Below are 144,179 nucleotides of genomic sequence, written 5' to 3' on the forward strand. Positions count from 1 at the left end.
AAGCCTTTAAAATATTACAAACAAATAAAAAACACCTCCTTCATATACTATGTCCATCTCACACAAGTTAGTTACATACTTAAATTTGGCTACATAGAACAAACAAATCTAACATTTGTTTTCACCTTCTATCATTAATTTAGAAAAAAAATAATAAAACATAGATTGTAACAAATCAAGAAGATAGATATTTACAGTTGTTTCCATGTTTATAAACTTGACAAGCAACCAATCAGAATTAGGGTGGACAACAAAAATTCAACAGTGTTGTAACCAGCTAATTTAAATCTTTATTTTTGTTCAAATTTTAAGATAACTTGATGGATTTCGTTTTATTTTACTGCAATAGCTTCTGATAATCAACACATAAGTGTTTCCATTTATTATATTGTTCAATAGTGTCCTTTATTTGCATCTGACAACTCACATGAATATAATCCGTTCGCAAAAATCCCCTACAATAGCCACCTTCAGTTTATCAAGCACAACCTTTCTGGTTTTGTTTGGGGCCCTCCTTCACACAACAGCAGAAGGGAGTGGCATGAGGAGTGGAATTTCACTTCCTGTATTTCTTAGATGAGTCACCTGAGTGATGTCGTGAATTGCTTAAGATTTTGTCGGCATTGGAGTTTCAGAGGGCTGGAGACCAGTCGGTATTTCTGTGGAATCATTTAACTCTTCTGAATGAATACTAGGAAGCGCTTCTTTAGTTTTACTTTAACCAGAGCTGACAGGGACAGAACACCTGCGTTATTTATATTTTCTGTACAAGTAGCTACTCTATAATAGCAGACTAATTTGATATTTTTATTCAGTATTTTACTTCTCGTCGACTACGTCGACTCAAGCGACCTGTGGATTTAGCTGGGGGAAGGAATTTTTCTAAACCCATTAAAAATGAATGTATTTATTCAAGGACATCCAGGTGCGCCTGCGCTTCTGCTCCTTTTGGTGTTTGTGAAATTTACCACGGGCCAGGATTTCGGTGAGAAATGTCTGGCTAAATTCCACAAAGGCAAGGACGACTTCATACTCGACACCGACGGATCTGTGAAAGGCGGGGCCCGGTTCCTTTCTGCTCCGGCACTTAATCGATACAGGGACTGTTTGACCGCCTGCTGCAAGCAGCCGAGCTGCAATGTCGCCTTCATGGAGCGTCAAGGCGACGAGGAAGGCTTGATCAAAACATGCGTCCTGTTTGACTGCCTGTATAAGAATAAATACGCCTGCCACTTTGTCAAGAAGAAAGGATACATGACTTATGTCGTGGATTCCATTTATGAACACTACCGTGATGTGGATGCCATCTCAGGTAAAACATTTATTATATTTATACATGTAATGGACAGCTTATTCATTTGATATCTTGAGAGTTTTAGTTTGATCAAAATGAGGGGAATGTTTAAATTACAATTGAGATTGTTATGCTGAAACCATGCTGAAATGATGTTGAAAGACAAATTGTGATCAAGATGTTTGAGAGCACATTGAAACCTTGAGTTTAGCATGTCCACACATGTTTGAGAGTCATGGGCTTGACACAGCTTCAGGTTTCTGTTTCTGTCTCACTTTATTTAGTTTTCCTTTGGTGTTGCAGTTGTCTTTAGTTGCATATTCTCCCTGTTGAATCCTAATAAACACTAATCTCTTGTTCCTACAGAAGACATTGACAACCCACCTGTGGCTAATGCAGGCCCAGACCGAGTGGTCCGGCCTAATGAGAGTGTGACACTGAGTGGCATACAGAGCACTGATGACCATGAAATCAAGTCTTTTAGCTGGAAAATAATTGGAGATTATCCCGATGTTCGCATAGAGGTAAGAGAAGAATAACACTTTTTCTAGAGCGCGGTTGGAGACAACTTTTAAGTTAGTCAATGCTGGTATTGATGAACACGCTTTGTCATTTCATCTTTTGCAGAAAACCACTTTTCCTGACGAGATCTATGTTTCCAATCTGAAACCAGGGACTTACAAGTTCGAGCTGACTGTCACAGACATCATTGATCAGTCAGACTTGACCACAATTACTGTCCTGGTCCTCACCAACGAGCAGACTAAGCGTGAGTATCCCCCACTAAGGAAGTGGAAGCTGTCTGACTCTTTCACATACTTTGAACATATTAATTTAAGCAGAGTATCAACATTACGCTGCCATATTGTCATCCAAGATATGAATCCCATATTCAGTGCTGTAAATGACATCCTACATCAATTATTTAACAGAGTTCTGTTTAGTTTTTAATCGGGAATGAGTGAATGGGTTTTTGACACCACAACTGAATCCAGTTGTACTGATTCATGTGTACACTTGCGTGCTTGTGTTGATTAATCTTTAGCTTACTCAAGTCAACTGCTTTGTGTTTGATCTTCGAACATACCTGTCGGTATGTTGTGATGATTCATCTCAAACATTTGGAATTCTTTAAACTTTGTCTCTCATGTCTCTGGAAAGGTGGTGACATGCGTGTTACTGAAATCTGCATGTTTCTTTTTTTTATGATTAACTTCTAAAGAACCGTTTGTCAAATTTCCTGACTTTGTTTAGTGGGTTTTTTTTTGGGTGGAGGAAATAGAGCGCACAAGTTCCATGTTAGTTGTTATCAAACCTGTCTTGACTTGCCTAACTTACTAACCAAATGAGAAGAAGATAAGACCATGGGGAGATAAAAGCCAGTTTGTTGTGGGAAAACATATAATTTGAAAAAGAATGTGGAAACTATCCTGGTCAGCGCACAGTGCTTGAAAGATGCCATGGTTAATTTTCTGTGAGCTATCATGGTTGCTTCCTTTGAAACTCTTGGCTTTAGAAAACAGAAGGTTGTACTGCGTTTTTTTCATTTTTTTTAAAACTGTTCCTCTGATACCATTTCTCCACCCCCAGCTCACCAAAACCCGTCAGTCTGGTTTCAGCTTTCATTACACAAACAGGACTTCGTCATGGTCTCAGTCTGAGTCCATGAATAGTGACTTAACGTAGTTAAATTTAATCCTTTTTAAATGGCACTTTCATCTGCTTGTATCTGTATTTGTATGCTGTTAGCTGATTTAATCCAAGAAAAGACTTTTAGCCCCATTGGTCTTTTCCCTATTAACAGCTTGAGTCCTGAGTAGTGAGAAGAATGTGCTGTAGTGGAAAATACTGGATCATTCTAATGTAAATGCTGTGGTAATAAATTACTCAAATATAAACTTTAACTAATGACATTAAAGTTACGTGAGAGCCTACTGACAAAAGCAGATCTCACACTTCCTGAAATCTGTTTGCTTTGGCTACATTTTTTTGTGATGCATGTGTTGTCAACCACAAACAGACACTTGACAAAGGCTTCTCTAAAGTGATTGGATTTTAAAACACAGCATTACTTTTTTTGCTTATGTAGATTTCCATGTGGTTAGCCGTGTTTCATGCATGATCTCGTCTGTTCACAAAATGGAAGTAATAATTAACCATCAAGAAAATACGTTTAAGTCTAGTACAATGTGCAAAACAAACTGGTTTTTATTTAAAACAAGTGTACATTGTTGATTTTTTTTTTTTTTTTTTTTTTAAATCAAATCACCTGATGAATGTTTATTTAGAGCGGCAGAATTAGACATTACTTATTGGTTCTTATTTGACTGAAAAAGATTGAATGATTCTACTACTTATATGAAAAACATAAAAATATTAACTTTTGATCTTTTCATATTAGTAAAAACTGTGCAATCTTTCTTTTAACTTCACAAAGAAACAACATTTTGGTCACTGGTAATTTGCTCCATAAAAACATTTTAGACTAGAACAGAACAACATTTTAGTAGATGAGAAATTCATTTAGCAGAATATAGGTGTGCCTCAACTATGACTGATAAAATGAGACAAATAAATCCCATTGTCGGATTTATACAGAATTTATTGGCAAATTGTGGTGAAAAATTAGTATCTGGTCAATAACAAAAGTTCATTTCAATACTTTATGTACTATATGCCAGTAAGTAAGATGATTATTTTTCATCCCAACCCTGTTTCATTCTGCTTCCCATCAGATCACTGTATGGTTCCGATGAAACCTGGACCGTGTCGCGGTTCTTTCCCTCGCTGGCATTACAACGCTGCCTCAGGCAACTGCGAGACGTTCAACTTTGGGGGATGTTTTGAGAATCTCAACAACTATCTTACTAAGGAAGAGTGTAACAATGCTTGTGATGGCACAGGTATTTTTTCTCTTTGCTTATCTTGTTAGATAATTAACATCAGTTGTTTATGTGAAACTGAGATTTATACGTAAGTTTGAGCACTTATAATATAGAGACAAATCATTTGGATAGTCATTCTTCTTGTTGACTTAAACCAGCACTGCTCAACTTTTGCAGATTTCTGTATTTTGACCCCTCTTTACAAAGGCCGATTCAGCATTTGTCTTGCATTCTGTCTCTCTTCTGAGCGCTTTTTAGTGAATAAAAGTCAGGCTGATTTTGATTTTTGTTCTTTTTTTTTTTTTCTTTTGCTCTCTTACCTTCATTTCTTCACTTCTGCCGATATTGGCCTCTTTTGTTTCTGTGCTGAAGCCAACAAAACTGCATGCGTGTTGATACCCAGTTGTGTAGTATGTGACATTTTGCCGTAAAGCAAAATGCAGCTATCATGTGATTCTACGGACTGAAACACAAAGTTGTAAAGTTCATTTTTTTCAACCCCGAGGTGCTGCAGGGCAAAAGCCTGAAGAATGAACATAATAAATGCCTCTGTACCAGCAAAAACAAGTCAGAAGCACATAGTTTTATGTAGTATTATTTTAAGCCTTTTATACATGGTGGCCATATCGTGGACACCAATTTACAAGCCTTTTTCTTGCATATTCATGAACGAGGATGGTATTTTTGTAAATAAACCCCTTCAGTGGATGTTATTGAGTCACCTAATATTTTTCCACTCACTGGAGAATAAATATGATATAATTCATCATCAAACTTTATTTGTATAGCCCTTTTTGTGCTTAAAAACAATACAAAGTGCTTTACATTATAAAACAATTTACATCAAAATAGATAAAACACTAACACACATACACATCCCCTTTCACCCACCCACAACCACCCTAACCCATGCCCTATTAGCCCTATAACAGTTAAAAGAAGATGAATGGCCAGGTGCGTTTGTACCAGATGTGCACCAGATAAGGAAACGATATTCTCAGGGAGCCTCTACACAAAGGGCTACCCCCAACCAAGACTACCCAGGCCATCACCACGGGGGCCACCCGGGTCCGGGCAGACAGGACCCACGCCACAACTGTAAGGCTGCAGTGCTGGATCCTGACCCACCAGACAGGGACAGTCCCCACAGCAACACCCATGCAGTCAGAGCAGGGGCAGCCCTCTGTGAAGAGGACCCCAATGAGGAGAGAGCTGGAGTGATAACTAAACAAAAATAACATCCATTTAAAAAATAATTGAACATAATTCCGCAGTTTGTCTTTGCAATAAGAAGGAAAAGAAAATGATAGCTATATATTATAGAAGATTTACATAATATAATTATGATTGTATATTTTATAAATATTTTATAGAATATATTCAAATAACTCATAAATCATGATAAATTCTAAGTATCAGTAATAAACAAAAAAAGTATCATTGCGTATGTCTGTAGAGGTAAAATACTGTTTTGTTTTGTTTTGTTTTTTTTTTAAATGTTGCATTGTTTTTTTGTTTTTTGTTTTTTTAATTAATTTCTGCATGAAAGGGTTAAAAAGAAGTGATTGATTATTTAATGTATCTTAGCTTCCAGTGTAGTAGGTTAACCTCTTCATTACCACCGGTTGGTGATAAAGTGTGCTACTGGACGGCTGGCGACCGGGGGATAATGACGAGGTTAACATCAGTATAGAAACTGAGATGTAAAATTGATGAACATCCATGGTAATGCATCAGTGATAATTTTTTTAAGTCAGCTGTGTTCATATTATACTCTTTGTGGCCGTGATATTGACGGCAATTAATCAACACCCCTTATTATCTTAAAACTATATAAACTTAAATAATCTCATCTTAGTTGTTTTTCTTTTAGAGAAAGTTGGTGGATCTACTAAAGGCTTGCCTGTTCCATCTAAAGGTCCGTATATTCTGTCAGGTGGTGAAATTATTCTCACACAGCATGTCTTTATAGTCATGAAACCGTCCTTTGAAATGTGGTTTCATAGTCTGTTGAAACAGACTTTTTAGTGTTTCTCTAAACAACACCATGAACCAACTGGTCCAGTTTAAGTGAGATTTCTTTTTTTTTTTTTTTTTACAATTATGACCATGATCAATTATAATAATTAGTTCTAAACACTACTGTTTTTCCTGTCCAGAAAAATGTGGTGTTGAGTGTACCGGAGACCAATTCACCTGTGACAATGGTTGCTGTCTGGATCCAGGACTGAAATGCGACTCGACTGCACAGTGTTCAGATGGGTCAGATGAGCAGGAATGTGATGAATGTAAGCACCGACTGTACAAATTATGTTTGATTTTCATACTGACTGTGGAATATCAATGTACCTAATTAAATGTTACTTACATACATTACTTATGTCCTATTTCTATCAGTTACCAAAACGTTTCGGATGCTGCAGACTATTGCAGTGGATGAACAAAAAAGTGAGTTGAACTCAAAATATGTTGTTACGGACCATTTTTGCTTTTCTGAACCAATTTATGTTGTTTTAATTACCTATTCTTACCTTGTATATTGGTTGTTCACAGCACGCTGCACAGAGCTCCCTGACACAGGAACCTGCAGGGACAGTTACTCCAAGTGGTACTATGACCCTTTTTCGCGGAGTTGTCGCCGCTTCAACTATGGTGGCTGTGGGGGAAATGACAACAGGTTTGACAGCGAACAGATCTGTAAGAACTTTTGCCGCAATGTAACAGGTGAGTTATTTATTTTAAGAAGGAACCTAAACATTATTCCCTTTTTTTTCATTGCCTTGAAATAAAATTAATCCAAAAGTTACCATAATGGCATAACCTTTTTATAAGAAAAAATAAATGCCTAATAAGGACCATTAAGTTAGTCATAAATATGTTAAGGAGATGAAAAATATTTTTAATTTAATGTAGTTGCTCAGGTAGATGGTGCTGCAAAGAGATTTTATACGAGATTTAGCTGTAATCGGCGTTATGTTAGAAATTGATCAGATGTCTGTGTGCAAAGGGGGAGGCTTTGCAGGTGGTGGTGAATCTTCTGCAGCTCATCTGAGTTTTATTGTGACATCTAAAATATTTTATTTCAGTTTCATGATGAAAATGCCTGTATCCAAAGTTGTGGTTTGTTGTTTTATCCAAGTGTCGGATTGAGCTCAGACACATAATTTTATTTGATCTTTTTAATTTACTCTTTATGATCTGATAAGAATCAAAGTTGCTCTGATACAAAAAAAAGAACTTTTAAATCGATCCAATATGGAATCTCAGTCAGTCTGATTGATATTCAACATAGCCATCATCAACACCTGTATCACGCACTGCGCGAAGAGCGGTAAAACATTAGTCTAAATGGCAAGGCATGATCTAGCAATTCTGACTAATTAACAAGCAAAAGCAGGTCTCTGCTGCCTATTTGGGAACATTTTTATCTCTCAACCGGTCACCATCTTGACTTTATTAGTTCATATGTTGCAATTCTTTGGAAGAAAGTGTTCACAAATAGTCAAAATTTGCTTTTACTTTTGATAAAAGTACTTAAAGCATATTAATGTGGCTGATTTTAGTAGTGAAGTAAAAATCCCCAAAATTCACTATAAAATAAAACTTTAACAAAAAATGAGAACATTTGTTTTGTACTAGTTAGATTAATACATGTGGGTTTAATGTGACTTAGTTTTCAAGAAATCTAACCCCACCCCACTCCACCTGAAAAAAGGAAAAATATATATCTATATATATTAATGCAGTTCTTTGGAAGTGGTTGTTCTTGTACTTTAATGACTTAAGAGGGCAGTAAATTAAACTGATGTCTGACAGTTACTTATGAGCATTTAATTAGGAAATAAAGAATAATGCACTAGCATATTTAGCTGACATATTTATTTCCCATAGCTGCCAGCAGCCATCAGCGTCCGGAACAAGACCTCCTCAAATTAATAATTATATACTACAATATTGAATTTCCCTTTGGGGATTACAGCGTCCGGAACAAGACCTCCTCAAATTAATAATTATATACTACAATATTGAATTTCCCTTTGGGGATTAATAAAGTATTTTTCATTTCATTTAATTTCATATATGGAAATGTTCTTTGATTGATGAGGTGTGTGTTTGTTGGGCACTGCAAAGCAGCTGTGCTAAAAGCAGCCTTGATGTTCAGCCTTTTAAGTAAGACCTTCTTAAGAGATTGCAATAGCAGGTCCAGTACAAGTCCAGCAGGTGGACGTGTAGAAGCTGAGGTGCACGTGATCACATCAAAAGTTGATCAGAACTAAACTGAATTCAGATAACTCCAAATAAATGTTAATTTTGCTTTATGCAAAATATACAAGTGTTTTTTCACATGTAAAACTTCCACATTTTACCTAGGAGTTAATAAGGTGTGTATTTATGTGTGTATTTATGTTCAGGAAATGAGGACAATCCTTGTTTTGCTCTGCTTATGTACACAGTTTTCCATGCTAAAATCCTGAATATATATTGTCCTTTTTCTTTTTCAGAAACCGATGTCTTTACAAGAAAGGAGGGATTTGATAAACAAGAATCTGATGGCCACATAGGTAAATTACTCTTTACTTATTTTATATCTTTCTTTTTTTTTTCTCTGTTATAGACCTTGACTGTCTCAAGCTAAGTTTATATAAAAGTGACTAATAAAATAAAAATAAGGTGCCTGTAAGGTATTCGACCTCTCTGTGGTGCATATACATGATCTATGATCTTGTAAATCTACCCACTGCAGGAGTCAAGTCTTTTTAGGGGATTATTTTGTTCTGGTCTTGTATCTATACAATCTGACTAATTTATCAATTTAAACTTTAAACAAATTATTTCTGTTCACTTAAAAGGTCAAAGCTTGTTAAGTGCACCTCCCAGTTCACTGAGGTGCTCAGACCAGTGTTCGATTACGCTGTATCTACACTGCAGCTGTATCTACACTGCAGCTGTATCTACACTGTCTTAAAATCACCACCATTATTCTTCTTTATTGAACAGATTCTCTACCAATAATTATCACCCTGGCTTTATTTGGTGCTATCCTCCTTGGCGTCCTGGGTTACTGCTTCATTAAGAAGAGGTCTCATAAACAGCAACATGTGAATGTCGTCAACACGCGTGACAGAGAGCGACTGGTTTACAACAGCACAACCAAACCCATATGACCCCAGAGTCTTCACTTTTGACTCCTGCGCTGGTATTGTATTGCTCTGACGTTGTCTTACACTGGATAAAATCAGACAGACAATAGAAATCTGTGCTTGAGTGCTGTTGGAGATTTTTAGGATGTGTTTTTCAAGATGTTGGATGGAATGTGCAGAGTTTCTACTGATGGAAATGTGATGTCTTGTTTCTTTAACGATGTGCCTTGTTAAAATAACCTTGTGAATTGTAGTTTATGTAGGAAAGGATTGTCAAAAGAGATTATCCTTCCATTTATATATTTTCTTATTTTACAGCTGCTCTTTCTTTCAATAAAAATAGTTATTCATGTACTGTCTTTTTATTTTAAACAAAGATGAATTTTACGATGAAACTTTGGGGTCCATGTGTACTCTTTACATCAGACTCTTAAAATGTTTTGATTTTTCAACCTACCAAATTATAGCAAATGTTGTGGACGTTTAAGATAATATTAATCCTTTTTATTATTTTGGGGTATTGTAAGCTTCTTCACTTGTAATCTTTTGTTACAAACACCTTTTGGACTTCACACATGGATGCAGTTGTACATAAGCTAAGAATTTCAAGAAGTAATATTTTTCTTAAGTTATATTTTTAAGAGGTTTGATTTTTCAAGAACAAGCACCGTAACTTGGAGAATATCTGATGACTCTTGATGTTTTTAAAATTTCAATGTTTTAAACTTTCATTTATTAATGTGACCTGAAGTGTTTTCTTTTAGTTTCACGATGTTCTTACTAAATAAAAATATGAATTCATTTTCTTGGGAATTTTTTTGTCTTGCACAAATGTGTCTTGTTTAAACACATTTGCAAAGTTTCTGTTTGTACACATCTAAGCTATAACTGTGTTTTCCCTTTACACTCAATAACTATTTGTTGTGTCTAAACATTACCTCTGGTTTGCTGTTCTGACCTTTAGAGTGTACTTTTGTCTGTGTCGGACTAAAAGGAGAACCATTACTTTTTTTTTCTTTCAGCTTGACAGGCAGGAAAGCCTAATTCACTGTAATAGCTAAGACCTTCTCAGTGGTTTAATTCTTGTAGGTAATTTTCCTCTCAATTTCTGGCCACTATTTTGGGATTGTACCTCTTTTGTATAAAAGTGGCTCTCCTGAAGTTTAAAATGATTTTTTAAGGTCAGCAGGACACGGGGGATAAATTTACAGGATGAAAACAGTCCTTACCTAAAGACTAATATTAAAACATTAGTGATTACAATTATTCCCCACTTTATTTGAACATTAGAGTAAAATTTCTTGTGCTCATTTATGGTCATTTTAAAACTGATTTGGCAAAATAAAAAGTGCTCCCCAAAAATGTTTATTTTTATCTTGGTTTAGTCATAAGCATAATATTGTGGCATTTAAATGTTTTTATTCATTTCAATAATTGAAGATTCAACAGTTCTGATTAGGATAAAAAGTAGCTTGAAATATTTGAAAGAAAAAAGTAGTATTCTCTAATATGTTATTTGGGAGACTACTTTTTTTTTTTTGTCTCCTAACGACCCTGAAAAAATTGGCAATTGTAACGACCAACAAGGGTTAAAATTCTTCAGGAATTTAAGGCACTTGCATTGCACATGTGAACCATCAACATGACAAGTCTAATTCTCTATATTTAATTCTTTTTACAAGTTTAAAAGCAAAAGATCAAAATGTTTATTTAGGGAGGTATTGATGATATAGTTTTTGTATTTAAAAAGTGACTCACATCTGTTCATATCTGTGATCTCACGAGGGGAAGCTGTCAGAAGCATGGAAAGCTGAAACAAGGTGCCGAGTATCTCTTCATATCCCAAACATACATAGTAATGCAGTATTATTATGTGGGAGATATTTTCCTCAAAGATGAATTGGGGTAATATTTATAAGATGAAAACTTAGTGATGAATGCAGAAGATATTGGAGCAATGCTGAATGCAAAATCTTTTCCATGTACTTCTGGCGTTACGTCAACAAGACAAACAAAAGCATGCTGTCAGGAAAACGGAAAAATGTCATAAAAGTTTTGCATTGATCAAACCAGAGATAAGGGAAAATAGTTGCACACAAACCATTCTTGTCCAGACTTGTTAAGGCTATCAAATAGTTCTAACAGAGTGTGAGAAACTAAAAAAATTTAAAAAAAAAAAAAAAAAAGAGTTGGGCCAACATGATACACTAATCTTCAAGAACACGTATAATTTAAAATTTTATTTTTTATTTTTTTACATATTAACCTAAAGTGTTATAAAGTGTTTATTTTGCGTTTTTTTGTTTTTTGTTTTTTATTTTTTTATTGTTTTTTTTTTTTTTAGGCAAACTATCATTTAATAAGAATAGTAATAAATAAAAAATCAATTAGGAAAGGTAAATCCAATTAAAAATGAAAAATAGATTAAAATAAGAAATATTAGAAAAAATATAAGTTGAATAACAATTAGCTCAATTTAAAAAAGGCAATGAATCTTTAGTTTCTCATGTAGATCTACATGGTTTATGTTTACCCTTAAAATCGATTACTGATTTAGAATTATAATTAATGTCGCTTAAAGGGCAGGTGCAGACTGAACAGATATATCTAATGTCAGAAATTTCTATATTTCTTTTCACCATTTCTAAAACTGCCTCAGATCACACGATGGTCATCAAAGTGACCAGTAGATGGCGATATAGGTTAGTAAACAGCTTTTCTTTTAGGGGTTTCATTTGCGTGAACCTCATATCATTCTTCTCATGAAATCTTAACAAAATTTCATACATAAACACTGAAATAGTCGTCTTAAATCGTTCAGCATTTTGCTTTCTATCTTTGGGATCACAAGATGAATTTTAGGAGGACCACAAGGAGAATGGGGGCCATCCAAAGCAACACACATAACTCACATAAATTAGCACTCATCAATAGAGCCACTGAAGCCACCCTTTGTTAGCACCCCGTTTTACTAAGCAGACCCCCATAAAAAAATCATTTGCATGGTTAAAATTTACTATCTTTCATGAAACCGTCATTGTTTTGCTTGTCACGGGTACAAGTGAGGATACTAATGATTATATATATATATATATATATATATATATATATATATATATATATATATATATATATATATATATATATCTCGCTCTGAGCAGCTTTTACCTTAAATAAATGACCAAACTATGCAGTTCAGATGTTATAATGTGGGAACACCTCTTACACCAAGCAGGTCGACTGTAAAAAACGGGCCCATTTTCATGCACTCAATTTGTCTCGTAAATTGGATTTTATATATATATATATATATATATATAATATATATATATATATGTATATATATATATATATATATATATATATATATATATATATATATATATATATATATATATATATATATATATATATATATATATATATATATATATATCGGGATAATAAGGATTTTTTTTTTTTTTTTTTTTTTTTTATGCTGTTGTTGTTGAAAAGTATTCGAGCAAAATAACAAAAAAATACTTTTGATGTCTAGAAAGTAAAGAAGTACTGGATTATGCAGAATAGATGTGAGGCCCATTACCACCTGGAGTAAAGATGAGTCAGTCCCGAAAACTATTCACCGTCATGTTTTGTTCCACACGACGACATTGGCGCACTCTAATATTTCCGAGGGGAAGTGAACGCACCATCAGCTCTTAGCAGTTCTTCAAAGATGCAGTCGTGTGTTTAGTTCTTCAAAGATGCAGTCGTGTGTTTAGTTGTTGGACGCAGTGCGAGCTGATGACTTGCTGTGGGATTTGTATGTCTGGGCGGCATGTACCATGTGAAGACAAGAAACTGACGGAATAAACTCGGCATTTTCACCAAGAACTCAGAAAAAAGTTTGACTGCTGGCCGTGGCTGTCGGAAGGAAAGAAGGTGGAGAATTTGGTACGTTTACTGCTCTTGACAACTTTATTAAATCTTAGTCAGGTTTACTTTTAGTTTGAGAAGCTTCAAGTTTGAGGATGTTTTTACTTTTGTGTTTTCTGTCGCCATTCATGCTGTGTTTTTAAAGTCTGCTGAGAATCATTCGGCATGTTGTATTATTTCTGCTTTGCGCGTCTTTCAGTGGTCGTTAACTTTAATTAAAAGCTAAACGAACTTAAAGTGACAGATTCTAATAATTTGCACGAATGTTTTTTTTTTTTTTTTTTTTTTTTTAAGAATCCCCCCAAACAATTAGCTTAGGATGGGAAAAAGTCGTGTAAACTATATCACATTCCTCAAGAAAAGCCCTCCTGAAACTCTGCTTTACTTGCAATGAGCTTTTCTGTGCATTTCTGTTTGTGGGAAGCAGTTTCAGTCAGATAAGTTCTGTTTGTCTTTGCAGCAAAACGCTCTCACTTCAATGAACTTTGATCATCTGCTGCTCTGAACCTTTTCTAAATTATTTTCAGGGAGAGAGATTTTCCACATCACGAGTAAGGTCAGACTAGTCTTGTGAGGGGAAAAATTAACCATCATTTCCCATTTCCTCTTATCCTGCATCCCATTCCTCCCCCATGGTGCCCATACTGGTCCCAGCAAGCCTAATTGTTTGTTCTAATGAGCACCCCAGTGAGACATAGTGAGGTTTTAAATGCAGGTCAGTAATTCTTCCCACCAGCAGTTGCAGAAGAATGGGATAAAAATCAATCAATTACTCCTGAAAAGTTCCAGCTTGTGCTTCTTTGACCTCACTTGACCTTTCACACAATGATGTCTCAACTTTATTTCTGATAAATGTTTCCCTGGTGCGATGAACAGCGCTCCCTTTAAGGTGGTCCAGACAGGAAGCTGCACAAATGTGTCTTGGATGTCAGAACCTGTCTCTGATTCCTTCTCCTTAGACTCTCAAAAAACTGCAGCTGTGATTAATAACATCACCAGAGCTGCTAAATGTAACAGTGTAGAGATGTACGTAATGTACACGATAATCAGCAGAGATGTACGATTTGATAACCTTGCATCAAGTCTTAAAATGGAAGTCATAAGTCAAATGAATATTCAATGTTGTTTTGAGGTACAGGGTTGGTGGGTCCAGATCCCATTCCAGTTTTTACAAGCTATAGCTGGAGTTGCACCATGACAAGTCTACTTTAAACACAACCTGTCAACATGGTTTGTTTGAAAGTGGAGAGTTAGTGCTGCTTTTTCATTTTTCTTTTCCAAACAGAAAGGGGGAGATCTTTAAAAGAAATAACAAAACTTTTTGCAAGTAAAAGTGGTGTAATATACCTTTAAATGGGCTCACTTAGATTCTATTTGAAGACTTGTCTAATTTTACCTTGCAGTCCTGTCGTCCTCTCCGTTATCACTCCTTCAAGTTCTACTGGACACTATGGAAGACTTTTTACCTTCTGGTTGTCCACCATTTATAATTTTAAAAAGTTTAAAATCTTCATTTGTTATTTATGCTCTCAGATGGCACTCGCCAACTCCCCTTGCCAGGTATCCATTTTTGTGTTTATTTATTATTCTGGAGAGTGAGGTGCAAAGTGCTATTTTTCTCTTTTCACAGCAGTAGGAAACAATTATTCTGCCATTAAGAGGCTATTTTGACTGCTGGAGTGTACATGTACCATATGGACTAAACTCTTCAAAATACCCTGTGGGTGTTCGTTCAGATGGATTACTTATCACCACATTTTAGCAGCACGCTCAGAAATGCAGAAGATGAAAACTAGAGCCTCGTATATTGTGTCTCTGTGTGAGATTTATGGCAGAATCTTTTGTTAAGGTTTTGGTTTTAATAGAGATGAAGAGTGGACATCAGCATGTATTGTCTTCTCCAGTGAATGAAAAGCTGTTGATCTCTTAAAGCCTGTGTGTCACAGGGCAAACTGCAGGAATAATGTGGGAAAAGAGGGCTGAAAGGCTTTCTGGGGGCTGTTTTTTGCAGGGGTAGAGAGTGTAGGAGGGTAACAGAGAGGTCATACAAGGTAAACATGACACCGGTTCTGATATAATAAAGACTCTGTCTCAGTTAGTTTTTAAGGACCTCTGAAAAGTCCCGGGCCCAGGTTAGATTTTTATTTGTCCTGAACATAAACATCCATCTAAACTGACAATGTCTCAAAGAAATCCATCCCGCAATGTCTGGCTAAAGAGATCCCAGGAGGCTTATGTCATACTTCCAGTGTCCCATGGGCCTTGTTGGGGTAGACGCTTTAGGGATCATTATGTGGTAGGTCTGTGACTGAGAGAGAGAAGGGCAGCTTGAACTATGGACTATTTTTAGTGCGTACTCCTCCAGTGTGTTATTAGGGGAAATAATTGTCTCACAAAAGGCTGATTAAGTTCCCTTTTGGATTTGGATGCTCACTTTGCAGATTTTTTATTTATTTATTTATTTATTTTATGTTGTTGTCCACAATGATTTAATAAATACAATCCATTTATTATCAAGGATTAAAAATACTTAATAAACTGCGACAATAACTTTTTTAAGCAAACAACGACAGTAAGACAATGGATCAGCCAGCAGTGTTGGAGTTTTCCTGTTGCTCTGGAAAACATTTTGACCCAACCTCTCTCTTAGGTTCTGTGCTGAAGTTTGAGGGGAAGCACTCTTTCAGCAAACAATTAAAGAGGGATAATATAAAGCAAAGGACCAAATGTTCAAAACTGTGGCTGTGCTACATAGTGGATTGAAGCTTGGGGCACAAACATGCAGCAAATATTTTGCATGGGTCATGGACAGCCTGTGTAAACCTCTAATCAAAGTGCATCATTTGCAGACTGGCAAGCTTTGTACCATCAAGATCTTTGTTAATCTCTCACTGTCTCAGGCATGTTTGGTATGCTTGCAGCTTAGAGCCCACCCGCAGAGTTAGCCTAATTATATGAACAGGTGTATTCAGAAACTCGATCTGAGATGGCCAGAGCATCCTCTGTCTGAAAGAAATACAGTTTCAGAAAGCATTTAGTGATCCTCAGCCCTTTTATCTGAGCATGTTTCTGTTAAAGCTGTGGTGAACTTTATTTGCAAGACACAGTAGAAAAATGTGTCTTGAAAAAGAAAAATAAGTTAGCAATGCTCTGTTGTTCAGTGTGCATGACAAATCTTGCGAGACTGAACAAATGATAACTGTTTTAGTGTATGTGACTTTGATATTGGATGCCAATGTAACTGTAAAATATAGGCTTTTAAACACTATCTTTGCTACAAATTGCCCACATATTCTATTGATAACCTTGTAAGCAGCCTAGTTTTGTGCAAGGCTTTTGCCTTGTTTTGACTAGTCTGTTCGCCTTCCTGAAGAGACAGTGAAAGTGGCGTGTCTCCATAAGAGGAGAAGTAATGTTTTCCTCTGTAGACATGGTCATTTCTTTCAGTTCTCTCAGAGCCTCGACTGGCAGACAGTCATTGTCCCCAGAGGACACTTTACCTATGACATATCAAGCCAAATACATCTTGATTTAAGCTATACACTGTATATTTTTTTAAAATAGAAATTTCCGCTTTATTCACGTGAGTGATGTATCTTGGCCAACATCTCCTCTCACCTAATCATCTGTTTGTTTTGCTTAAAGACAGGAATTCAGGTTTTGAGTGCCTGGATCAGTGTAAAGTATGTTTATCAGCTCATCTGAAGAAATGATCCATTGCAGGTCTTTCTTTTAATAACCATCAGATTGACTTTCCTGGCATCTGTCTTCAATTAAGGCGCAAGATTCAGATTCCCATGTGGGGGGGGGTTCATGCTGCGGGTAATGCAGTCATCAGCTGTGGGAACCAAATGCTCTCCGTTTGTGTGAAATGGCATTTAGTTCAAGCACAGGTGGTCACCCTGGCATGAATGTAAAGCTTGTATGTGATGTTTTCTTTAGGATTTAAAGTATGACCATGCCCCCTCCTTAGGTAAACAAGGGCTTGAAATTGCCATATGTTGGCAAGTAGTAGCTTAAAGTTAATGAGTTATGATTTTTTTTGTTGTTTTGCTTAAAAGATTTACTATGTTATTACGACCTTGTCACGTCTAGTGATACTATTTTAAAACACTTTTTTTTTTTTACTGTCTATCCAAAGAAACTTTCTATACCCACAGAAAGCTCTTAATAAGGGATTGGAAAAGCGTTACTGAAACCCAGACATCTCTGTTGTATCTAGGTTTTAGCCTATTATTCTCAGCCCAGCCTCTCATTGACCAAAAACAGATTAGCATAGTTTTGGTCTGGTCATTAAGTGGGGTTAGCTCAGAGGTTGTAATGAGTAGCATTATCAGAGGAATTTATTAGGTCACTGTTCACTGCCCTTCAGCATCAGCCCTTCTCCTGCTTGCTTCAAGAGCTAACCTCTCGCTTAAAAATCAATTGACCAAGCTTGATCAAAAACTTCTGACTCCCAAGTATCACACAGAAAAGGAATATCATGATAGCAGAGTAAGAAAGTCAAGACTGAAGATGATATTGTTGACTGTTTGTTCAAGACCAGGAAAAATGAATTAAAACTGTGATCATTGCTGGACTTCACAGCAAAGATCATAATTTTCAGGACATGCGGTGCCTTCTGTGGTGGAGAAGTTGCCCAACCGCACACATGTTTGTAAACTTCTTGTCTTCTTCCATTTATTTTATGTACATTATACCTGTATCTCTGCTGATACGCCCCGTTTCATCAGCATGGTTCAGTCAAACTGAAACTCACTGGTTAAAAACTCTGCTGCTTAACAGGAGGAATTGAAGAAAGTTAAAAATTAGGAGCAAGATTTTAATTTTTTCTAATACATTTGTGTTGCACTTTGAGCAACACAGGTAGTCAGCTTTTCTTGGTCAGGAATTAAAAGCCTTGCTTTAGTCCATGCTGAGGCTTCTCTGACTTTTCTCCTTGCATTCCTGCACATCTTAATTGGCGAACCTCCTGGCAGTGGGCTTGGTTTGGCCTTGCCTGGCCTGGCTGTCAGCTCGGCACAGTGGCCAGCAGATGCAATAGGAACAATTCCCATCCTAATCCCTGAAGAATTCCTGCTCCTCTGATCTAGTTGGCCCAAGAATGTGATGTTTAAAAGGGCCTGAGGCTCACCAGGAATCTAAGAGGGACAAGTTCTCATGCACAACATTAATTTGCTGTAAGGAGCCGGAGAAGCAATGATGAGAGAAACTGGCAGCTCAGAGGCTCCAAAGGGACACAGCTCATCATTAAGGAAACCTCAGCCTGGCAAAAGCCCTTAGTATGTGTGCCACTAAGCGTGAACATGATCTGACTATATGATAGCTGGTATTGAGGGGTTTATTTTGCAGAGGCACAGAGTGCTAAACAAATTCTTGCAACCAAACCATGTAGAAATAAATTGTTTGGCTCACCTGTTAATTCCTCTGCAGTTTAGTCCAGAAAACATTCATATTTATAGCGGTGACTAAGCGATTTATGATGCCATTTGTTAGGCCTTTTTTTTTTTAATTGCATGGTGTAAAAGTATTGTCCTCAAATAACTGTCTCAAATACCAATGTGCTTATCTAATGTCAGGCTGGGTTCATTCTTGGTCTTTCTGCATAGATTATTCCCAGCTAGTGTCACAGTCGTCTGTACAAACCTCAATCCCAACTTTACTATGCATTAGTAAGTGGCAAGCCTGACTGAGCCAAGGCAGAGCAGTGAGCACTGGAATGGGAAGAATTTCTTTTACAGAAGATCTGTGTGGCTGTGTTTGGTCAAGTGAGAAAGATGAGTCAGATGACAAAATAATTGCGTAGTAAAGAAAAAAATCCAGCAAAAATGATAAACTGTACCATTTTACTGTATATTTACCCTAAGTCTGGTTCATGTCTGAACATTTATGTTTTCTTTTGCCAGCTCCAGAGGTCTGCGTGTCATGCCAGAGGGGTCCCATTCTGCTCTCCACCAGGGCACAATGGGGGAAGGTAAAAAAAAACAAAAAAAAACAGCACTTTTATATTATATTACTTTTATATATGATCTCTGCTCTCTTCATTGCTTTTTATAAACTTCTCATTTTTATGATATGGAGATTTAAAGGATAAGATCATTTCTGCTTCTGTTTCTGATTATTCAGGACAGTGTGCTAACATAGCACATTGTCTGCAGCAGGGTTAAAGGGAAAAATGCTGGAAATGGAAGAAAAGAGGAAATGTAGAGGATTTGAGAGGCAAGCTGAAAGAGCAATGAACTCCCCTCCTACACTCCCGGCTGGCAGAGAGGCTCTTTGTGTAACTGTGGAGCTCAGCCAATCCACTTCATACGACTGAAACCCCTGAACACTAGCACTCCTTGGCAAAATGTGTCAGAATCTCTGATTGGTTAGCCTAGCCAGTGACTCTGACCTTGTGTGCTTGGAGGGGGGGGGGGCTCTCAAATTACATATTTTTTTAGTGTTTATAATCTACAGTTGTAGAGCCACTGGTTTGAGACAGGCCCTCTTTGTATCTGTTTGCCTGCTCTGTCCTTTAACTCACCACCACTGCCTCCTCCTCTTCTATCGACTGAACACATTTGGCACTGGTCTTCCACTTTGGCTGATGAATACCAATGTGTCAATGGTTGCCTTTTTCCCCTCAACGCCTGTCCCTTTGCTTCAGCGTCGCCCAGACTGGACTTTTGGCTGGAGGAAACGTGTGTCACCCTCATACAAATTTGTGTCTGATGTCTCAAAAGGCCACCAAATACGTGTTAATAAAGCCCATTTTCTGATCATCTCCCTGGACAAAATCACCATGGCAGACAGCATCTTCAAACCTTCTCTGATCTGTTTGCTTATAAACCAGTTGTTGGAGTGTGGCCGACCCAGCTCTCTTCCCTTGCTGTGGAGAGATGCTAATTTAAGCTTGTTACATACTCCACGAGAAGCAAGAACTGAGTTCTTGCTCTCGGGGATGCAAGAACAAGAAAAAACTTCTTTTTTGTCAGGTCCATACATACTCCACGAGAAGCATGTCTGCAGTGAGGAGGGATCACTGTGGGGGGCGATGTCTGCTTTATGTGCAATGAACCCGGTCGTTATCTCCCTCAGGTTATGTTTTTCCTGACGTCTTTTGCTCAAGATAACTCAAAAGGTTACCGACGGATTTTTATAAAAATTTCAATAGTTGTTGGAAATGTGAAAATGAAGAACTGATTCAATTTTGGTGGTGATCCAGATCACCGTTTAGATCCAGGAATGTTTTAAAAGGATTCTTTAACATTGTGCTTGGCGGAGGTTTCCGCTCTCCGAGTGCTTTTTATAGTTTCTTATTTAACGAGCAACTTCGTCCGCGGCAGGGCGGGTTGTGCACCCGGCTGGGTCCGAGTGTTTTAATGCCATATGTAAAATATTCGTACTTTCTCACCACCTCGATAAGCTGTTTTATCAAAACAATCTATTTTACCTGCAGCAGCAAAAATGCGAAAGAAGCAACTCCGCTTCATGCTTTTTCCGTGTTAACCACACCCACCTCAAATGTCCGACCAATCACACGATACTTCTCAGAGCTCCGCAACAAAAAAGTTCTGCCAGCCTGATGTGTCGAGAACTGTCTTCAAATGCATCCGTGAGAACAAAATGACGTCATTTTCTTTTCGGAGCCTCGAGAACAAGAAAAAAGTTCTCGCTTCTCGTGGGGTATGTAACAGGCTTACATGGCAGAGCTGCTGATGATGTGCTGTCTGTGTGAGGTGCTGGTGGATGTGGATGTACTGTATCACCATAAGTGTTTTTAGACAAAAAAAATCACTCTAAGCTAAGATGACCCATCTCACCTGTTGGTGTATGTACTCCATTGTTTGTACTCTATTTTCCCAGAGAAGTTTGATGATGAGAATCAACAAAAGACCCCTTGTCGGTTCCATTAAAATCAAACTTTCCCCACAGCACTGGAATGTGACCTCATTATGCTCACAACCAACATGTGAAATATATTTAAATTTGTAGAAATGCAAATTCATGTCAATGCTGTCAATCCAACGATGATGGCTTAACCAGACATTAACGGACCTGAGGCTGCATGAAAAAGCTCTCAAAGATAAGAGTCCACTCTGACCTACTTAACCCCAAACAGGAATGTAGCTGCGTGTGCAGAATGTACAGCTTTAAAGGGGTTCTGGGGGGGGGACGGATGGATCATCTCCATTCACAGCAGCTTTTCCAGACCAGTGGGCTTAGGGTAGTGGACATAGATCGATGATGGCAGGCATGGCTGCATCTCTGATCGGGCTTGTTAAGGGAACCTCTCGACTGGAACTTTTTCTCTGCTCAATCGCCTGTAGCGTTAATCACATGCACCCTCAGGTGAGAGACCGCAGTGACTCCTGTTCAGGAAAGCTCTGGAGTCATGCATCGACACTCACTGCAGCCTATATAAGCCAAGTGTCTTGTATGCTCACAGTATTGCACTGGTGTGGAAATGGTTTTATGTAAATTTAACTTTTGTAACCTGAAGTCTGTTGACATTTTAATTTATAATGCTTTCACTCACACCCCCCACATCCATTTCAAAAGAAATCATTTCAATGTAAATTATTTTACAGCTTTCCAGAATAGGATTCCTTCTATAGAGCTCTTCTGGTGGATTACCCACGTTAGTTCCAGTCTCTCGGCTTTGGTTGTTTGATGGCCTCTTATTTGAAATGTAGGTATTTGAATCTATAAAATTATTTGTCTGCTTCTTCTGCAACTTGTCAACTTGTCAGTTAACATTTTCTAAACACGTATGCCCTTTATGAAATACTCTGCAGACAGATTGCTAGTCATAATAATGCTGGGGTCCATTTCTATTGTTACGTAATACTGCTTCTTAAGATTTATTAGAGCATGAGAAAAGCTAATACTAACTCTGTTTAACTTCACACAAAAAGGCAGACAGAACTAAGTCAAGTATTTCTAATTCTTCCCTTAACTGCAGCTGATGGTAAATTTAAGAGACCCACTACGCCCTTTGTAACACTGCATGTAATAAAGAGTGTACTGTGTATAGTCACTAAAGTGTTCCTCCCTCAACTTTCTCCTCCACACTTCACACAGCTGTCCAGCCACCAGATTGTGTGAAGTCTGCAGAGAGGCGCTAACGGGGCAGCTGTTTTGTTGTAGACTGTCAAATTGGTGGTAATATTTACAAATGGTTCACACCTCAGACCCCATAAGTGTATGTTGTCCTTCAGAAATGTCGGCTTTGAATCGATTTAGCGAGGCTTGCTGTGAAAGAGTGCCTGAAGAAAGTTTAGAGGGGGGGAGGTGGGGGGGGTTTGTTGATGGAAGAGTTTCCAAAGTGGATCATCACATGCCTATCCACTGAGGTCAGCTGGCACGGCTGGATCCTTTAAGAGGCAGGGGATGAGAGAAGGGGAGTTTTATAGGATTAAATAAGATCTTTTTTGTCCTTTTGGTACTTTGAGTAATCTGCTCCTCAGAGACATGTTACTTCAAATGCAGATGTGACAGAGGCGTGTGTCTGTACATTTCAGGATTAGCTGATTTTGACAGTATTTGACTCCCATGGTCACACCACTGATAGCTTATCCAAAAAACACGCAGAAATGGAATATTCTACCTTGAAATTGATGTTTAACTTTACTAAAGGACATTAATTTAGTTTCACTTTTAAGTTCCAGAATCCCCCCAAAACTTCCCAACACAACATTTTGACCTTGACCGTCAGTGAGGAATGCAAGTTTGTGTAGGTGTGTGTGTGTGTGTGTGTGTGTGTGTGTGTGTATTTAGTGTCTGTTGTTCACAGTGGCTTATTTACTGACCTTCAAGCTAATTATTAACACATTGAGGTCAAACATAAATGTAAATCCACCATCGAGCATATTTGAAAGAATGTTTCAAGCTAAAAGCTCCTGAATTGACCTGAATTCCTCCCTCCACCGAGGAGTGAGAAATCAAACCAGGCCATCGGTCTCGGTGTCTGATCACCAGACCCATGCTGTTTGATAATGGCCTGTGAAGACTTCACTTCTAATCCTTGGAGGCACCCTCTATGTTCAAGCCTCACGCCCCCATGAGGGGTAGCCATTTACCGTTGCCAGGTGGGGAGGAGTTTTTCCTTTAGGAGATCAGACCCCCTCCCTGTCCCAAAACAGCCTCTGGGGGAGGTGCAAATTGTCAGGGGTTGTGAAGGGGTGTTAAAAAGGGAAATTCAGAATGGATTTTGTGTAGAGCAAAACATGTTTTCCTTCTTTATCCCCAGAGGAAAATAGGGTCACACACTCTACACTTGGCTTTGCAGGGTCCGTTCACAGATCAGCAGTTGCCTCTAGATCTGGTTAGAAATGATTTGCTTTGTTTTGTTTCTCCTACCATGAAATTGAACACACTAAATCAAGACTGAGGACTTTTTTACAGGCTTTGTTCTTTAAAGTTGATTATGGTGAGTCACTATCAAAATAGTTACTCTGTACAGGCATATAAAGAAGAAAAAACAGGTAAAACGATACCAGTATTATGTTTGGCAAAGTCTTTATGAGAAAGAGGTTCATGTTTGAAAAGTTGCCAACTTTTCTGACAAGACTTGAGTTTTTGTGGATGAATCTTTATATACTACTGATTCTTATTAATAAGATAATATTTTCAAATAACCATCACTCATCTTGTGATGTTGGATCATTTCTGGAGAAATATTTCAGGGTGACTGGATGTGATTCAGCATGTACTGAGTTCAGATTTTGATGCATGACTCAGGATGAATCAAGTAGGAACATCTGTGTGAAGGTTAATAACAGCAGGCAGGAGCATGTTTTTTGGGGGGTGAATGTTCTGTCCACTTTGCTGACAGACTTTCTTACTAGTACAGCTTCCTTTATCTCTCAGAAATAACTTAATAACAGGTTGAAAGAAAAAACTTTTAACAAGATTTCAAACCATTTCTGAAACATTTTTCTAATCAGGTTTTTTTGTTCCAAAGTGTTCCTTTACCTTCAGGATAATCATTTGCATGGTGAAAATAGATATAGGCTGTGTTGTTCCTGTTTCTTTGCACTTGATTTGCTTAGAAAACAAGCCAGACTGTGTAACTCTGATGGAACTTTCTCACTAACAGGATATTATAATGCCCCAATTCAGAAATGAACTATTTGCATTCCTACCAATTGCTGAAATAGTTACACAGGTACTTTAGAAATGGAAAAATATCACTCATCCTTTATTATTAAAGGTTTAGTCACTGGAGTAGGAGGGAGAAGTAGCGAGGTAAGGTGATTTAGGAGTCTTCCTGGTACATTGATTCTTCCTTCGTCTTGCTTCATCGGATAAATCCCATCAACTTATCCTTAAGGTATGGAAGAAGTTATGAATTTAAACCTGTGGAAATGACAGAAATCTTTTCATTTACTTTGTTTTATAGACAAGTTTTAAAAATATAATTATTGCAGCTTGGCAAGGATTGTTATTTATCATTGATGCTTGAAATATTTCCATTGGGTGTATTGGAGCCTGCACTATACTCTTCAGCTGTCTTTATTACCCTTGTCTGTTTCTCCATACTTGCTCAGAGTTAAGCAGACGCATTACGCAACGCTCAACATGAAGAGATCTTGAAGCTTTCCATGCTGTCAAGCCAAAAACAACATTTAAATAAGCTGGGCACATGGATATGGCAATTTTAGATGTCACCAAAAAGGAAGCTTTTGCTTGTCTTGCCTAGAATTTGCATGGTTATCTGCATAGAGGCTGGTTTGCATGCACTGATCAGAAAAAGCGAGTCACATCATCGCAGGGTTGTGCAACTAACAACCATCATCACAGCTGCATGCTGTGGCGTATCTCGGACAAGGTGGTAACTTTTAAGGAAGGAAGTGATGCAATAATATTCAGCAGTTATGTTAGTAAGCATCATTGCAACAAGATATTGTTTGATTTTGTTTTGTTTTTTTTGTTGCTTGAATAAGTCTGTCATAGAGCAGGAATGCTAGAATTGTTATGGAACAAGCGAGAAGGGTTTCTGCATAAAGGAAAGCTTTGTGTTGCACACATTTCCAGGCTTCAAATCATCTGTTGTATGTGATATAACTGTCCTTTTAGAAAAGTTAATAACCAGGTGCTGAGGTGCTCATTGCAGTGAATCTTTCAGACCACACATTACTTTGCATGTCATTCATATAGCCATGATGTCAGAGGCAGACAAATTTATGAACTTTTGCCATTGTTAACTGTCTGATAAGCTCAGACTGAGAAGGAAACAAAGGGTAGACTTAACATTACCAGTTCTAGACTGATTACTCACTGAGCCCCGCTGTCTGGCTCCCAGTGATGAAGCATTAGCATTTATCCTACTTTACATTCCTCACACTTTTTCCTCATCAGATCCAATCTTCTAGCGTTTAATATTTAACTTTTTGTTTCTTTGTTTTAACATTTTTATCATCAGTTATATTAGTGTTACAAATAACTTAATAAAGAGCTTTTAGGTATTTGAATTCAGTGAGGATAAAAAAAAAGGGAGACACGCTTCTATGATCAACACACCTTTGTGTGTAAATGTTAACCTTCACCCATCAATGAGGAAAATGGAATTTGAGGAATTGCAGTGAGGGATTGTTTTCTTTTTCTTGGAATTCCAGCCATTTTGCTTTTAATACTCTGCTCAGTGCACAAATATTTGAGCGGGTGTTCTGTGCAAATCTCACAATAAGATTTGCTGGTGACTTTAAACATATTTTGAAATGAGAAGTGTAATTAAGGTTAAATGTGTTTAAATTACACTGATCAAAACAATAAAGGGAAGACTTAAACACATTTAATTTTGATTAATAAAATATTCCATTTGAGTGTACTTATGTATTACACAGTGAAATGAGATGCAGTCACTACCTTGTGTTATTTGTAGTGGTGAGGACACTGGCAAAATCAGCGCGACCAAATATTAGCCAGAAAGGATGAAGACAGGTCCACCACCGACAGGACCATTAATTTATGGGGGTTGTTTTGCAAATTCCCTCTTAGACGTGTCTGTTCCATTTGTACAACAGCAGGTAAAATTCATTGACAGCTAGTGTTACTTCCTAGCTGGACAAATTGGTATCCCAGAAGTCGTACTGGCCTTGACTTGGATGTTCATGAATATGTCTTCCCTTTTAGATTCTACAGTCATTTGGCAGACGCTTTTATCCAAACCAAACTTACATGAGATAAGTGATCAATTAACCGTAGCAATTAGCCTAACATGAATGACTTGTGGGTGGGAGGAAGTACCCAGACAGAACCCACACATACACAGGAAGAACATGCAAACTCCACACAGAAAGACCACTTTTCAGACCTCCCCCCAGCCGAGGCTCGCACCAGTGACCTTTTTGCTGTGAGGACGCAGTGCTAACTGCTACGCCATCTTTTGTTTTTTTTAGCAGTGGACTATACTGCCACTGCTTTGACTTGGTTAATAGTTATGTATCTAAGCTAATGATCGTATTAATGCACAACTAAATCAAAAGTGACATTTGTTTAAAAATTGTATTATTCTTTTAAAAATGTTGCTATGTAAATATGAAAATACAGTCCATACTTGGATTTAAAATAAATAAATAAATAAATTTTAAGCACCATTTTCTTAACTCCACATACTTTATACTCAACATTTTCCATCAACCTTTTAAGAGACACAGGAGAAGTTTTTGGTAATTAAATGTAAATATGTTCACAGATTATACTTAGGCAGGGTTCTGGTAAATTCTGATGTATGTGGATGTAAAGCAAACCTTCTATTTTTCTAAGTACGGTAAATCATTGTGTCAGATGTAAATGCTTGTTACGCTCCACAGGAAGCCTGAAGGTTTTGACTCCATAATATCTCAAATCCCCCAGGTCAGAGAAAAAATAACTGAGTTGGCACAGTAGCGATGGGCTGAGTCCTTTTCGCTGAAACTGAAGCAGGTGTGTTATCCTTACTCAGGTCAACGCACATGGTTGGCTCGTCTAGATGTGACTTAAATTGCCAGTGTTCTGTTTTAAACCACACACCCAAATCTGGTAACAATTATTGGACCTGAGCTTCAACACTAAAAGTGATTAGATGCCAGAACATGGCTGAGCATGCAGACAGTTGGCCTCAAAACAACCACTCACACTCTCTCCTTCCAAGCGAGAATTTAGAGTGACCACTCTACCTAATAAAAATGCATGTCTTTGGACTGTGAAATGTGGGTGTTAGAAATGAATTGTAATAATTTTTCTTTCTAATGAATTCAATTAAGTTGTGTTAAAGAATCACACACCTGTTAGGCTTAAGATGCAAAATTGGACAAATTCATTAATTATATTTTCATGGTTGCAGCTGTCGGCCACCAAGCCAGAGTCTCTTACCACTACAACAGGATTAAAATACATTTTGAAAAGTATTTCATGAGTAAACAGAGGATGCAGAATGCATTGATGACCAGTGACCACCTTTATTAATCCCTGTCCAAAGCAACAGGCAGACTGGAAACACTTTGCACTGCATTGCACAGGACCAGGCATGCAGGCTTGTCTGAGATAACCTCATCATTTGCATTCCTTTGTGCAGCTTGTTTTAAAATGGATAGTACTTGGTCCAGCAATGCTGTTTTCTCCAAAAACATGTGCCGTGCTTGTGGTATTGGCTCCAGATAATTGCCATCTGTAGAGGCTGTATCTGAAGTGGTTATTCAAAGCTTCAGCAGGGTTTGAGCTTATCCTGAAATTAAGTGTCCGCTGCCTGGATTACTTCTACACCGCTGCCGCCTACTTCTTCGTATAATTCAGCCATTCATGACGTATTTGGTCATCTGAATGCCTTGCATCTGCAAAGTGTATGCAAGGAATGATTTGTAGTGGTAGAAAAATGTAAACATGGTATTTATTTCCATTGACTTTACCCCATGTTGTTCCCTTCCCCTTCCTCTTTCTCTTCTTAATCTGGCAGCTTTATTATAGAGTGATATTGAAATGGAAAGAGGAAGGGAGTTTCACATAGCAGATCCAGCAAAGCTCAAAACCAAAAGTAAAGGCCGAAGCAGGAAAGGAAGCAGATGCTTTGTCCTAATTCATATTGGTGTAGAGTGTGTAATAACCCACCACTACACTCCCTTTACACCATGAACCCTATGATTTGTCACAGAGCGTAAACAGAACTTTCTCTAGTGGTCAGCTCATGCTTGCCAGCTCATCCATTTCTCCCACTGAGGTTGTGCATGGGAACTGTGCTGCTGGGAAGCTTTGGTGTGGATTGTGGAACAAGTAGTGTAGTGCGAACAGCAGGAGCTCAGTACTGACTCATGGAAAGCTTCAGGATGCCAAGACGGATGTGTGTATGCATGTGTGAATCTGAATGAACTGAAAGACAGTTTGTCTTAATATGAAGCAATTCATCCAGCTGCCTATCACACTGTTTTCAAGGCTTCATAAATCACCATGGCCACTTCCCTCTTTTTTTATAGTAAATATTTGGCTTGTGAGAGATAATTTATTCCACTGAGAATCATAAAATGTGGCATGATTTGTGGCATGAGAGAAGTCAAGTTGGCAAACTTGTTAGAATTGAATTATGTGGTTTCATTTTCTCCACAAGATATGGTTTGTTGACCAATGATGCACAACTAAATGATCACGTTATTTAAGTACGAGCCTTGCTAGCACTCAGGAGGTTAAAATAGGTCGCTACATCTGCAAGCTATTAACTCCAAATTCTGCTCTCCATCCCCACTTGGCAATATTGCTTTCTTGAGACATTTCACTGATTTGCTTAACGGCAGTTTGTGCCTTGTAGATTTCCATTTATTAGTGTGAAGTCAAATTGAATAACAAAGCTCCATTTCTTCAGCTTGGCAAAATGGCTTTGGCCCCTCTGCCCTCTAAATATTTAAGGAAATGGAGCTCTCTGCACAGTGGCCGCTCAATGCTCCATTCTCACAACACTATGAGTTCATATATTTAGGAAACGCTTACAAGGAAAATTCCCCATCTGGCCAGGAAGTATGTGAAACAGAATACGGATTCCATTTCTCTTAAATTCAGACGCAGCCCCATAAAGACACATAAACAAAGCTTCTGGTAACTGCCTTTTTTTTTTCTTCTCATCAGTTTCCCCTGCTCTATTTTTCCAAGGTTTACCCATCAGTAGTCAGGAGAACAAGAGGAAATGTCTGGGTTTTCCATAGAATATGCAATTCTGCAATTAGGCCATGTCAGTAATGATTTGTGAGAGGCCTTTTACTGTAAGCCATAACTTGTTGTCTTTGCCTGGGAGGAGAAACACAGAGCTCTTAGCTTTCCTTTATTAATTCTTGGATGGTAGTCTGTTCAGTGTAACTTGAAGAGTTATCAAATGCTATTTAACTTAAGCTGTGCCTTTCTGCTGCCAGGACATTTTTCAAGAGTTTATGACCATCATAGTTTAGAAACATCCCTTTTTATCTTAAATACTTCATATTAGCGTATGACACTTGCCACGATTTTTTTTTTTTTTTTTTTGAGCAGCCTCCTTGAGATAAAAATATGGGTTGTTTAAATCCTGCTACAGGTGATGGTAAAGTTTCTCCAATAGTGACACCTGCTTTCTGTATGTGATCTTCTCTCCTCTCCCAGAATCTCCTCAGTTGTCCTCACCCCTGTCCACCAGTGACCATGTCCAGGGTAACGTAGATTTGAGTCCTGACTGCTATGGCCTAACATCTGTGGAACTACTGGATGGTGAGAGTGAGCGTCCAGTGAGCCTCGTTTCCACCCTGTCTTCTGGTTCATCCCGTGATAGTCGCAGCCTTTTTGGCAGCACAGTGGCCCTCCCGTCCTCCACCACACCTCCCATACCAAGTGAAGAGGATATAGACCTGGAGCTTAGCCCAGCAGAAAGCACCAGAGAGCAGGCCAGAAACCAGAGTCCTGCCCTCAAAGGTCCCAAGGAACTCTGGCGAGAGCGGCTGGAGCCCGGGGTAATCAACAGCCAGCGAAACAACAACAACGCCGCCGCTAGCAGGGCCGCAAGTGGTGAAGTACTTCACATCCCCACCTCACCTGTCATCGCAGATGCCATGGCGCCAAACCCAAAGCTGACCTACGTTGACCGCGTTGTCATGGAAATAATCGAGACAGAGCGGATGTATGTTAAAGATCTGCGTAGCATTGTGGAGGTGAGTAGATGACAGGTTACAGTTGGTGTTTCTCACTTTGTGCAAGCCAATCATGTATATTCTGGGTACCCAAAAAAGTATATTTGACTTGGATTTACATGCAGCTATGACATCATGTCTGCTGTGTTCACTACAAGTGATACATTGAACAGCCAGGAACCAAAATGGGGATTCAGTCTTTGAGACCAAATAATGTTTCCTGTGTTCCAAGCAGCTGTTTGTGACTGAAAAATAGTATAATGCATCCAGTAGATTTTCTTTTTTTCCGTTTTACTTCAAGGGTTCGTTCTGATTTACCTACTTCCAAAACAAATCAGCCAGCGGAAAAAAAATATTGCCTGACATCTGGTGGATGCTTGTGTGTGGTTTATAGATTTGGAGTTCATAAAGATGAAGGCAGTCAGGCAGTTTATGGTCTGGATGTGATGTTTTCTATAAACCATTGTGTATATTTACAGTGCAGTGAAAGTTTACAGTCTGTAGTCTGGCTTTATGGATTGAGTGTTCATATCTGGAGAAAAAAAAAACCAGTGGACGGGGTAAGAGGGGAGTTTACATTGAAAGTTCATCACAACATGAATCTCTGGGTCTGTGATCTTTTTAAAGATATTGAAACCTTCATCTCAAAGATGTGAAGAGTTTTTTTTTAAAAAAATGGGCCAGGGATGATATTCAGGACATGGCAAACTACTTGTTTCTTATCACTTTTTGTACGTCTAGTCTGGCAACTACAAACAGGACGCCTCCATCATCCTCAATCTGTCCTCAGTTTAGCAACGAAGCTGGAGCACTGAGCAGCAGCCTTCAGACCATAATGGCTTAAACATGTGAGGCATTTCTGAGACTGACTGGCAGTAAAGCAGCCAGGACCCCTCCTCACCTTTCCTCAGACTATGCTGGCGTCTAGCATTTGCTGTGGGAGGGAGTCCTGCCCCAGCTCTAGTTTTGAAGCAACAACTTGCTCCCGATAACCACTTCTCTGGATTTTTAATTCACTTGACAAGAGCAGCAGTCAATCCTGGTCTGGACTCAATCACTTAGGCCATGTTGCAAGCTCCAGCCTGTTCTGAACTCTCAACCTCTCCCAGCCAAGACAAACACCTTCATCTTTGCCCCAACTAGATAAATAATGCGGATGAAAGTAAAGCTGTTGGGTTTTATTGTGGGAACACATCAGACTTTTGTCTTTTCATGATAACAGTCTGGCTCCTGTCATTGTGATTCCATACAGCTCACATTTATTTCACAGCCAGCTTTGGTTTTGACAGAGACGTGTGTGTGTGTGTGTGTGTGTGTGTGTGTGTGTGTGTGTGTGTGTGTGTGTGTGTGTGTGTGTGTGTGTGTGTGTGTGTGTGTGTGTGTGTGTGTGTGTGTGCGTGCGTGTGCGTGTGCGTGCGCGTGCGTGTGTGTATTATATAACTAATTTAAATCTTCCACATGGTACCAATATTGAACATATGAGTGGCCGCTTCACATATCAATGGATTTCTTTAGAGCCTATCACTCCGTCACACTTGTTGTCTGTAAATGGGATACTGTTTGACACCAGCTGTTTGACTTCAGCTGGTTTCACATACTTCAATACATCCCAAACAACCAGCCTGAACACACCCAAGGTAATCACCTCGGCATTTTTTTTTTTTTTTTTTTTTTTAAACAAGGTGATTGTTAGTTCTTAGTTTTTTGAGAGACCTGGTCACTCTTGTTACCCAGTAAGATTGTTAACTCTTTAAAAAGATTTATGTTACACATAACAGTATTGCTACAGCAAAAAAGGCCCCGTCTGTTCCATAATAAAGAACAGCTTGTAGCAATGTAAGGTATGAGACATCAAGCAACGCATAAAATCTCACAGTATGTTGAAGGTCACATGCATGTAGCGTAACTCTACTAGGGAGTTTTTCTAAAGAAGGACCATTACTGTTTGTGACTCCTGGCTGCAGTTTATTCTGTAGTGTAAATGTGATGACTCTACAGCTAATCTGTGCTTTCCTGCAAGACAGCTAAGTGTATATATATATATATATATATATGTGTATGTGTGTGTGTGTGTGTGTGTGTGTGTGTCTTTGCACATTAGCTTTACATTGTCAGGGAGGATATGTGTGTACAAGCTGTTTATACTCTTTATTTAGGTGCTGCTTGTTTGTATGTGTGTGTTTGTCCTTCGTTAACCTCCTCCTTAACTTCTGTTTTGGGGGTGTTTGTATGACACTTGAGTGTGTAATTGACCAAATTGGTGGGAAATCATCCAGATGTTGGCATATTAAACTTTGGAGTTTGTGGGTATTTTTATCTTTTAATATTCTCCTGGGGTCCAGAGAGAGTTGGGTTCTTAAGGGCAATGAGAGTGTGCTGTTGTTTCTTGTGTGGGTACTACAGAAACTCTCCCAGAAAGTCATATTTTTCCTCAGTGCATGGAACAAATCCTTAAAAGGATATTTTAAGCATCATTCAATTAACTTCTGTTAAAGATCCTATTTTGCTTTCTGAGGAAACATGTAATCCTTAATTCAGCGACAGTCTTTTTGGTCTCCAACAAACTGGAGTTGCTGTCAGTTCAACAGTTCAATTGTACAAAAAGAAAACCATGCTGCTGCTAGAAAATACATTGAGGACTAATGGTTTCTGAATGTTTATGCTCCCTCTGCTGGAAGGAATTTGAAAATGCCAGTGTGAAAATGTCCATTGGTGATATATATATATATATATATATATATATATATATATATATATATATATATATATATATTAAAGTATTTTTCCGTCCCTCTGCTGTTCTTTCAGGACTATTTGGCACACATTATTGATACAGGCAACCTGCCCATACGACCTGAACAAGTATGTGCACTTTTTGGAAACATAGAGGACATCTATGAGTTCAACAGGTAAATATCTCTCCAAATACAGAAACGGTCACTCACCTCATTAGTGTTAATTAGTTTTTCTCTAGATTTTTGTAGCTAAAAAGTAGAAATCCAGTTAGAAGTTTGCTACAGTTTCTGGCAGAGCACAGGGAAACTGTGATCACTCACTGGTGTAGTTACATTCCTGACCAGTTCTTTTGGGCAAGGAATGTTTCCCTTAACTTTGATGTGCATGTTAAATGTTGCTGTTTTAATAATAGGATATGAAAGGCATAGAAGTTAAGAATGGATGATGCTCGGCTGCATTTTCATGCTGAGTAACTCAAGTCAGATGCAGGGGGAAACAAACGAACGTCTCGCTGACGTAAAAACACTGTTACAAATTCCTGAAAGCCATAGGAAGTATTGATGCAGCTGGCTTTACATTTTATCATCTCATGTCAGCAAGCTGCCATTGCCCAGTGAGCTGCTTGCCAAAACACACATTAACATTCTTATGTCCTATTGTGCGGGGCCCCTACAATAATGGCAATGCCAATAAATAAAAAAAAAGCACCAGTAAGAAAGTAAATGCATAACTTTTAATTATGTTAAAGTTGTTTTAGAGTAAGAAATCTTTTGACATTTTTATGGATCAAAAGGTGATATTTTCAGAGAGGAGGCTTTTCATCTTTGCTCTTTATTTAGCAATGTTTCAGTGATGAAATCTTTGTATCAGTCAGAGAGCAGGTGCCCCATATTTACTTACCATTGCAACAGAGTTTGTAGGAGGCTGCTGAAGGGAAACCAGAGTTTTGTTCCAGCTTTGCTGAAAGTACAGTACACGGTCAACTGCATGTTGTTCCTCTGTTTACTTTGCCTTAAATTGATCCCATGCTCAGCTTTCTCAACTCAACTAGGAATTTTCCATGCTTTGTGACTCTTCAAAAGTCCAACTTGGAATTGATAAATTTCTTTCGTCTTTCATGCAAGAAATGTTTCCCTTTCAGCGCTTAACACTCTCCCAACTGTAAATACTGTCAGCCAAGCAATCATGAAATAAGAACAAATAGCACAGTGTGTATAATAAATCTCAACACCCATACATTTCTCATTGCACACACTGGCACATCTGTTTGTGCTTTGTTTCGGTCCAGCCACCTTGTCTTTGATCAAAGCTTTTAAATGCTCTGTGATGTTATTGTGTTTGAATCTCACCACTTTTGGTTCAAATATAATAAAGCTAGGTATTTTATGAGAATATGTACCTGGAGAATACCAAACTGAATGCTTGTTCTTAGAATAGCAAGGTGGAAAGGCAATTATTTGGAAGTGTATGGTGCCCTCTAGTGGTTGTTGTACAGTAAGAATCAGATTTTGACACTAAATAATCTTGTTTTCATCATTGCCTTGTGGCATATTCCAATTAAATATTATCTCACGGTATGATTTCACCTTGTTGCATTCAGTGAACTGCTGCAGGCCTTGGATATGTGTGAGAGTGACCCTGTGGCTATTGCTCAGTGCTTTGTAAACAAGGTGAGGAAAATATTTTGTACTCTCAACTGCAGCCATATTAGGTTTTCAATAATATGGACATTAATGATACTTGATTTACTTTTCTCCCAGAGTGAATACTTTGAAATCTACACCCAATACTGCAACAACTATCCCAAGTAAGCTGTTTTGATTTTAGTATTTATAGAGTTTTAGTTGGGATGTACTATACCTAAAGGAGTTAATAGATGCTGCTGTTTGTTGTCTGCAGCTCGGTGAGAGCATTGACAGACTGCATGAGGAGTAAAACTTTAGCAAAGTTTTTCAGAGATCGGCAAGCTGCTCTGAGGCGCTCCCTCCCTTTGGGCTCCTACCTGCTAAAGCCCGTTCAAAGGATCCTGAAGTATCACCTACTCCTTCAGGTAAGGTTCTTCCTTATGAATATTGAAGCATTCATACATTTCCTCATAATGCAGTCTTGGCACTATTATGGCTTGAGTAATATAATGTTTGCACCTGTTTTTATCAAACTTAATTGTTTAATATAATATTTTGAAAAGGAAAAGGAAAAAATTCCTCAAATAAGTTTGTGAATAACCGTGTCAGATGTTGTAATTACTCACTTTTCTTTAAAGGAAATTGCAAAGCACTTTGACCCAGATGAAGAGGGCTCAGAGGTCATCCAAGAGGCCATAGACACCATGACAGGAGTGGCGTGGTACATCAATGATATGAAGAGGAAACATGAACATGCCGTCAGAGTACAGGTAAGACAGATCCAACAAGTATGCCAAAGAGTATTTAAGAAATTTATGGGATTGCCATGCAGTGCGTTATGAGTTTGCTTGTGCTTATCTCTGGTGTGCCTCAGGTTGACCTGGTAAAGAGAACAGTATCCTTGAATTGAAGCTGTTTAATGTTTTCTATGCTTTGACTAAAGCATCCTAGTTTACATTCCTGATTTCCTTTGTACAGTTGCTGTTAGTATTACAAATAATAGCTGCATTTACTATATAATCTCTCATCGTAGAAAACATGGCCAAGAGAATCTAGTATGAAAGGGTTTGTGCTTTCATGTTCTTCTATAGGAAATCCAGTCTCTGCTGATCAACTGGAAGGGGTCTGACCTGACCACATATGGAGAACTGGTGCTGGAGGGCACGTTTCATGTGCTGAGAGCGAAGAATACCCGCACACTCTTCCTCTTTGAAAAGATGCTTCTCATAACCAAGAAAAGAGGGGAACACTATGTCTACAAGATCCATATTTCAGTATGATTTTATTCTATATGACAAGCGCTTTAACAGTTTGGATCTTTATATTACAATAGCATAAAGATTTATATGATAAAGCTCCATATGGTTTTCTTTTCTGGTTGCAGTGCTCTACCTTAATGCTGCTTGACAGTGCCAAGGATCCCCTGCTCTTCAGTGTTATCCACTTCAAGCGTCCCAAGCAGCCTCATACGGTTCAGGTAACTGCAAGTCCCCATCATGTCCTGCAACACAATTAATAATGCCTTTCAGTTTTGGAAATGTTATATACTTTTTTTTTTTTTTCCCTCAAAAAAAGCCAGGAGCTTGAGCTTTGAAAGCAAAAGATATGAAAAGGTTTAAATAAAATAAGGAACAGCTTTTTTATCTGAGCAAAATGGAGCTTTCCCAGCATTAATTTAAGGCCACAGTGAAAGTTTTTTGGGGGGCAGCATAGGTCGATCCATACAGCTGCAAAATGGACATGTTTATCTAAAGAACCATCTGCCACATGAAATGTGAGTACATCTTAAGAAGATCACTACGGTAGATTCTGTCCATTAAAAGAACTTCGTCAAAATCATCCAAGAAGGTCAATTTCTAAATCAACAACAAAACATGGCAATCGTCAGGAGTAATCACTGTAGACTGATGTCTGCTTGTGGCTTCATAGGACAGGTCACTGTGGTTTTCAGGAGAAGACAGCAGATCCAACACTTGGGATAGGCTTGCACATACCAGCATTGTGCAGTGGGAAATTGGGGGGGGGAGTCTTCTTCATAAACAATTCCAAGTTAAAAAGTTTTAGTTATAATGGAGGGTTGTTTATAAGGAGACAGTCAGGACAAAGTGGTGAGAGAGTGTATCAATCACAAAGAGATGCATGTTGGTTGTTTGCTTTTCCAGTATTGAGAACATGCAATAAACCCACTCCTGTTCTTCCAAAGAGAAGCACAGACATGCTCCACCGATTTCTGCATCTCGAAATAAATGATTCACACTGCACCAGGATAAGGCCAAACACAGCTAAAATACTCCAACTAAAGACCGAGCAGTGCTGACTGCATGGATATTTTTAGGTCATTTGAATACTCACAAAGCAAGGCATTCATGAAAAGAAAAGAAGCTCTTTAGGACGTTCTCAGATTATGCTAATATGAATTTTCAGGTTTTTGTGCAAACACGTGCAGTCTGCTCAAGTCCTGCTGTCCTAAACGCCAAAGGCGGGCTGACCAAATACGAAGATGTACCAAAATTCATTTTTCTTTGATCGGATTGAAGAAACAACAGAAAAATAGGGCTACAGTATGTGGTCTCTGACTCTTTAACCACAAACACATCAATAGTGAATGTTCATAAGCTCACATATGACATAACATTTTTTTCAAGCTGCTGAGAGGAAATATTATGAGACTTTGCTGCTGTGAATATGTACATGGTGTATTTTTTATCAGTATGAATAGCTTTCTAAATGAGAAGTGTCTCTTGTTTCAGGCCAGGTCTGTAGAAGAGAAGCGTCTATGGTCCCAACACATTAAGAGGCTTATACTTGAGAATCACAACACTATCGTACCACAGAAGGTAAACACAATCTCTCACAGACCATATCTTTCACATATGTTTCTGATTATCCTTTAATGAAAACATTTTTCATTTTGTCTTTGAAGGCAAAAGACACCACTGTGGACAATTCTAACTGTGAGTGTTTCAAGTGGAGCATCTCTAGTAATTCTACTGTTGCCACAGCAACCAAAGATGTTGCTAATGAAAGCGAATAGTGTTTCATTTTCTGTAGAAAATATGGGAAGCTGTTAAATTTGACAAGAAGGCTAGGTTGTAACCCATCCATCAATCTAAGTGGAGAAAATAGTTTTTGTAATTGCAGCTCTGAATATAATGATGTATCCTTCCGCTGCTCAGATCTGGGGAAGTACCAGTATAGTCCTGAGAGGATGATGAAAGCAGAGTGCTGCCAGGCTGAGGACTTCCATCTTGGTAGACGAAATGGGAGGAGGAGATCCGGTAAAAGGCCCCTATTCATCTTTCAGTACTCCATCCAAAAATACGCTCTAGTTGCCTGTTTTTAAAAGTCACTGTGGGAGTTAAAGATAGATGTCCAATAACATAATAATTTATTTGATCATTAAAATTGTATCTGCACCTGACTATTTGTTCTTCTGTTTTCTTATTTTTTAGAGCCTGTAAAACAAATCATAAGGAGCACAAAAGGTTGGTACACTTGTTTTATATTCCAAGACAAATAGAAGCAGTCATCAAGAGGCAGATTCACTTAGCTGACCGTGATCCATTTTTACCACAGCTCCAAACCACTAAGGTTATTTTTCTTTTTCATTTGAGCTGTTCATTTCTCCATTGGACTTCTGCTTTGTACTCCTCCAAAGACACCTGGAAAACAGATCAATGGACACACACAATCACCCCCACTCCACCTCACCCATAATGAAGTTAATTATATGGCGCTTTGGGTTTGAGCTTTTGTCATACACAAGCTTTGTTCGGTGGTCAAATTCAGCCCTGCCCTCAGATCAGGGACTCTTCCAGTTTTCATTGATTGGCCACAATGAGAGAAAATTGCCGTATTCTTGTTCTCTGCTTTCCCTAGCTCCCTGTCCAGATCAATTTTCAAAACAATTTAATGAAGAAGCAATTTTCATGTCAACCTTCTCATCAGGGTAAGGGAGTGGGTCATCACATCCTGGCTAATTGCATCATGCCCAGTTTAAGCCTCTGAGAACAAGATGCTTCTTATCGGTTTTTACCTAATCACACAGCTTCCCTCGAGTCCGAGCCAGACTAACGGCTATCCCATTTGGTGCCTGTTTGTTGAGATAAAGATCGTGCACTGACTGTAACTGAACAAAATACAGATGAAATTCAGATTATTTTGTCATATGATATTTGACTTGAGGACATTTTGCTTTCATTGTTATTGACATTCTCCTTTGTTTATCTCTTTGCCCTTTTCCCCCTTATACTTGTTTACCATGCAGCTGTTTTGAAGGTAAGTGCATGAAATCTAAATGAGCTGTTTATTAACTTTGTAAGTCATTGGTATGAATGAACTTTAAGGTTTTGACTAAGCACATCAAGCTTAAAATTTGCATACAAAACTTCATCTAAAAAGGAAAGCCTTTGACTAATCTTTTTAATATTTTATTCAAATTGTAAAAATCGTATCTCACCCATAGCTAAAGCTGCGTTATGGTGGTTTCATTTCATTTGCAGTCTAGCAATCACAGCATGGCTGTAGCATTACCATTGTAATAACAAACCACATGTCTATGACTTCACACTACAGCATGCAGAGAGTGAGGGTGCACTGCTGGGGGATAGGTGCTCCCTCCAGCCTGCCACTAGTGTCAGTACACTGACCTCCAGTCTAGGCGAGCCCCAGGCTGAGAGGCCTTGTGTGGAGGATCTCATGTCCAGAAGGGAGTCTCTGGAGCAGCTAAGTCCTACTGACAGTGACCTTAAACTGGGCTCTTCACCCAGCGAGGGCAGACTGGAGCAGGAGAAAGCAGATGACGAGGAAGGGAAGAGTTACAAGGAAGATGTACTGATGGGAGAAGACCAGGTAGCCGACTTTGCCAGCTCAGTGCTGGCAGCCATCTCCTGCTGGCACTATAGAGCCAGGGCTTTGCTTTCTACTCACTTCACAACGGTGAGGGTTTCTGCCACCCACAGGTCTTCCATTTCCTGCTCCATTCCACCGGCTCACTAATACCTATACACCACTCGTTCTCCCACACTGGCTCTCATCCTTCTCCCCTTTTTTTTCCATAAACAGAACAAATTAATACCTGCTTCCAGCTGCTTTGCCCACATTTACCTAAGGTCAAAATCATGCTGCTGCAGAGCATGGACTGAAGTTCTTAAACAAATGGATGAAACTGAACTCATACTTCATGCATGTCTGTCTGTAATGTTTTTGAGTCCAGGTAATCCCACTATGCATGAACTGTGTCTGTATATTCCATCTGTGTTGTACTTTGCTGTGTGTTTAATATTTGTGTGTTTCATGATTGATGTTGAAGCCTCTGCTGTTGAGACCAATGCTTGCATTTGCATGATAACTCTTTGCTTAATACACTCTGTTAAATGTTGTTGGACTTCAAAGGTTATTGTAGCCATCTGATTAAATATCATTATAACAACAGGAGCTCTGCTCTTTGATAATCATATTTCCTAATATTTCCCCTCTGAATTTTCATCATTGGAAAGTCTTTGTAACGGTTAATTGTCGTAGCATTGTTCTTCCCGAGTATGAATGAATATGCATCTATTAAAATGGAAGATTTTCATTTCACAGTGGATTTTTCAAGGATGGTTTTAGAACACAGTCACTATTCATGCGTTGTAGTTAAACCTATTCATGCAGGATGTTGACCAAAAATGTTTTTAATCCTGTGTTTTGACCTGTTAGGATGATGAAAACAAAGATGCTAAGCAGCAAACTACACCAGTGAAGGAGACACAACCTTGCATGCAGGAGGAAAATGGGGATGTTGCTGTGAAAGAAACTCTCAGCACACAGGTAATTTAAAAAGCTGGTTCAAAATGTTAATACACGCATCCTTTCAGCACCCTTCCCACACTCATCTCTGGGGCCACATGTGACATGTATTTGCTCAATTGAAGAATACCCTGCTATCCTCACAATTGTTACGAAACCTGTTTTAGAGCTTTTAAATGTATTAAATTCGTTTTTATTATCTTTCTGTAAATGAGAGCTAGCTGATGCAATACTACATTAATCTCAGAAATAAGTTCCCTGACAGATAGGTGCCCTTTACCATGAACACAATATTTGTGTCAGGCCCATTTGAATCATGCCTGCTTCTGTATATTTGTAAGACCTGGAAATTAGAATAGTGCACATGTAGTATTGTCCTGTGCTCAGCACTCCCACTGAGTGAGGATTGGATTTGGAGGCCAGTTTCTGCATCTCTGCTGAGTACAGGTTTTTAATTCTTCCTAACCTTATCTCCACCACACAGCTCCAAGCTGCACTTTTTTTTTTTTTTTTTTTTTTTTGCAATTTGCTGGTAGAGTGTAAGCACCACCTGAACACATTTTGATTAATGGCAAGCAAGCGTGATTTCAACAGAATGAACACTGGTAGAGCCACAAACATCACTGCCAAGCTCGCTGAGGATAAAGTTGATGGTCCAGCAAAAGACACTAGCAACAGGCTGCAAATGGCATCACTACACATTTTTAGTTTTTACTACGCTTCGATGATATTCATAGAAATGGGTCACTAATAAAACTCAAGTGGACCTAATAAGATAAAACACAAGCTGCATAAATTGTGGATGCTTCACATTAAACTGGTGAGATGACTTTGAAAGGGACCATTAGGCTAATGTGGGATGGAGAGTGCTTGTTATTAGAATGTGTCTTTACTCATTACATTCCACTTTGCAAACACTCTTATCATGTTTCAGGTCAGTGCACAGGGACTGCAGCTTTTAGACTGTGTCCCTCAAGCAGAAAAGAGCATCCAGGTGGCGGTGGATCTCTCCCAGAGCCCCCAGTCACCTGTGGCCCCCTCTGATCAAGAACCCGAGACCCCCGAAACTCTGGATACCTCTAGAGAGACTGGAGAGGAAGAAGAGGGAGGGAGTGATTCTTCTGGTCTCCATGTGGAAGAAACAAGTGTACTCACAAATGGGGAATTCTCCGAAGAGGAAGAAGAGGTGTCTACAGATAATAAAAGCATTCTACCTTCTTCTGTGTTGGACCAGGCAAGTGTGATAGCAGAGCAGTTCATCAGCAGCTTGTCTAGACGGAGCAGTCTTGTTTCTGAAGACCTTGGTTTGCTTGCATGCCCTTCACCACCAGCAGATAATGACATCCTCCAAAGCCCCTCAGCCCGTATGGACTTGGAAAAACAGACCCAAATGGGAGACAACTCTTTGCCATCATCACTAGTAACCTCCGAGGCGAGTCTGTCCATCCATCATCACATGCCTGACCTTGACAAAGGGGAACGCAGATCCACTCTCTCCAAACATGACCGCCTCCTTATCCACAAAATCAGACAATACTACGAACATGCTGAGCACCAAGATGCTAACTTCAGCATCAAGCGCAGGGAAAGTCTCTCCTATATTCCAGCCGGTCTTGTCAGGCAACTGAGCCGGCAGCTTAACAGTATTCCACAGGAGAAGGTCAGCCCGATACACAGGAAAGACCTTTCTCGGAACAGACCCACTTCTTGGTCTGTGTTTGATCTTCCTGGATTAGAGAAAAGTCAAAACACTGAACCACGTAGTTCATTTGAAGCAAAGGCCGCATCTCATACCTCTACGGTAGAAGAGGAGTTCAGACCTTCATCGGATATGCTCAGGGTTTGGGAAGTCATGGAAACCGAGGAGGAGAGTCAGGAAGTCCAGCCAGCAGCACTGGAGAGAGTTAATGATTCAGCATTTGAAGTTATATGTGATGTCAACTCAGACATTTCAGACAACCAAAAGAACAGTCAGGTTTTAAATGCGTCTGAAATGAGCACAACTTCAGAGATATCCTCCCCTTCACTGCCTACTATAAGTTCTAAAGCTATGGAGGTGGAGTCAGGTCAGGACTCGAAGCCATGCAGGACCCAAGAAAGCTTCAGTTCCAACTCTACACATCTACCTAACATCATCAGCTTCCGAACCAACATGGAGGAAGACCAGATCCTCCAAGACATGGGGAAAATGAAGAACAAGGTGTTCCAGCTGGCTCGTCAGTACAGCCAGCGCATTAAGAACAACAGACCCCTTATCTGGCAGAAGAGCCGACCAATGGCTGTACTTGAGGAGAATATGAAGAAAACTGGTAAATATGTTTTAAATAATTTTCATGTTGATTCCTTTTGCAGTGATCACCCACTTTTTTTTCATCCAAGGAAAGATCTGAAAAGCTTTCTTTGTCTTTTTTTGTGTGTGAATTTGTGCAGGTAAGGCCAACCTCAGACTACCTTTAAATGTGGATGATCAGGCAGTTATCCATGAGGTTCATTCTCCCAGTCCAGTCCAGACCCCCAGTTCTGAAGCTAGCTCTCAAGACACAATAAGCAGCCCACAGAGCCCACACCCAGAGACCTTCCACTGGCCAGACGTCCAGGAGCTGCGTTCCAAATACACAGACACCTCCCACTCTTCCAAAACAGGCTGTGTCAACTCAAATGGGGTGGTGGAAAGATGTAACGGCTGCTCTCACAAGTACAACAGCTACACAGACCTTCATAAAACTGCAGCTGACTGCTGCAGAAAGCAGTCTGAAACATGTCCAGTGGTAGAGGACTGGCCTCGGCATCAGACACACCCCCTGCTGTGCAGGTGGAGTTCTTTAGACCAAATGCTGGGGTCTCTGCCCCTTCATGAAGTGCAAAACCTTCAGGACTCTGTGCGGGCCTGCAGTCCAGTTAGCAGACTCCAAGACGAGAACAGCCTCCACCTGGAGGGTCTGAACAGTTCAAAGTCTGCTGTCCTGAGCTCAGGGAAGGCCTCAGAAAGTAAAATTGTGAAAAGTTTACGGGAGAAGTTTCAGAGTTTAGGCACAAGCTGATGTGCATAATGTTTACTTTTAACATCAGGAGCTGTGCCTTGGAAACATTATCTGGCCGTCGCTTGTTGCTATTCAGCATCCACTGTGCTTTTTTTTTCCTTTCAAAGAAATGTTGCTTGATGTTTAGGCGGTTCTTTGGAATAGGAGACTATGGTTGCTAATGTTGACACCAGTGTAACATAAAGGGATGTTAATGGTAAGGCCGTCACAGGAAAACATACGGTCTACAAAAAGGTGTTGCGCAATATTTGTACACTGGGTATTTGTCTGCACATTACATTAAGATTGTGCAAAAAAATATATGTATAGTCCCCTGTATTAAATGAAAATAAGATACTTTATTATTCCACCCATGTATTTGATTTCTACTCACTGTTTTCTGTATCACAACCATCATAAATGTCAAAAAGACTGAGGGGAAAGTTCTGTTTGTAAAGTCACTGTTTCTACACCAAAGAGGGTTACTTCTCAACTTTTGTTGTTTTTGAAGCACAAGAACACAATAATTTGCTTCTAAATGTCCTTTAGTAGCCTATTATGTTTTTTTTGCGCTTCACTGGGGCTTTGGTTTCTCAGTAAGGTGCATTATTTCTGGAATATTATTTATAAGACTGTATATTTGGGTACATTTGTGTAAATACTTGACTAACAGCAACCCATTTTTACTTTGCAGTTGCAGAATATGCATTGTTTCATGTGCAGCTTTCCATATTTCCAATAAAAATGGTCAGTGTCCATAGGTACTCTGTCACTGCTTGTTAAGCCAATGTTTAACTAAATGACAGTGTAAATTGGGGTTCAGTAGGTTCAGTTGCATTAAATCAACAAATTCAAAGACCATCTTGTGGTTGCATTAAATAAATCTAGACATTGCAAAAGGCAACCTAATTATCAGACAGAAATAATAAAGGCAATTAAAATATGAAATATTAAATAATGAGATTACTTGCATGTGGAGACAATGGTCAGTAATTAATTGCTATTAACGCTTTTTTGTGTTAATAACAAAATATTTGCTAAAGTTCTGAGTCTCTGGGGCTTACCTCAAATTCCTCTGTGGGTATTTTTTCCATGCATTGATCATCTGTTGAGGGGCTGTAGTTTCATGAAACCTTTGGGTTTTTCCTGTTGAGATTGTTTTCTTCCTACATATTTTGTCTGTCAACTATTTTTATTTTACCATTATCAGTCCGCACAACTTGTTTCCAAAACGCCATCTTGGTTATCTTCAGGTTTTTTAAGTTTGCAATTTTTATCCTCTGATTCTTCCAGGAAGGATATATTTGTACCTCTTCTAGAGTTTATGAATAGATTCTTGAAGGTCTTAGCTTTTATACAGTAGTTATCCTACATGTGACACTTTAGGAAAGTTTTCTTCATTTTTACAAACCTTAGTACCTTACACTGGAGGTTAAACTATTTCTTAATCAGTTATTTAAGAAAAAAGAGATAATCTTACAGCCTTTCCTGCTATTGTTATTTTAATTGTCAGAAAACTTGACAGCTGTCTGGATAACAAGTCATGTTGGTCAAGTCGGTATTTAGAAACTTTAAAATTTGCATTACTTTTTTTCAGCTTTGTGCAGTAGTCACGACAGACTGATTACTCTATAGAGGCGTTGGTTTAATCTGAAAGCTCAAAGTTATCTTAAAACTCAACTCTTGTGGTGCTGCGGTCATTTGATTGACTCTAAAGCTCTTCATATCAAATAAATTTATATTTTCTTTCAGATATAAAGAAAAGTTGCCTAAATCACATGTAATTTCATTACCAGAGAAGAACGGAAATGCAAAACAATGGTGCAAAAAAAAAAAGAAGTACTATTTATCGACAAGCACGCATCAGCCCAGATCTATTATCAGTAAGGATCAAGCAGCCTGACGCGGCTTGTGGTACTTTAACAAGACTGGTGCTTCTGAAGTGTCTTTATTCATTTATGTTGGCTTTGTTTTATTTGAAAGGACTCTGCAGTTCAGGCTGTGTGCCTCGGGTTACAGAGCGCCGCTGCGCTGTCAAGCTCCAAATTGAATAATCTTTGTTTTGAAAAACTGCGCAAAGTCACCGACAGACACGCAAACTTACACCGGAAGTGTGCAGTACCGTGCTTCAAACTAAAACCGTCATCAACGAGATCTTGTGTTTATTTTGAACTACAAAACCAGAACCAGAACCTCTCTCTGTTTACTGACTTCACGCTTTATTCGCGATTTCCATCAAAGCAGTGGAGTTCAAGACGCGCACTGAAACCAGATGCCCCCACCGAGAGATTTCCTCTGGCGCAAAAGTCTATAATCCGCGTTTTTTTTCCCCCGCCCTCCCAGTTGTTGGGTTGGTAAAAGAACATAACTAACAATTCTGTTTTAAATGAAGAATGGGCTGCGCAATATCAGGTCTAGCGGCAAAATCGGAGTTTGCAGAAAGAAGCAGAGAGGATGCTGCTGATGTTGCTGCGCATCTCAGCGAGGAGCAGATCCACATGATTAAGGATTCGTGGAAAGTTATTCGGGATGACATTGCCAAAGTTGGGATTATTATGTTCGTCAGGTAAATTGCTTAAATTATTTTCTTTCTGGCTTTCTTTTTTTAAATGATTTTTTAATTTGACTTTTTCAGGCGTTGAATTTGAAATTACTCAGATAAAAATAATATGATGCACTGACCGTCAGGGTGGCAGATGCTATAACGCTGCAGGATTAAGAGGGTTATAATGACAGCCAATGAGATTAAGGAAGCTTTTATATAATCACACAGAAGCCTTTAAAAACTAATTTTGACTTGTTCATTTGAAACAACAATTTTGTGAGTAGTAGCTAGGCTACTTCACTAAATACAGTATATAATATACATAAAAGAAAAACTGAATACAAAAGTGACGTGCAGTGATTTTCTTTTTTTCCCCTATATCTTCTTGAATGCATGTTTCAATAAACTGTTAGAAAAAGGAATCTCATATATATATATATATATATATATATATATATATATATATATATATATATATATATATATATATATATATATATATATATATATATATATATATAATGCTTCTTCCAAACAGTTTATTGAAACGTGCAGTCCGTGCTGACCTTTTGGCCTCTGACAGCAAGGTCTCCAGAGGGTCTGGTAGATATTATTCTGTGATGGTGACATGGTGCCTGACCTTTTATAAGCCACACTCCAAACACCCACCCAGCACATCCCTCTCTTTATAGTCTCCTGACCTGCAGCTTTTCAAGAGATGGGGGCAGAACACCCTTCTTCCCCTCTTATCACTTCATATTACATCTTAACATCATTACATAATAATAGGGAGTTCTTGGTCTGCCATAGTACAGTACAATTAAAGGCATTAGTCATCAGGAAAACTAAGTTCTGCCTGTTTTAATGATTTATCTGCTTCCGGGAAGAAGCTGTTTGTAGTTTGCTGAGAGATAAAGAAAATGACCAAACAGGGTGAATAAAGACTGTTAGTCTTAGGAGTAAATGGAATAACAGGCTTAGGTAGATGGTAAATGAATGATCTGTGTCCCTGGTGTTACCAAAGAGTATTTTGAGGGTTGACCTTAGTTTTAGACTGGAAATATATAAAGATAGAGACAAATCAAGGATTCTAGGCTGCCAGGTGCTGACTGAACAAGCGTGAATAATCTATTATTCTCTTAATTTAACGTTTAGCACCTTTATACATCACAAGGTAATATCCCTCTCTTAAATATAAACAGTATAAAAGAATGGTGGGGAAAAAAGTTGCGAATAACAACATGAATACAACCTCTGTGCAACACCAATTAAAATTCCACTTAAGCCTTTCAGGGTACCACATTGTCTGCTAATTTTTTGGATGCTAGCATGTGCACTTATCTTCATCTGTTCACAACAGGAACAAACAATAGAAAAAATTGGTGCTGTGCATGTAGCAGGAGTGATGACAGTGTTGAAATAGAACCAGTTGTTTTTCCTCTCAATGCCTAATCTATAGTGATCAGAAAATAAATAATACTTACGTTTCCACAGGTTTATTGTATTCCAAAAAAAAAACAACCATTGCTTTGCACAAATATAAGATCCCTTTAGATTTAATTTCTGTCATTTATTCTAACAAATATTTATTATTTGCAGAGCAAGTTAAATAAAGCCTGTTAAAATTTAAGGTACAATCAACTATTATGCAGTTAGAATATAGCAACCTTATGATTAAGATATAATCATTCACATGGCGACATTATCAATATACTGTTTTCCATTAGATTTCTCTGCATAGCGCAATGCTGCATATATTTTTTTTTTAGAACCCTTTAGAGAAGTCATTATCTCCATCATATCACTCCCAAAAACCTCTCATATTCTTTCTCTCTGTCTATGAAGGGGATGTATGCCAGCAAATTCTGATGTGTTTATTCATGGGACCTTTTCAGAGTAAAACCCCTTTTTTTGCTTTCTGTCTCCTTGTAGCAGGCCATGAAAAAAACAACACACACAAAACAGAATAAGCTTCTATTTGAACCAGCCACTCCAAATAATTTCCAGGTTTTACAGCTGGCTGAGTCAGTAGTACAGATAAGCTGAATGGTGCTCTGTCTGTTCAGACTTACACCTCTGGCAAGTACAGCTTACCTGTGGCCTTCACATTATTAGTCCCAATTCAAGGTTTTGCGTTTGAGTCTGTTTAAATCAGGTTACACAATGTCAAGAGTCCAACCTAAAACTGCAGCGAACATCTGAACAACAGATCTTAGTTTTAATGCTGGTACTTTTCTACCATCTTCCTTGAAAACAAACAAATTACTCTCAACCTTGTAGCTCAGTGTGATCACCATCCAGAGCAGATTGCTCTTTATTCTGGCAGCATGACTAATGACAGGTTCACTGAGCTGCAGAATGAAAGGATTTCTGATTGGATGGCAACATGTGTAAAGTCACTCTGGTTGAGGTTAATTCAGAAAAGGAGACGTTTAGCAGAAGCATTGGCTTCTTCTGGCCGAGGCTCTGTCCTGGCTCTGACAGTGTACGTAGCCACAGCTGGAAATGGGTGTATGGATTGCCTGTCTGACAAACTCACAAGTCCCCCATATCCTGTTACTGGTTGCAGCTGCTGGTTGTAAAAACACAAGCAGAAAGCTGCGCTGAAGAGAAGAATCAGCAACATCAGAAAAAACAAAATCAGATCTCTATTCAAAGTGCCAGATGGAGAGAATGACCAAACAGTGAAGCTTTTGATTGAAATGTTGATGAGATAAAATCTGCATATTTACCCTCTGCGCTGTGAATACACAACTACAGTTGCGCGACTGTTCATAATAAAACTCCCGGGGTTACATTATCATAGTTAAGAGACTCAAGGGGAGGTTTGTTTTGGTGTGGGAATGGATGTGACAGGTTGCTTCATGAGTGGCTCTGAGAGGCTCACGGATGGCTGCTTGTGTTGCTGTTGTCTTGGTAACAGGTTGTTTGAGACCCATCCCGAATGCAAAGATGTCTTCTTCCTGTTCCGAGACGTGGAGGACCTGGAAAGGTTGAGGACCAACCGGGAACTCAGGGCTCACGGCCTGCGGTCAGTAGCAGACAGCTCATCTCAGCACATCAATATATCAGCGTAATGAATAACAGAATCAATAGAAGCATAGCATAGAACTGCCTGCTATACACTGGGAACAAGAGCATATTGACATCTGGTACCCCTTTGACCTGCCTACACTAAAGGATCAAAGTACAACAGTCACAGCTTTCTATCACATTGATATAAATTGTGTTTCTTTGTAGTGTGTATGAGTATGTCCAAGCGTCTTTAAGTTGTCATTTTAAAGCAAATCCTTTACATTACTTAGTTCGTTTACCACTTTTCACTTGAGGCTTGTATCAGAATATATTTTCCATGCAGGGGATGTTTTTAAGGAGCATTTTTAACTATTTTGATTAAATCATCCTCTTCATACCCTAAATGCAGCCAATTAAAATGCTCAAACACAAAAATAAGAGTATTTGATCGTTTGTGAAACATACAGATATGAAAAGACACCATCCAATCATCTTAACTGGCCCATTTTAAATGATAGGATGGTGATATGTATATCAAACTCAACTGCCATTTGTCCCGCCCCTCTCAACCTCTCAGGCCCCCCCCCCCCCCCGTTTCTGTACAGTAGAGGAGCGCATTTGGGGGGAAAGTCTAAAGAAAGGGGTTCAGATTTGTGAATTGCTTATTTTCAAATTGTAGCTTCCTCAAACTGTTTTCCCAGCATCTCTTACCCTACCTTTATTAAAGTGCTAATTAAAAACATTCATTCAGAGAACGGATTATGATTTTAATCCTTTTAATGCATAGATTATTAAGTAACGAGGCAATGTTTTTAGAAACACTATTTAATTTCAGCAGACATATACAGTGATGCCTTTTTATATCCTTATACTTTATCAGTTTATTTCATTATTGTCACGTCGGAGAGCACGCAGACGGAAGATGCAGGTGCGAGTAGTGGCAGCTTTATTTAGAAATAACAAAAGATGTCGCTGAAACAGCAAGAAAAGGGGTTAGAAAGTCCCCCATGCTCGGCTTGGGGGAGAGATGAGGATAAGTGGTGCGTGCTGGCTGGAAAGCAGTGAAGACAGCAGGCTGAGCAGCAAAACCACAACTAGTGGTAGATGAATGGGACTGATATACGACTGTGAACAGGTGAAGATGATGAGCCGGTGCACAGGTGTATGTGATCAGGTTGAGTGGTAGGCCAGTGATGTGGAGCGCTGGAGGGAAGGAAGGGAGGGCGTTACAATTGTATTATTAAAAAACTTCTATCATATAATAATAGCTCACTGAATTGGCAAATTCACAAATATGCCATCCCTTTCCATGAATATATAAAAACAGGTGTCCATCAGGTGTCCATGGACACTGCCTGAAATGGTTAAATCTGAAGCCATCAACACAGGATGTTACATAGCCCTTCCTTTTAATTTCTCTTTATAATCACTTGAGAGCTGATGACTGTCTGATGCTCCTCAACAATGTGCTCCACATACCGCAACAGGAGATTGATCAGGACTGCAGGCAGAACAATAAAGCACATGCATTATGAAACCATGCTTCTTTAGCATAAAGAATGATTTCAGGCCTTGTGAAATCGCCCAAACCATCTCAAATAAAAATGTCACATTAATGAGGGCGCATGTTTTCTAAAATTATATAATATGTCTGAGTGGTACCTACATACAAATGCAACATAGACACTGGCCACCTTTTGCTTATTAAAACCTGACTTATCTTTATTTTTATTTTCCCCAAAGTAGTCACAATAAGAATTTTTTGTGACGTCACAGCATGTTTCCACTGTCTATCTGCACATCTGAAACTAACTTGGCTGTGGCCCATATTGTTGCATCATTGTGCAAAGTTGATATGAGGTTCATCTGTATGTAGTACAGTTTCAGTTCTAAATGCAGTGGTGGATGGTGTTCAGTGAAAATGGTTTTCCAAGCTTTTAGTGGTTGCCTATTTTATACCCAATACTGGCACCCTCACCTGTCACCCATTTATCTGCTGAATTTACAACTTTGTTTGTACTTGTGTTAAATCCAAAGGCCCCTTCAGCCCTTCTTTTCAAGTAACTAAACGATTATATGAGCCCTCGGTCTGTTTCACTTCTGTTGAGCCCTCGAGTGCAGGATACATTAGGCTGAATTCAACTTACTTTTAAATGTGTTGCACCCACTGTGGTGGTCACACTGCAGACAACAGTAAAAAAAAAACAAAAGTGCTTCAGTTGTTTTAACTCAACATCTTGTAGTATTACACACGTCCACAGAGGTTCATATTTGTCTTTAGTCTTAAAATGCAACCACTGTGAAACAATCCGATTTTACATTTTATTGTTCACACTTTCTTATCATGATTGTACTAAGTATTGTCAAGCTTGTGACATAGTTCATGATGAACTCTATTTCTTTTCAGCTTACTGAAGCTGAATTTAAATTTTAACAATTCTGTAAAACAATTTAAATGTTAAGATTTTATTAGGTATGTCTGAAATGATTCTTCAGACGACTAACAAAAGGTAAATGTTAAACATCCAGTACTGTAAACCATACTCCAAAGCTTATCTTCGAAATACTACATATATACCAGGGTTGTTTTATAAGGGTAAAAGCATCTCCCCCAAATTATGTTTGTTCTTGCCTATTTAAACCCTTCTTCAATGCAAAAAAAAAAAAAAAAAGTCTGATTTAAGTAGGCATCTGCTTAGTCAAAACATGGACTGTAAAGCAGCAGCATTGTTTAAGATTTACTACATTTTTTAGGAGCCCTCGGAGAAAGTATTACCTTGGGTACAAGGTCCCTCAGTAAGAATTTATGGCAGCACCGAAAGGTGAACAACATGTCCATGTTTCTGGAAGAAAAGCTCATTCATGTGTTGACTAAAGGCAATAATTTCCACCAATTCAGTGCTGAGTTTCAACTTTACAGGGAATTTATTGGCAAAAACAATATCACAAGCTTTATTCTGGATGATAATTTGGTTTTGCTTTCAATTTAGACATATTGCTATGTAAGACTGAGGCTGTTAGGTACCAGAGCAAAACAACTCCAGTGGTATTGTAATCTTTAGCAGTATACCCAATGCATTACAGGCAGTTAAGTGTTTCATCCCAGAATGTATCACAATTATATGTTCTTCTACCCTTCTACCCACAAGGCCATAGCAGCCTATTACAACAGGAGGACCTGAATGTGAAATGGGTTGCGTGGCATTACGGGGTGCATACAGTTAAATGTATTTAACATCCTAACATGAACTTGCTGCTCTTAAAGCCAAAAGGCCCTACAGCTACACTCATGGGCAATAGCACAGTGTCCACAGTCACGACGACACGATAGAGCTAAACCAAACTGCACACTGTGTTTTACATTCATGTTTTAAACTGTAGTCCACTGTGATGACAGACACACTCATTACAGATCAACTAAATGAGCTGGTTGTGTGCTGGGATGCTTTAGTCTGAGCTAGACTTTGAGATGCACAGTCAATTTCATTCTTATTTTATCTCATTTTCTAATTTAAACAAGTGTCACACACAGTACGCTACAAACAGAGGTTTATCTGTTGATAGCTGCATGCTGCTTATTGTCAGATCAATTGGACTGCGTATCTGATTCTGGCATTCTTTTCTATCTTTTAGGGTGATGTCGTTTATTGAGAAAAGTGTGGCCAGACTGGATCAGCTGGAAAGACTGGAAACTTTAGCTGTGGAGCTGGGAAAGAGCCATTATCATTACAATGCCCCACCGAAGTACTACAGTGTAAGCCATTGATGATCTCAACAAGAGCTGCTGTTTGTTTGTGTGTGGTTGTTCTTTCATCATATATGGTTATACATGTTGTTATTTACATTGACAGACTTGAAATTATGGCAGCTTGTATTGGACAGAACTGACACATTGAAATCTCAGTAAATTGTGCGTCCTTTAATCATTCAAATGTGTCTTTTTTTTTTTAATCACATTATTATATTTCAGTACGTGGGATCTGAGTTCATCTGCGCTGTGCAGCCCATCCTGAAGGAAAAGTGGACCACTGAGCTGGAAGAGGCTTGGAAGGTAAAGAACACTACTCAGCCTTCTGTGGGCCTTTATTTAGGGTAATAAAATGAATAATGACACAATACCTAAATAATGGCATTGTATGTTGAAATATTAAATATCTAAATTATAAGATAGAATCTGGAACTTTTTACTAATCATTTCATATATTGAGTTAGTATTTCAGATTAATGACTTAGTATTCATAAATTAGGACTTAGTGTGTCAAAAAAAATTACTTAGCGTCTCAAAATGATAACATAATGTTGAAAAATGACAAGTTACGGTCTAAAATGTTAATGTCTTATAATAAACTGAATCTAAAAATGAGGCTTTAAAATGTCTGACTAAAGAGTAATTGTATAAATGGTAAGTTTGTATTTTCTATTAATGTCTCTACATCTAAAAATATTTAGCCAAGCCAAACCAACTTTATTTATAAAGCACTTTAAACAGTAGTTATTGACCAAAGTCAGTAATAAAACATTCATAGAACATCAAATAAATTCATAAAACTACATAGTGGAAAGCATAAAATGTCAAAACCCCAAAAGAAAGAGCATTATTTAACATAAAAGTTGTTGTTTTCAATGAATAATAGAAGTTCTGATGCACAAGTCAAATACATACCTCCGTCTCGTTTTTGCCAACTAAAGACAGTTGACGAATTCCTTCCAGTTGTTGACTGAGAAAAGGTCATGCATGCTTTTGTTTATTCTTGCCTTGACTGCTGTAATTTATTCTTACTCAGGTATCGGTCAGGGTTCCCTCTATCATCTCCAATTGATTCCAAGCACTGTAGCCAGACACAATAAAGAATTATGAGCACATCACCCCTGTGGTTGCTTCCTCTCACTGCCTTCCTTTTACAACTTGAACTGATTTCAAAGTCTTACTGATAAACTTCAGAGCCTTGTCCTGACTTACATCTCAGATTTACTGACCCAGTGATAGCTCACTTTATTCCTGCTATATCATCCATTGTTGCTAATCCAGCTGCTCTGTCCTGTCTTTTCTGTGTTCGCAGCTTTGTAACCTCTATAACAGCTATAGATAGGTGCTATACATAATACGTTGTTATTATTGTTGCTTCTGTTGCTATTATTGTTAGCATTATCATCATAGTTATTTTTACTGTTACATTGCAGGAGGGCGCAAATACCCTTATAAGATAGGCTTTTAAACTTCCTGATGTTTTATATTATGAACTGAATTCTATCCTAGAGTTTATTTGTTTCATATTGTTGCTGAAGTCTCAGGTTGTTTAACTTTTTTTTAAATTCTCTGTCAAAATTATTTAAATGAAATCTAGTGAAAATTAAATTAATCGAATGAAACTGATTTATAGTTTCCTCTACATAACATTTTCACTGTAAATTGAATGCAAAGGAACGAACTGGTATCTACGAACTCATCAAAATACAGGAAATTAAGCATTTGACAGTTACAAATTGCCTGGTGGAGAAGCCTTACACCTCTGCTACACTTGTCCACCTCTCAGCAAGACTCAGACACAGTTCCAACAGTGCAGCCATCAGAGTTGTGCACATCTCCTTAATGCACCATGTAACATGTCAAGAAGGAAAGCAGTGTAACTTAGGTTTGACTTGTGTGGAAAAATTACATCTCACTGAACCATACATGAGCACACCCCTGAAAATGGAGCATGGCTCTGTCACATCGTGTTACATCACTCCAAGAGACCCTGAGTTTTAAATGCAGAGATGCTCGTAAAGAAGTCTGCTTATATTTAAAATTGATCCAAAATAGACCTAAAATAACTTAGTTCTGGTATGGAGAGAGTTTAAATTAAGGTTTAATTTATGCAAATCTGGAATAAACATTTTTAATTAATGGCCTCCATTTCCATTTTGTCATTTGAGTAAATCAACTGCAAAACCACAATAATAAACAAATTCATCATTTATCTAGGTAAATATATTTTATACAATTCAAAATTATTATCTGATTATATTGCATTCAATGAGACCAGAATTGCGACACCAAAATTGTTCTATCAAATCATCAGGCATACTGAGGAAGGATATTGTTAACGTTTTTCTTTTTTTCTGTAAGCTATGGAAAGTAAAATGCTGTTAGCATGCACACGTCACTGCTTGGATAAAATAATTAGTTTCCTTCACTAACTTAGTTCATTCTGCGATGTTTTGTGATCCAGACCATGTTCCAGTATGTGACCAGCCTGATGAAGCAGGGATACCAGGAGGAGAGCACCCGACAGCGCCTCCTCGCATCGTCCCCAAAGGACAGACTGGACAAGAGGAACACAGCGCTATGAGATGACAACAGACTTTTTTTTTTTTTGGGGTTTTTTTACCAACACAGCACAGAAATGTGTGTATGTACACTGGCTGAGCCCTTTGTTAGGTACACCTCTTCAACTGCTTGTTAATAAAAATAACTGCTCAGCCGATCACATGGCTGAAACTCAATGCATTTAAGCATGTGGACATGGTCAAGATTAATTTCTAAAGTTCAAACTGAGCATCAGAATGGGGACAGAAGGGGATTTAAGTGACTTTGAACATAGCATGGTTGTGCGCACAAGACAGTTTGGTCGGAGTTTTTCAGAAACTGTTGTTCTGCTGGTATATTCACATACTAGCATCTCTAGGGTTTACAAAGCTTGGTCAGAAAAAGCAAAAATATCCAGTGAATGTTCATTGTCTGGATAAAAATGCCTGCTTGGATGTAATAGAAACAAGGCAACAGTAACTCAAATGAGCACTGGTTACAACCAAGGTCTATATAATACCATCTCTGAACACACAAGATGTCAGGTGTTGCAGTACATAGGCTGCAGCAGCAGAAGACCACACCTGATGCCACTCCTGTCAGCTAAACACAGGACAGTGAGGCTACAATTCACAGACTCAACAAACCTGGACAAGAGAAGATTTAAAAGCTGTTTCCTGGTGTGATGAGTCTTTGTTTCCATGGCAACATTTCTGACCCAACAGAAAGGGTCAGAAATGCCGGTGGTAGTGGTGTAATGATGTGGGACATATTTTCTTGTCACACTTTGGGCCTTTCAGTACCAGCTGAACATCATTACGGACCATGTCCATCTTTTTATAGCCTAGTACACCCATTTACAGATGGATACCAATTAAGACATTTCATCATCACAAATTTCAAATCATTAAACTGGTTTCTTGAGAATAAATATGCTCTCCAGTGACTAGATCCTGATTCAATGGAGCATCTTTGAGATGTGTTGAAATGGGACATTTTCATTATGGATGTTCAGCAAACAAATCTGCAGCAACTGCATAATGTCAAGTCTACATTGACTACATTTACTGAGTGTTTTCAAAACATTGTTGAATGTACCCCTAAGAAAACTTAAAGCAGTTCTGACGATAAATAGGGGTCCAACCAGGTACTAGTAAGGTGTACCTAATAAAATGGCTAGTTAGTGTCCATATAGTGTACTTTTTTGTGTTTTTTTTACACTGCTCATGATCGGTTATTTGCTATTTTATTGAGGCAGAAAGAAATGCAGATGTTTTTAACAAAGCACTTTATTTCTGAACTTAAACTCTGCTGAATACCTTTTCAATAGTAGGATTCAAAACCATGAAGGAAAACAAACATTTTGGCTGTGGTTAAATGGGGCTTATAACTGTTATAAACAAAATCTACATGATTAAAATTTCAGCCAGTTCTTTGTTAAACATTTTTGTGCTACTTAAATTCCACTTTCCAGAAAATTAGCCACATAAAAAGAAAATATAGATTTTATTGGATTTTTTTTTTTTTTTTACCATTTAAGACAATTACATGTCGAGATTAAAGGGTGCACAATGTTCACTGAACTTGAAAAGTAAACCAAAAACAAAATATTTCCAATACTGAAAAAAAAAATCATGATCATCACTGACTTCAGACAAATATAAACTAAACTGATCCAATTCAGTTTGGTGTTTCAGGGCACCCATGTTTAATTATATATAAATATTTTTAAAAAAACAAAAAACAAATCCATCATTCCTCCTTTTAAAAAAAGTGTCAACACATAACGCAAATGGGGACTAACAGATATAATGAAATCAGTGAGGTCCTTGGATTTGGCTCTGCAGGCAGCACAGCTGTTCCAAAGCAGAAAAGTTGCTGTTTAAGAAATCCTCAGGTTTTGTGTCCGTCACCGATGGCATCAGGAAGGCAAGGAGGGGACGTCACCATGCAAACAATGGCCTAATATCTACACAGTCACCAGGTGAATGAATGGTGGTTCCGAGACCCCAATGAATGGGAAGAGAGCCGAGTGTGGATACAGATCACAGGGTGCCCTCTCCAATTCCCAGATTGTACAGGACTGTTTAGGTACCCAAGGTTATCTTAAATAGTCCATTGGTCATTGAGTGGCTTTTGTTTTCTTGCTTTTGCTTTTCTTATCTTTTTTCTTCAGACCGTCCATGTGAGCTCTAAGGAGGTTGGAGTACGCCTGAAAAGCAGAGTTTACAGTTACAACTAACTAAAGTATTAAAGTTCGAAGCTATTAAGACAAACATGATTGTGTCAGTATGTCTTTCATGAACACAAAAACATCAACCACATAAATTGACACAAACACCAAATAAGCTCAACCTACCATCTGAAACTTAATTACTTCTTTTGTGCTGACCTGAAATCATAAGAAAATCATATTCAGCATTATTATTGCCTGAAAAAAGATCACATTTAAAAACACCATTAGCTTACCACTGTGCTAATTTTCTTCTTGCCATCGGACGCTCTGAGGAGACACTTGTTATCAGCGGGTTCAAAGGACTCAGAGTGGCCCTTTCTGGGCACTGGTTTGGTTCTACCATCATCTAAAAGAACAAATTATAATCCATTACAGCTTCCATAGGAAAATTTACTGTAGTAGTTCCATTATGTTTTACATCACTGCTTACTCACACTTCTTTAATGTGATAACAACACTGCCCGATGTTCTGCACTTCTGGAAGAGTCGAGTGAGCTCTGTGAGAAACTGTACAACAAAAACCACAGGGATGTTATTCATTCTATGATTACATTTTACAAATATAAAGCGACATGCTGATTACACTCTAGACCTGCTTTTTACATCCTAGTCTAATTCTTTCATACAGTAAAGACAATGTGACCATTTGTTGAAACCAGCTTATATAGATGGTAAATTACCTGAACTGAGTTCTACATTACAGAAACATGATGTTTCCCATTCGTACCTTTGTGCAAACCACGTTCATACACTTATAAAAGCTAATTTTAATGTAAGCATTGACGATTAAGAGGCCATACAGGCCATTTCTAATCTATCTATCTATATCTATATCTATATATAGATATATATATATAAAACCATTTCACGAGGAAAACACCCAGTTTAAAGTTGATGGGTTTTCATTAAAGTGGTTCATTTGACAGAATAGCTATTTGTTTTGGCCAAAATAGTTTAAATTAGAAGAATTTGTTATTAGGATATATTTGGTAACCCAAATGAAGCTGGGAAAAAATAGAAGGTTACTTAAATCTGCTTTGGTTGGTTTAGCATGCCCACGTTCCAGATGGCTAACAACTCGTGTTTGACTAAAATGAAGTCAACTAATTTATGAACAGATAAAGTTCCAACGTTAAGCTATAAACTGACATTTAGTAGTTCCTAAAATATAAAAAATGATCACTTCTTTGCCTAGTGGCACGGCTGTCAGCTGAACTCTAAACTTGCATTAGCTTTAATTGAATGTTAGCCAGTAGCTAGTGATACTAGCTTATCAAACATTAAGGCTATACGCGCAAGCTGGCGATCAAACAGCCAAATGAGACAGTGGTAATAAACACTGATCATTATTGGAAATAAAAAAAATTAGGTTTTAAACTAGTTTTTTCTTACCGAATCATTTTCAAGCAGCACCATGGCTCTTAGTTCTGCTCTACTGCAGTGTTAGCTCATTGGACGTAGGCTAACTGCAGTGAAGCACACGTACTACAAGCCGAAGCCCCGCCCCTACCCTTCACTGCGATGTCCCAACCGGTATCACATCGCCGCCTACTGTCAGGGAGGGAAACAGCAAGCACCCTCTCAATTCCAGTCAGGATGCACTGCAATTATGTTTTGCTGCCCTCTACAGTTTGCTAGTCATGTGTTTTGTTTTTCTTTTTACTGTTCTGTGTATTTTCTTATAAGGCCTGATTTTGTGTAAATATGACTCTTTTTCAGCAACTTCCTTAATTTCTCTAGTTTCTCCTTTGTTAGCATCATACAAAAGGTTATAATTTATATATATAATCTGATAAATCATGGACTTTTTTTAATTTTGTAAACACTGCTTCATGTATTTTGGTTTAGTTCTTGTTAACTTAGTATTTTCTTAATTTCAAGTTGTATTTACCCAATTTCAAGGCTTGGTAAGGATAAAATTGAGAAAAAAAAGTGTGTCCTTTATTGTTCACATATGTATTTGGCTGATTAATATGACTGCAGCTGGCACATCTCTTTTTTTATTTGTACTTTATTCAGAGAAAGTCACATTTAATTCAAAAACAGAATATGCCATATGTTGCATATTCTTAAATTACCATGTGCTTCATTTTCCTGGAACTTCTGTTTAAAGAAAGAGCTAAATTGATCATTTATGAACATAGCGCTGTGGTTTACTGTAGACTAACCCAAGGCCACAATAATCTTATTCTTATGTGTGCAGCTGTGATTACAGCCATAAGCCTAAACTATGAGACAGAAGTTGCACAGGTGTAATGAAGTGAATCCATGATGAAGGCTATAACCAGTAAAATAGCAATGTATTGTTCCTCATACTTGCACTTCTCTCTTATCTATTAATGGTACCAAGATTAAATCCACATATTGTCTTGAATTACATGAATAATGTGATTAGAAATTAAGCAATGAATGCTTAGCCATTTATACTGATAAGGCAAATGGAAGACATGGCAGTCTTATTAATTTTCACTAGAGATATTTGATTGTGAAAGTACAGAATACTAAACAGTATATTTATTAATTAAAAAGTAAATTTTACAGTATTTTCCACATCATACATTTACAAAAATTATACTAGACAATTACATGTAAAAAAAAAAAAAAAAAAAAATCAATAAAACCTTTGAAATGTAATTGTATAAAAAATATTATGCCAGACACTATGCCTAAAGCATCAATTAAGAAATTAACAAGTATTACAGATTTTTATCAAATACATTATTAAAATATGTTTGAAATGCAACTTTGATAAACAGATTTACGTAAACTCTTTTGTAAAAACTTGAGTCATCTTGACAGTGCACAGTCTGAATGGTGTCCAAGGTTAGCCAGATCTACAGCAAACTCTGAGTTCCAGTCTCTGTCAAAGACCTCCTTCAGCTGACTATGCAGAGTCTTAGTCCCCTCAGCAGGATGAGAAGTATGCTGGGATATCACCAAACTCACACCGGCTGTGGTCAGAAAGTAGTCCCCTGACCAGTTGGAGGTACCTAGGTGACCAAACATCATTATATGGTAGATGATTAACAAAGTTTAAACTTATAAAAGCTCAAGGATGCACAAGAATCAAACTGCTTATACTTCACAGTGAACACTTAAAAACTAAAAGGAAAACTCACCAATGTAGGCTACTTTATCAGTAATCATGTATTTATTATGGTTTACTCTGGTAAAAGGAATATCAGACTGATTCCCCACAGGGACGATGTAGAGTTTCTGGAAAAAAATGAATGACTTGTGAGAAAATTTAATGGCACATACTCTCAGTGAATGCATTTCTTTTCTCCATTTAGTCACTCACTATTTGGATGTCGATATTATGGAGAGGAGAGGCTATTGAGGCCAAAGACAGAAGAAAAGGCAGCATGGCTGGATCTGAGTCCCGCCCGCAGCTGATTAGCATCCTGATCTTGACCATCCTCTCGAATGCAGCTGTCTTTATAGCATCATCGATGAAGGGCCAGTATCTGTAAAGTTTCCAGAATCAGGACTTGAACTAAGGAGCTGCCACATAGATGGAAATGTAGATAAAAGGTAACTTTAGTAGGTTAGGATCACCTCTGTGGCTTGTCAAAGCATGTTGTGGGCGAGTACTCCATGACGGCTACGTCAACAAAATGTTCTGCTTCTGAAATGCTGGAAAGAATCGCCTCCAGGTCTTGAGTCCTTGATGAAGGGCAGAAGGATGGGGGAGAACCCTATAGTGGAACAGAAACAATGAAACAAAAAGAACAACTGAACCATTCACTGTAAATAACACTATGTGGGGAAAAAAGGAAGTGAAATCTGAGCAACTTACCGCCAGATACAAACTGCTGGAGGTGTTGTCTTCTTTCACCACCAGGGGATGATGTTTATTGATGTTAGTGTCAAACTTTTCAGGCCAGGGCTGTGGCAGGGAACTGTTGGGCTGTCCCATCACCCAGTAGGATAGGAAAATCTTATGCAGGTCCTTTGCAAGAATGGAACAATTGTAGACCACCACTCCCAGTTCCTTAACCTGTGGTCAAAAGCAAACCATTAGTATGTATGGAAATGATGGGGTGGCCTAAGCAGTGGTGTAGTCCAGGTGATACGCAGGTATATGGAGTATACCCACTTCTTTTTCAGTCAGCATTGAGTAAACCCACTTCTAAACCCCCATTGATGCTGGTTTTACAATTACAAACGTCCCTACACATGTACCTACATCAACCAGCAGCTCAGCTAAGGTTACTTTTGCTACACTGGTGCAGTTACCCCATCAGCTGCATTAACTTTAGCCTGAACATAGACATAATAAAGATATATGTATATAAGCCTGTCTATCACTAGTCTGTGTGCTTTTGGTTTAGTCAATTCATAACTCTTCCTCCCTTAAACCAAAGAGCTGAAATTATGTGACAATGAGTAAATATACTGATGGATTTTTTATTTGGATTTATTTTATTTTTCTTACCCCAAAAATAAATAGAGTCTTCGGTAATGATGTGTGTTTTGAAACTTAGTTCTGGTTTCCTATTTTAGTTTGTAGCTTTTCCCTGTTTTGTTCCCTAGTCTTGTTTCTTGTGTAGCCTTTGTTCCTGTTAGTTAGATTCACCTGATCTCATTAGTTTCATCTATCTCACCTGTGTCTTGTTCTGTTTCAGTATTTAAACCCCTGGTTTCTGTTCCTAGTTGCTGGTCCATTGTTTGTGTATGCATGTATGTAGTCTTGTTCTCCTGTGTCTGCGTACCCTCATTTTTTGTGGATTAAAAACTCCTTTTTCTCTGCATGTCTGGCTCCCATTTCCTGCATTTGGGTCCTCACCTCCACGCCACCCTGACAGTCTTCCATGTCACTTTTCTGAAATAGTATTTTTCTGGGCTACTTTTTTCTGTTTTTAATAAAAAGGGTGAAAACTTTGAGAGTAACCACACTTCTTTAGGGACCACTGGGCCTAAGTGTGAAAACAAGCCCCCTCGTCCATTATTTGCCTTTTCACCTGCGTCAGAGCCCTCCAGTCCATGTTGGCACTTCCAATAAACACATGCTTTCTGTCAACGATCCAGAACTTGCTGTGGAGGACCCCATTGGTCAGATGCCCAAAGTTTACCCTCCTGACATGCACTCCTACACACAACCAGGGATAGAAGAAGTCGACACAGTTAAAAACCATAGTTAAAAACACACAGGTGGAATGTCAGGGCCGGATTAAAAGTGCACAGGCCCCTGGGCTCAGAGTGCTCCAGGGTCCCCCTTCCCCACCGCAACATTCTGAAAATTGTGATTGAAATGATGTTTCACAGTGTATCAAACATCTCTCAGCCAATGGTGCCAATAGCAACACACTAGACACTGTGGCGTAACTATCTGGCTTTTATGTACATTTTGTTTCATGTCCAAACTGCTGACGTTTGCCCTACATGGGCCTCACATGGCCCCCAAGCAGGCATGGGCCCCTGGGCCTGTGCCCATAATGCCCATTGGATAATCCAGCCTTGTGGAATGTATACGTGAAGGAGGGAATCAAACCTTTTTGTTTTAGGATGTTCAGATCAGTGGAGTTCGTCCTGACGGTTGGAACACTGGTCACCACCCGGACGGTGACATTCCTGGAGGGCAGCTCCTCAAGTCCTTTCAGGATGTCCCTTCCCTTTATAACACATTTTGTACATGAAAAATTGCCTAAATAATTAATATTTTACAATAAATGATAAGATTAGGATAATTATTTGTTCAAACCATTTTATTTTATTGTTTTAGAAATGTGTTTAATATTCCTCTTTTCGAAACGATACGTGTGTTAGTCTTTTTTTCCGTTTGGTTTGTGAACTTACAGGAATGTCCGAGGAAGAATTAACGTTTATATCTTCTCCCGTTAGTGTCCAGTAGAAAGAGGCGACCTCCACCTGCTCCGTTGCCATAGAGATAAGGTCTTTCCACACTTTCTCCAGCGGAATCCCAAACGTCGCATTGGATTCATACTTTAAATGCTGAGGAATGCTTTCCACAAGGGCCATACTGAGGGATAAATATTCATATTTAGCCTAGTCATGTAGCAGAAGACAAACTCTAGTCCTCGAAGGACACTTTCCTGGTCATTTTAGACGTTTCCCTGCTTCAACACATCTTATTCAAAGTGGGGAAACTCTAAGATCTGCAGGATAGCAAACGTCGAAAACCGGACTTTTAACATCCCTGCAAGTAATTAAAATAATTACCTGCACTGGTCAGTGGAGAAGTTGCTCTCACCCACTTCCCCTGGGAGGGTCTCGTGATCTTTGGGAGGCGGTGGTCTCTCTAACACAGCGATGGCAAGAACAATCCCCAGGACGGTCAGACAGCCCAAAACCACCACTAATGTTATACAACTGGTCGACCTCTGACAACACAAGAAGTTTTTCCGAGTGAAAGAAAAACACGAAAAAATCTGTAAAAGGCAGTGGGAATAGTTCATGTTTGGTGTAATCTTACCCCTTTGTTTGATACGTAGTTGTCATGAAGGCTGCTGTACATGGAGGTCATCTTTCCTTTTCCTTCTGCTCAGTTCTGATTAAAAGCAGGAAGTTTTAGTACAGCTCACAATAAAGCAGCTGCCATAGCTTAAAATGTTATATACATAGTAATAAAAACGCAATCTGCTCACCTTCAACAGATTTCTATTTGTCGGTAAAACGTCGCCTCCTCAACACCAGCATACTCCCAAAACTGATAGACGTGCTATCTGTTGTTTAATATATCCAAGCAGTTCCTGTTTTCACTTTCATTTCAGCTTTTGATAACTTTTTTCTTTTTTTTTTTTTTGCTCTGAAACTATACAACTCAAGAAGGAAAACTTAACAAAATGTACAAAGACAGGTTTACTGATCATATTTATTTGAGAAAAACAAAAAAAAAAAATCATAATTTAAGAAAAGCCACAAATAAATCAAACATCAATAGGTCAGAAAATTACAACCAAATCACCAGGGTTGGAAAGATATTGAAACATGAAGTGAATATCAAATAAATGGGACAACCAAATGACACGTAGGATTCATAGTTCAGCTCAGACTTTCTGTGACTGGAAATCTGGAAATCTATCCAATAGACGAGTAGCAGCAATAACTTTGGAAAGACGAACAAACATTCAGTTTTTACTCGAGTTTGTAAACACACACTTTACTTGGCTGCATGAAACATCATCCCCACAAATAATACGGCACTTATAGGTACTTTCCACTTACAATCTGTATTGGAAATGGTAAAATAAAAAATTTGCTGGTTGAAACTTTTCCCTGCATCGGCTTCGCCAACATGTTTACAGCTTTTCACTGGATACAAAAGAAAGCTTCTAGTTTGCAGCATATCAGACCGAAGGGACAACGCTTTTACTCAGTGCAAAATCCAAAAGCGAGAGGTAATCTGAGGGATGTATGGAGATCATTAGTCATTAAATTATACAATTTCATGCAGTTTTGTCATAATAAATGCAAAAATTACATTACTTCCTGTCATGTGAGAACATCATTAAAGTGAACTTGTGGCTCAGAGGTTGAAGAATTTAACTATAACCACAGAAGCTCTTATAGCTCGTAGTGTGTATATTATAAATCATTTACAAATTTACTTTTTATGGTCGTCTTTGGCAAAAACCTCTGGGCTAACACAAAAACTTACAACACCACAGTTGTTTTTGACAAAACACAACTTTCAAAAGCAGGAATGGTTCAAAACATCCTAAATGTATCTTTTACAACCACTTGCGTTGCCAAGTGGCTTTTACTGGGGACTGAACTCCTCCTCCCATTCAGATCACACATTCCTGAGGGATTTCCAGCCCCTGGCTGGAGAAAGTAGTGTTCCTCTCCCCAGGAGGGAAATGTTACCAAGCATACACACACACCATACTGCCTCGCAGCAATTTTGTATTATAATGTTAACTGGTCTGGCAAAAGAGGGTACCAAGTCTCCCAAAGTCCTGCAGTATCAATCACAAAAAACCACCAATAAATATTTTTTTACATTCTTCTACAAATCTTATCATTAAAGAGGAACATGGCACACAAAGACACAAACATGGGGGAAAAATACATAGAAATCCAATAGGGTTAGTCAAGATAAACATACAGTACATCAACATCTGCAAGATATAATTTCAGCTCTTTACTTAAAAAAAAAAAAAAAACAACCTCAAAAATGTGATTTGCCACTCAACACTAATGTTTGTAAAGTATTTATAGATTCCCCAGAGATAATTATGCTCAGGCTGGCTCTAAGTCAGCCATATAATTACAACAAGATCTTATAAAAATCAGCTATGTTGGTCATACCATTGGTAAATAAGGAGGACAATCTAACACAGGATCAAGTACAGCTTTGCAACCTTTTATGAGTGAGATTTACTGAAATGTCATCATACTTTCTTTAACCACAGTCTCACATGATGCCTCACATCTACTCTGCTTTAAGAGAGATTTGTGTAGGCTGGACTGAGTGTTACCCCGCTACACCTTTTCTTTTAGTGTGTGCTGTACATAATGCGGAAGTGAAGGTGGAGGAGGCTGCAGCTCCGTGAATCTAGTCTCACTTCCCCCTCTACCTGGTTTCACTTGTGCACGATTTTCTGACACCTGGGTTTGTGGAGTTGTAGCAGAAGCTCAGCTCTAGTGGAACGTGAGAAGTTATGCCTGATCTCAAACTAAGTAACCCTCTCTGAGATCGTCTGGAGTGACGGCTGCTCTCCGGACACTCTCACTGGGTCGGGGGCCGCCGCCACGTTTGGAGACAGAGTGGACTGTTCTCCAGTCTCGCGATGATGGAGGTTTGGAAGCCCGAACTCCAGACGAGGAGGCAGCAGAGCTCTTGGTAACTTCCTGTGTACCACTTGGTTCCATAACTGTGTTAATGACTTAAAATAAAGAACAGAAAAAAATTTGTTAGCCTAAATCACTCCTCTCCATTTCTTTGCATATGAAGCATTAAAAAGTACAAATGCCCTTGATTTTGGTCAATAATAAATATAAGTTACTCACCCTCAAGTTGTCTCTTAACACGGAAAAGATTTCTCAAGATAGATGTGATTTCCTGAAACAAAAACATCTGACTAAGCTTAAACATACACCATTATACCCAGTAAGCATGAAGCATGAAAATGAAGCATCTCTCACCTTGTTATTAGCTTTGACAATAGGAAGATCACTGTCAGAATTCATCTTGGCCTCAATCTCTTCCCAGATATCCATCCTGTCTTCAAACAGTACCCTGAGTGCATTAAGCCAAAAGCAGCTGTTTAAATGTGTCTCACAACATCTCAATAAAAAAAAAAGTATCTTTGTCTCTGAACCTTGGCTGATGGGGTCTGGAGCATCTTTCAGGATTTAGAATAAAGAAATTACTCCTTAGCTTCCGTTTCTTCTATAATATCTTGTTACAGTTGAAAGAAAAACACCCTGTGGTCAAATCTCACAAAGGAAATTGTTTTTCATCCTCATCTTATCTAATAAGAAGATTAAATCTCTCTGCTCTCAGTTGCATATTGTCTGGGAGCTGACTCGCTAATTGCTGTAATTAAATAAGATTAGACACTCAGTGGAATCTGGCAGGCTGATAGGATCAATGAAGTTTTTCATCAAAGCCAGATTAAACATTGGGTGTATGTTTAAGGGTGTGTGATGTTTGTTCTTCACTTCTTACTTAATTTTGTCAGAAAGTTGCTCCATGTTTTCTCTGATAGCCATTATGACTTGATGCACAGGACTCAGTATCAAACTATCCCCTACGACCTGCAGGGGGAAAAAAAAAAAATTAAAGTCAACATCCAGCGTAAATATTTTAAAACAAGGAAAAGAAGCTTATTGAGGAACACCTCGTCTCTTGTTTGGCCTTGTTCCCTGGAGTCATGGTCGCTTAAGCTCTGGTCTGGCTCCCCTCTTGATGTACAACCTTTTTGGACCCCGTGGTTTAATCCAGCCTCGGGGTTATATGCAACCGACTGGAACGTAATCACATTCCAGAGGTTAGTTTTACAAAATAGATGGATAAAATCTTATTTTGCCGATTTAAGAAAGGCTCTTATTTACAATCAATAAGTTGCAAATAATAAACTTAAAGGTTTACGAAAGCAACAAGGGGCCGAGTATGTGAAGTATAAAATATACATTTGAATCATTTTTCACATTTTGGTTAAAAAATTTGGATATGCTCCAAAAAATAAATAAATAAATAAACAAAAAAAATAGAAGCCACAAGTCTATACAAATGTAGGTTACTCAATGGATGTAAAGAAAAAAGGAATAAATAAAGGCTCTCCTTCAGTAGAAGAATGATTTAATTTTTCATAATTTATAAATATATTCTGAGTTTGATCTATTCTCACAATGAAAACCACAGATACACTCACATTTTTAAGATTCAAGATTTAAACAAATTATAAACAAATAATTCTGAATACTGCATTTTTGCTCTTTATTCATTAAGGAACTGTTTGTAAAACATTCGAGACATATCCATCGCCTTTATGCTTCCCCGAACGCAGTTTGGATTCAAAGTAGTGCAGGTATTACGGAAGCTTACTTAACTAAAAGCAAAGTTATCTTCTACAAGCATGCTTGATGTACCTGTTCATGAGCAGTTGCTATGGAAACAGGTACATTATGTTCTGCTCCAGGAAGTTGTGGTTCACCATCACCTGCTACATCATGGATCTCTCTGGCTAAGATGGCCAAGTCTTTGGCAAGGTCTTGACTCAACCTAGCAGCAAATGGAAGATAATAGCAAACCAAAATACAGTCAGGGAGCTTTGCGTTTAAATAGACAAAAGTTTATGGTTAGTGAAGACATGAGGGCTCCTTATCCCAGAAGCATAGATAAGATGTTCTAGTATCTAAGCTCAGGTGTGTAATCAGTTACAGCTGCGTAGACTGAGTCCCTGAAAATGTGCAATATATATTAATATTGTGTTTAAAGGGGGCTTAATATTGCATTGATTTAATGTGATTTTATTTTCCCTTAAAATCAAATTGTGTAGCTGAATTTCCTCCCTCAAGACATCTGAGATATTTCCATACAAAAACATCCATTTGTGTAAATCCTCAGTCCAGGTTCTTCTCATTTATTGTGAATGAAGGAACAAACTGTGAAGTACTACTACAGGAGGTACTCATTTCTCCAAACACTCATAACACCTCTAACTTATACTTAGACACACTTCTGTTTACTTTGCAATTGTAATCATTTTAAAAAAAAAAGATTAAGCATGAATATATAATCAAGTTTTACAGTTATTAGGCTAAGATGTTCCTCACTTTCAAGTCACTGTGGATAAAAGTACTACTAAATGACTAAACTGACAAAAGGAAAATAAAATAAAAAAATCATTATTATATTGGTACTTTGTAACAGAATAGCTGTTAATAATGAATGCAATGTCAACATTAACACCACTTACAGGTACAATAAATATTTCTGCCTGTGATACAGGAACAAAAATTGACTATATATGAGCAACAGCACCAGATAGCGGTAATATTTCTTACCGTGCAATCTCAGCACTGTGGGCAGACCAGTTTTGGAAGGCCTGTCCCTCATGGTTCTCCTCTTCCGAATCTCTGCTGCAAGATTTTGGATGTCGAGCAACCACTGGCTGGGACCGAGGCTGACTATGTGAAGCTGAGGAAGGTTGGGAGCGTTTGTGTTTAAGATTGCTCCGGTTTGAGTCATACTCCTCATCGGAGGTAGAGGTATAGTCAGAGCCTTTCTGTCTCCTCCTGGAGCCTTGGCGTAGTGAATTGGTTTGAGGTACAGAAAAAAGGGGACCAGAGAAGTTGGGGAAAAAAAGAAAGAAAAGAAGGTGCCATGAAAGAATACTTTCAGGAAAAATACACCACCAAGTATTTTAGATAAGAGTCACCAAAACATTTCCCAGTGTGAGTAAAAGAAGTGGTGCTATGGAAGTCCCCCTCCCAATGTTTGAAACTTCCTCACTGTCCTTTTCAGGTTTAAAATAATTCACAACGTGAAATGAGCAGCTGACTTCCACAGAGCAACAGCCAAGTTCAAGATAAGAACCAATTAGATAAAAAAAAAAAAAAAAAAAAAAAAAAAAAAAAAAAAAAAAAAAAGGTGTGTACCATGAAACATTATGCTTGGTCAGGATTAGAACGGTAACCATCACATAACCTCAAAGCATGACAGTAGATGAAATAAAAACAAGTTCCTTCTTGATCATTATTTACTATACAAGTATGCTGTGAAGATGTGGGAAATAGAAGCATATTGAAAGATATTGACATGTTAAAGTTGGTGTTAATAATGTTATGAAAATCCCAGAACCAGTTCCCTTTGGAAACACAACTTCAGGTTGGCCAAAACATAACTGAAGCCTCTGTTAGCATAAATTGTGATCTATAAATATTTCAAACCAACTCACCACTTTCACAATTTCACAAAATATGTCCCTCGTCAAATACGGGCTCAACTTTTTTTTCCCCCCTGAATAGCTAAATTCACTGAAGATGAGTGTTTTTCTGTCTGATTAAACAGATGTATCACATATGAATGTAATATACTCACTTGCTGTGCTGCTAGCATATTTAGCACTGCTGGAGCGTGCACGAATGACTGGAGTTCGACTGAGCGGCATCTTCTGTGGCCTCTCCACAGGCTTTGTTCCCGGAGTGGAGACCCTTTGAATGGAGCTGCAACTTGACTCTGTGCTGCGGTTAGAGAACCCTGTGCTCCTACCTGTCCACTGTGGGGTGGAAGAGCTCTCGTTGTCACTGGGTGTGTTGAAAGAACCAGTCCGCTTACGGGGCATTGCCAGCATGTCCAGTCTAGAGAGTTTCTTGGTTTCCTGGGGCTGCTTAACAACATTGCTTGTCTCCTGAGACATCTTGTCTGTCTCTGTCCCCTCATTGTCTGATGCGTCTCCAAGTCGAGCCCGGCGAAGTATGGAGGCTCTGGTGGGTCTTGGGGTTGTTAAACTGTTGGCACGATTCAAGGCTTGAGATGTTTTAGAAGTTTTGCCGTCCTCTTTTTTAAGGGGCATAGTGTACTTCCTACGTGTTTGGTTATTGCTGTACTCCTGATCGGAGTATGGTAAGCTCTGAGGGTCATCACTTAGGTCGGTGGAGCCATGCTTCCCTACACTGCGTCTCAATCCTACTGGCTTTCTGACATGTTCAGTCTTAGTAGTGTTTTTGGATCCATAAGAATGGTGCTTTTCAGATGACGTAGAATGATGATTGGAGTCCTGACTTGCTATACTAGCTGAAGACCTCTCCCTCTGGAGGCCACTAGCAAATTGTTTTTTAACTGAGGCATTCGGCTTAGTCTTATTGCTATGTTGACTTACTGTGCTGGAAGTGTCCACATCAGAATCCCCAGACAGAGAGTCCACAATGGGAGATGGTGTGGTGGCTGATTGTTCTGCCTGGAGTTTGGCCTGCAGAACAGCCAAGAGATCCTCCGTCTGTTTGAGGTAAGAATGAGTGTCCTGACTGCTGGCTCCCTGGAGTAATCCACATTCTGGGTCTCTTTGAACTGGCTGACTAGAGATGTTGGGGAGTCTGGCATTGCTAGGCTTCTCCTTAGTGAAGCTCTCCTGCCTGATTAACGGCGGCACTGGGGCTTCTTTGCCTTCTGGATTGGTGCTGTGGCCCAATGCGGGGGCTGATGCAGCTGGTTTGACTTTGCCCAAATCCTCACTTCCTTTCTGTTTGGTAAGAGTGGCTGTTGAAAAAGTTCTGCCAACATGTTTTCTTTCAGCCTTTGGAGTGCTGGGTTTTAAGCCTCCACGCTGTGGTTTGGACTCTTCCTCCGACCCAATGTAAAAAGATGTAGATTTGACAGGAAGTCTGGGCTTGTCCTGTTGTTTTCTCTCCTCTGTATCCGACAGCGGTTTCCTCCTCTGCTCTATGATGGATCCTTCATCTGACTTGCTGGCATCACTCAGGCTGTCAGGCTCTACATCATCCTGAACGGTTAACCTGTGAATACTATCTTGATTCCTAGGAGTTGCAGAGCTACTGTTTTCTACATCGAACGTTGAGTTGGGGTTATAATGAACATGAATACTGGGAGTTGGAATGTCACTCTGGTCCCCCTGTGGTACCTGCGGCAAGATGCGTCTAGTCTTTGAGCTGTCAGCTTCTGAGCTGTCATTGTGACGGCTGATTGTGGCCTTATGGATGATGGTACCTTGTGCTGAAATGGAACATTTATAATGCATATTAACCACACATACTTAAATTCAGTATCATTCATATTCATCAGGAAGTCTCATTATCATTTCAAATAGACCAATGTCTCGTCAGGTGGCTTACCCCCTCCTGACAGTTCCATCTGGGGTGGGATGTCAAAGAGGCCAGACGAAGGGCCAGACTCTGTGTAGCTGTCTGCTAAGCTGGCCCAGCAAGACATCCACTTAGGAGCCCCCTGTAACACTGCACCTGCTGGCTGACCCTGTATGAGAAAGAATACAACTTATTCATCATCTTAAAAAAACAATTTTTTAAAGAAAGCAGAGCGGATGATCATGACCCCTTGGTTAAAATAGTTCAAATTAACAACAAAGGATCAATCTATTAAGTATGCAGTAAAAATCCTTAACAAATAGAGATTTTATTTTTATAATCTGGTTAGACAGAGAAACCCAAACAAGAAAGAACCCAGAGCCTGTGAGGAAAGAAAAGCCATTTCATGTACTAAAAGAGACACCAAAAACAAGTGAAGGCAGCAAATCAAGATGACAATCATTCTGCAATTTGAGGCTTACTGACGCAAAATGTTCATTAATTGTTATTAGAGTTGGTGTTAAAATTATTTTTCCATTCATCATTCCCACCCTGAGCAGGAGAGGTTACCTTTACCGGACTATGCCCCTGCTCTGGAGCTGGCTTCAGCTCCCCACAGCTACTCTGCCTATGCTCCTCCCTGCCCTGAACAATAACAGGTCTAAATGCTGATGAGGTTTCTGCTTCGCTCTGCTTCGTTCGCTCTTGGCTGTCAACTCCAAACACCTGTCAGGAACAAAGCATTGTGATTGTATAAGTGCATGAGAGGAAAAAGTAGGGAGTACCAACATCCATGGCTCAGTGTGGTCTGGACAAGCAGACGAGGCTGGTGAATAGCAATGCCAACTTTTTCTTTTAGGCAACATGCTGGGATTTTAACTTTTTGGAAACTTTTCTGCGAAATGAACAGAAATCTGAATAAGTATCTTGCCTGGTCAATCTTATTCCGCGCCTCTTCTATCTCTTTATCGTGACCATCTGTTTCAATGGTGTAGGTTCCTGCATCACTCAGACTGTCATCTTCTTCATTTCTGGGGCTCTTCACTTCCGCACTCTGAGATGGCATGACAGGGGCCTTGAGTGGGACAGGCTGGTGGATCGGGGAGGAAGCCTGAGGCTGGACAGGACCATCAGATGGAGGAGGACTTTGAGCAGACTGTGAAACCACCACTGTCCCTCTTTGAGTTGATTTAGGGGAACCAGAAGTATTTTTGCTCCAGCTAGAAGAAAAGTTCTGCTTCTGTTGTTTGAGTAGTTCAGCAGTAAATTCCTGTGTAAGTTTGGATCGGCGGCCTACGCTGCTAAAGGGTCTGACAGACACAGACGATGTCGAGCGAGAGGAAAAGCTGGTGCTGATTCGGTCTTCTGTCTTTTCCTTTCTCAGAGAGCCAGCTCTCTGAAAGCCTGAAGAAGCAGGTCCCTTCAGTGGCATAGTGTAACGCTGGGTTGGAGGAGTGATGGACGATGCAGGTGGGACTTGTTTCTCCCCAGTAGGGCTCAAGCTCTTCCTTCCTTTCTCCTGCTGGACCTGGAGGCCTGAGGGCTCAGGTGGGGGAGTTGTATTTGTAAAAGATTGGGACCGCTTCTTTCCGGGGTTATCCTCAAAGAATTCAATGACAAAAGCTTGGTGAGGCTCAGTCTTGGTTTGACTGGAAATAGACTGGGACTCTGGTGGAGAGTAGGACACAGGGTCCTCGGAGTCTTGGGAGTTGAAGCGTTGTGGTGGTGAAGCCCTCAGGTTGTGTGGAGAAACCTGGGAAACAATATAAGAGTCCGACTGGAGGAAATCATTTCCATTGATTGCAGGACAGCCTGAATCACTGCGAGAGCTCTCCTCTCCATGGTTTGCTGATGATGGAGACAGAAAACGTTAACTCAACAGTCAACACATTATTTCAACTGAAGTGTTTTCTCATATCAAGAGACTTTTTTTTTTTTTTTTTTTTTTTTTTAAAAAGGACCAACCTTTAGTAATCGTCAGGACTGATGGCTCACTGTTTGTGCTGTACAAGTCTTCACACTGCGACCTCCTCCTCAGCATGCTAGCATTGCTTTGGACAAGCCAATCAGCAACTTTACTTTCTGCTGACATCACCTCTGTAGGTGTGGTAGCGACTTCTGTGGACAACTGCTTACGCTGTTGGCGCAAAGCAAACTTGGTCACATGGTCTTTGATTTTCATTCTGCCTGGTGAGCAGTTATCAAATTCAATGGTGAAGGAGGCGTGACTTTGGACCACAGGGGGTGTTGGGGTTGAGTGGGCACACTCAGTGGGATCTGCAGTGTCCTTAGTTGGAACCTCTTGAACCTGTAACTCTGGCTTTTTGGTCGGTCGCTGTTGGAATTCCTTTGTTGGGATTTCAAAGTAGCTTGGCTCCCGGCGGTAAGAGAACGTGGTCTTGGCCTGACTGTCTGACAATGAACCGTTGACTTCATATCTGGGAATGTCTTTAGCAGGTTCTGCAATCAAGCCAGAAACAACATGGCAGTAAATATACATACATGGCTTTAGCTAAGCTTCCAAATAAGCTACTGAAAGCACCAACTATTCATATTTTTATATATTCGAACTATACGAGGGAAGGTATTTCCATGTTATTCTTAAAAATTTCCATAAATAACATGAAAGATTCAGATGTTAAGTTGGGAAAACTAATCATCCAGCTGGTTTTTGGATGTGGTCAAATATCACTTTAGGAGCTCAGAGTCCAGTGGGGGGTAGCTGAGTGATAATCTGTTTCAGTCTGGGCAACACGAGGAGAACAATCACCCATCCACCCCCCTCCAGCAGCTTACAGGGTCATAATCCATCACGAGGCAGACAGGCAATGCCCACTGGCCTGGCAACCACTCCATAACTGGCAGCCAGAGACCTGCCTTGAGCTTACCACCATCCATCTCTCAGTGAGCGACAGAAAGCATCAGTGGTAGTGCCACAAAAGCTTATCACTCCAAACTGGGATCTAATTCACATGTATGAAAATATCTAATTCAATAACAAACTATATCTGAGACTGAACATATACATAAATAACAAATACATAAACAAATATAAGATACATTCTCTGACCTGTAGATTCTTGTTCTGGCATTTTTCCTCCTTTGTTCAGCGTTTCATTGGATGGGTCCTCATCCTCCCCCCACCAAGATGGCTGGCCATACAGAGGTGTAGGCTTGGATGTTGGAGAATCTGTAGTAGCCAGCAGACAAATACAAACACAGTCACAAAAACACTATCAGGTACATAATCTACTCTGGGAGGAAATAAATACATTTTTATTCATTTATAAGACATTGAATCTACTTTAGTTACATAAAAAAATAAGATGTGAAAGAATTTGGAGGATGCAACAACTAGATCAGAGAACTGTAGTCTCCACTTCTTGTAATATTCTGAAGACACAAAGAGTATGGAAGGTTAAACTATAATACCAGCTGCATCACACAAACTACCCAAATAATCTCCCTCATGTGGCAATGACAGTTAATCCTAATCTTCAAAGAAAAAACAAAAGCAATACAACATAGGATAATGCCTAACCAGTGACTACCTTCCTACGATGTCCTCTACGGTTTGATTTTGTGCTTGTGTTGTTCTCACTCATATGTAAGTCGCTTTGAATAAAAGCGTCTGCTAAATGACTATAGAATAGAATAGAATAGAATAGAATAGAATAGATACTGAGACACTCTTCGATAACGTGAGTAAAAATGTCCTAAAAATGTGCAACCAACAAGATGCAGATTTATTCAATTAATCAGATTTTACCATATCCTGGCACGCTAGTACACACATGCCAGCAAGGCTATAATGGACTAATCAGATAATCCAGGAATCACTTTTTTTTTGGCCTGATAGTTAAGAGTAAACAAGTTCACTGGAGTTTAAAGTAGGTACAAAAATGTAAGCATCAGCAACACTTCACCACTGTTACCCTGGACACATACACAATAAGACATCAACAAAGTTAGGAGAGAGACAGAAGGGCATGCTACCCATTCCTTTCCACTTACTTAATTCTCCAGTTTTGTCTAAAGAAAACATGAGCAAAAATAAACTGTGCACTGGGCACAGGGCTGAATTGTGTAGAACTGATGTCAAACTAAATTAAAGAACATGTATAAGAAACTGTATAAAATGACCAAAACAGCTCTCATGAAAACTTGAAGAACCAGATATAATGGAACATCCAGAGGCAGATTTGAACAGTTTGTGAAAACAACTTCTAAATAATTATATATCCTAAAATTCGGTGGATGACAACTGCATATTATACAGATTATATATCTAAAATACAGATTTTTTTTTTAGTTTACATAACATTTTCACAGGCAATTAACAAGAAAAAACAAGATGACAAAATATTACTTTTTTTTGTACTGGCATCAGAAAAGCTGCAAACTTTGTTCATGCTCTTTCCCTAAAAACCCAAAAGCAGACCAGACCCTTATGAAGCAACCTAGGCCTGCCTGAGTCACTGTACAGCTGAAACATCCTGCTCCACAGACAGCTGGGGGATTGGATTCACTCCACATCCTGTACAGCTGCATGAGAAAATGAGCTTCAGCACACAGAAAAGGGAATACACTCAGAAGGAGGTAATTGTATCAGGCTTCTTTTTCTTCTACTTAATAGTAAGCATGGGCAAAAAAAAAAAACAAGTTTAATGCAACAAATCATTATCCGGAAAAATAAACTAAATGTAGATCTGATCAAACAAATTCAGTCAACGAGAATTCATTTGCATCAAGTCAGAGATATGCAAGAACAGTCTGTTGCGTGAGGAAGCTTCTCTATGTGTGATCTCTTCTAGCAAACGACAAACCCACACATATTTTGGAGTGGAAAAATCTTGATTGAGGAGCAGTAAATATATCAGAAAAGTAGAAGCCAAATAATCTGAGTATTTATTCAAGCTTTAGTTCTTTACTGTCTAGCCAAACTGTGAAATACCACCCTTATCTTGTTTTGGCTGTACATTGAGCGAGACAGTGAGTTTACTGCTCAGTTATCTCACCGATGAACTGGCTCACAACAACACAGTGCAAGGTTACTTTAATTGCAGACAGCAACCGCAAACCCACAAGTAAACATAGTTTCAGTGACACTATTCAAAGAATTTGCAATGGCAGATTTATAATTTACATTAATTTATTATTATTAATTATATCAAGTGCCTTACCAGTGACTATGGTATGGTAACTTCACGAAAGTACAATCATATTAATTAAGGTTCTGCCAGAAGATTATATTAGTTGTATTGATGAAAAACAGATCTCAAAATATGCTGTGTTTCATTTCAGGCAGTGAGATGAGAATGAAGCCACAGATGGAAAAGTCCTATTTTAAGCATTGGTTGTAGTTTTCCCACTCAACTCACAGGGCCAAATTTGGGAGTAGAAAGCAAAAGAACTGCTTTGTCAACAGCAGCTGGGATAGGTTTGTCACCGTGAATGAGTTGTATTCACTTCTAGAGCGCCAACGGTCTGCTGACTTTTCCACTGTTGCCTGCGCTGTAAAACATGACCGACTAAATGCATCTCAGAACAGAGAGAATGTGAAAAACTGTAAATACAGCTAGTCACAAATCCACCATTAGGCACATTAACAAAAATGCCAGGTTGAAACTAAGAGCTGCCGTTCTTCCATAACATGTGTTAAATCATCATCATGCTTGGTAGCACCCCTCCTCTTGTCAGCCGTCAGGCATGGCTGACAGAGATAAGACTGCTTGTCTTTAACTCCTCAGTCCTTACTTACAAATGCTCACTCTACCAACCCCATGATGTCAAGATCAATTTCTTCACCGACACCACAGGGTTGAAGCTTCAGCCTCTTTACTCACATGGTATCTTAATCTCACACCAGGGAAGCTCTAAATAAAAGCAAAAGGATCTATGTGCAAAGTCACGCTGCACTTGGAGACTCACAAAGATTTCCTCTTCCTCTTGTGTGTGAGCAGAGTATTCAAATCCACTTCAATTAAAACCCTCACGCAGGAAGAACTACTAAGCCAATCTATGCTAATATAAACCTCCTTCCTTCCTGCTAATACACATCTACCGTGTTAGTGTGTGTGTGGACGCAGTTGCTCACCTGTAAGGGACAGGGCCCTGCGCTCAGCCCTGTCCTGCAGTTTAACATTGGCGATAGAGTGTTTGCTCTTCTCTGAGCTGTGGAGTAGTTGTTTTTCCTTAGCCTTAGCTTCCAGGGATTTTATACCAAGCTGCAACTGGCTGGTGTACTTCTCATGCTGTGCAGAGACAGAAGGAAAACAGGATGTGAAGAACTGGCCAACAATCCATACAAATGTAACAGTTCTCGCACATATAAGGAAGGATATCCACTGGGGACATCTTTAGTTTAAACTCCATGTTATTGTCTTCATGTTATGTTATTGTGACACTTGAAAAAGTTAAACAGATGACAGTGCAGGAAGAATGCAAAAATAAGGCAATGAAGTGTTATCCAAAGATACAATGAGGCTTAACCACTTCTTCACGTTACACAACCGACCATATTTCAGGCCTAAAATCAGAAAGTGCGACATATTTTTTTAATTTAGCCCTTTAATCATACAGTTCATACATTAATTATTCTCTCTTTATTTTACAAGGTATTTAAATAGTTTATATGTTATCAATCAATTGCAAACTATTTGCTGTTTTAATATATTTATCAGTTAGATCTTCTGTTTAATCCCTTTAAATGCACAGCCCTGATGCTTTTAACAATTAGAAAAAGATTTCAAAGAAAGTTGTAAATAATAAGCAACTCGTAACATTATTTGGTGGAGCAATATTCCACAAAGTAACCAACATATCACTTGACAACACAGTGAACATAATGGGTTTTACTGTTCTAAGCAGATCCATGTAAAGCATGTCTCCTTCATTAGATCTCTAAAAGCTGAAGAGGTAGTGAGTTTTACTTACTTTCAGAGCTTCTTCTGGGACTTTGTGTTGACTCTTCTCCAGGATATAAACATGAGCATGTAGAGAAGGAGTTAAAGTACTCAAATCTATATTTTGTACTCCTACTTTTTCATATAAACTCTACATACATTCCCACTTAGGCCCAAGGAACACATATACAGCACACATGTTGTTAAACCATCATTAATATAAGTATGGCTTCATCAATTTGTGTTTAATTTACACTTTTTCCTTTTTTCCTTGCATGAGAAGATCAAAGTGTGTTCTCCCACTGCTGTGGTTCACCAAGTCCATCCCTCCAAAATATAAATCACCACATTTTCTTACTGTTATCTAACAGTAGAAACAGTAGGGGAGAGGGGTGGTCAAAGGGTGCTGGAGTTTTTCTGTCCACAGTTGACCATAATCTAAAACCCCTGACCAGAAACCCATACAGGATTAACACACCAAAGCTGTAGAGGACCACAAACGGAAATAAAATTTATTTAATGTCCAAATGAAACAGCCACTGATCACTGGCTCATTTCTGCACAGGCAAGCTAATGATCAACTCAAGTCTGTTGCAGCTGAAGAGTAGGAAGTCAAACAACAAAACAAACCTAATCACAATCAAGACAATGGTAGCATAGTCTGAGTAAACTTTGAAGGAGAGGGAGAAAAAAAAGGATATCGTAACCAAAACGAATGACGTCCGACAGCTTGAGGGTGATGTAGGTCTGGTCGGGGATTCTGAGGTCATTCACAAACGTCTGTAAAACAGAATCAAGCCAATGTGATTTTCACTGTAAATAAAGTACATTTGCACACTCACAGTTGGATAAAACCCTTTAATTCATTGTGGAATGCAGTCCGTTACCATAAGGTGCTTTGCAACTAGCCTCCTTTCCACTAAAAGTTAATCCACCAGCACATTGAAACTGATTGGATTATGCTGTTATGCAACAGCACATGCAGTTTTTAAGGCTCAGCAGAAATAAAATAAAAGGCATAAGTGTTGAACTACAGTACTAGATGCCTTCTGTATCAGTTAACAGTTACTGACAGACGTTCATGTTTATGCTCAGAATGATAAATTTGCAGAAACATAAGAATAACACCAAGCACAAAAAAGCTGATCATGTTCTACACAGACTAAATGAAGGTAAACGGGAAAGGATTTCAGTTACAGGTCCTGTTCTGCTCTGATTAGTTTGGCTATGGTTACGTGGGCCAAAGAAACACTGTCAGAACAATGACTGGTTTCTTCCACAACCCCAACTCTGGGTTTTATTGGAACAATGGTGGAATGAAATGGCAACAGAGCAGAAAGCTGAGAGAGCTACAGAGTGACACAGAAAGACTAAAGGGGGGGATGCTAAGCCACCAGGAAAGTCCAGATCCCTAGTTGTCGCTCAACAGCATTACTTTTGTGCCTCTGGAATGGTTGTGGACTTGAGACAAAAGTCTTGAAAAGAGCCCTGTGACTTTTAACCTCACTCTGGATAAAAAAGGGAGTCTGGTGGTAAAAATGGTGTAACTCACCCCGTTCAAGCTGCCCAGATCTTTCACCATGTGCTCGTCTGTGTTTGGATCATAGTTGATCACAGCATGCTGTTTGTCAACACTGCGAGACTGCAGAACAAAAGCAAAACAAATTAAAATAAATAAAAACATTACAATGGAACTAACTTTTTGACAAACTGATGCAACTCACACACAAAAAAAACCCCACAAAAACTAAATCAGAGACTTCCCCTATGGTTTTTAACTGCAATGATGAGTTTTTTTTAATGAGACACAAGTTAAATTATTAACTGATGATAAACAAGTGCTACATTTTAAATCACACAGCACACAATACCCTGAATATGTTTAAACACTATGTTTAAACTTAATATCAATACAAATATATTGAATTTTAAAACTCTTTTGTAACTTCAGATAAGAAAAATAAAAAAATTAAGATTTTGAAAGAAAAGTCTGTAAACAAGTAACATGGATGAAAACTAATACTAAGTGCTTCAGTGCATCATGTAGCATTGCATTATAAACAAAGAGTTCTGTCATGATAATCAGCGCTTGGTATCAGAAACACTCAAGACACTTAGTGCCAGTTAACCAAGTTCATATCTCCATCCCAAAATATCTGACCCCTCTGAGTTTCAGCCCTTATGAGATTGTGTGATAAGAAGAGTTGTGTGGCTTGATGACTACAAAAGTGAAATTCCTTTTGGGAATCATGAAAAAGAATAGAGGGACCATCCAACTTGCTATTAGTACACAGCTGACACTTTCATAAAGCTTTGGCGAAGGCGAGGTGATACAACACAGTACACATAGTTGGCCATTTGCATTTTTACAGAGGCACCATTAATATTAAAAGATAGTCCAAGTTTTGAGGCAACATCTGCTCTGTACCAGAAGATGTTTTTTTAGGGAGTGTATATTTTCAGCAGGATGATATCAAACCACATTCTACATGCATTACAACAACATGGCTCCATGAGCTAGACTGGTTTGCCTGCAGGCCACACCTTCCCGCCACTCAAAACAATTAGCATATCATGACAGAAAAATTTAACAATGGGAGTGCCAAACAGCTGAGCAGCTGAAACCCAATTATCATGGAAGAATGAGAAACCTTTACCTTTCAAAGCTAAAGCAGCTGGTCTCTTCACTTTTAAAGAAGCTTTGGCGAAAACGAGGTGATACAACACAGTGCATCTCCTGTTCTTTTTCTTTTAATTAGTTCCTGAAATCCAGTCTAAAAATCAGCTTGTTGTTTCTTTTTATTGAATTGTCAACATTGAATGTTTCAGTTGCTTTAACTTCAATTAGATAAAATATATAGTTTGCAAATATTATATCCTGTTTGGTTTTTAGTTTTACGCAAACCTGAATTACGTTTTCATGCTGGCGTCCACCCTCAAATCTTTAAAACACATAGCTGCCTTTCACAGTGTATAATTGTCCTTCCATTAATTACATGCAGACTGAACAAGTGATTCAGAATGACACATGGTCTCTTTTTTTCTGCTCATTAGCACTTTGGGCCTCTCTGCCACAGCTACGCAAAGGCGGCACATGACTGCCAAAATCATTTACTAAATTAACACTGTTCTCCAATGGAGCATGTGTAGGCTTGCCATGCTTTTAGTATTTTTACATTAGAAATGTGTAAACATCCCATAAGCAATCTTTTAAAATTTCTTTAAGTCTTATTTATTTCTATATTTTGAATCAAACGTGACAAAATACTCCATCCATTTTCTTAACCACTTAGTCTAGTTAAGGGTCACTGGGAAACTGGAGACTATCCAAGCAATCATAGGGTGAGAGGCAGGGTATATCCTGGACAGATTGCCAGTCCATTGAAGTTACAAAATACTACAGAAACAAATTAGAGTCACTAGGAAGTCACATCACAATAAAATGCCCTCTGCTTTGTTATTAGTAAATAAATCCAACATATCAACTCTGGACTTCTCTCAGGAAAAAAAAAAGAAATTGCCACAGGACCTCTACCTGGACCTGGAAGGCTTCTTTCTGTAAACTACACATACAAAAATGTAACTTTCCTTTATGAACCAAGAGAAGAGAGAATTTTGAAAAAAAGAAAAAAACATTGTGATAGCTTTTTTCTTTTTGGGGGGGGGGGGGGGGGGGGGGGGGGGGGGGGGGGCATAACTCTTCCTCTAACATACTACCCCAATGTAGTACAACTCTGTAACCTGTATGGAACAAAAACAAAACAACACAAGTGTCAACATATAGATTTGGTGCTTCTTTATTTTTATTCTGTGTGCAAGTTGCATAGACCTACTGTTATGGTCCACATTTATTTTTTATGCAAAGTGCTTGTATTGAGGGATCTTAAGGATTAATTAATCGTGATGTTTAATACTACAATTTATTGTGAAATTAAGCAATTGTGACAGCCCTACAACCCACAGTGATGGATTTATCAACTAGTTTACCTCCTTGATTGTTCCACAACTGGCTTTAGCAAAAGGATACTACTCTCCTAACGATGCCAACTTTACTTTTTGATAAGATCATTTATAGTGAATATCTGCTTTTCTTACTAAACATGATTCTCATGGTTCAAACTTTCAGCTGTCATTGTGGACAGAGGAAAAATGCATTAAGTTAGCCACAAAAGAACCCAAAATTAAATAGATTGAGAATGATCTTGTACAGAAATGCACTGTGTGCCAAATCAGAAAGTTATCCTTAATCATCAGCAGTCTGCATCATTCCAGAGATGGAAAAGCTGAGGTTTTTCCTGGATCCAATAATGTCTAAATGTGAACATGACCAAAATTTCATTCTAACCAGGCTCTGTGGTTGGCAGAGCATTTCTGGTCTCAACACACAAAATAATCGTATAAACAACCTCCTCTATGGCAACATTCCTAATTTGCCGGCCTAAATACAGAGAGAAGAAAAAGAAGGAAAAAGTATTTGACAAAGACCACAATGAAATTGTGTTCATAGCAACACATAGAGAAACAATGCAGTGGAATACTTGAACTGCAATTTAAGTGACTGTTTGAAAGGTTGTCAGAGGAGACTGTCACCAGGTTCATCCTGAAAAACGCTCGCACACAAACCATGCAAGCAGCCTCCCAATCATTTTTGCCATGCGTATATGACTCGCTGCTTTGTGTGACATCATTTCAGGAGGGGTGCAACATTTCCTGGCCATCTTTTACAGATGACACTGAAGACCTGTTTGTTTTGTAAACCCCAACTTCACTGAAGCGGCTCACCTGCAGCATTAGCTCGCAATCATCCCGACCAACAAAGATCATCTCCCGGGGCAACCTGTGGCGTGTGCCCGAGCTGCTGACCAGAAACCATGATGTCACGCTCATGTTGGGGCCACGTGTCAGGATCTTCTTAGCATCCTGGATGAAGACAACATTTAGAAGAATAGATTAAAATTCAATGCCTGTGTGTCTGAACAATGATGAATGATCTGAAAGAGTTATCCTGTGACAGCTTGCTTAAGTCAAAAGATTACAGAGGGGAAGTTATCACCTCGCCCAAGTTAAACTTGTTTATCTAACCAGTTTTTGTCTGGCTGTGTTACAACTCACACAATTAAATAACCATTTACAACATTTACAACAACAAAGTACTGAGAAAATATAGTGTAAAACAAAAGTTCAAATAGCTCAAAAAATATGTTTTTCCTAAATATGAGTGTGTTTTTAGTTTTATTGTTGTGTTATCAGTTTTGTTAACCGTTTTTGATGATTGAAATGTAAAATGTTGCTGTGTATGGTTATGAAGTAATCTAACATATCTAATTTCACATGTTCAGTTGCATTTCAATGGATAACAAACTGCAAAGGTTGACATGGATTTTACATGTATTCCTTATAAGAGAACATTCAATGTACTTTGGCCTAATCCTTTTAAACTAAATATGTCCACATAACTCCTAAATTCATTAATTTAATCGAATAAAATATCCAGAAAACATGAAACAAACAACGTAAATATTTATGTAAATGGTTGAGAAACATGATTCAAAGTTCCGCCATAGACTAACATGAGCTAAAAATTCAACCTGAGTGCAGGTTTTACTTCCTGAAACATTTGTTAAATAAAGAATATTGACCAGTACACTAACCAGTCTTCTTTTGTTAAATCCCAACTTATCTATGGTTTCGTACACGAAGTAAAACCTTTTATTTGTGTTTTGGGGGGGGGGGGGGGGTTGTCTTATGACTGTTGTTTGTCGGTGACAGGGAATTTGTTTAGCTAACGATGGCGAGCCGCTGACACCGAAACCAGCTTTCTCCAATGATTTGTTCCCAACAGGGGGCTTACCTTTAATGCCTTCTCCGTTTTACGCCTGAGTGAAGCCAGTGTTTAACTCCCTACTGCTGTAGAATAAATTCGACATAAAGTTCCGCCAAATGCGCCAGATGACACCGGACAGGTAAACTTCCAACACACCCTCTTCCTCCGTTGGGAATGACAACCAGACGAAACTCTCCCCTGACGCCTCTTCTCTCTGTCCCGACTGGGTGACGTAGCGCTACAAGTCCCATCAAACGACTTAATCTGAGAAGAGGAAGAGGAAGAGGTCTCACTCTGTAACAAAATCCATGCGGGATAAAGAAACGGGCATCCCTATAGATAAATAGATAAATAAATAAGCTAAAACAATTTCTCCGTAACAGTAAGAATATTTCTCAGTAACATAACTTTAACATATACCTCTAAAAAAAAGAACATTCCAAGAATGGCAGTAGAGTCCTTTCTTTAAACTTTAAAAAAAAAAAAAAAAAAAAGTCTGATGCTTTATAGGCAAATAAATAAATAAAAACAGAAATGCAAGCATGTTAATTATCAAGCCAATTATCAGAAAAAGAGAGCGCATGCGTATGGCAAGAAAACGCAAATTCATCTCCTATTCAACATGTAGTGAGTTACTGTTTAAATACACGATCTAGGATTGTCTCGTAGCCCGGCCCATAGTTGACTTTGTTTGTCCAGAATTTTATATACGAACGAATGATAATCGCAATTCAACTCACATGAAGTCATTTCAAATCAGTTTACATTATATGATTTACTTGATCATTTGCTCTAACTTGAAAATTAAAACAAAACCTCCGGGGTTGGTCTTTGGATATTTTTTCAAAACCATTTTTAACTCCACTATCCGCTAGATGGCACTCTAGTTTAATCTACAGTACGATTTCATATATATATATATATATATATATATATATATATATATATATATATATATATATATATATATACATATATATACATACATATATATATATATATATATATATATATATATATATATATATATATATATATATATATATATATATATATATATATATATATATATATATATATATATATATATATATATATATATATATATCATACATGTCTTTTGGATGGTGGGAGGAAGCCGGAGTACCCGGAGAGAGGCCACAGTGCTAACCACTGCGCCACCATATATATATATATATATATATATATATATATATATATATATATATATATATATATATATATATATATATATATATATATATATTATTAATAATAATAATAATAATAATTATTAATAATAATAATAATAATAATAATAATAATAATAATAATATTGTATATATATATATTCATTCATTCATTTTCCGAACCGCTTATTCCAATTCAGGGTCGCGGGGAAGCTGGAGCCTATCCCAGCCGGCTTTGGGCGACAGGCAGGGTACACCCTGGACAGCTCGCCAGTCCATCGCAGGTTAGTTAGATCAGTTAACTATAAACTCCTGGACTACAAAAATTATTATTATTATTATTATTATTATTATTATTATTATTATTATTATTATTATTATTATTATTAATAATAATGACTGTATTATTATTATTATTATTATTATTAATAATAATAATAATAATAATAATAATAATAATAATAATAATAATAATAATAATAATAATTTTTGTAGTCCAGGAGTTTATAGTTAACTGATCTAACTTGTTTCCAACATTAAAAAGATAGCTATCCCATTCTCACTTAAGAAAAAAATACATGCTTGTTCATCAGTTTGTTACAAAAACTCCATGAATATTTAAAAAATTAAATAGTTCTCATGAGATCATCTCCCTCTACAGCATGTTATTTTATGTCCAACTTATTGTTTAAGATTTGACGCTTTAGATTCAGAATTCTTCAGAAGAAAACATCTTTCAAGTACTATGAGGTTACAGTCATTCTTCTGAGGTGTCCGTGAAAGGCAACGAACAAGCTCCATTGTGTAGCTGATCCTGCACACTCACTGATGCGACATTAAGAACAAATTTTTAGTAATAAAACTATTGACAATGAAGAAATTAGTACAAGTAAAATGAGCAGCAACATCAACCTGATTGGGTATCGCCTGTGTCACCACTTCAAAACATTGTTTGCCCTTTATGCAGCTTCTCATTATAAATGAATAAATCAGTTTGGTGGTTCTTTTCTTTTTTGATTTTGCCAAGACATGGATTTCTTTCTAATTTAATATTGACTAGCTCTGATTTGCAGATCATGAATGAATGACACATAGTTGAGGGGAGGCCAGTGGGAGAGCCATATTTCAGTTTGTACTGTTTTGAGTAGTCCGGCTAGAGTCAGATAAGCTTCAGTGTTTGTCAGGTGAGTGCCACACTGGGATCAAACCTGGCTCTCATTGTGTGTGATGCTGCTGTTCATTGCAGCTGGCCAAAAGACCAATCTGTGAGCTCTGGCTGTCAACATCTGCTCCAGAGACTGCACCATCTGCCCAAGGCCCCAGGGGGGAAGCATCTTTCCTTGTCTCAGACCAGCTGCAGAGCCCAAATTGTGGACCTGAGCAGCTTTGCAAAGGCAGCGAACACAGCCAAGACACAGGCAGAGCTGCTGAGTGTTGGAGCATTTGTCTGACACAGTTAGCCACATTTTACTTGTCAGGTGTGATCATTTCAAAGTTTAGTGACATGCAACTTCTGCTTTTATTGATCCACCCCCCTACACACATTTTAGTGACATTGAGCGTTCATCCTACTGAGTTACGTAACATTTTATTATTAGCCCACAATTATGCAATTTTGCTATATAATGCAAGAATTGCCTTAGTTTAGTTTTGAGCTATTCAGTTAATTTGCATTTGTGCAAGACAAGACTCAAGTAAAAGATAGGTTCACAATTGTTAAGACATTTTATTCAATCAATTTTAAAGAAACAAGTAAAAACAGTGTACAAAGTTTATATTATTTGTTTACTAAAGCTGGTGTCCTCAGTCTCAGAAATACAGAAGGGGCAGGTACAAAAAAGTTGAAATAAAAAATACAAAAATGAACTTTCCCTATCTTCAGGTGACAGTAAAGGGGGGAGTGTGCATATGTATAAGAGTCAAAAAGTGAACAAGGGTTTGCAAACGATTTAAGAGAAGACAAACGTTGTAAAAACCGTTACATTCAATGATGTTTGATGCACTTTGAAAAATGATTATCTGTCATTGCAGAAAATACTGAAGTGCTTTTAGAAACTAAAGAGTTTCACTTCCAAAGAGTCTGTTTAGCATCAGCTGTCTTGAAAAAGGAATAAATCATTCAAACAAGTAAATCTTGTTTTATTTGTATCCACGAGACTCATTTTTATAATACAAAAGAAGATAATTTAGTCTTCACCAACCATTAAATACAAATAGGGGTCCAAATACAATCATTTTGGGGCAGCAAAGTGCATATCATTGGCACAGTAAAACTCATTTTAATCCATGGTCTCATAAATAACCCAGAAGCTCATGAAGGATGGACGTCCCCTAAAGTAGCAAATCAAAACATGACTACTTATCCCCTGAAGCCCAGTTTGTTTGCAAAGTATTCCTAAAGAAGTGTATTCTGTTATAGTGACCTCATTGAGGCTGCAGAATATGCACTGGATGGAAAACACCCAATAGTGTACTGTACATGAAGGAAAAACCCAGAGACAAGAAAAAGGTCTGAGGGGTCAGTACTGGGTGACCCTGTCAGAGAAAAACCAGGAGGTGTTTGTAGCACAGCATTCAGATAAAGGCATCAGGAACTATAAGCACTTACTTCAGGGGGGAGATGGGGAAGCTATTTATTAACCTGAATAGGAAACAGTGGGTCTCTCAGTGATGTGCAAACAGTTAGAAAAAGAATCCACTGTAGGTCATCTTAATGCCTAAATGATTACTCATGCTGTGGTCTTTGCATGTCTGCCATTCCTCACATCAGACTGTATTGCACAATTGATTTATTAGACCCATTGTGGTGTGTGGCATGACAATACAACAGACTGCCCTGTGTCAGTTTTGCACCAGGGTAGCAGGAAAGTGATAAAAGTCCTTTCCAGAAGATTTCATTTCAGTCTTCGGTGATTCAGCCATGTGTTCCAACACATAAGTATGCAGAAATATTAACTTTATTTGATACGGTACATTCACTTCTGAAGCCAAAAAAATGTCTATATGGAGTTGGGAAAACATGGATTTATCAGTCACCTAAACTACACACTCTTTGCTCACATGGTGTTTTTGGTCCACAGCATGCCTATTTTCTATTTGTAATGGTTGATATTTTACTGTATATGTTCGATATAAACGACTCCTTTCAAAATGAATAAACTTTATAGTCGTAGCCTAATCTGTTCATAACATAACTACATTTCCTCATTCATTATGGCGTATGGAAACCTGCTCAGTATACAACATAACAACCAGGAAATGCAAGGTAGTGTTATCTCCATGGTCAGTCTTCAAAGGCCACATAGAAAGAGTACATTTATCTTTGCTTTGTCTCAAAGTTTCCTTCTTCCTGTAAAACACAACGTGCTGATTGTGACCGTTACATCCAACAACTGCTTCTGCAGAATATGCTGGGAAGATGCGGCCGAGGCATTGGGCTTTCTGAGAGTGCAGTCGGGGGGGAGAAAAGGGAGATGGTGGGACAGGATGAATGTTTGAGAGTCGTTTAGGCCGTCCCACTGGCAGAGTAGGAGAACTGGGGGAAGTGGGGTCTCCGCTCACTGTCAAAAGACTCCATACTGTCATCTGGGAAAAGAGGGGAAAAAAGACAATCCATAACTTTGCGAGAGATATATGACATATGTGCAGAAAAGAAGTGTCTGTTAACGCTCTGTTCTGTACCACTTACACAGTGGTTCCTCTTGTATCTGGATATATTTGATCATTCGTGTTAAAATCAATAGTTTAATGACTGATCGGTTTCATTTATTAGTTTATTATAACTCAACGTTAATGAGAATTAGAAAATTTAAAATCTGTCATCGTTCTCCTTGATTTTACAGGAAGTTCAATACATCTTTGTCCTGTATGCATCACAAAAGCATCAAGAGAAAAGAATAGAAATGACCATCTTGAACAATTTTCGAAAGACACAAAAGTAAATCTACAACAATACTCTATCAGATCTACAAAAACTTTCATTTGATACAAAGATACTTAAAGATATAGCTCATGTTTATAAATGTTTTAACAATGTGTGAGATGTGCACAAAAAGAAAATAAAATTGTTACAGCATTTATTAACTCAAAAATAGCATAGAGACAATACAGCATGCTGTAAATGAGATTTATGTATTTTGAAACCTAAGGAGACCAGGTTTTGCAGGTTTGGAAGTGAAATATTTCACACTCTTGCTTGATTACAGAATATCAGGCGCTCTTCCTTTGTTTACTTATTGTTTCATAACTCAGGAGAAATTATCTGTTGGCTGCAAGATCACCCGAACCAGTTCACAATAAAGCCTACTACTGTTAATATGTACCACTGAAATACATACATAGTGAATAACCGTCACTGAAATCAGGTTGGCTGTACTGGAAAGAAAACATCTGGACAGCAGTATATCTTCCTCTAGAACTACAATATATGGTTCAGCATCAATGGTGCCTATCAGACATGCAAGTTACACATGCCAAGTGCATCACTGCGTGTCCATACCATCACAGATGCTAATATGCTGGATGATTTCACATTTCTGTTGCCCAGACTTTAATCACAACTGGTACTTATTAGATTATCAACCTTAATTATTGTATCCTTAAATTAACTGAGAATATTTCTGGTGGTACCTGTTTTTTTGCCCTCTACCCTATCCTGAATCCTAATATACCCCTGTTTTAATATGTTAAAGGCAGCGCTGGATAAAGCCTGCTGCGGTGCCTCAGTTCGACCTGTTCTGTGTCCTGTGTTTCCAATGTTCTCTGTCTGTAAAAAAAAACCAAAAACCTTGGACGGGTTGTTCTGGAACCTTGAATTTCCCCTCGGGGATGAATAAAGGATTGTTGATTGATTGATTGACTTATAAACTGAACTATTGGATTACTCCCAATTTTTACTTTTCATAAAAAAACTTTCTATGTATAACAAGTTGTTAAATGAAGTGTGCTTTTAAATAAAAATAAAGATAAAATTATGTATGCCCCGTTTTGAGCATCATTCCAATGCAAAATGAAAATAGATGGGAAAAAGCCATAAAATAAATAGTTTATGAATGTATGTTTATTTGATTTAATTCTGCCTTAATTCACATTTCAAACAACAACTACATGTTTAAAACCAGGTGAACTATTTTATTTGATGACTAACATTTCTTTTCTTTTTTTTTTTTTTTTAAACCTAATTTTCCTTATGGAGTCATTCACTCTGCTTTAATGGCACTTGCTGTCCAGTAGAGGGCACACTGCTCTCAAGGGACCTGAGTAATACCTTAACTCACATTTATGAACTCCACACGACTGACTGGAGCCTACAGAGGCAAAAACTGAGGGCAGAGAAGGGTTTCAAGGATCATCTATTTAGATAACCGTTCATTTTAAGAGAGGTTAAAAAGAATTTATGAAACAAGTCTGATGGCAGTTTGTCTCCATCCACCAGTTCTTGTACAGGTGTAAAAGCAACATTAAAATACTGCTCAAGGGGAAACACTCTGATTACTTGATGCTGTGTTACCGCAGCATAAAGTCATATCAGATACATGGAAGTGTTTGTGTGTCTGACGCTACCTTGTCCAGGTGGCGTGATAGTGATGGTCTGTCCTGTGAACTCCTCGTCAAAATATCGTGTGTCCGTCTCCGAGGTAACTTGGGGCTTAAACGGCGGGACCAGCTGTTGGAGAGGAGAAGAGACGCAATTATATCAGCACATCACAGCCATCAGTCAGTGCGGTAACAGTTGGTAGCCTGCTGACATTGTATATAGTTTCTAGTTGATGCTGCTTCAAGTCGCACAACTTTATTGATCCCTTCAGGAATGACAGCTATCCAAGTTTGTTGCCTTTCTAAAGACAAAAATTACAAATAAAAGAGAGAAAGCAACAGAAAAAAACCCAAAAAACAAAACGTACTTTCTTTTCATAAACATCTTGCCATTCAATGCCGGCAAAGAACTTGTGCTGCATGATTTCCTTGGCATCATCCGGCCCTCCGCCTAACCTGGAAACACAAGCGTAAAACATTTCTACCATGTACACAAGATCTGATGTATAGAGTCAACATAGCAGTATAGCGGAGAAGGAAACAGAGATTCTCACCTTTGCTTTGGGTCTTTCTTCAGAAGACCTGAGAGCAGTGAACGTGCTTCAAGGCCGAGAGTCCGAGGGAAGCGGATGTCTTCCATGAGGATGAGCTCAAACAGCTTCTCATGGTCCTGGTTGTAGAAGGGCAGTCTGCCACACATCATCTCGTACATAACAACCCCCAGCCCCCACCAGTCCACAGCACGACCATAGTCATTGTCTTCAAGGACCTAAAGGAGGAGATGATGAAAGATTTTTAATGCAGTTGTTGTGATGCTCTTGGGCCATCTCATAGTCATGATGAGGGTGCAGAGTGCAAGTTCTTAAATATATTTTTTCATAATAATATAAAAATGGGAAGAAAAAAAAAAAGATGTCACAGTTATATAGCAACGATTTATCGCCTGACCAGTAAGAGCATGTTTGGACGTCACAACTAACCCAACAAAATCAACCTGCTCTCCCTTCTGGACTGGGCTTTCGAAGCGGCTCGAGCCAACACTGACTCACATCTCACATTAGGAGCAAGGATAGAGTTTCCCCTGGAGCCTTGCATATTTAATCATCACGGGGCCTTCTACACATTCGCAGACACACGTACAGATCAACAAACAGACGAGGTGTTGGTTGCTTAAATAAGCAAATCTGTGGCATTAAACAGACCACGGTTTTACAAATAAGCCAACTCAATTAATGCAGCTAGAGTCACAGAAAGGGGGAATAGTTGGTGTTACTCTTTCCATAAGATTTTCCTTGACACTCCTTAATGAGACAAACTCCTCCATTGTTGTGATTGCTTGGTGAACAGTGCCACCTGTTGCATGACTAATGTGCTGCTGAGCAGAGTTGTTCCAAGGTCTCTCGGGACATGTACTGGATTCTACCTTGCCAGGCGGATGTTGAAGGTGAAATCAAGACAAGGAGAACAGTCTGTTCTCTTAAACCTTCAGCAGCATGATGTTAGATAATTCAGAACTTAGAATAGAAAACCAACGTAAAAAGAGGAGGTGGATTAATAAAATTAGTAATATGGAGAGAGAGAGGGGGGGTCCAGGAAAACAGATTGATGGAGGTGTCCGTAAAAGGAACAAAACTGATGTGTGTGTGTGTGCGCGCATACAGTGTACGTATGTGTCTGTGGGCACTCAGCCTGGTACTGTGGTGAGTGCTGAGCATCAAGGAGGGCTGGGAGGGCAGGGGAAGTAACGTGAAGCCGGTACAAGGCTAGGATTACTGGGCCGTCTCTATTTCCAGCGCTGCTGTCGTGTGATTCACACCGTGCGACAGCTGGGCCCGCAGCTGCCCCATATATGTAGAAGAGCACCACAGCTGTGAAGCTGCCAGGAGCTCAGGAGCCAAGCTCATCCCTCATATACGTAACCAGGACTGCCTGCTTGCCTGGGCCCCAGCTCTGAACTAATACTGTTACACTGCCCCAAAGGAGAGGAGATAAGAGAGGAGAGAGGGAGGAGGGTTGCGGTGCTGCTGATGGTTTAGAGCTCTACTCGGTGTACTGCGCTTTTTCTGCTCACAAAAGTTCTGCACTGACACCTATTAATCTTTAAGGACAGCGAATCCAGAGCGGTGCTGGTGGCTAGATTAAACATATCTGCTTTTTTTCCTTGTAGATGTTCCTTAACAGACCGTTCCCCAAGCCATTAACGGTTTTCTTTCAGGAAGTGCTTAATAAAAGTGACAAAGTGAATTTATCCAACTAACTCCTGAGACAAATTGGTGAGGCTGGTGCAGACTGGGTCTGTCCTTCCCCCCCTCTTCCCTTCTCCACAGATCTGGGTAGAATATTCCCAGACGTTACAGCATTCCTGTGCAGCACACACAACAAGGTCATTGTTTACTGCAGAACAACCTGTAACACTGCCTGCCCTGCACTCCACAGAGACGCTTGCCAGCGACCCTGTTGCCATGGTAACGCCCCCTGATGTCTCCACGCACTCTTCTGCTGAGGTTGGAGCTGTCATAAACTGTGCTACTTTGTGCAGGAGCAAAGTGGGATGGGAGGTGCTTGGGATAGACAGGTGCAGTGGAAACAAATGTTTGGACTGAGGTATGTAGACGCATGGTCCATGAACCTTTTGAAAACATTTTCAGTGCTCTCTACCTTTCCTGGTGCTGATGATTAAAGGTATTTCAGTCTGACAAATGTGTTGATCAGAGAAACCCTGATGCACAGTGGGATGGCTTACCCACACCAGCTCTGAATCTGCCCGGGTCAGGTGAGGCATCCCAGGCAGCAGCGGCGTCCGCGGCTCCTCTGGTGCAACACAACAGCTGGAGCAAATTTGGTCCCTTTCTGTGAACCATCTCTTCCAGTGGCAGAAGCTTGTGTTTCCTGATGTACTGCCAGCCAATTACCCCTTTTCTTCCTCCCTCACCAAGAAAATTCCAAATGCAGTCTAAAAACAACGATACGGCAACTGTGCAAACATGGACGCCCCTCTCCCAGAAGGCATTTTTACGACAACAGGCAAGGGAACCGACAAACACCCATGCACTTACACACACATACTGGAAACACTTATAATGAAATATCAGGTTACCCAGCCCCTCTCCAACACTTGTCATACCTGCATGCAACAGGGAGTAGCCACACCCCTCCCCTTACGCCAAGTATAAGTGCAGTCTGCCCTGAGCTGGGCACGCCGCACACTCATTAACTCAACTTCACTTGGAGATTAGAAAGGTATTTGTAGACAGCTGCTCTTTCCTTCAAAAGCTTCCTCACTGATATCCAACAACACACTGCACTTTTGTTGGGGATTTGCAGATGTCGCGTGTGTCAGGGCCACCATTTATTTCTGGGATCCAAACTATATATTAATTTACTTTAAGAGTGGTTACTAAATGCAGATTTCTTTCAACTGGGCAAAAAAGGTTCAATGAAGGGTTTCATGTGTCTTAAAGATTTTATGAGTCATGCTACTGGATCTAAACTTAGCACCAAAGAGAAAAATTGGACAGATATGATACCAAACTGATCTCCACCACTATCCACTGACCTGACACGGACTGGTTTTTTTTTTCTTCTTTAACTTGACATTGATCTTTCCACAGTTTAATAAAAAGAAAGAGACTTTTCTGCAAGAAACACTGAAGATAATATTGTGTTTACCTCAGGCGCAAGATACTCTGGTGTCCCACAGAAAGTTTTCATTGTGGCGCCATCTTTGATTCCTTCCTTACACAAGCCAAAGTCTGTGATCTTTATATGCCCATCTTTGTCCAGCATGAGGTTTTCCAGCTGAGGAGAAAAAAACCCCCAAAACAAAGCAGTGAGAACACATAGTGGAAACAAAAACCGATATGACAGAAACCTCAGTAGGCTTTGATTTAAAATGTTTAAAGTCTGGAAAATTGAAATTGAAAATAAACAATGTTGAATGCTTTTTAATTTCCTCAATTTTTGCCCAAACCACAAAGACATTTACTTGATGACAACATGTATAGTCAAACTGACCTACAGTCCAAAAAAAAAAAGTGCATCACACATTGTCATGACTGGAGATTGCATGTCCTCCTCCTCTTCACTGTCCCTATCTCAGTTAAAGTCACCTGGCAGCTGTAGCTCACACGTGGCCAGCAGCGCCCAGCCAGAGTCAGCACATCCTCCAATCCTGCTACCCTGGCATTTTCAGGAGAACCCTAGCAAGCTGGGAGCTTGCCTCGTAAACCCGAGGGAGACAAGGAGAGGGGGAGGGAGGGAAGAGTGTGCTGTGCTGACCTGGCTGGTATAGTTTTATCAGCTGGAGGTAGCATGGCTACAAATACCAACTGCAGCAGTGATAACCCCTTTAAATCAAATTACACCATTAAGCTGAACTACAGATACAGAACTGAAACACTGAAACGTTTTCAATGTGGAAGGATGGACATTTTCATCACAGTTAAAAAAAAAAATTTTTTTCAAGAGTTTCAGGATATAGATTATAGTCAGTTACAGACTATGTGCACAGTTAATAACCACTGACAGCCACATCTGTAGAGGTGGCTGTGATCAGGGCGCACTGGTAGTTATTTCTGTCTCGCTGCAGCAATGTATGGACCAGGCCTGCATCCAGCTGCAGTGAGGTCTGGAGGCTGATCTGAGGGAGGCAGATCAATAAGCCCTGACCACACCAGTGCTCTGGATGGAGATAAACCCTATTTATATACAGGCAGTGAAGAATAAAATGGAGAAAAGGAAAATGAGTTACAGGCCAGGATGTAAAAAAGGTGAACATGCATTCTGCCTACCTTCAGATCTCGATAAACCACATTTCTCTCAGCATGCAGGTAGTCCAGAGCTGACACAATCTCTGCCCCGTAGAACCGAGCGCGTTCCTCCGAAAATACCCGGTCTCTTGACAGATGGAAGAAAAGCTAAGGACATACAAGGAGAGATTAAGGAAGCCAAATAGAAGTGAGGAGAGGTGATCACACCAGGAAAAAAAAAGGTAAATTCATCAATGGTAATCAAAAGTACTCAATTATTTATTTTTGCAGTGATCGATAGGTGCATATTTATTTGAAGTTGATAAAATTGTTTTACCTCACCACCATTTGCATACTCCATGACAAAGCATAGGCGATCATGTGTCTGGAAGGAGTATTTCAGTCCCTGTAGACCAAACAAAAAAAACCAAACAAAAAAACAATCCAATGCTTAAAGCAGAACTTTGCATTTCAACTAAGTCAAGAGGAAGCTGGCCTTTAAACAGCAGGTGTTAACATCATACACCACATTACAATGTCGCAGGCCTGCAGCTGTAGCTGTGTTTTCTAACAGACATTAGAAGAGAAGTGAAGTAAAAATAGAGTATTTGGTAAGTTAAGACCTTTAAAACAACTTTAGGGCTACCATTCTGCCATTCATTATACAAAGCAAATTGTGCATTGTGTTGCCCTGACCTGCTACAAGGACCAAACCTTGTCAAGGAGATATTCACACTACAAAAGGGTTAACAGGGGGATATAAGACAAACAAATCTCCACTGTTGTTTTTAAAGGGTTCCATTCGACTGCAGCCTTTAAAAGCAAAGCACTTTAAACATTCATTGGCCAAACGCTCCCTTTCTTCTCAATGTATGCTTCTGAGTTGGACTGAAGAGGTGCCTGAAGATCTCTAAGGGTTAAAATAAGGTTTGGTTTAGGTATATGGAGGAGCTCCTTACGGTCAAGAATGGATGCTTTGAATTCTGGAGGACTCTGTTCTCTGTGAGTGTGTGTGCCACTTCATCCTGAGAAAAAAAGGACACAAAGAGTGTTTGTGCAACTCTTACAATAGCTAACTCTTTAGGTATCAGTCCTTGCTCCACTGCCCTCCTAAACCCCAGTGTGTTTTCACCCCTTTACTTGCTCACTGGCAACCACTCACTTTTGCTACGATCACCTCCTTCTTTAGGATCTTCATGGCATAGTAGCGTCCTGTGGCCTTCTCCTTTACCAGAATAACTTTGCCAAAAGTGCCTTTTCCCAGGAGTTTGAGGTATTCAAATTCTTGCATAGTCTAGAAGGCCAGAGCAGAGAAAGTGGTGTCTGGTTACAAACAGGAGCATTAACAAATTCAAGCTCTAACTAACTGAGACACACAATCCCACTGACAACACTGAAGCATTTTAGGCACCATTTTACACACCAAGCAATTTCCACTGCTCTAATGGTTTGGCCTATATGTGGTTGTGTCTGTGTTAACCTCTGACCCAAACTCTGAGGAGAATGTTGAAAATGGTTGTGTGGGGGACATCCAATCCTGTGGCCCTGGACCTTCATGTCATGACACAGGTGGGGGGTAGTGGTCATGCTATCTGGTGCTAAGCCACCCACGGCTGATGTTTGGGAAGGAGGGGCGGGAGAGGGGACAAAAAAATGAGCTGAAGCTGTGTAAAGCAACTAATGCTGGGCAGGGCGGTGTGGGGGAGGGGAGCCATAGTGGAAAAGGAGGCTCAAGAGGTAGAAATACAGGTAATGTGATTATAGTAATTAACACTTGTAACAGAAGGAGAAAGGAGATTTGTACTTATTTATGAGCAAAACATTCATAACAGAGTGTAAATGTGTCAGTACCACTTTGTGTCTGGGTTTGGTCAGGTAGACCTCCATATCCATGGGGTCTGGAGAGGAATCCATCATCTCCACCTCTTGTTTCTGGAGGCCTTCGGCCACTGCCTGGATGGCTTTGGTCCATTCTTCCCTGAAGGAGACAGAGACACGGATCAGAAGAAATTACATCCCCCCATTTGCCATCATTCAATCAAAGCAACTCAATCGAATAATTATCTTTTTATTTACAGGAAGATAATTTCAACAATGACTGATGCAAATAACTGGTGGATGGTTTGCAAGTATGAAACAATAAAAACCTATACAAGCGTTTTTGCTTCAACATGTTTGGGAAGATAATAAGATGATAGGATCTTTATTTGTTTGGTTGTTTTCCAGCGACAGGGACGGATTCTTTTAAATTCTTTTCATTTCAATGATGTGGCCTTTAATGGTCTTTGAGCAGAGAGGTGTGTGCTTCTTGCTTGCCTCTCCTCAGGGGTCTCCACGTGGAAGGTGCGCTCGATGACAGTGGTCCACTGCAGGCAGCGGATGATGAATGTGTTGGGCTTGGGCCGCTCCGTCTTCATCAGCTGGCACTCTGACCACAGCCATGGAAAGTGGGGAGGGAGATGAAGAGAAAGGCCAGTGTGTAAGGGAGCAGAGGGGAGAGACAGACCCACAGTTATAGCCATTTATCTTTATCGCCACCCAAACAGACACTGTTGGCCAGTTTGGAAAAGAACAGGTGCACTTTGGCTGAAGAAAACAATGGAGATCCTTAATTTACAAGTCCTATTAAACATTTAGTAATAAATTAGGATTTTGTTTTGTAATATAGGATAAACCAAAGAATAAAAAAGTACATTTCATTAGAGTTAAGTAGTTCTTGAACTTGACTTTTACCGCCAATTATATTGACCTTTTGAGCCCCTTTTCATTTTTAACACTCTTTTGAATCAGATAAAATGGCAAAAGCTATTTAAATTTTTCCAAAAGGTTGAGTTCAGATATATTCTCAGTTCCTCAGTCTCAAAAACTAGATAGAGTGAAATCAGTCACTGAAAAAAAACACTTGAAAAAGAAGGAAAAAACAAAACAAAACAAACAAAAAAAAAACCCCAGTAGGCTCCCATATTGCAGACAAAATTGTATCAATTCTCTCCTCATTTCCTTCTTTTACCCCCACCACATTTTAGAGCAGATAACTGTCTAGTAAGCAGTTTGCAAAGACAATAACTCACAATACTCTCATAACTGAACTTACAAAGCAGAGATTTCCATCTGCACCCTTCTCCACATTAACATCTGTTCCTAAATGAAACATGTCAGCAAATATGTCAGAATGTGACACCAAAATGGCCCCTGCCTGATAGATGGAGAATTCGGAGTGGCCCACCACTGAGATCCAACATGGCTCCGTCAGGGTGAATATGTAATCCAGCTGCAGCAGCCCTGTCAGCAGTGACACACCATGTGTCCTCTGTGATGGGGTCGCAGCAGTGACAAAAACCAAAGTCTCCGCCTCAGAGCGGGGCCCAGATAAATACTCGAAATCAGGCGGCTAATAGCCACGATAACTCAAGAGTGTCGGGGAGGAAACGTTTTGTTAAACAAACAGTATGCTGTCTAACTGCTGCGTTCAGTCATCTGCACAGCTTATCACAACAACTTTCTTGGATGCGAAGATGGAGGGAGATTAGCTGTTCTGGGTATTTCCTTTGTTAATTTCTGTCACACTATAAAATCAGAAAGGAAGATTTAATTCATACCAAATGAATTTTTAAAAAAAGTTTTTGACTGGAGGGACAGGAAGTGGCACAGATCAGGGAGAAGGTGACCTGGAAATGATTAATTATCACAAATTGGTCACGAAAACGGTCACAAGCTGTGGGTAGCGACTGAAACTACAAGACTGCGAATACAAGCGGCTAAAATGAGTTTCCTTTGCAGGGTGGCTGGCTGGGTTCCCCCTCAAAGTTCGATCATCATGGAGGGGCTCAGAGCAGGGTTGATGCTCCTCCACATCTAAAGGAGCCAGATGAGGTCACTCAGGCATCTGGTTAGGATGCCTCCCAGACACCTCACGTGTTCAGGGCTCGCCCCTCTGGAAGGAGACCCCAGGAAAGACTCAGGACACTCTAGAGGGATTACATCTTATGGCTGGCCTGGGAACACATTGGGATCCCCCAGAATGAGCTGGCAAATGGTGCTAGGGAGAGGAAAGTCGGGGCTTTCTTGCTTAGGCTGCTGCCCACATGATCCGATTTTGGATTAAGCAGCAGAAAGTAGATGGATGGATTATTACAAATAATGAAGTTACATGTAAGAATTAAAGCAAAATTAGCTAAAATCTAATTTTTTAATTTTTTTTTTTTTAACTTTTTCTTTGTTGGTAACAAGACAAAAAAAAACTTATCACAAGTTTCATCAGTGTTTCTTAGGCATTTTTTTTTGCCAATTTAACATTGTAAATCTAGTGGTCTTATGACTTGTGAATCTTTTTCACAACATGTAAACACTCTGGACAGAGTAATATCTCACTCTGGGGAAAGCTGGCAACATGACGATGTATAAATACTCCATTATGCTAGGAACATGGTAGTGTTCAACATATAGAAGTATATTGCATGCTGCATTCACTTGCTCTTGGGCATCTGAGGTTTTCCCAGGTAAAGATAATTTTAACACTGATTATCTGTTCGAAATTGATTGTTTACTCTAAAGATGACACCTGGGAGAGCCAGACAAATACCAGGGGTAGCACACTTTAGCCTTGGCTTTGGGCTGAGAAGTCAAGTTGGGTTTTTATTGCTTTGGACTGAATAGAGAAACAGAAAATGGTTCTTTAGCAATAATAAACTAAGCTACTTGATCATAATATTTAAGATGATTCATTATTTATCTTTAACATTGTAAACACCTGGACATGCTTTGTACATTGCCTTGAGCTCGTGCCACATGGTTTTTGGCTGAGATACATGTGACAAGGAGACAAGAAAGTAAAAGTTATTTATCACAACAATACAAGTAAAGACAGGAAAAGTAACAAACTAGAGGGTGAAAGGAGCAGCCAAGAAACAGAGAGGAAAAAATGTGGTGGTTTCTCTGAAGCAGATACTCACGTGCTACAGAGAAGTTATTTAAGGGGGTTTCCAGCTGGTCAACATCTTGTGGTCGCTCTTTGTAGCCAATGAATGTACCATCACTCTTCAGCAGAAAATACCTCGGCCTCCAGGTCTTGATGTATTCTCCTGATATGAGAAAGATAGTGAAAAAGTCTGTTCAGTTTAAGGAGGCTAAATTAAAACCATTTGTGACCTTGTGATGGAGATTTCAAGGATTTAGTCTCAAAGCCTCAACCAAGTAATCGGTGCATTTACATTTCCAAAACACTGACCAGTGCACAAACTTTTATTTTATCTTGTGGTTTCATGATTAATGTTTTGGTTCTTTTTTCTTTTTAAATCCCCAGCAGTGTAACTCATTTGTAATTACTATGCTGCTCACCAGTGCTACCTAAAATGGCCATCTTGTCACAGTCTTTTTTATTTTTATTTTTTATTGTATAGGTCAGCTGCAGGACAAATGCTGGTGTTAGCTCTACCCCTCCCATGCATGTTCATTTTAGACAGTTGTTTGCTATGTAGGTTTACAGAAATCATTCTCACTGAATTAAAAGTCTAGTCTAACCATTTCTATGAACTGGTGAGTTAAATCTAAGAACCACAACAAACCTGTGAACAGAAAGTCAATATATTGTTAAGATTCTGTGTGCTTAAAATCATTTGACAATGTTTTACTTTTTATTTCAATACTTTAAAGTAAAAGTAAAGTAAAAATGACATACATCAAGACTTTTTTTTGTCCAATACCAATTAAGATTTAATATTTGCCAATACAATCAGATGCTTCATTTTCAGATAGCTTAGAGCTGCTTACCATCTCTCATTCTCCCCCATTAAACTAGCTTATACAGAAGGCTCCATTACAGCTGATGTAAAGCAAGGAGTGGGGTGTTTATTCATAATAAATAATTGCAATTCAGACTGATAAGAAAAAAAAAAAATCACAAACACTTTAATCAAGACTGGATCTGATAAAATACTGATACAAATACTGCTTGTAAGAAATAAAATAAAATATAAAATCAGTAAAGTCCACCTTTGAAATTTTCAGACAACTGTTCCGAACATCTTTTACTCCACAATACCAACCAACAAAACCATGAAGCCATGCAAGTACAACCCGTTCACTCAGACACACTTACAACACACAAATTAATCTTCATGAAGGCAGACAAAGCTCAATTTATTGCGGTGACGCTTCAGGAAACGTTGCGCCAGATGTTGCACAGACGGAAAAAGAAAAGCTTACATACCATAACAAGGCAGCAGCACACGGTGGTGTGGAACTTGGATATTTATACAGGAAAACTGTAATTTATTTTTAATTACGGAACCACATATTAACCCCCTGCAGAGCAGCGCCAAGCTGTCCTTAATTGCCCCATTTCCTCTAACACAGAAGTGTGGAGTGTGCGAGAGAGGGAGTGTGTGTGTACGGAGATGTAAAAGATCTGTCAATATGAGCTTCTGTTACCCTCTCAAACACACTTCTGATTGATGAAACTGATAACAGATCAGACAGTATAGAACAAACAGCAGCAAGCGGTGTCACACCCATTTAGTGCACGTCTATATAAAGTATTTAATGAAATGACGTAAATGACACTGGATGGTTTCTAGGTTTGCAGTTTCTTGGCACTGTAAGATTACAAACCACCTTTCTCTCCTTTTTAAAAAAAAACAAAACAAACCAAAACAAAACACTTTTTCATTGAGCAACTGCACTCCATATGGCTCTCGTGGACATTAAAAAAATTTTTTAAAAAAGGGAAAAATGTATCAATTATAAAACATGTTGGCCACTAGCAGCAAGATTAAGTTTGGTAAAAAGGATGTTTGTAAATGATCTTTCTGCAGTAATGATAATTAAAAAAAACTGTTTAATTTCTGTAGAACAAGTATTTAATGTTAAAAAAAAAATAGATTTAGCTTGACTTTCACAGCAGTCAGATCAGTACTACCTTTTAGCAAAGACACACACACACACCCAGGGCAAAATTTCATTTCAGTAACGCAACTGCAGTGATGACTTGTTTGGCCTTTCCAAACAACAAGCCTTGCTAATCAACCCTGACATAAGTCACCTGCAAGTGTCTGCTGGTCTCCAGAGAATCCACATGCACAGGATTATTCATCACAACCATTTGAGACCACTCAACTTCCTTCGTGTTTGGAGGCATGAATCAAACACATGAAATCTAAACACTCAAAAGCACACAAGGTGCAGTTTTAGGACACATGCAGCTGGGAGTTAAATCAAGAGCCTGTTCAACAAACATAAGATGTCTGAATCTACAGCTAGAGAGTCTCCTGAGCCCTTTGTACTGAGCCTTGTTTTCCCCAGCAGGGCCCCAGCTGGTGCCTCGCTCTGTGGTCAGGTTTTGGCTGACCCATATTCCCCTGCTATAGTCTATGCCAGCTAACATCGAGGACAGTATGTGCACAACGCAGAGGCTGCGTAACGAGTTCTCTACCTGACACCATGACACAAGACGACGTCTTAACATGCATTCTCCTGCACGCCACTGGACAACACAACCAAAGTTTCAGTATTTCCGTTTTTGGTTTGGAATGTGGTAAATCACTTCCAGACAATGTAATGTTCACACGATCGTACATTACACCATTGAGATCCTGACGGGCAGAGACAGGTGTATGCATACAGCGCCCTGTGCTTGTGTGTAAATACATTTGTGTTTATACGCTGCCTCATAGGCAGTAAAAGGCATCTGTGTATAACAGATTACATCAACGTTCAGTTTGGAAGGCTGAGAGTGTTTGATGCCAGCTCCACTGACGCAAAGGACCCACCAGAGAAGCAGCTTGGGTGGTAATGTGTGACGCAGCAGCTCAAGGCTTGGCATGTACTACATTTGGAGATATTCGGCCACACTGAGGTAGCCTTGATCACATGGATGTGAGAGAGATGATAATGCCAGCCATGCATTCTCAGTCACTTGAGTCTTCCAAGAATTGTCACAATGCTGATTTGTGATAAGGAGTGCATGGCCGCTGGGGAGAGGCCACGCGAAGCATATGAAAAGGTAAACAATCTCATGAAGGAATGTTACACTTAAGATGTAACACGTTGATGAGATTTGTGAAATACCAACAATTATAGTGTGGCAAAAAAAAAAAAAGTGGATGTCTTTTTCTGGGATGATATCTGCCTTTGACAGCGCTGGACTGTCAAAGAGAAAAAAAAATTAAATCCACATCTGCAGTACACATCCTTAAACTAACACACTCCTAGATAAGAGGACAAGAAACTTCTGTACCACTAACCTGTCACATGACAGCAGTGGAAGCATTATATCCGGTTGTCTGCAAGTGCGCGTGTGTGTGTCTCCACTACTCTGCAGAGAAACCCCCTCCCCTTCACACACACAGTCTGCGCTGAGAGCATAAACAACAAAGATGACCCTTGTCAGCTTCCTATTTACACCCACTTCCCCTTTACTTTTATTCTGTCGTACTTTCCGGACAGTGGCTTTTCTTAAGTACTGACATGATGAGAAAGTGAAACTGACAGCTGGGCTGTTTTTGCATCTTTAACTTTTCACGTAAACAATGTTGGGGAGAGAAACTGTGGTCACAGATGCACACTCTTATTTGGCACAACTGAAAACTAAAGCAAAATGCAGCAAGAGCAGCGACTGTGCAACAATTTCAGAGGGTGATGTTTGTGATTCTAGTAAGATGCCCAGGTTTAAAAAGTACTTTGGTTGTTTATCCAAGCCACAATGATTCAAATGAAGGGTTCAAAATGGGTAAAACATTAGAAAGTAGGATAATTCTTAAGATTTTACTCAAAATGATTTCAGTACTTTACATCCTGTATATTGCGAGACCCAGTGCAGACAGATGACAAAAGGACAATGGGTCTCGAAACAACACAGGAGAGCCTTCTGCTTTTAAGTCACTTCATCATCAACAGTGTTCCAGTAAACTAAACCGACTTTGATGCTAACATGTTCTCCAAAACAGGAAAGTAGCCAACAGACAGACTGACCACAACCTAGATAAGATGAAACCTGCATCGAGTGTCACACAAAAACAAGGAAATCAACAGCGTTATCTGGGTTATAGAATCATAGTTTGTTTTCTAACAGAAGTGTGACAACAGACATGTGGCTCAACTCAACTAAATCAGGGGAAGGACAGAAGCACAATGAGACTGATTTGACACAAGATGAGCGATGAGAGAACTGGAGGGGATGAGAAAGCTACGCAGTGAGAGAAGAGTTGGGACTGAGTGGAGTGGTAGTGAGTCAGATCACTACATATGTTCCTCACATATGTAGGACTGTTAGTGGAAGGGAGTGTGTGGGAGTGTAAGTCAAGTGTGTACGAGCCATGCACACTGTGTGAGTGTGCATGGGAGGAGCTGTCAGGGTCTGATAGAGTGTCTTTACATGACAAGCAGCTGCTGAGGGCTGGGATGAGCGTTGGGCAAAGTGGAAAATAATGAAGAGAGAACCGCTGCCAAACACGACAGAATTCATCTTTATTTGCCAACTGCTGCATGGCCCTGTGTGTGGACAGTTTCAGCATGCAACTGCCACGCCCTTTACACTCCAAACAGTAAACTACAAGGTAAACTCAGAACAGGTTTTGCCACATCTGTACAAACTGGAGCATTTTCTTGCTGGCTTGTGCATACGTTTATCAAATTAGGGGCAGTGTGTTTATATTGTTTAAGTTTGATTTATGAAAATGAGCTCTAAACACAAGTGTTACATCATTATCACCTTATATCATTATCAACTTAGATGACTGAAGAGTCATAATAGGTCATTTAAATTCATATTAGTGTTTGACAAAGTAATTACAAAGTCATGTGATTAATCTATGAGGCCTAAAGAGTAAAAGTAATGCAGGCTTACTGAGGAACCGGGGGATAAAAGGCAAAATTTTGGAAGTCTTTAGACAGAAAAGGAAGTGACAGGGAGTGACTGAGGTTAGTGGCTGTTTCCGAGGAGAGTCCTGTTCTATCCGTCTCTATGTGACAACGACAGGAATGTTGAGGTCCCAGCTGCTGCGGCTTGTTGGCTTTTAATAAGACACATCATGTAGCATTCATCAAGAGGCCCCTAAAAGAAAGACCTCAGTGTCCCCATAATGTGTCCAAAGTTAGACATCATCCCTTTCTCATCTTGTTTCTCTTCTCTCCCTTTATACGTTGAGTTTTAATAAAAGTCCACGTCGAGACAAAGAGGACCACAGCAGACATCTGGCACAATATAGACCATGAACAGATATACACTTGCATTGCAAGTGGGTAAATGATCTCACACAGAGTGAGAGGAATTGAGAGAGTCAGACAAAATGTGCCTCTCAGAGCCCACGCCCAGTGGTTGGACTTCCTGAGAAGGCTGCTGTTGGGTTTTGTCCCCGTCTGGCCATTCATGGCTTGGGGATGAGGAAGGGAGCCAGTGGTAGCTGCATGAACTGTGCGTGTGTGTTTGAGTGGTGAGAATCGGATGAGAAGGGGGGGTGGTGGGCGGAGGTTGAGGATTAGGGAATTAGAACTCCAAAGCGAGAGGAGTGGGAGGGGGGCTTCGCCTTTTGTTGGTTTTTCCTCACCCGCCCCCGCCATCCCTTTGGCCCTTTTCTGCCGGGTTCTGCCTGTAGGCTGCAGCTGCGGCCTGCCACCCTGTGCCCTGCATCCTAATGAGCCGCAGGCTGCGCAATCCAGAGGAGAGAGGGCTCCCTGATGCAGGGGTCACCACTGAGTCCCCACAAGCTCTACCTCTGCCTCCATCATCCCTTGCTCTAGTCACAGAGCTCTGGGATGTGCTACCCGAATATCCAACAACCCCTTTGTCAGACTTTGTGTCCAAATAAGGCAATATCTAACTCATCCTAAACTATCCAGGAGTTTGGACTCCTTCCTGTCCTCCCTTCTCTTTGTGTGTTCTTGACACCTCCAATCCCGAACCTCTTTTGTTGGCCTCTCATGCAGCTGTATGGAGGGGGTCTCCAAAGCCAGGGCTTTGGCAACAGCATCAACAAGTTGCGTTGAAGAGCCACCACGGTCTCCAATCTAACCCTTTCTCTCTCTGTCACTAGGGCTGCTGCTGCTGCTACCCAAGCAAGGAAAAAAAAAGGCAAGGGGGTTGGGGATGCAATGGAGGCTGCCCCTCTTTCTCACGCTCATAAGAAAGCCCTCACTTCTTCTCCATGGTGAGTGACACCTGCTGATTACCATAGAGACACTGTGGGAAGTTCCCCCTGACACACTGGGGCTGAGATTTGCCCCCTCTCCCTGGGTAAACAAGCACTCCATGGATTAGTTAACTGGGTTACTGCATGGCAAACAAATAAACACACATTATTCAAAGCAAATTAGTGCCAATGAACTTTCAATGACCAGTGTAGGATCTAATATCTTCAAACAAGAGAAATATACCCCTAATAGGGATTTTTGTTCTGAAACAGGTAGTCTGCATTAGAAAAAAGGTCAAATACATTTTAAAACTCTGAATAAGATGTAAGGTATGTTCTGCTTATCACAAGAAGCCAAAATGCAGGAAGTAACACATAACATCATGCAGTCGGCTCTCAGACAGCTGAGCATCCCCCTAATTTCTCTGTCTCCTCTTCCCTCCCCACGCTAGAGAGTGGTGCCAGTGATGTGATTGATGTCAGTGACTGGGAGCTTTTTGCTGGACCATAGCTACTTCCGCTATGAGTCTGAATTGTCAGCAGGGTCATTATCCTAGCAACAGGGTGGTGTGGTGGTGGGCAGGGAGAAGACGCTGGAAGTTGGGGGAAGACAGAGGGGGTGTGGGGGGTAGGCTAAGGGGAAAAGGGAGGTGTAATGAAGAAAAGAAGAACAGAAAAACGTAGGACTAAGGATGGAAAAGAACAAGAGAAAGGACAAGGATGAAGACAGAGAAGAAACAGCACAGACAAAAAGGGGAACGGAGACAGGGAACGCCGCTAAGCATCACAGTTGTAGTAAGCAGGCGGGCTCTGCACAGGAAAGTAAGCACACAGCAGGCTTGCCGTGAGAGGAGGCGAATGGTGGAGGTGCCTGCCTCCCTCAGCCTCCTGGTTCCACCATCATGGCAGCCAGCCTGCTTGCCGACAGCTGCACTCCAGTAATTTAGTTCTCTCCACCACATTTAACAGGAAACTGCTACCCATTACCCAGAGCAGGGGGTATGCGCTGACGGCCAGACACCCGGCCAGAGCGCTGGCTTCCTGGTGTGATACCCTCTGCTGCTGGACCCTGCCTAGAGGGGCTCCACTCCCTAATCAGTCAGCTGCGTCTATCGGGTTGAATCAGAGTATTTATTGCAAAGTTAGAGTTAAATGTTGTGAAGTTATTAAATAATCAAGGAGAAGCATCAAATGTTCCCATTTTATCTTCAGTAAAACTCATTTAAAAATTGTGTTATCAAAAAAATGATATCCAACACAACCTTTTTTCTATTCAGTTTTTAATATTTGTTCCAGTTTGGTGCTAGAGCCAGGTCAGACTAGGACTTTAACAGATCTCGCCTTATCATAGGTCAGACCACCCCAGAACAATATCATTATGTTATTATTTAGAATAACTTTTATATATTATATATTTACTTGACCAATGAGAAAGTTTTCTTTATTCCCACATATCATTTGTCTCACTTCTCTTTTCTAAAAATGCTTTAATATAACCTCTTACAGCATCAGACATTCATTACAAACTGCAAACTGCAATCAGCTTTTTCTTAACCAGTGGCAACCTCGTATGCTAGCCAGCTATATTAAAAACAACACATAAACAAAGCTGCAAATGGCACTTTGTAAGATTAATGAGGTACATTAGGTATTATTCATGCACAACTGCATCATCTTGAAAAACTGAGCGACAGGGAATGCAAGATAAATGACCTTCCCAGAAGCTCTCTATTTTGCATGTTTTTTCTCTGGGTTTTGCAACTTTGCCCCAAATTTGTTCTAAATATCTTGCAACAAGAAAGAAGAGGCCCCTTAAAAGAGAAAGAGGAAACATTTTTGCTAAACAACACTTTCCACCTCACCTAGTTTATTTAATATTTTTGCATATACCTTGTGTTAACTAGGACCATCTATACATGCTGTGCTGGGAAATTCACAATTGATCAACCAGGACATTAAAATTAAACTACAAAATGAATCCCATTTCAAATGAAAATGTTCTACAGTAGCTCAAATGTTGGATATGGATTTCTTTTTTTAAAATGTCTCTTTGTTATGTTAGTTTGTTCTAAAATCATATCTTAATGAATCCACATTATGTTGAATAAACGGTTAAAAAATATTCCATTATAATATAATGAATTTTAAAAATCCTCTATGTCGTTCTATGATAATATGAGTATGATAATACTGCACAACCATATAGGTGAAAGTGTTTGCAGCATGTATGTCTATGTAGTGTAGCAGGATGTGGCCCATGATCGCCTTGATGAGGAGATGTGTAGCCTTGCTGAGCCCAACAGCAAAGTCTGGCAGCAAGTCAAAGACCTGAAATCCTGAGACAGTCAGCATTGCAGTATCATGAGACATTCTTAATCGGGTGGGTCTGATCTTTTGAAGAACTTATAACAGGAAAAACTGCATTCCCTTACTGATGGGGGTGGAAAGAAAAGAACAAATCACTAGAAATGTGGAAAACTGGTGGAATTGTTGCAGGTCTGTTCACCACATGACCGGGGCACGGATATTCAAAAGACGAAAAAACAAAATATGTTTCATCTACTGTGTCTGGTGTTTCATAACGCCCATAACACACCCCCACCTTCTTCGTACTCTGTGTCTCAGGCACTTTCCTGGACCACCAACAGGGTTTTGCTTGCAAAGAGCAGCTCATGGGTGTCGTCCAGCCACATGACCATCAAAACAGCCAATCAGCTGATGGAGCTCCAAACTAAACCACGGGAGGGTCTATGCTGCACGTCGCACACAACATCCACCAACTCTCCTCTGGCTGACTGGGTCACTGAGCAATGTTCTGGGAACATCACAAAGATGCTGCTCAACTTCTGTCTCTCTCTTTTGCCCCTTTATCTTACCCTCACCACCTCTACTGTTGTGTTCTCTGCGTCCCCTCTTCATCTCACCCCGGCCACCCTCCTGTGAGTTGGAGCCAGCTGAGCGTGCTACCCAAATCCAACAGTTGTTGTGGCCTTCGTTAGTCTAACGAGGGGGCCGGCTCTTTATACTTGTCAGGGAGCAAATGAGTCAAATAAACAAGGGCCAGGGAAGAGGCAAGGACAAGCAAGAGCTGTTCCGTTGAGCTTCACTGGGTTTTTGGCCACAGCACTTCCCTGGAAACTAGGGAACCCACAATCTGCCTCTTTGATGTCTGATGATGCTCTGGCTTTGATGGAAACTTTGTGTGTTTTTAAAAAAAAAAAAAAAAAAAAAAAAAACGCTTACAAAAAGAAATAACATGCTGCTTGCTTGGTGTCTGTGGCCACTAGAGGCCGTAGGCACGTTCAGAGTGTGTGGGTGCACACTGAGAAAGATCTAAAACACAAGTATCATTCGGGGACAGATAACAACCAGTTATGATAGAAGCAACAAAGTAACAATGATTCTACAAGCCTGTACTTGCTATGTGAATAGGGACACCAGGTGACCTGTAGGCAGCACAACGTCTAAACAAATGAGCTTCACACTGTTCAAAATCTCTCACACACACACACACACACACACACACACACACACACACACACACACACACACACACACACACACACACACACACACACACACACACACACACAAATTCAGTCTAAAACTATTCTTCTTGCAACGATAATCCCAGCAACACATCTCAAACAGCGTTCACAATCCAGACACTTTTTTTTTTTTCCAGCTCGGGGCTTAAAAAAAACAAAAAAACAACAAAAAACAGGAATGAAGGTGTGTCCTTCAGAATGAGATCATTTCTCTGAGAGCAGCCAATCTGGAACTAATGTACAGAACTCATACAAGGCAGAGTATCTGGAGCTGTAATGACAAACTGCAAAGAAACTAAAGCACAATAGTTGCTCTACTTTTTGTCAGGAGTCTTGATACAATTTGCACGTGCATCCTGAAGATGACTAATCAGAAAGGAATCAAAGAGTGAGAGTGAATGGGACGGCTGTGTTTAGCTGACATGCCAGAACCGCTGTGCTTTGCGTCTGGCATAAATGGGCACTGCAAGAGGATGAGAAGGACACTGAAACTGAGCCTAAAGTTATGCAAGAAAGTAGAAAGTGGGTACTTGACCAGGTTCACGGAACACACACAAACTGTTGATGGAAATATGACGGTCTATATTTTCTAAGATGTTAAATTGGTATTTTGAGTGCACACATGGGAGTAATGAGCATGGTAAGGTTGTTTAAGCCATATATTATCACGCCCACATGGAGATTTGAGTCACTTAGGTGGCGCTGCCGCACAAAAAAAGCTCTACTAAAAAGGTGCAGGAAGTGGAGAGTCTCTGAAAGCGGGTAACCTGGCTGACGAGACAGGGCTACTTGCAAGTTCACCTTCTGTGCAGTGGCTCTGGGGCAAAGACTGCATGACAGTGATGCGACACTAAAAGCCTTCCTGTCAAGAAAGCAGGCGGATGTCCTCCAATCAAAGCACAGAGGCTCTAGGTGACATTTGACAGGGCACAGCTGCTGGGCTGCGACAGCATGCCAACTCACTATTCCTGAAGGGTTGTTTGTTTAATGTGAGTGTCACAACTAAAAGGTGTCACTGCTGGAATTGTGTGTGCATGTGCCAGACAACCTCACTGTTGTTTTAGTAGTCACTATTTGACTAATCTTTTGGTTATATTTTAAGAAGGCTGTCCATACAAATGTTCCGTTTTTTATTAGTGTAAGTTTAGGTGTGGAAAAATAGACATGTGCCAGTTTTGTGGCATAAAAAGGGGGAATGGAAAACACCACAATAACTGCAAGTAAACAATGTACATAGTACAAATGATATACGCCAAACATGTAATATCAAATGGCACTTTTTGGAGAAATGATTATCCTGGTTTAATGTTTTGGGTTTTTTTTTTTTTTTTTGAGGGGGAGAATACACACACAGAGTCACTTGGTCCCAAAGTCATAAATACTTTTTTTTAAAGAGAAAATAACATTACAAATGAAGGATTAAATTATATGAAACTGAAATGACATCTAACAGGTTTCTATGAAAATGTGAAGAAAATACAAGATTGCACATTTTAATTTAAAAAAAAAAAAGAAAAAAGAAAAAAAGAAAACAGAAAAAGAAGAGGGGCGGTCGTTTCAAACCATTTGCAGACTTTGGTCCTGGAAATGAAACGCTAACAGGATCTATATCCTCCCCCCCCAACACATGGTTGAAAGACACAGGTGTGTCTGCCTGAGGCTGACTCCGTCCTCTGCAACAGAGTCCCTGGATCTTTTCTACCGACCTGCTCCCATCACCTTATCCCTTTAAGTCTCAGTTTCAGTTTCCCCTCTTCCAGTAAAAGCCTGTTGTCTTGGCTCCAGGCCCAGGATATTTCAGTGGTTTTGTAGAGGTTTTTTTATCCTATTTTGCCCCTGGTGGTGATGGAGTGGGTTCTGCGAGGCAGCCACAGTTGAAGGCAGAGTTAGTATGCACACATAAAGCTGCTCAAAGCCAGCAGGTATGTGAGGAATTCCTTTTCGTCCAAACAACAGGACTCACGCCCGACACAGAGCCCCGCCACGCCACACAGCACTGTCAGAGGAGCTAAATGGGGCCCACTGGGGGACTCTGCAACTGGGTGGCTCTTTTTCTTTTAAAAATATTTTTTCCTAACAATCAACCACTTTGCAAACATTGAATGTTGTTAGCCATTGAAATAGCATGTGAATTCTTGCCAAATCAAGTGAAAAGTACTCAAAGTAATACAATGTGCACATTTCTTAACTACTATGCAGTACATGAAAAGTCAACATGTGTTGACATGGGATTAGGAAATATTTTTACGCAACGAACATATTTAGTCAGATAATCTTTGTTCAGTACCAGTTTGGTTAACCTGCATGTTTGAACAGCTAGGGTTTTTTGCAGACAAGGTTATGATCATTCCAATACATCTCTCATGAAATGTAAACAATGCGGCGTAAAGTAAACAAAGTGCAAGCAGCAATTTCATTTTGAATCTAACTCATGATAGACAAAACTTAAATCATGCATTTACCTCTTTTATGCAGCCATCCCTCCTTGACAATCACCACATTGGTCATGTTGGTGGGCAGGATGGAGGATCCAGGTTTCCCACAGGGAAAGACACAACTTTGATTCCTTCACTCAGCCCCGTGCAGAAGCCAGGAGATGGGGTCCTGGGGTTTAAAGGTGCCTTCTCAATTGTGGTAACCTATTAATTGAGGAAAAGTAAAAATTAGCCCTACTTCAAGGTGACAAATTTTTTTTCAGTTTGTCTGAATATTAACCCTCAGGTCAACATTGTAGAAGGGAGGCAGTGGAACTGAGTGGATCCTCGTGCTTTATGACCCAGTTAAAGGAGAACATGCTACAGCTACAGTGGTGTCTTTTTAACAAGTGGAACCTGCAACATTTCAAGGTTCAAATAGCTGTGCAAGGCCGCGGTTTTTCGCATTCACAATAAAGTCGCTCGTATTGGAAAATTCCATGCTGGTCACAATTGACACAATTATTCCTGATAAACGGGGAGTTTTCCCTTCTCATAATTACAAAGGCAGTGTGAAAATAATGACGTCAAATAGTTCTAAAAGAAACCAGCTAAACTAATAGGGGGTCAAGCCTGTTTTGCAAAGTTCAATTTTTATTTTTCGTTATATATTTGCTTCTTTAATATTTGTTCTGCTCCTTTGAAAACTTGATGTCTTTTTATAGGAGGATAGATGATTTCATTTTTATATCTCACTTGTAAAGTCACAGTGTGCCAAGAAGATTTGAACTGGGTTTGATGCAAAAATAAATTTTAATTTCAAACAGCTACTACTCTTTCTGCTCCATTGTATGCTACAGTGAAATGCAACATGCACTAACAAGGACATGAAGATGTTCATCTTTAGATTCTGTTTATTTTACTTTATATCATATTATATTTAAGTCGGAGAAAAATGCACCCATCAACAAATGGAGTCAAAAAGTCATCTTTGTAACCTGAAATGAAAGAATGCACTTTTTTTTTTTAAATCACTGAACTGTGCAATTCAATTAAAAAATGTACTTTATAGTTACTTTTTTTATGTACAGCACTTTGTTGCAGTAAAAGTTGTATGCTAAGGCAGGACCTTTGCCTTAAAATGTATGATGCAAGAAATAAATGTTTTCCAAACTTTATGATTTTTTAGCTCATTTTCAAATGGGCTGCCATGTGATGAAAAACTTGAAAATGCAATATAAATCAAAGGTTTTAAACCATTTATTAAAATATGGTTTTACACAGACAGGAAAAAAAAATCTAGTATAATGATAACAACTGAAGAGCCTGAGATTACCACTAAAAACACACCTGGGTAGGTGGAACTGTTATGTCAACAAAAGCAAAGCAATTACTGTTCACGGCTAAGATTATTTAATATTTAAAAGGCAAAAACTATTTGCATTTTCATCCAAACAAAATGTATAAATCTATGCCATTAGTCTGCCGGTTTAATAAATTCTGTTGTACATCTGGCAAAGATATTATAGAAGTTTTTTGCCATGGATTCTGTTCAGACAACATGTCTGGGAGGACAACTACAGGTGCGCTTGGTTAGACAAGAGAGAGAAAAAAAAAAAACTTGATTAAAACTGCAGCCAAATTTAGAGAGTTAATGTGTGCAATGGTCTCCATTGTAAATTGCAGTATTAAAACCAAATATGGGGTGGAAGATCAAGTTTGCAGTAGCAGTCGTATGCTCAGGTCAAAATGTATTGAAGACGACAGTTCTCCATGTCTGCACAGACAATAGTCTGACAAACAGGATGAACTCCAACAGACTTAGTAGTTATCATTTAAAAGCACAAACCTTGCAAGTTTATTTCAGTATCATTTCAAAATCATTAGACCCTGTGATCCAATCAGATCTCCTTTATTATGTAAAGATAGCATTAAATGTAGAGAAGAAGGAAAAAGATCAATTGCCATGCTAGCACACAGAAATGTCCCATACTGCACCAGGCAATTTCTAACCATCGCCTGGAATCAATTTCTCAAATGTTTCATCAGTGAAAGGCCATCAAAAAAAGACCTCTGTTTGACTGGCCTAATCCAGCTCACTGGTGGGGACAACAACAGGAAGTGAATGTGACTATTGACAGGCTTTGAGTCATATCAGTACAGCCTCGGGCTCGACTACATCTGTCACTGGATGTGCGCGATCAACACGCCTTTTACTGCCATTCTGCTCTCACTTCCATCAGCGAGTGAAACCAACTTTATTGGATCAAAGTTTATTTTTGCTCAGTTTTTGTTTATTACACTGGGGTTGTGGTGCTTGTGTCACACAACCAATGCTGGAAGGATCCCGGAGTCTGCTTTGAAAAAGCACACTGAGTGCAATTCAAAGTTGGGATCACTCAAACTGTTGGATCCCTTCTGCATCTTAGTGTGCACTCTGTGACACAGGCATGCACACGTTATATATACATTGGGAAACATCACACAAACAAACTTGAGCACACACACGCCACAGCCAAAAAAGCAACACATGCACAAGACTGGCTCTGGAGCCACAACAGAGCGTTGCTGTTTTAATGGGAGCGACCTGTTGCTACTGCGGCCTGTGTGGAAAAGCTGGGCTGCTGCCAGCACTGCAGCCAACAGCCACTGAATGAACCCAGTACCCTGACAGCGGGTCACATGGTCCGCAGGCCTCTGGGCCACCGCCTGCCTGCCTGCCCTGATGTCAGGGCGGTTTTCAATCATTCATCTTTCTGACTCCAGCTAAGGGAGGGGTTGGGGAGGGGGGGCATACCATTCAATGCAAATTAGTGTCATGCAGCAAAAGATACCACACACTGAGCCTGTCACTAGGCCAGAGAGGACAGTCCCATGTGTTTAGGACAGGAAGTAGAAAATCAGACCGATATCACCACAACACTTCCTTCATCACAGATCACTGATCAGTACAGAGACAGGTATGTTTTTCTTCCATTTTTCTGCTGCCATTTGGTTAGACTACATTCAGCAGCTGGTTTATGGTTAGAAAGGTAGAACATTACTTCCAAATATTTAAAAATTTAAAAAAAAAACAAGAACATGAAACGTGCTCACATGGTACTGGAAAACACTGCCCAAGGAAACACTTAGTTTGTGATAAAATGTCACATTTAAAGCAGTATTATTAGGATCTATAAGAAACTCCCAAGTTCTCTTTTCAGCTAAAACACCATTGCAGCAGAATACTACATAACTGGAGCAGATATCTTGACAGACAAGTACATTCGCTGGCCTAATCCTGTGATGACATGAACAGCAAACCCTTTATGACTCACAGTAATGTATTCATTTTTATGTTCAGACAAGTTTTGCACTTTTAAAGATGCAACTCAAAGCTGAATTAATTTCCCAGGCTCAACATACTCAAAGTGTTACGGGGTTTCCGTAAATCAAATAGCAACTAAAAAGCAAGACAAACAATTTTTTTTCTCTCAAAAACACTTAAAAGTTTTTGTGACGCAGACAGAGCAAAGCTTTTTTTTTTTTTTTCATGTGATGCTAACAGTATCTTTCTCAGTCATAATACATCTGCGCTCCTGTGGCACAGCCAGGTCCGTCTGTAAGTCTGTCTGTTTGCAGGGACAAAATTTCAAACAACATTCCTCAGATTCTGCATGCAACCAGTGGCACATTTGCGTCAACGGGGTTGCGAGGGGGGTAGATTGGGTGGGAGGTAACTGGTATTTTCTAAATAGAATAGGGAGAATCAAGCAGTCAGTGGCGGCATCATTACGCCAGCTTGTTGCGTCTTCCCCAGGTCACATGCCAAGTCCCCTTGCGTACACACAACAGACAGACACAGTCTCATGACCGGTAAAAACATTTTGACACTTAAAGGCATCAAGGGTACATCATGCCTGGGGACAATGTTCTCAACCCTGGGAGATGGAGACAAACAGATATTAGTAATGTGATGTTTATCTCAACTTTAACATCTAAGCTTTACATCTTTCACACCAATGAATTGTCTGCTGCTCAAATGTAGAGTCCACTTCGACAACATGCTCTTCATTACACACTCCTATTTGATATATCTATGAAAATACACTTTTAAAAAAAACAAAAAAAAACTCTGTAGTTGACATGTGTTTGTGTAGACATAAACCCTAATTGCTGTGGGTGGGATGATGCCAGTAAAGACAGTAGAATTACCACAAAAAAAAAAACAAAAAAAAAACAAAAAGCAAGCATTATCTCATTGAAGAGAATTACAAGAGTGGAAAACAAGAAAATAACACAGCTGTGGCTTTTTTTTTTTTCCTCAAGACCTCCCTGTTGTCCAAATTGTGGTCCAAGAGGACAAAAAGGCCCCTTTACACAGAGTAGCAACAAGTCAAAACAAAGATGTTCTACTTCACCTTTTTAAGAGTCTGTAAGACAAACAAAGCAAAAAAAAAAAAGGAAAAAAAAGAAAAGAAGGATGGCAGTATTTTTCAATCCCAACCACGTAAACAAACTCAGAAGTGGTTGATAACAATGAATGAGCTGCTTTATTGTTGAGCTCATTTGTTTTCATTTGCCTCCTGAGCCATAAAGCTTAAGCAAAAACAACTTTCTGGCTGAGGTGGACCGTTTCAAGTAACATGCCTGCAGATCCTTCGGCCTGCGAGTCGTGTCTCTAAAGTGGTCATTGTCAAAAATGAATGGTTTACATTTTAAGAGACTCAGTGTTGTTTGTGGAAAAACAACAAGGCGCCGTATTTCACGCGTTGTTTATAAGCAGTCGACTTTCGCAATGAAAAACTTCTACAGCGAAGTGAAGCCAGGAAAGTACCTCATTTTCAGGTTTGCATTTAGCGATAGAAAGGATATGGGGCCTAGCAGGGCAGCCTGGGTGAGAATAACCGCATCCCATGTAAGTACAATGGGGACCTACCCTGTCTAGCTGTCGACCTCTTGTAGTTAACCATGCAAAGGAAGCGCGGACATTTACCTGAATAGAAACTCAACAGTGTGTCCGTCTCATTATAGTGAGCTGTTTCGGCGATATTTTGAGTTGATAAGTCCTTCAACAATGTGGACAGAAGTGCTCTCATTTACTCCGCTTCTCTTGCCTTTCTTCCACTACACCTCCCAAACGCGCTGTCTGCAATGCCTCAGTGGCAGCACGCTCTCCCGGGTCCTAGAGCCGACCTTATATCAGTCACTAACAGGAGGAGTAGTAGGCTGTCTGCTGTCCCATTGAAAAAAATATCCTGCAGTGTGTCTATAGAGGCTTATTCTGCATGGCCCCGGTGAACTCTGTTCTGTTTTATCTGTGCTGCTTGTTTGCAAAATATGGTGCATGGACCCACAGAAGTAAGGTTTTAAGGTGGATCCTCACACTTATTGAACTTCCTGAGAAAATCACATGAGATACTGCTTTTTGCTTGTTTCTGTGGTTTGACAGTTGCTCTGTAGTGAGTTGCTAAAGCTTAGCCATTAATGTGTAAATTCTCGGTCATTAACAAAGACCCATATCAAACTTTTTCAGTAACTGCTCTAAAATTAATGTTGTTTGTTTTATAGGCATCAGTTAGGTGCCAGAAATCACCTTTATGAATAAGACCACTGTTATTTTCACATTAAACTCTAATTTAAACTAACAAAAAATATAGAAGTTATCTAAAACTTATATGAATAATCAAATCACCTTAAATTTGTAATGTGAAAAGTTATTTACATGATTAAGGGCAACAATTTAAGAAGGGTAGCACAAGAAAAAGAATTATGAAAAGACAATTTGCTGCATACATATGTGAAAACCATAAAGCTCACCAGAAGATTTTCTACATCAAAACATGATGAAAAAAAAACTAACAAACAAAAAAACTGGCCCTTAATGGGCCTTAGAATAATGGAAATACAAACTGAGATGAGAAATACCTCATCAAATTTTGGATACAGTCATGTAACTATTCATTGTAAAACTTGAAAACTAAACTAAAATGAAGAAGCAGTGTGTAAAGAGTAATCTACATCTCATGATGCAAAAGCTTGTAAACCACGTTTACAAACCTATAACTTGAAGTAACCATTTCCTGTTATCAGTTTAGCACATCACTGTGGGAGATTGTTTTTGCAAATTCATCTTTGAAATGTTGCTTAAGCTAATTGAGTTTATTTTTCTTTTTTTGCATTAATTTATGCACAGCTCTCATGAGGTCCAACAACAGCATTACTGTCTTGTAGGTTTGGACTCCGACTGAGTTATTGCGACAACACTTACATTAGATTCTTTTACATCTTAGTCATTATGTTGTAGAATTCCCTGTTATCACTGAGCTACTGCACATCCCAATCATGGAATTTAGCTGTCAGGCCAGTTACTTCCCTATTTTATTCTCAAATATGTTTATAAATGAAGAGGTTGACTTAACTTTACGTTTTCTTGTTAGAGACAAGAGGTTTTCTCCTGACGACACTTCCACCCTTTTTTTTTTTTTTTTAGAAATTTTTCAATAGCCACCAATTCTGTGTAAAGCACATTGATTGCTCTCTTTGAACAGAAACTATATTAAACTTTATATTCCCTGTCCAAAAAATAATACATTTTACTCATGGGTGCCTTTCAGGACTCTCAAGACACTTTAAAAAAAGATGAAAATACTAGTAAGTAAAACCTCAAAAACATATAAAAACATCAATACACTGTGACACTGGGAGCTCATTCCAGTCCTACAACTAAAGGGAATGAGCTACTCCAGAAATGTGTGTTTTAAGATGGAATTTCAAGGTATCAAGTGATTGTGATTATTTAATGTTCGGTGACAAGGAATTCCAAAGATATGGAGCTGAGCAGCTAAAGGCTCTCCCTCATGGTGGTTAAGCGAGCAGGTGGGATGGTAAGTATGAGGAAGCGGCAGATCTGAGTACAGCTGGGTATGTCAATGAAGAGGAGTTCAGTAAGACAAGGAGAGATAAGGTATTTGATGGCCTTGATGGTGAGAAATAAGATTTTGTATGTAGAAGCCAATGAAGTTCCTCAAAAACAGACATGTGTGATATGACAGAAAGAGGGCTTTCTGAAAATAATACATGCAGCAGAGTTTTGAAGCAGTTCAGGGACTTGTCAGGTGAATCAAATAGAATCAAGTTGCAATAATCAAGACAAGATGTAACCAGGTAGTGGACCAGAATAGCAGGGCATGAGAGATGGATGGAAACAGGGGAGGTGGCGTAGGTGAAAGTAATCTGAACGAGTGACATTATTTATTTGGGACTAGAATGATACAGTGCTGTTGAGGATGACATATAGACTCTTAACCTGGGGGGAGGGGGAAACAGAGGAGTTGTCAATGGAAATGGAGGTGTTGCTTATGTTACAGAGAGTAAGTTGCACAGTAGGTAGTCCTTTCATGCTCCCATTTAAATATTACAGAGCATAGTCCAATTAATGACTCATGTTTTCCTTTGATCTTTACAGGTGATCCCAGTGAGACCCAATGTCTCATTTTCAATAGAGACCTGTTTCAGATTAAAAAGAAAAAAATAAAATATACAAACTATAAATATGAGATAATGTGTCCAACCTTATTGTGATATTTGTCTCCATCTGAAAATCTTATCCATATTTGTTAGTAGTAATACACCTCAGACCTCCAATACAACTGATCTCTGTTATCTGCAGAACTACACAGATGACTCTGCAGCTGTGGGGTGTATCAGTGATGGACACAAAGCTGAGTACAGGGAATTGGTCAATCACTTTGTGGGATGGTGCGGAAACAATCGCCTCCTCTTAAACACAAACAAAACTAAAAGAGATGAGTGTGGATTTCAGGAGGAGCTGGAGAAAACAAAACACTTGGTTGAAGAGGTGGAGGATGACAAATACCTGGGAGTTCAGCTAGATGACTGCAGCCCCACGGTTATCTACAAAAAGGGACGGAGTAGGAAGTCTGCACCATGATATTCCATATTTTTCATAAGTCTGTTGTGGAAAGGGCAGTCTGCTTCATAGCCATCTGCTAGGGCAACAGCATCAGAGCCAGAGACTTGTACAATGAACACTTCTTCACATCCCTGCACAACAAGAGGAGCAAGAACACTAACACTAAGATTATTGCTTATTTGAACATTTTTTTCACTGTTGAATGATGGACTACAAATAGTTGGACCATTCCCAGATTAATGGGTATCATTATTTGTTTCTCTCAGAACATGGTTGATGTCGATTCTTGACATTCAGGTGTGTGTTAACATATGATCAACAGCACCTTGATTCTAGTGACACAATTTTTCTTAAAGCAGTTAAGATGTATTTAGTTTTCACACTTTTACACTTCTACGTGTATGTTTTGAGATTTTGCCTGAGATTATGACAAATGAATATTGGGACAGGTCTAACATGATGCAGCTTAGGTTATATTAACCTAACGGTCTGACCCTAAGGAACAGGTAATTTATTTTTAGCATGTCCTGATACATAAAACCTTCAAAATAAAAGCTGTACTTTTTTTTCCACATGACTTGGATTCTTATTGAAGTGTGTTTAATAATCAAATATGAAGTAATTGCAAGTCCAAAAAGTACTCTGTACTATCTTACAGATAATTCTGTGCAAAGACAAAACACGTTTGCAAAATGTACAAATAATAATGGTGCATAAATTTAATGTTGAGTGCACACATTTTTCTCTAAATATTGGATGTTGGGGAGAAAAATTTATATATATATATATATATATATATATATATATATATATATATATATATATATATATATATATATATATATATATATATATATATATATATAAACAAACAAATCAAATTAATCTTTTTTAAAAAAGAGAACTAATCAGTGACTTAATCAAATCAAATCAAATCAGCAACACTCATCTAAGAAAAGAACAAGTGACTGAGTCATCTTTTATCAGAAGAGTGACATTATGCCAACTGGACGGCATTCATTCAAAATGCTAAAATCAGATGAGATTTTGCACTTTTATGCACAAACAAATAAGTTTTAAATAAATGTTGGTTCCCAAAAAAGGTTTGTCAGCATAATTGCACAGAGTGGCTGTAGCGAGGGAACACTCCTCTGCACATGCTGTTCTCTGCCTTCAAAGCTTTATCTGCATGAACCTTTTCCAAGAATTTATCTTTGATTCAAGAATCTTTGGAAAATAAGACTTGAATTAACCATTTAAGGCCAAACCCATTAAAAAAAAAGGTAAGATTTTTTTTTTTTTTAAATGAGGTCTTTATTAAGCTCTTTAACTAAATGTAACAAAAAATATTAACAACTTTTAGGTCATATATATATATATATATATATATATATATATATATATATATATATATATATATATATATATATACACCATTTATTACAATGTGATATGTCAAAAGGATTATAGTGCAATTGTCTGCTTTCTGGTATTGATTAGAAGGCAGAAAAATGTGTCAGAAAATAAAATGCATGCATCAAATACGATACATTTAGCTTTATAGGGCAAAACTAAGTTGAAACTATTGTATGCAGAGGGTGAGCTAGTCTCCGTTCTGCTTTTTTATTTTAACACTCACGCCTCAGGATACATTTATGACTTACATTCAGACACATCAGTTCAGAGAACATCAGATTAAATATTTTAAAAAGAAAAGTAAAAATTTTCCAAGAGTAAATTTTGTAGAAATGTTTTATTTTTTCTTAAGTTTTTATAGACACATTGTACGCTGGGCTGTGGCATATCAAGTGTTTGGCCAATTGTGTGTCTCTGTGTATCTTACGGTAACAAAATGTCTAAATATACTATTTCTAAGTGGTTTCTCTGTTTTGTATAGATAAAACACTGACTTATTGAACATGGGTCCTTTTCAAGCTTGCATAAGTCAGTATTAGGTGACTAGGGAGGGGAAATCCTTTTAACCTTTTAAAATTCATGCTAACAAAAAGGCCAAAAAAAATATTTCTGTGTTTTTCTGTTTGATTTGGACAAGAATAAACAGAATAAATGTCTTTTAGGAATTGTTTGAGATGGTAAAAATAAGAAGTTAATAATAATGTAACAACAGTGAAATGGTTGAAATTTGAAACAGTAGTTAAAATAAGCTCTTAGTTTGGTTTTTACATACCCAAATCAATTGGCAAACATGACTCAGGCTGGTTTATTGCCACAATTTAAAAAAAAAAAAAATTAATCAAAGTCTTTGCAAATTTACCTCTACCGAATGGTAGATCAGGACCTTAAGGGTTAAAATGATCATCTGGAAGGACTAGACTGAATATAAGTGGAGAAAGCTACCAGTGTCTGAAGAAAGACTTTCAGAAAGCATGAACAAATATTCCTCAAGACAAAACGATTCCTTGGAAGCAAATATATAAATAAAAAAATAATAAATAACTAAAAACTTTTGCACATGTTAAGTTTGATCATACCTGGTAAGATTTTGCATCTTAGCAGTCACACCGAGCTTTGAGCTGGAGAAGTAGGAGTTAAACTCTTTTCCAGCAGGTACAGACAGGCCTGCTAAGTCTGTTTAAAAGGACTCAGAGACCTTATCGTATCAAAGGAATCCCTCGGATGACTCAGTCTATTTGACATACCGGTAAGTATTTCCGAGTTTGAAGTTCCTCATTTAAACATGTTGAAAATTTTACTCGTAGACATTTCCATGAAGTATATGTACTGCTATGTTTGTCATGTGTAATGCCCTACGCCTATTTATTCTGTTTAGTCAGTGTTAGCGGGTTGTGGTAGAAGTCCAATATGATACAAAAACATGAGACAATGGAGAGAAGTTGCGCAATATCTATGACAAGAACAGGATAGCAGGCAGAGCTGCCAGTGTTGCCTCTGTGATGAAAAATTCATTGGCCTGTGTGCCCTCTGTCTGTCAGCCTCTGCTGTCATTTCCCCTCTTTGTCACTCACTCTCTGATGTACTCCTTGCTACTACTATGAGTCAGCGTTGCCAGGCTGTTTCTGTGATACGAACAGAGCTGACTAAGAGAATCCCATATTTTGTGCTGTTGTTACTCAGCGTCATGCTCCACCTCCTCTTCCTCCTCTATTTTCCCCCCTCCTCAGCTGTGTTTGACCTGGTGATGTGAAGGCCTTTTCTGTCATTTTGTAGACTCAGAGCAAAAGTACCAAGACCAAAAAGTCAAGCTGGATTAATGTCTTTCCTGTTAAAGATGCTTCTCTACTTGGAGTATGATTCCCTAGAATATAACACACTGTATAGAACAAGAACAGAACTTAATTTTAATATCTTCATCATAGTTTCCCAGATTTAAAGTTTTGCTTTCTAATAATGTCACTTTTAGGTGTGTTTTTTTTTTTATACCATTTTGGCTGAAACCTGACCACTGACTATTAGATTATTTCATTATTATGATTAAAAGATGATTTTACTCTCCTATTATCAATTTCACCATTAATATTAGTAATAAGAAGTATAGTAGGACTGAACAACTAGTGAGGGCTCACTTTGAATGGGCTCCTGATTCAGACAATCTCACTCGATTGAATTTACATTATCAGTGGAAAAGTGATGATCAATACAATCTCCAGAGGGTGGAATACTTGCGTAAAATAGTGGTGTAGGAATAGTTACCTGATTTAATCAGTGCAGCTGTGATTAAGCAGCCTTGAAGACAGTCCCTTATGATTGTTTATACTGGTTATGTACAATAGGTTTGACTTTTAGGGAATAGATATCCATCCTTTTTCCATATTTGCTTTATCCAGTTCAAAGTTGATGGGGCAAATGGAGCATATCCCAGTTTGGATTTGAATATATGTCCAGAAAAAGAGAGAGAGAGAAAAAAAGAAACAGCTGGAACAAGTTGATACAAAGAGTGGTCAGACAGTGTGAAATATTGTGATGTAAAAGTGTAATATGGTGTTTTTGAGGCACATCACAAACATCCTCAAATTGACAAACACACAACAGCCCGCTGCTATGATGAGACTTTGGTCCAGTGGGAAGTGATGTGGCTCAACTGTGGCTGGATGGCTGGCTGGTTGGCGGGTCAGGCTACACTGGAATGCGGGGTCTTTTGTTTGTCTGGGAGAGGAGTGGGTCAGGGGGAGAATGCCATTGATGATTGCAGAGAGGAAGAATGAACCTCCAGGAAGTGTTCTCGCTGTCCCTGCTCCCCCACTCTCCCACTCTCATTCTCTCTGTCTCTCTATCTTTTTTCTGTGTGTGAGAACCTTCACCGTGCCGAGCCTCTCTCTGCTGAGGCCACGGTCCCCAGGCACAACCACTGCTTTGTCTTGCCCTGTGAACACACACCCCTCCTCTATTGGGCGCCTACGTTTGCCAGGGCAAGAGAAACAGAGGGCCACAGCTCCTATTCTTATCCACATCGCTGCCCCTGCATGGATGTTGTTAATGTGTGTGCATCACTACTGAATGGTAAACTGTTTTTCACACACTTCACTTCCATCATTTTATCTGCTGGGTGTTCTGTCCTGAGTTTGATTCTCTTTTTTTTTTAACCTTTTGACCAAATTAAGGGAAATTTCATTTAAAGAACATGACTTGTCTTGATGAGCATCTGGACATGACCAAAGTGAAGATATTCTCTCCCTCTGTAATGGTAACGGCCAGACTAAAAATGGAATAAAGCAGTAAGTGGATAAGAATCTAGCTGGTGGCCCCTTCTGACTGGTGGCTGCCGCCTCCCGTCACATTGCTCATTCCCTTCTGTGTCAGAAGGCTGCGAAGAGCTGCAAATGGCCCTTTCAAAACGGACGACAGCTGGAACACAGGGCAAAGGTGACTGAAGCAGTTGGGGGAGCACAGGGAGGGACAGGAGGCGGGAGCAAGAGGGGCCACAAGATTAGCAGCTGCAACTCCAAGCCCCTGTTTTTCCACTTTGTCACCATCTTTTGCACTAACAAGAGTCTGGGTGGTGTTTTGCTGATGGTAACTCAACTAGCTGCACACATTTCAGACTTTTTAAACAACTTTGAAATCCATTAAATAACCACTATTTAGTACTTAAGACAATTTGAGTATAATAAATCTCAGCCAGGAGCTGGGGATGTCTTGAAAAACAAAAGGCACTGCTTGGTTTGTTGCCAGAGAATTCCAGGCTCAAGGCAGGATTAGAGAGAGTTGGCTTTAAAAGATCCCAAAAGACCACTCTATGGTATGTTACAATACATGATTTTTACTTCTTTGACCAGTTTAGATACCACTTTTTGGGACAGAGAAGTGTTTCTTTCATCCCAAGCAGATGTAAAACCACATGTGGCATTTTTGAGAAGCTTGCTAAATTAATTAAATTTAAGGTCTGAGTTTGAACTTCAAACAGGTCTGGGTACTTCTCAGAAAAGGAAAGAGCAAACAAGTCGCGTTTCCTCGTGCAAATATCACATCTCTTCATCCAACCACGGGGCTGAATTTTTCCCGTCTGAGGATGATTTCAATTCGGGGTTTCTGCTTTTACTGACAAATGACCAAAGTTTACATTGTGAAACTGGTTTAAAACGGCTCCAGTTTTACACTTCCACACGGAAAAGGGTTAATCGCACCGACAGCCCACCCCCCCATGCCTGTGGGACAGGTGTTTTAATAAGACAGCCACTGTCCTCCAGTGTACTCTGCTACTTGCTGCCGCTGTGTGAATTCGCGGAGTAGTACAGAACTTATTGTGGCTGCGCGATATCGCGAGACTTGGGCCATTATCAACCTGCTTGACACACAGCAGCGCTGAGTGCAGCCTGCCTTCCCAGGGTCGGACTGGAGCTCAAGAAACGACAAGGCGAAGCGAACATCTGGCCGCACATCATGAAAGGGCATCGAGGCTGCTAGGGTACAAAAAAGGACGACAAAACAGGCTGGAATACATGTAAGTGCAGCGTTTTTTGTGCTCTGAAGCGGATAAAGCGAAAGTTAAGAGTGTCTCCTCACCGCTTCGTTCAGCTTTGCTGTGAGTTCCTCTGCTGTTTAAAAGGCTCCCAGCAATACGCTTCCCAACGCGGACATGGAGCTCGGGTTGCTGCGCTCCTGTGCCCCCCCCCCCCCCCCCCCCCCCCCCCCTTTCCATACTTTTTTCTTAATCTATTATTTTTAAAGAGTAAAAAAAAAAAAAGAAAAAAAAGCGAACCTCTTTGGGTAATATCAAACTTATTTACGCTCCTTTATCGGCGGCTTCAAACTTTACTTTAGTGGCTAGCATATAAGTGCGTTATCAGTCTTTTTTTTTTTAGTCTTTAATGAACCCATTTTATGCGCGTGTATCTGATGAGTGCGCAAAAGAGCCACAAAGCGGTTTTTTTTTTTTATTCTTCTTCCACGTCCCGTTGTGTGATAAATTACCCTATTAAAAAAAGTTGAAAATGCCACGTAATATTGCAACACATCTAAATTAGCTGCTTTTTTTTCCCCAAGTCGTGTCTCTCTCTCTTTTTTTTTTTTTTTTTTTTTGGACTGCGTAGCCCGGCGTTAACATATGGCATAAAGGGAGCACAGCTGGAGGTAGCGTTTCCATTGCGGTGATGTCAGAGCAGCTGACTCCACAGCTTGCAGTGTAATTAGCAAACAGAGCACCAGTTTACTCACTCTGCACTGCTCTTATTTTTTCACCTTAGCTTCCTTCTCCTCCTGAACGAGTGCTTCCAGTTTCCAAATTGCTTGTCCCGCGAAACACTGCGTTTTTTCTGCGTGTTTTTGGAGAAGAACGCGTCCTTTTTAGGTACATTTAGGAAGCGCGAGACTACTTCGTCCCGGACTCATTTTGAGGAGTGGATCCGTTTACCTTTTGATACATGGGTGGGTGAGCGCACCGTGGATCCTGCACCACTGGAAGGATTGTAGAATTTATGCTCTGTTTAGTTAAAGTTATATTACCTCTAAATTTTCAAGAGATTCCTAAATAAAGTTGTTAGAATGTGAATATTATCCTTGTAAATGTATTTTTTTTAAAGCCAAGTTTTACTATTTACACTCTTCAGATTGAGTTGGTGTTCACATTCTCTTAATTTTGGCCATTTCGTGTTTGCCTCAGAAATGCAGCAGCTCCGCTGTGCCCTCTAAATGTTTCACTTGGTTTATCCAGTATCCTGTTTTTCCCGTTTTTCATCAGGTTAAGAAGGAAGAATGGAGTTCCCAGACCATAGCCGCCAGTTGCTGCAGTGTCTGAGTCAGCAGCGTCACCAAGGTTTCCTCTGTGACTGCACTGTTCTTGTCGGGGAAGCTCGATTCAAAGCGCACAGAGCCGTGCTGGCCTCCTGCAGCATGTACTTCCATCTCTTCTACAGGGACCAGCTAGACAAAAGGGACGTTGTGCATCTCAACAGTGACATTGTGACAGCCCCGGCTTTCAGTCTGCTCCTTGAATTTATGTATGAGGGGAAGTTGGAATTCAGCACTCTGCCTGTGGAGGATGTTCTGGCAGCAGCCAGTTACCTCCACATGTATGATATAGTGAAAGTGTGCAAAGGCAGGCTTAAAGATAAGGAACTTTCCTCCTTGGATGAAAAGATAGGAAAGGGTTTGGGACTCAGCTGTCTGGACAGGGAAAACTCCTCAGATGGTGAGCTGCACAGTAAGCAGCTCATTCTGCGACAGTCACAGACACCGTCTCAGGGGCTTCACAGGGCCCCCCCTGCAGAAGAGTTTGACATGGACAACAGTGAAGTCAGGCTGGCTGTCACAGATTGTGATAGGTCTACACAGAGCAGGCAGAAGGCGAACGGTCACTCTGGCAGGTCCCCGGACCTTGTAGGTGTCAATTATGTGTCAACAGAGGCCAAGCCCTGCGTCCAAACAGCTGGAAAAACAAAAGCTGATGTCAGTAGTTCCACCGTATTGCTGTCCCAGAGGTCCCGGGCTTCAGATGACATGGACTGTGCACTGGATTTGTCTTTCAAGCCTCTGTCTAGCAGAGATCCCTTACACCCCTCCTACGTCTCGGGACAGCTGGCCCTCGACAGCCAGCAGCAGGGCACTGAGCCACTTGTTAAAGACGAACACGACTTGCTGTCAGAGCAGGAGGACAGTGAGCCGATGAGCCCTGAGAGCCAGCGCTTTGGGAATAGTGCCAGGAGCTCAGTGGTGACAGGGTTCGCTGCCCTCTTCCCAGGCAACAACGGTGCTACAGCCGCCCTGCTCTCCCAGGAGGAGGACCTGATGGATGAGGAGGGGGAGACCTGCAGAGGGAGGGAGGGCGCCCCAGGCAGGGAGGTGGACGGGCGGGGTAGACTGCTGGGGGACAGCGAAGAAGAAGAGGAGGACGACTTGGCCTCTTCAGACATCTCAACCTCCAGCGGGGTGCTATTGCCCCCGGGCCACCAGGTGTGTGTGTGTCCCCTCTGCAGCAAAGTCTTCCCCAGCCCCCATGTGCTGCAGCTGCACCTCAGCTCACACTTCCGCGAGAAGGACGGCGCTCGCTCCAAGCTGTCCCCTGACGGCTCGGTGCCCACATGCATGCAGTGCAACAAGACCTTCTCTTGCATGTATACCCTTAAGCGCCACGAGCGCACGCACTCTGGCGAGAAGCCATACACCTGTGGCCAGTGTGGCAAGAGCTTCCAGTATTCCCATAACTTGAGTCGGCACGCTGTGGTTCACACACGTGAGAAGCCTCATGCTTGTAAGTGGTGTGAACGCCGCTTCACTCAGTCCGGGGACCTTTACCGCCACATCAGGAAGTTTCACTGTGGCCTCGTCAAGACTCTTGCCATTGGATGAAACACATCTCACCGGTGCCATGACATGAGACAGAATGTCCTTTTCATACACTGAATATTACTACTGAACAATTTCCCTGCTAATAAACCTACATTGGCAGTTTTGCTGGAGACATATCTTTTGGATTCTACCCCATGTGGCATTTCTCAAATTTAAAGATGTAGCAACTTTTAAAAACTGGAGTTGTTTTCTGCGCTGGACTGTGTCTCAGCATGCACGACGGTCAGAGGCAGTCATGTGGAGGCGCACAGGCAGTTTAGATTAACGAGTGCTGCGAAACTCAAGCTGGATCTGTGATATTGAAGGTTAACATAATCAGATGATGCACTTGTTGTTCCTGTCTTGTTTGTGTCAATCTCTAGAGTTTATTAGAGGTGCTGAAAGACAAAGCATCTCATGTTTATATCCCTTTCAGCGATAGCTAATGCTAACACACAATCGTCAAGAGAGCAAGACTTTATTTGTGTACATGGGAGATCAGAACCGTCCGTGAGTAGCAATATATGCTTTTATTTTTTAACACCCACATCATTTTTATTATTTATTTGGGGATTTGTTTAGTGCTTAAGTAAACTTATCACAAGGCAGCAAAACTAATGAAGTCTGACTACTGGAAGTGTGATTTATTATCATGGAAGTAGTTTCTTTTTTTTTTCTTTTCATTTTTTTTGTTTCTTTTAAATGAAGTTTTTATGCTTTGTGACAAACATGCAGACTATCATCACTTTTTTTTTTTTTTTGTTCTTTTGTCTTGGGTTGAGTTACCAGCTTATCTTTGGTTGTTAAAGTGAGTGAGCACATCTTGATGGATTCATCTTCTAATTGCCACTTTAAAAGAAGTTGTATAATCAGAAAACTTTAAAAAAAACAGAACAATGTCTAACACTGGTGCCTAATGAAATTCTTAGCGCTTCACCTGGTGTACTTAGTAAAACTGTAAAGAGATATCTAGCCATGCCTTTTTGCCATAAGAAAATAATTGGGATTACACTCCACATACCAGGTTTAACTATATTTATTTAAGAATATAGTTCTCCATCAGATTAATGTAAATGAAATCTTTCCGACTGATTTGGGTTCAAAGAAAATAGTTGCTTGTAAATGACTATTTCCTGGATGGAGTACACTGATGGTGGAAGGGCAGTGGGCATCAATGCTGTTAGTCCATCAAAGCTGTGTCATTCGGCTGAATCTACTGACATTTCTTTCTTTGAATTAACGTTTTCACACTACTGTATGTGTGTAAGTTACTACTGATGAAGTGTTTCTTGACGCTGCCTTCGACAGAGAGCCTTTTGGGCTAGAAATGCTTCTTCTCTCTGCTTGTGTAGTTGCTGTATGGATTCTTAACAAGTTTGTAGCACTAAAAAGTTAATAATTTGTCTAATCTGTCCTGAAAAGACTTGATCAGAATTTATTTATTAGTTTGACTTGGTTCAGGGTTTACTTTAGGTGTAGTTTCTATTTCTTAAAGCTTGAAAGGCGTTGCGTTTTTGCCTTGCGAACTTGGTACTCATTAACTGGTGTCGGGGCTGTCCATTTTTCTCTGTGCAAAAATCAAGTTACTGTAATTGTATTTTAATATATTGTTTAGAAATCTCTACAGAATACTCAAGATTTGTCACATCGAACATAGAGAAGCACTTCTTTTTTTTATTTTTTTTTTTTTTAGCATGCATATAGTTTCAACACTGTTGTCTAGGCTGCTATTTCTTACAGTTTGTGTATTTAATGTAAATATATATTATATTTATCAAATGGTTTGTTTTCAATGTTACAATACATGCATGGTTAAGAGGAGTCTCTTAAGTGTCATGTCTTCCCCAGGGACTTTGCTTCCTTTTCCATATTCAGGACTTTATTGGGCTCCGCCTCACTACAAATAAGAGTAGTTAAAACCACTCCGACTTCTGTTCTGCCACAGGAAACAGTTGTTCACAAGCACAGCCACACTGATACGGCACTGACTACCTATAGAAATGAGACAAAACAGGCATTGTCCCCCTCCCTCCTCCTCATCCTCTCTCCAGGTTCCAGGTAGTTCTCAAGGGATCATTGTGTATCTGTCCTGGCTGTGGAGAGAAAAGGCACTTGGAGTCTCTCTTTGCACTTTTCTGTATTGAATGGAGCTGATGGAATGTGAGAAATGTATTTAGCAAAGGGAGGCTGTAAACAGGTGTATTGTTTGGAGGCATCAAAGAATGGCCTTTCTCATCCCAGCATGCACTGGAGAAATCTCCATTGTTCCTTTACACGGAGGAGCTACAAACTGTTTGGGTGCATTTAGACTAAGATGATATCAGAGTACCATTTTTCAAGTGTTTGATATTTTGGGGGAAAAAATGTTGATATTGTCTCCAAGTGCCAATTTCAACATTTAAAAAAAATCTTTTTATCATACAGGACAGAAAATCTATGTGAGCTTTCTCAGAAGTCACTATGATTTGTCAGCATTTTTACTGGAGGAGCTCAAGTTCTCTCAGTTCTCAGAATTTCAGTTCTCAGAATTACATCAATCTTTCATTTACTCCCTCACTGGAAGTCAGTAATGGAGCTTGAATGAATGAAAACACGCCTGTTATAATAGTCAGATGACTATATATATTTAAAAAAACAACAAAACAGCTGCATAGTGCTAGTCATGTAAATTTCAATCACAACCTGCAGGAATTTAGGTTTTGTAACTCAGATTTTTTTATTTTACAGAAAATGTCCATGTTGTGCAAATTAAAACTTGACATTCTCTAACGCACACGCGGAAGGCAGAAAAACAACTGACATGTAAAGAACTTTCTTGGTATTGTTTGCAGTTTTTATTTATACCTCCAAGATGGTCACCAAGCGTGCCTTGTAGACACAAAACTGGCTGTTGCATCTGGAGAAGCCCTTGTTCAACATTGTATATTTTTGCCCTTGACTGTGGTGGTAAAGTTCACATCACAGCTACAGTGGCCCACTGACAATTCACAACTGTTATTCAAATTTTTTGTTTGTTTTTGTTTTTTTAATCGTATCAAAATGTAAATTAAGACTAAACTAAAAGCTCAAAGTCTGTTTTTGTTTTTTTTTTTGTTTTTTTTAAAAAGTGCTGCTTTGTGAGAGATTACATTGAGGTTTAGATTTTTTTTTTTATGAATAAATTTGTCCTAGTTGTGTTAAACTGAAGTCAAGCATTTTTATATGTTTTGGTTTCTATCAAGCCTGTTTTACTGGGAGCTAACAAACCGTTCCTTTTTTTTTTTTCCTTTCTTTTTTGTTTGGTCGCTGTTGAATGTGAAACACAGAAATTTTGATTGTCAACTTGAAACAGTGCTACTCTTGATCGAGGCCTATGTTCGCCTAACTCATGCTGTATGTCTAAAAATGACTTTACTTAACCCTGGAAGTTTGTCCTCTGCAGGTTACAACTGTGAAATTGTGTATAATCATGAGAAATATTTATTATTGCAAATGCTTCTTGTGCATCATTTGACTGTCTTGGTTTTAATTTGGTTAAAAACAACAATTTCTAAATGTAAAACAAAAACCTTTTTTAATAGAATTTGTAGAAGTGCCATTAGAATTTAATATAATTTTTTAATAAGAAAAGTATATTTTATAGTAATCAAATGCTTCAGTGTTAGTGGTGTAGAGATTAGATGGACAATCTTTATGCAGAATTGACATTGCTTAGATATTGAGGCTATTTACTTTGATCTATAACTGTATGTGCATTTTCTTTGCGCTTTTGGAGTGTGTTTGTGTGTGTGTGCTGTGGAAATGTGACAATCTTGGTTTAGGTCTTTATTGAGATTATACATAGAATTAAAAAACTTTCTATACTTGTGTGGAGCTCATTTATTTCTGACCCCTTCCTTTTTTTTCCAGCAGTTTCGCACCTGACTATCAGAGTAACGTGAGCTTAGCTTTTAATAAGAACTTAGACTTTGAGAGTCAAGCAACTTAGATATTTTGTAGAGGAGTCCTTGTCTGACCCACAGCAGCAATAATCAACAGACTGTGTGTGTGTGTGTGTGTGTGGGCAGCACTGTTGTGTGTACAGAGACAACAGAATGCGATAATACTGCAGGTCTTACAGACCCTATCCCTCTGAAACCATAAACTCAGCTCAAGGACAGAGCAATTTCAAGATGGGCTCCCATTGTTCTTGACCTGTTGCCAGTATTCTCCAAAGCAGATAAATCCAGCATAACAAAGCCAGTTGACTGTCATGAAATTATTACTTTAAGTCAACTCAATCGGCACTGCTTCAACAAACTAAACTACACACTATTTGTATGTAAACACACACATACCAAATGTGTGTCTAATTGAGGAGCTTCATGCCAATTCACTGGACATTTTCAATGGCAAGGACTTTTAATTATTTCCCTGCTGCACCATGAAAGAAATCCAGCTGCTTTGCTACGTGATCCCAATAGGGATGTGCTCGGGTTCCCACCACCCTCCCCCAAATCCCAACTCTCCCAGTCTGGGAACGCCATATAGACAAGGGCTGCATCCAACTGCCCCTGCCCACTCCCCCATCTATCCAACCTCCACCCCCTCAGCCCCCAAAACCACGGCCCCAAACCTCGGCCTCATCCCACCGCTCCATTGTGTGCGTGGGTAGTAGCTCAGCCAGCCTATTGTCTGCCCCAGCTCCCCAGCACGTACTTTATGCACAAACGACACAGCGGCGCTAGCCAGGCAGCTCCAACATAAAGAAAACAATGTCCTCCCAAGATCATTCATAAACACCCCGAACTGCCCGAGCCAGCTTACAGTACAGTAAATAAGGGCCCTCTGCAACGCGGAGGCCACCTCACACTGTAAACAACCACAGCAACAAGCCTTGGAGCTCTCACTGGCAACCAACATCTCACATCTGCCTGATGGGATCCAGGGCTTAAACTGCCTGGCCTGTGTGTGTGTGTGAGTGTGTGTGTTTCTTATGAACCAAAACCTTCACATGGAAAGCAGGAGGCCATGTGATAGGGCTTAGCTGCAGGGTGACGAGCTGGGATATGTGCAGCGTTACTCGACGGAGTAATAAAACATTCCTCTCTGAGGCTCGAAGCCTGGCTCATTTGGCTGTGCATGCTTTTGTGTGTGTGTATGTGTGTGTTTAGAGGTACTTGAGAGAAGTTGAGAGGAAAGTTGTAAGTGTCAACCACCTCAACAAGGCCAGCGGTGGGAGCCCTTGACCTCTGAAGGGACGGACTGCCAGGGACAGCTGGTGTGGCCTATGTTTATTTATTTATTTCTTAACAAAAGACAGGTGGTCACACTTGAAAAGGGCACACAAACACAGCCACACATGTATTTGTGTACAGACAATGCGCACACACATATGCATGGGTAGTCCCCCCCCCACCCACCCCCCACCTTTTCTTACACATGCATATTGTTATCATCCACTTGTTTTAGAGGAGCCACTCTTTTGACTTTGAGAAAATCTAAATCCCACTGTCTTTCAGAACAAATCTTAATCCAAATGCATATTAATGATTTCTTCCCTTTGCAGGATGCTAAGTTTATTTCCACTCCGTATTACAAATTAAAACCCTAATCCTTGTTGTAAATACCTCATATCAATTATTGCTCCTGCACTGGGTTTGCCTTTTTTGGACTGGCTCGTCCTGACAGTGCCAAGGCAGTGTGTCCTTGGTCCACTGTACAGCTGTCACTTACTCACACTCGTTGCCGCATATTTATAGCAGCAGCATCACTGGGCTTGCCGCACTCAGACCACAGCTGGTCCCCAAAAGAATGGGTGAAAGACAAAGCCACGTGCTCCTGCTGGCCGACTGCAGTTGGTGCCGTCTGAAGCACCGTGGGTCATTATGTGGGCCCCTTTTCCTCACAGAGATGCAGCCTTACATGTAGCAAGGAATAGATAGAAGACTGTTCTTGGTGAGGAAGCACAGCGTGACCTTTCAGGCCTTTTGGTTTCATGGATGAGGATGTGCTGAAAACCTTGACAGCTGCAGTCTTTTGTTCTGAGGGTATATAAAGTCATATGTATAAGACAGGAAAAGGATGGAGGGGACAAAACATCATCTGAACTAACTGTAAAGAGACACAATTCATTTGGGAAAAAAGTAAGAAATGAGATATTTAGACAAGTGGTTTATCAGCTGACAAAGCTCCAAAGTTTTTATCGAGTTTGTAATTACATAAAATAGATCTTAAGTTATACAAGTTTCATTAGCTGAAAACATAGCCAGCCTCAGGATCATGGATGTTTGTGCCGACTTTCTTCATTGTGTGACTACTTAATCTTTAAAAATGATTCAGCTTTAAAAGTTAATGTGTTCCCGACAAGTATTTCATATCCATCCATGTTCCTTAAAAGTCTTATCAAGAAATTTGCAGACAACTTGACGCCTTACGCGCCAGCAGCTGTCTGCTCACTCAGCCAGAAATCAGGCGGTGCCCTCGGACACCAACTGCAAGAGCTCCCTAAAGACCGGAGCCACAACTGGCCTGCTGAGCATGCGATGTGACTCAACAGCTCACAGGCACATTTGCAATAAGCTCCACGGAGTGCACTCATCCAAGCTAATATCCATAACACCGTGTCATGTGACTGATTTCTGTAAAGCACCGCCGAGGACCTCAGCCACCTAGAACAATTACTCACAGTGTACAATATCTGACCCTGAAAGCGGTCGTCATCGGTGACGAGGAGCAGCCAACAGAAAGTGATGACTACAACCCAAGGTCACATCCAGCAGGGATAATTGTAGCCAAACTGTCTGCTTCAAAGCTCTGGTCCTGTTCAACCTCTGGCTTGTCTTGTTTTAATAAATAAATCTGATAGTAGATTCTCAAGGTCAGTCTAGACATAGAGTAGAATTTTAATCACTGTCAAGCGGAGACTAAACTTGGACTTTTCTAAAAAGGTTGAAGCAGTTTCTCTCTGGCATAGTGGCACAAATTTGTTCCCCTGCCAAGGAAGCAGCCAGTATAACCAGTCTGAATGCAACACATCCCTTAAGGAGAAGCTGATGAAATGTGCTGCCACCTGCTGATGCATGAACATACACCAAAAAATGTATCAAATTTTTGCACCATTTTTTGGGGGGGGGGGGGGGCGGTAGAATAAAACACCAAGAAAAAGACAAAAGTTTACTAAAACAAACAGAACTGTACAAAAAGGGTTCAAGTTTATTTCAGGTAATTATAAGATGAAATGCATATATACAAGAATATATCTGGATCATATGATAAAAATCATTACACATATAAAAGGAAGTCTTTGTAGGATCTCACAGGGCAGCTGGATATGTTCAAGCTGGATATGTAAACTCCTGATCCCTCGTTTGGCGTTCCTCTACGTTGAGCAGCTGCAGCACAGAACTTCATCATACTGCCCGCTGTAACTGGAACAAAGAAAAAGTTTATCATAAACTATTAGTCCATCAATACAAAGTGACTCAACATGTATACCTACATCTCACACTCAGTTTGGATGCTAAACCCAAATTTCATCACATCAATTCAATCTTTGTTAGAATGATCTACATGAGGCTTAATAACACATTTTTAAAAAAAATCTCTGTATGCATGTGAAAAAAATGTACTCACAGTCAACCTTTAGTTCCTCTCAAGCATACTTAAGAAAAATTAGTAGTGAAATTGAATTTAAATATCAAACTTAATTCGGACCGTGTGAATAAAATGGCACTGGCTTCACGGTATCAGTGATAATATTAACCCTAATACCAAGGTCTGCAAATATTTTGATCACCTTAAAGTGTTAAACTACATTTTAAGCTCAGGGTTGAATGAGGTCATCGCTTAAACCTGTCATGTGAAATGTGCCTCCCCTTCTGGCAGTGAACAGAATTACACAAACAATGAGCACATATATATTTACCCTCTTAAAACTTTCTGTGCAATACTTCCTTTAAATGCAGAAATATTTTTTTGATTCATTGGAAACATTACTTAGAAGCAGCAAGAGCTATTCAACCACACTCCTTGGCTGCCAAGACCAACTCTATTGCTACTTTTTGTTCCCTGGGGTAATCCTTACAAAACCAATTAACTTGCATAAACAGCATACCTACATGTAATAGTAGTATCAGCAATAAACAGACATTTACTTGCAGCTGATAGGCTGAATTAGCACCATATTTGGGTAGGGCTTGAATGCAAGACAATTGAACACAAAAGACAAGTCTTTAAGTTCTGGTTGATCAACACCCAAACATAGTTATGAACATATTCATGATGAATACAATACAAGTAAAAACTTAATGCCATACACAGAGCAAATGACAGATCTCATCCCACAGCTTCACCAGAACATCTTTTAACGCCAAAGCAGTGTTAACACTGACACCCAATAAACTCAAACTGCACAGCCTCTCAAATACAAAGGCTTAAATTTCTTGAAGTTGAGATTAAGAGCAAAGACAACCTAGTGCTGGATTTAAGGCCCAAAAACCCTGAAATGCCTAAAGAAAAATATTTCTGAGAAAAAGAACGACTCATTAAATGCACTATATAATGTGCATACTACTGTAAACATATGTAGCTCTTAATGCATAAAATTAAACTGCTAATGTAACCTTTATTTGGAGTGAAAATGTTACTAAGTATTGAAATTTGCATCTTATATTTTGCTGAAAATTAGTCAACAATATAGAAAACATGCAACTTTAATTCCCAATATAAATACACAAATAATGGATTAATATGCATGTGAATTAATATAATTGCTTTATATAAAACATGAACAACCCCAATACCAGTAAAGTCAGGATGTTGTGTAAACTCCAATAAAAAGAGAATATGATGATTTGCAAGTCATTTTTAACCCATATTTAGTTGAATGCACTGAAGAGATGAGATATTTATTGTTTTAAAGTGTTTATTGTTTGAAGTGCCCCTCCCATTGTTTCTCCTCATTTTAAGTTTGATGCCTGCAACATACTCCAAAAACTGGGATAGAGGCATGCTTACCACTGTGTTGCGCGACCTTTCCTTTTAACAGCACTCAAACAAACGCAACAGTGGACATTCATTGTTGAAGCTGTATAGGTGGAACTTTTTCCCCTTCTTGCTCGATGTATAACTTCAATTACTCAACAGTTTGAGGTCTCCTCTGTCATATTTTTCACTTCATAATGTGCCACACATTTTTAACTGGCAACAGGTCTGAACTGCAGGCAGGCCAGCACTCTTTTGCCAAGAAGTCTTGCTCTTGTAACATGGAGAATGTGGCTCGGCATATGTTGCTCCAAAACTTGTCTGGACCTTTTAGTGTTAAATGGTGCCTTCACAGATGTGTAAGTTACCCATGCCATGGGCACTAAGAAACCCCCATGCATATCACAGATGCAGGCTTTTGAACTTTGCACTGTTGTTGATATATGGTTTTCCATTTGCAAGGCAGATTTTAACTTTCACATGTAGAGGTGGCAACAAACTATGTTAACTGACCGTGGTTTTCTGTGCCCATGTGACAATATCCTTTAGAAAATAATGTCTGGTTCAAATGCAGTGCCAACTGAGAGATTGGAGGCCCCTTTCATTCAAAATTGGTTTTTGGCCTTGCTGGCATGTAGAGTGATTTCTAGAGTGTCTGATTCTTTTATATTAAGGACTGTAGATTATGAAACCCCCCCTAAATTCCTTGCAACTATATATTGAGGAATTGTTGGGCTACTTGCTCAAACAATTGTTCACAAAGTGATTAACCTCATCCCATCCTTGCCTCTGAATGACAGGAGCCTTACAGGGATACTCTTGTCATAGTCTATCATGACACTCACCTGTTTCTAATTAACCTGTTCACCTATGGCATTCCAAACAGATTTTTATTTTTTTTAAAGGATTCCTAAACTTTCCCAGTCTTCTGTTCCCCCGGTCCCATCTGTTTTGGAATGTGTTTCAAGCATCATATGAGTACATATTTGAATAAATAAACACCAAGACCAATCAGTTTGACAATTCAATATCTTGTCTTTTAGTGTATTTAATTGAAGATAAGTTAAAAAGGATTAGCAAATTATTGTCCATCCATCCATTCTCCGCCCCTTATCCGGGGTTGGGCCGCGGGGGCAGCAGCCTGGGCTGCAAATTATTGTATTTTGTTTTTATTTATACTTTACAAATATCCCAACTTCATCAGAATTTGCGTTGTAAAAATGGAAAACAAAACCTGACTTACTCTATGATTGTGCAGACAGAGCAGCAGAGGCTCGAGCAGCTGGAACATTGTCGGGTACAGGAGGGACAGACTAGTCGGTCACACTGGGAACAGGGTGACCTGCACCCCTTGCTTTTCTGACACACACAACATCCTGTGGAAGATGCTGCTGCACCTATTAAAAAACAAAAACATAAATATTAAATTATTTAAGTCTTGTGGATGCAACATTTTAAATGTCCTAAAACTAAGCATCACATTCTGTGACAAGGCTGACACCTGGTGGTAGAAAGCAGGAACTGACTTTATCAATCTGAGATTTAGGAAACTTATTTAAATGGATAAGTAATAATTTCTAGCTGTGAATTAAAATACTTGATGACAATTATTCAATGCGTATCAAGCAACAGGAGTTTTAAAGAGATCCACATCTATTAGACAAAAGGAAAAAAAACAAAGAAAACAATTAGAAAAAGGTCAATACGCATCAGGGTAGATTAGCATTTTACATTGGCATCAGTGGATCAGAAAAAAATATTTAAGGCTACACATATTACTGGGTAACAATAATTTATTGCTTCATTTAAATCCTTTTTCTTCAATGGCCACCTTGTTGTAGATTTTTACCACTTATGACGTGTTCACTGAGTCACAATATACTCCATCACCAAAAACTTGCAGAAGCGTGCAAGAATAGAAGAACTAGCCTTTGCTAAATTGCTGAAGGGATCATATGGGGAATAACTTGACCTTTGCTCTGAATTATTTAGTGTATATAAATAAGCATTTCTTATTCTAAAAATTGCATCTCACTGCACAGCCACTGTTGGGACCATTCACCTTTCTCATTTATCTGGTTTGCAGCCATATATTGCTTCAGAACAGGCTCACCTTGTACACCACTCGTTCTTGTCAGTCTTCCATCATGTCCAATCAATGTCTGTCCTCTCAATAGTGTTTGACTGCATGTCTGTGCTTGTTCAATTGGCTGCATGTCTGTGTTCTTGTCTTCTCCAGTCCATATTTTGCCCATCACAGCTCTGGCACCGTTGAAAAGCAAGGTCTTTGTCTTAGCTATGAGAAAGAAAAAAAAAAAAAATAGTCGTGAGGGAAACTGCATGAGACTCACTCAACTGAATGCTCCAAGTCAAATGCTTAAGATAACAGTACTATGAAATCAACTAAAATCAGTCTTAAGTGACTGCTGACTATGTCATTTAGACAGTAAAATTAGTTATGCAATAGCAAGGCATTACCGGGAACTTTAATATAAGTACCTCGTTAATGGAATAACTCAAAGTCATACAGAGAGCAAAAATAACTAACAAAAGAAAGTAAAAATACGACACAAAAACATTTTACAGTACGTGTTGAACAACTTCTGCGTAAGCAGAGCCAAAATGTGCACATCGACCAAGCTAACATTAGCTAACAGTGCTATAGGCAGCCATGCATTATCCACAAACCTGTACTCACCGTAAATCTCCTGCCTGCATTTGTTTCCGAACACACCATAGTTGTTCAACTCTTTTTGTCCAATGTGTATTTTGTACTGAGAGGAGTACGCCTCGGTAAAAGGATAAGAACGTTTAGGCATATTTGACTGCAACCAGCGCCTGCCCCGTGCTCCTACGCACTTTCACACTTGTGAGTTGCGGGAAAAACCTAAGGGAGTCCAAAAGGGGCCAATCACAGACATATGCTATTATCACGTGACATTGTAGAGCCAATCAAATGGCTGATTTATTATCACGTGATAAGTGTTTTCTACTATACAGATTAGATGTTGCGCTCCATTCAGTGACTAAACTAGAAATCAGTCTTTGGAAAGAAAATTTGGAAGACAAGTAAAAAGCACACGAATTGTCATAATCTCTACAGCCAATGACGTGAAATGTTATCATTGGATTGACAACATTATAGCTAATAAAAACACTTTTTTTAAAACATTTTTTTAAATTAAAGAAGTATTACATTTTCCCCATCAGTCGTTTTTGGCTTTTTTTGTTTACCAACATTATTTTAAGATACTGTACCATGGAATTAAAGATAACGAAATCTCCCAAATCTTCGTATTCGTCCAGGTAGTCCTACACAGAATGGAATCCCTTCTCTTTAAAGCCAGTTTACATAATTAGGTTGAATGGTAAACCATTTAAAATAAATAAATGATAGTTAAAATATGTTGCACATAGACCAAGGTTTCTCAGTTCAAAATTTACTTTTGGATTTGTGATTAATTGAATACTTTCAATTATCTTAAATATTTTGAATCCATGAGGTTGATGAAAAAGACAACTCCACAATACCAAAAAGGTTACACATATATTTATTATCTTATCAGAAGAGTTTTTGTGATGAAAAGATGCCTCGTCATGGCACATTTTTCGCTCATCAAGAATTTCTTTAAATAATTTAGAACATCTGGATCATGCACTCTCTTGACTTTCCAACACCAACCCATTTGACTAGAAAGAGAAAAAGAAACAGAGAGATTAGACAACAAGGCTGTAGCATTTAAATCTGATAACTAAATGGTGCCACCTAATGGATAACATGCAGGTCTTGTGTTACTATTTATTTAGGTTCTTTGTGGGAGTATGAATTGTCATTTTGGATCAAAAACCTACTGGGAACTCCAATGTGGTTCTCAATGAAGCGGATGTAGTTTTGTGCCTTGGCAGGGAGGTCACTCCACTTCCTGGCAGCAGATGTGTCAGTTTTCCAACCAGGGAAGGTCTCATACTCGACTTCCACTTTGTGTAAAACATCCATGTTGGCTGTGATTAAAGGACAATAGTTATCACTGATCTCAAATATTTGATCAGCTGAGGTAAAGCAAACAGCAAAAGTAATCTAAGACTGTAAGTTTTATAAATAAATTACCTGGGAAATGAGGAATTCTTTTCCCATTTAGTTTGTAGGCAACTCCAACTTTAATTTCATCTAGCACGTCCAGAATATCAAGTTTTGTCAAGGCAATGCTGTTGGACATGAAACAACAACAGTTTAGTATGTGTTGGCTGCTTCAATGTAATTTGTGAAGGTACATGTACAGGTACTATGGGGCAACAGTCAAACATAACAATCACTAAACCTCTGATGGTTTTCTCAAACTTCTTTAGTTACTCACGCTGTGAATCCATTGATCATGTGAGCATATCTAACAATGACTAGATCCAACCAGCCACAACGCCGCTTCCTTCCTGTGGTGACGCCCACCTCATGACCCCTTGTCTGCAGCAACTCTCCAACTGCCTGCAGAAAACAGGGAAAAAATCCTTTTACTTTATGAACTCAGTAAGGGTGTTAATAATCTGTCAAATATCTAGAAATATTCAATGGGTATGCGTGCAAAATATACAGCTGAATACAATAAAGCATCACGCTTGTGTGAAGTTGTAACATCTTGACCTTTGTCTCTATGCTCAGTTTCCGTGACAGGTAACATAACCCCAGCTCACACAGTAAACATATCCTTAACCCAGACTCTGGCCCTAAATTTATCCCTGTGTACATGTGATCTGCAAAAGAGGTAAAGAGTGTTTGAGTCTATCTCTCACAAAATTGGACAGCTGCACTAAGCCACAATACACCCCACCACCCCATTGCCAGTCACATGATCACAGACTGTACATGTCAGGCTGAATATCAGTGAGGCACATGACATGTCATATGTCTCTTCTTACACATGATAATATTTGCCCTGGCAACAATTTACTGAAGAAATGTTAAACTCTTACATTGAGTTGTTCTGTGGGGAAAGCTCCGATTCCCACTCTAGTAGTGTAGGCCTTTGCTACACCAAATACATCACCGATATTCAGTGGAGGGATGCCAAGGCCAGTGCACACACCTCCTACGGTGCAGTTTGATGATGTCACAAAAGGATATGTGCCTAAAGAGAAAATAACACTCATTAAAACGGGCCCCGACTTTCCAATACTTCCCAAAAATGCCATTGATTCAATAAATAAAGCTCAACCAAAGTCAATGTCAAGCAGAGCTGCATTGGCCCCTTCAACCAGAATCTTCTTTGGAGGTCCATGTAGAGCTTCGTACATGTAATAGACCCCATCTCTAACCATTGGGCGCAATCTCTCGGCATATTCCTGCAAGCAACAAAACTCTGTTTGTTTCACTGTAGGATGCTGTGACAGTCATCCAGAAATGATCCTCTGCGTTCATATCAACCTTTAGTTTTTTCAGCTGGTCCTCAGTATCAACCGTCAGGGATGGATA

At 39.3% G+C, this 144,179-nt stretch overlaps 10 protein-coding genes across 11 annotated transcripts in view; 4 read left to right on the forward strand and 6 right to left on the reverse strand.

Moving 5' to 3' along the window:
* Positions 1-897: 897 nt before the first annotated feature.
* spint1a (serine peptidase inhibitor, Kunitz type 1 a) lies at positions 898-9,344 on the forward strand (the record flags this gene model as incomplete). Its single annotated transcript, XM_079261558.1, has 9 exons — positions 898-1,312; positions 1,661-1,818; positions 1,922-2,063; positions 4,030-4,197; positions 6,339-6,467; positions 6,577-6,627; positions 6,733-6,903; positions 8,682-8,741; positions 9,178-9,344. The coding sequence occupies 9 exons, from the start codon at positions 898-900 to the stop codon at positions 9,342-9,344; spliced, it is 1,461 nt and encodes a 486-aa protein (XP_079117684.1).
* A 5,326-nt stretch (positions 9,345-14,670) lies between these two features.
* Positions 14,671-44,266, forward strand: LOC306772145 (pleckstrin homology domain-containing family G member 3-like). Its single transcript, XM_079261559.1, has 19 exons — positions 14,671-14,795; positions 19,142-19,209; positions 29,817-30,358; positions 33,146-33,246; positions 34,674-34,743; positions 34,834-34,880; positions 34,973-35,123; positions 35,337-35,468; positions 35,790-35,972; positions 36,083-36,175; positions 37,449-37,535; positions 37,622-37,652; positions 37,875-37,976; positions 38,151-38,195; positions 38,966-38,976; positions 39,226-39,636; positions 40,399-40,509; positions 41,423-42,797; positions 42,919-44,266. Exons 1-19 carry the CDS (start codon positions 14,686-14,688, stop codon positions 43,527-43,529), a joined length of 4,281 nt encoding a protein of 1,426 aa, XP_079117685.1. The 5' UTR covers positions 14,671-14,685; the 3' UTR covers positions 43,530-44,266.
* Positions 44,267-45,901: 1,635 nt separating this feature from the next.
* Positions 45,902-55,400, forward strand: xgb (x globin; the record flags this gene model as incomplete). Its single annotated transcript, XM_079262460.1, has 5 exons — positions 45,902-46,074; positions 48,977-49,084; positions 52,702-52,822; positions 53,039-53,119; positions 55,281-55,400. The coding sequence occupies 5 exons, from the start codon at positions 45,902-45,904 to the stop codon at positions 55,398-55,400; spliced, it is 603 nt and encodes a 200-aa protein (XP_079118586.1).
* Positions 55,401-56,656: 1,256 nt separating this feature from the next.
* On the reverse strand, positions 56,657-59,114 carry srp14 (signal recognition particle 14). Its single transcript, XM_079262637.1, has 5 exons — positions 58,986-59,114; positions 58,028-58,100; positions 57,827-57,939; positions 57,717-57,749; positions 56,657-57,569 (listed from the first exon to the last, which is right to left on the reverse strand). Exons 1-5 carry the CDS (start codon positions 59,007-59,009, stop codon positions 57,480-57,482), a joined length of 333 nt encoding a protein of 110 aa, XP_079118763.1. The 5' UTR covers positions 59,010-59,114; the 3' UTR covers positions 56,657-57,479.
* Positions 59,115-60,380: 1,266 nt separating this feature from the next.
* On the reverse strand, positions 60,381-64,080 carry pld4 (phospholipase D family member 4; the record flags this gene model as incomplete). Its single annotated transcript, XM_079262157.1, has 10 exons — positions 60,381-60,583; positions 60,713-60,809; positions 60,895-61,060; positions 61,152-61,291; positions 61,393-61,593; positions 62,558-62,685; positions 63,088-63,208; positions 63,393-63,576; positions 63,777-63,937; positions 64,030-64,080. 10 exons carry the CDS (start codon positions 64,078-64,080, stop codon positions 60,381-60,383), a joined length of 1,452 nt encoding a protein of 483 aa, XP_079118283.1.
* A 422-nt stretch (positions 64,081-64,502) lies between these two features.
* On the reverse strand, positions 64,503-84,713 carry cep170ba (centrosomal protein 170Ba). The gene is made up of 19 exons (XM_079262592.1): positions 84,585-84,713; positions 83,516-83,653; positions 80,286-80,375; positions 79,441-79,513; positions 78,765-78,850; positions 77,926-78,082; positions 74,899-75,018; positions 73,794-74,288; positions 72,760-73,676; positions 72,399-72,554; positions 71,859-71,997; positions 70,108-71,739; positions 69,072-69,309; positions 68,154-68,286; positions 67,403-67,528; positions 67,231-67,319; positions 66,705-66,798; positions 66,570-66,621; positions 64,503-66,445 (listed from the first exon to the last, which is right to left on the reverse strand). Exons 2-19 carry the CDS (start codon positions 83,618-83,620, stop codon positions 66,231-66,233), a joined length of 4,917 nt encoding a protein of 1,638 aa, XP_079118718.1. The 5' UTR covers positions 83,621-83,653; positions 84,585-84,713; the 3' UTR covers positions 64,503-66,230.
* Positions 84,714-89,106: 4,393 nt separating this feature from the next.
* On the reverse strand, positions 89,107-118,228 carry akt1 (v-akt murine thymoma viral oncogene homolog 1). The gene is made up of 14 exons (XM_079262518.1): positions 118,091-118,228; positions 113,164-113,340; positions 100,983-101,111; positions 98,347-98,458; positions 97,882-98,008; positions 97,193-97,324; positions 96,990-97,055; positions 96,368-96,436; positions 96,073-96,198; positions 94,952-95,080; positions 91,837-92,051; positions 91,651-91,738; positions 91,310-91,412; positions 89,107-89,332 (listed from the first exon to the last, which is right to left on the reverse strand). The coding sequence occupies exons 2-14, from the start codon at positions 113,207-113,209 to the stop codon at positions 89,253-89,255; spliced, it is 1,422 nt and encodes a 473-aa protein (XP_079118644.1). The 5' UTR covers positions 113,210-113,340; positions 118,091-118,228; the 3' UTR covers positions 89,107-89,252.
* Positions 118,229-126,831: 8,603 nt separating this feature from the next.
* zbtb42 (zinc finger and BTB domain containing 42) lies at positions 126,832-133,605 on the forward strand. 2 transcript variants are annotated; one of them, XM_079262151.1, is made up of 2 exons: positions 126,832-126,950; positions 128,187-133,605. In XM_079262151.1, exon 2 carries the CDS (start codon positions 128,201-128,203, stop codon positions 129,791-129,793), a length of 1,593 nt encoding a protein of 530 aa, XP_079118277.1. In that variant the 5' UTR covers positions 126,832-126,950; positions 128,187-128,200; the 3' UTR covers positions 129,794-133,605. The 2 variants fall into 2 exon arrangements, with proteins under 2 accessions (XP_079118277.1, XP_079118278.1); XM_079262152.1 differs by lacking the exon at positions 126,832-126,950 and adding an exon at positions 127,741-127,873.
* Positions 133,606-136,957: 3,352 nt separating this feature from the next.
* siva1 (SIVA1, apoptosis-inducing factor) lies at positions 136,958-141,564 on the reverse strand. Its single transcript, XM_079261785.1, has 4 exons — positions 141,414-141,564; positions 140,829-141,011; positions 139,959-140,112; positions 136,958-137,160 (listed from the first exon to the last, which is right to left on the reverse strand). The coding sequence occupies exons 1-4, from the start codon at positions 141,532-141,534 to the stop codon at positions 137,112-137,114; spliced, it is 507 nt and encodes a 168-aa protein (XP_079117911.1). The 5' UTR covers positions 141,535-141,564; the 3' UTR covers positions 136,958-137,111.
* A 686-nt stretch (positions 141,565-142,250) lies between these two features.
* The window catches only part of adss1 (adenylosuccinate synthase 1), a 3,889-nt gene continuing 1,960 nt past the window's right edge, over positions 142,251-144,179 (reverse strand). The window contains exons 7-13 of the mRNA XM_079262591.1: positions 144,132-144,179; positions 143,923-144,049; positions 143,681-143,835; positions 143,071-143,195; positions 142,824-142,921; positions 142,568-142,717; positions 142,251-142,405 (exon numbers count right to left, since the gene is read on the reverse strand). The exon at positions 144,132-144,179 is cut by the window's right edge and continues 34 nt beyond it. Of these exons, the coding sequence (XP_079118717.1) occupies positions 142,353-142,405; positions 142,568-142,717; positions 142,824-142,921; positions 143,071-143,195; positions 143,681-143,835; positions 143,923-144,049; positions 144,132-144,179 (756 nt within the window). The 3' untranslated portion in view covers positions 142,251-142,352. The remainder of the gene's footprint in view (positions 142,406-142,567; positions 142,718-142,823; positions 142,922-143,070; positions 143,196-143,680; positions 143,836-143,922; positions 144,050-144,131) is intronic.

The sequence above is a fragment of the Telmatherina bonti genome (genome assembly GCF_933228915.1).
Source record: "Telmatherina bonti genome assembly, chromosome: 22".
In the NCBI taxonomy this organism is placed as follows: Eukaryota; Metazoa; Chordata; class Actinopteri; order Atheriniformes; family Telmatherinidae; genus Telmatherina; species Telmatherina bonti.

Coding starts and splice junctions, on each gene's coding strand:
- LOC306772145 (XM_079261559.1), top strand. CDS start 14,686: ATGGAAGACTTTTTACCTTCTGGTTGTCCACCATTTATAATTTTAAAA. Junction 33,247..34,673: donor GACATCTATGAGTTCAACAG/GTAAATATCTCT, acceptor TGTTGCATTCAG/TGAACTGCTGCAGGCCTTGG. Junction 37,977..38,150: donor AAATGGGAGGAGGAGATCCG/GTAAAAGGCCCC, acceptor CTTATTTTTTAG/AGCCTGTAAAACAAATCATA.
- srp14 (XM_079262637.1), bottom strand. CDS start 59,009: ATGGTGCTGCTTGAAAATGATTCG. Junction 57,940..58,027: donor TGTTATCACATTAAAGAAGT/GTGAGTAAGCAG, acceptor TTGTTCTTTTAG/ATGATGGTAGAACCAAACCA. Junction 57,570..57,716: donor AAGTAATTAAGTTTCAGATG/GTAGGTTGAGCT, acceptor TCTGCTTTTCAG/GCGTACTCCAACCTCCTTAG.
- cep170ba (XM_079262592.1), bottom strand. CDS start 83,620: ATGAGCGTGACATCATGGTTTCTGGTCAGCAGCTCGGGCACACGCCAC. Junction 69,310..70,107: donor ATATGCTAGCAGCACAGCAA/GTGAGTATATTA, acceptor CACTACGCCAAG/GCTCCAGGAGGAGACAGAAA. Junction 66,446..66,569: donor TGTTAAGAGACAACTTGAGG/GTGAGTAACTTA, acceptor CTTTATTTTAAG/TCATTAACACAGTTATGGAA.
- akt1 (XM_079262518.1), bottom strand. CDS start 113,209: ATGACCAATGTGGTGATTGTCAAGGAGGGATGGCTGCATAAAAGAG. Junction 101,112..113,163: donor GGGATGGCTGCATAAAAGAG/GTAAATGCATGA, acceptor TTCTCATATCAG/GAGAATACATCAAGACCTGG. Junction 97,056..97,192: donor AGGAGGTGATCGTAGCAAAA/GTGAGTGGTTGC, acceptor TTTTTTTCTCAG/GATGAAGTGGCACACACACT.
- zbtb42 (XM_079262151.1), top strand. CDS start 128,201: ATGGAGTTCCCAGACCATAGCCGCCAGTTGCTGCAGTGTCTGAGTCAG.
- siva1 (XM_079261785.1), bottom strand. CDS start 141,534: ATGCCTAAACGTTCTTATCCTTTTACCGAGGCGTACTCCTCTCAGTAC. Junction 141,012..141,413: donor ATGCAGGCAGGAGATTTACG/GTGAGTACAGGT, acceptor TCTTTCTCATAG/CTAAGACAAAGACCTTGCTT. Junction 140,113..140,828: donor AAGAACGAGTGGTGTACAAG/GTGAGCCTGTTC, acceptor GTTTTTTAATAG/GTGCAGCAGCATCTTCCACA.